Source organism: Carcharodon carcharias, chromosome 26, assembly GCF_017639515.1.
Source record: "Carcharodon carcharias isolate sCarCar2 chromosome 26, sCarCar2.pri, whole genome shotgun sequence".
In the NCBI taxonomy this organism is placed as follows: domain Eukaryota; kingdom Metazoa; phylum Chordata; class Chondrichthyes; order Lamniformes; family Lamnidae; genus Carcharodon; species Carcharodon carcharias.
Window position 1 is genome coordinate 8,637,739 of NC_054492.1, and position 144,179 is coordinate 8,781,917.

Genomic DNA, 144,179 nt, shown 5'->3' on the forward strand with positions numbered 1-144,179 from the left:
ATAAATTCAGCATAACTTCCTTGCTCTTGTACTCTATGCCTCTATTAATAAAGCTCAGGATACTATATGCTTTATTAACTGCTCTCTCCACCTGTCTTGCGACCTTCAGTGATCTATACACATTTGCACCCAGTTCTTTCTGCTCCTGCATCACCTTCAAAATTTTACCCCTTGTTTTATATAGTCCGTCCATACTCTTCATACCAAAATGCATCACCTCACACTTCTCTGCATTGAATTTCATCTGCCACCTATCTACCCATTTCACCAACTTGCCATGTCCTTTTGAAGTTCTACGCTGTCTTCGTCACAGTTTACAATACTCCTACATTTTGTAACATCCACAAACTTTGAAACTGTCCCCTGCACACCAAGATCTAGATCATTAATATATATCAGGAAAAGCAAGGATCCCAATACCAGCCCCTGGGAAACTCCACTGCAAACCTTCCTCCAACCTGAAAAATATCCATTGACCATTACCCTCTGTTTCCTATTTTTCAGCCAATTTTGTATCCATGTTGCTCCTGCCCCTTTTATTCCCTGAGCAATAGCTTTTCTCACAAGTCTGTTGCGTGACACTGTATCAAATGCCTTTTGAAAGCCCATGTACACCACATCAACAGCATTACTCTCATTGACCTTTTCTGTTACCTCTTCAAAAAACTCCAACAAGTTAGTTAAGCACGATTTCCTCTTCAGAAATCCATGCTGGCTCTTCCTTATCAACCCATATTTTTCCATGTGACTATGAATGCTATCCCAAATAATTGTTTCTAGAATCTTGCCCACCACTGAAGTTAAACTGACTGGTCTGTAATTGCTGGGCTTATCTTTATAACCATTTTTGAACACGGATGTAATGTTTGCAATTCTCCAGTCCTCTGGCACCTCCCCTGAGTCTAGGGAAGACTGAAAAATTATTCCCAGTGGCCCTGCAATTTCTACTCTCACTTCCTTCAATATCCTTGGATATGATCTGGTCCCAGTGCCTTGTGAACTTTAAGTACCGATAGTCTATTCAACACTTCCTCCTTATCAATTTTGAGCCCTTCTAGTGGCAGAGTTTCCTCATCTGACACAATGGCCTGATAGCATCTAATCCATGGTAAAGACAGATGCAAAGTATTATGCAAAGTATTCATTTAATACCTCAGCCATTTGCAAATCCCCTTTTAGGTTCCTAATCGGCTCTTCTCCTCCTTTTACCATCCTTCTACTATTTATATGTCTATAGAAGACTTTGGGATTCCCCTTTATGTTGGCTGCCAGTCTTTTCTCATAATCCCTCTTCGCTTCTCTAATTTGCTTTTTCACCTCCCCTCTGAACCTTCTGTATTCCTCTAGGTTCTCAATTGTATTTTCTACCTAACACCAGTCATAATCACACTTTATCTTCTTTATTTTAATTTCTATCTCCTTTTTCATCCACGGAGCTCTGGATTTCTTTGCCCTATCTTTTCCTTTCAATGGAACATACCTTGAACCAATTCTTTTTTGCAGTTAGCCCATTGTTCAGCTACAGTTTGTCCCACCAATCTTTTGTTCCAGTCTATCTGGCCCAGTTCCATTCTTGCCCCTTCGAAGTCAGCTCTTGTCCAGTTAATTATTCTTACTCTGGATTGCCTATCGTCCTTTTCTATCATCATCCTAAAAAGTACAATACAATGACCACTGATTCCTAAATGTTTCCCAACTGACACTTGAATACTTGGCCCACCTCATTTCCAAGAGCCAGGTCCAAGTGCATCTTTCCTTGTTGGATTGGACACATGCTGGAGAAATTTTTCCTGAACACTAAAACGGAATGTTCACCCCTCTCCACCCTTTACACTACCACTGCCCCAGTCTACATTTGGGTAATTAAAGTCACCCATTATAACTTCTCTTTTATGCTTGCATCTGTCTGAAATTTCCATACAAATTTGTCCTTCTACGCCCTCCTCATTAGTTGCCAGTCTATAGACTACACCGAGCAATGTAATTGCACCCTTTTTGTTCCTTAGCTCCAGCCAAATTGATTCTGTCTTTGAACCCTCTGGAACATCCTCTTTCTCCAGCACTGCAATGTTCTCCTTAACCAATGCTGCCACCCCTCCTCCTTTCTTCCTTTCTGATCTTTTTTGAACACCTTGTACCCAGGAATACTTAACACCCAGTTCTGCCCTTCCTTGAGCCAGGTCTCTGTTATCGCCACAACATCATATTTCCACATGGCAATCTGCGCCTGTAACTCCCCAATCTTATTTACTATACTCCATGCATTCACATACATCCATAGTAACCCTGATTTAGATTTTGTTACTCTCTCCCTCATCCCGACTTTGCCTATTCTCTATGCTAGTGCTATCTGCCCCTCCCAGTATTTAGTGCACCCTGGTATTCCTCGCTAACATTTTCTCTTGGTTCCCATACCCTGCTAAGTTACTTTAAAGCCCTCCCAACAGAACTAGCAAAATGGCCTACAAGGAACACGGTCCCAGCTCTGTTCAGGTGCAACCCTGGGGTTTGCATGGCTGCCATCTCCCCCAGACCCAGCTCCAGTGTCCCAGGGATCTAAAGCCCTCCCTCCTGCACCATTTTTCCAGCCACACGTTCATCTGCCTTTTCCTCCTATTTCTTTAAATCAGGACTCTTTCATTCACGGTGATCGCTCAGATAACCTGGAGGGGAGATGCTGATACCGTGGCTTGAATAACGAGCCTGGACAAAGCTTGCTTCAGTCACAAACCCACCATCAGCCCTCGCTCTCAATTCAAAAGGGCCAGTTTAAATAGAGTCCTGCGCATTGTTCATACATTTTGTTTGACACTGAGGACTGAGATTCTTCTGTTTCCACCACTCCCCCCAACCACCACCCGCCCCCCGCCCGACCCGAAAATGGCTGAGATACAAAACCCATTTCAATGCTCCTGAACTACTGATAGCACTGCAGCATTATGTGCTGTGTGATTGCTGAGAGAAAAGATTTTGTTCGCTGTAAGAGAAACAATAATAATCCTTTACTGCTTCACAAGTAGCTGACGAGCCACTTAAGGAGTCCAAATATTGAAAGCTCTATTTGTCCAGCAGTGGAGATGTATAATTTGTAATAAATGAATAAACAATAGCATTTATGGAGGAGGTACTGTTTATACTCAAGCCTTAGTGCTTATCTGCTCTCTCTTCATGAATGCTTGAAGTGTGACTGACACAGTAAGTTCATTTCTGACAGTTCCAAAATAGCAGCTCAATTAACCATTTCTACAGACAGTATTAGAGTTGCCAATCCTCCAGGATTGTCCTAGAGTCTCCAGTAATTAAAAATTAATCTCCCAAACACTGTTGCAAGCTCCTCGGGAGGAGAGATCATAGGGGCAATAAAAAAATGGTGCTTATCTCCTACTCTTAGGAATAAATATTGGTGATAAAAATATTGAAGATGGAGAACAAAGGCTGTTTGATTGACAGCCAAGCGTCAACCAATCAGATGACAAGGAGTGTCTCTGCTTTCCAACTGGTTGCGCAGGTGGTTCACCACGAGAAGGGACATGTTGAGTGACCAATGGTGGGAGGGTGGGGGCAGGCTCTTGGAGGTCATGTGATGTGATCTCCTGGAATGCAGTCAATCACAGTTGTCAACACCTGTGCAACATTCATTTTTCTGACTATTAGTATTTTATGTTGCATATTTCATTGTGTGGCAAAATGGAGGGGCACATAATATTACAGAAGTGATTTTCGGACATTGAACGGATTCACCTCAGATTTGCACTAAGTGCAATAGCGGGCGGGAAAATGACATTTTACCTATTGGCAGGAGTGGCGGCTTCTCACACCATATCATCCCAAACCCGCTGCATTAGTAATGCATTCCCAGGAAACACACCGTTTCCATAGCGGGTGGGTTCTCATTCGCCCACTACGCCATCACTTTGCTGCTTCATCACACTGGACCACCATATTTAAAGTTCAGCCGCGTCTCAATTCTTCCAGCCCATGACTGCAGGTCCCGAGAGGGAAAAAGACAGCAGGCCCCAGGTTTAATGATATGCCCCTCGAGTGCCTTTTGGACGCAGTGGAGGCTCGCTGAGATGTTCTCTACCCCTGTTCTAGCCGCAGGAGGGGCAGAACCTTGCTAATCCTGCTTGGGAGCAAGTGGTGGTCAGCGCCAACACCCTGCAAAAGAGGACAGCCACCCAGTGCTGAAAGAGGGTGAATGATCTCCGCCGTTCCACTAGGGTAAGTCACTCTTCTCATCACTCTCAACTCACACAGACACAAACCCATCACACATCCACAGGGCCCTCACTCACTGCCAGTTCAAGAGACATCACCATTCACTCTCTCATACACACCATCATTGTCCTCATCCCATCCATGGGACCATTCACAATCCACGCATGCCGGGCATACTTATTTGGCCTGGCAAGCATCCAGCTTACACTCTCTCCATCTCTATTCATGCAGGATAAGTTGGCACACAGCAAGAGGGAGAGGTCACATCCTGGTGGAGGAATGCTTGAAATCAAAGTCCTCATAGACTTTGAAAACAGAGCCATCCAGCTGGCCGGCGAGGATCTGGACTGTTCCTGTGCTGACAGTGAGGTCGGTGCTGCTCCACCAAGTGAGCATCCAGCAATGCAACATCTATCACATAACCATGCTGCGAGTGATGTGTCCTGTTCCACAGTCCACTGCCATACACTAATTATCTCAACTTGCTTTCATAGGCACATCTGGGAAACAGCCAAGAGAGTCCACAATCGAGAACTTCCAGTAAAGCCTTGAGGGAAGCTCAGAAGAGGAATCCGCTGAAACCCTCCTTGAAGTCCTGTCACAGCGCCGCCCACACCCTCCATCAGCGCAGAGACACACACCTCGGTGGGACCTAGCTTTAGAGTAGCCTCGGGATCACAATCTGGTGAGCACATCGCACTGTCTGATCCACAGCAGGCTGAGGCAGGGACTTCCCAGGTCCCCGGCACTCGGAGGAGCTGCTGGAGGCCAGAACGTTGCTCAGCCCAAGTCAGTTGAGGAGCCTCTGGACTTGGTCATGTCACAGTTGCTGGAGTTGCAAAGGCAAACTCGGGAACATCAGGAAGGGATGTCCACTGTACTCCTCAGATTGCAAAGCACGATGGAGGAGTCTGTCTGCCTTCAGTCTGAGGTGATAGTGCCGGCATTCCAACGCACCGAGGTCAACAGTGATAGGATGGCGGCTGCCATGGAGACCTTGGTCCAGGACTTCGCTCCTGCACTGCTGCACAGGCTGAACTCCATCGCTGATGCCATTGTTGGTCTCCAGCAGTGTCAATGTGAGATTGGTGTGGGGTAGTTCGATCTCACTCCAGCTACCCCTTCTCCTCAATGAGTCAGCTAGGGGCCCTTGGGTACCCATAGCGAGGAGGATCAGCATGTGCACACCCCGGGGTCATCCACCTGGGTGACTCCGGGAGTGTCCGGCACATTTGAATCCCCTCTCCCTGTGACCTCAGCAGCTCCAGCTCCACAGGCCGAGGAGGGTGCCACTGCCACACAGCAGGACCATAAAAGCAGGCCGGGGCCCTCCAGGTCTCGGACCTCCAGAGGACGCCCGCCAAGGTCATCACAGACAGGACATTGCAGTCAGCAGGCTGCCTCCACCTCCGCTGTGGATGTCCGGAGAGCAACAAGATGTAGTAGCAGAGTTATGAAAGTTAAAAAGGTGTAGCATGGGTATAATAATATAATATTCACTATTGTAAATAAACTCTCAAGAATGTCTCCCTGCCTGTGGCCCCTTGTTCTGATGAGCAGTTCTGTCACTCAGATGTGAAACCTTTCTGCACAAGATAAAGGCAGGTGTCTCAGTCCAGGGCCTCTTCCCTGTGTCTGTGCAGCCTTCAGACCAAAGTGATGGTTCGGCCTTACACTCCCTGGACACATTACTGATACCTGCACCTCGATGGTGCTGGTCATTGTTGCTAGAATGTTGTGGGCAGGTGTCACAGAGTTCCATCATTCTCTCTGTGTGGCTCTCAGCACCTTTAAGGTGGGGCTGGCCCCTATTTCGTCAGCATCTTTGTCCAGTGACACTGTGCTCCTGAAGGGGTCAGGGGCTGAAGGCTGACAAAGGATCAGGTGCTTCTAAAGCTTCATGGCTACGTCTCTGATATGACCCTGATCACAGAGCTCAAGCTGCTCTCGAACAGACAAGAGTCAGACATTCTCAGAGGATTTCTATGGAGAGTACTCTCTGCATGCCTTCATCATCCTCCTGCAATCGAGTGACAATTAGGGCCTCCACTGTGTCTCCATGACAGGAGCATTAACACAGAGGCTATTCGCACTGCCATAAGCCAGACTGGAGTCAAACATTCACAGATGCAATGTGAGGATCCATGGGGTCTCCTCACTGCAAGTCATCATCATCCTCCACAAATCCAGCATCTACGAGGGCCTCCCGAATGTGCCTGCCTCGCCTGGCCTGTGTGAGGGCCTCATTGGAGTCAGCATCGCCTTCAAGGTCCTCCTCACCCTCATCACCATCAACATCATCCTCCTCCTCGGAGACTTCCAGCTCCTGCATCTCCTCCTCAGCAAGCCCCTCTCCCCATTGTAGCTCCAGGTTGTAAAGGGCGCAGCAGACGACGATGATGCGTGACATCCTCTATGGACTGTATTGCAGGGCTCCACCAGGCTGGTCCATTCTCCAGAGCCTCATTTCAGCATACCGATGACCTGCTCCACCAATCTGCATGTTGCAACATGAGCCTCATTATACCATCGCTCTGCTGCAGTCTGAGGCCACCGCACGGCTGTCATCATCCACATCCTCTCTGGGTAACCCTTGTCCCCGAGAAGCCAATCCTGCAGCTTCTGTGGACCCTGGAAGATGTCAGGGACCTGAGACTGACTGAGGATGTAGGATTCGTGGACACTCCCTGGAAACCTGTGCAGACATGCAGGATGGGTTTGTGGTGGTTGCACGGCAGCTGCACATTCAGCGAATGGAATCCCTTGCGGTTAATATAGTTGACCACGTGTTGCAATGGAGATCTGAGTGTCACATGAGTGCAGTTGATCTCACTCTGCACCTGTGGGAAACCTGAGATCTGGGTGAATCCAATCACTCTTGCATCCTGGCTCTCTTGGTGCCAAGCGAAATGGGCAAAGTTCTTTGCCCTCGCGAAGAAGGCACCCGTGACCTCGTGGATGTATTTATGGGTGGAGGCTTGTGATATCCTATGGAGCCCTGAAAGGAGCCACTGGTGTAAAAATTAAGCACCGTGTTCACTTTCACGGCCACTGGCAGTGGATGCCCTCCGTGTCCCCATGGCACCAAATCCTGCAGCAGGTGGTATATGTGACAGACTAGTCCCCTGGACATGCACATTCTTCGGTGACACCGGTTCTCAGTCACCTGCAGGAATGAGAAGCGTCATCTGTAGACTCTGTGTTTAGCTGGGCACCGATCCACGATGGCTCACTGTGGCTGCTCAGTGGCGTGTTTGGGAGCCCCAGCCAACCCTTCTTCCTGAGGTTGTTGCTCCCCCCTCTGCCCAGCAAGGTGCTTCTGTCACTATCTTCCCCTTTGTCTCCACTCCCTGTAAACCATGAGACATACAGCTCGGTCACCAGGCTCCATGCTCCTGATATACTCCTCCTACAGGATGAAAGAAAGAGATGCGTGGGTTAGCATTGGTCTCCTAGGGACCTCTCATGGTTACATGTGCGACTCCAGCTCCATCTCAAAGCCTCTTAATGCTTGGCGGAGTGCTGGCCGCCACTTGGTTCTCGGTCATCTGAAGGAAGACCATGTGGTTCTTGAGCAGCGTATGCGGGAGCCCTGAGGGTGCTGCTCCTCCCCCTGCGCAGTCAGGTGCTCTGTTGTTCTCTTCTCCCTTGTCTCCGCACTCTGCACGCCATGAGGCATACAGCTAAGTCACCAGGCTCCATGCTCCTGATGTGCTCCTCCTGCAGGATGTAAGAGGGAGATGTGTGGGTTAACTTGGGTGTACCAAGAACCTCTCTTGGTTAAGTCTGAAGGCCCCTTAACACATCCCGGAGAGTGCTGGTCACCACTTGGATGGCCAGAGTTTAGTGTGCTTCATGGCTGTCCGAAACCCCATCCACCTCCGCCCCACTCCACCTGACTGATTAGCAGCAGCTTCACCCACTGGACTGCAGGCTGTGCTCTCAGCTCAGGCACAGGCATTCTCCTAACCCACACTGCAAGGCTGCACTGTTAGCTTGAACCATGGGGGAGACTGGTCCAAACGGGAATACTGACATTGCAAAGGGCTGTGAGCACCTCCAGCAGTGACTGCTCCATGGCCAGCTTTAGCAAGGAGATTGTACAATGTGCCCAGTCGTCCAGCTGTTCTGCAGCCCACTAAAACGCTCATTAGTTTGCAGTCTGTGCCTGAAGGATGAAAATCTCTGGAGCAATTGGTGGCACTTTCAGGCCTCTGTGTTGCTTGAGTGGGCAGATAAGCTCGAGGGCTGACTCCAGCCATATCAAAAACAAAAATACCTGGAAAAAACTCAGCAGGTCTGACAGCATCTGTGGAGAGAGATACAGTAAACGTTTCGAGTCCGAATGACTCTTCATCAGAATATTTTTCCTTAGTTCTGATGAAGAGTCATTTGAACTCAAAACGTTAACTGTATCCCTCTCTGCAGATGCTGTCAGACCTGCTGAGTTTTTCCAGGTATTTTTGTTTTTGTTCTAGATTTCCAGCGTCCGCAGTATTTTGCTTTCATCCAGCCATATCAATGTGGCTGCGTCTGAACTGTCTCAGCTGCGGAGGATAGGTCACTTTATACAAGGTTTCCCTAATGTGTGGCCGCTTCCCTTCCCCCCACCCTGCACGTGCTTGTGCACTACCGTCAGCCGCAGGGCAGCCCTTGCCACTCCCCCAACATGCTTTTAAAATTGAGCCTCCTTATTCTGGATTCTTACCAGAATAGGGATGGAACCTTGTGCCCTCCCCGAAGCAGGTTTTGTGGTGCTGGGGGGCATTTAATCAGGCAGGAGGGAGATGGGTGGAGAGTTGTGCTGGAGCTGTACTCATCCAGGCAAGCACACTCCTGACTTGTGCCTTGTAGATAGGGAATGGTTTTGGGGATAAAAGCAAAATACTACAGATGTTGGAAATCTGAAATAAAAACAGAAAATGCTGGAAAAGCTCAGCAGGCCTGACAGCACCTGTGGAGAGAGAAGCAGAGTTAACATTTTGAGTCTGTATGACCCTTCTTCAGAGCATTTTCTGTTTTCATTAGTAATGGTTTTGGGGAGTCAGTAAATGAGTTGCTTGCCAGAGAATTCCCAGCCTCTGACCTGCTCTTGTAGGCACAGTATTTATATGGCTGGTCCAGTTCAGTTTCTGGTCAATGGTAACCACCAGGATGTTGATAGTGGGGGATTCAGTGATGGTAATGCCATTGAATGTCAAGGGGCGATGGTTGGATTCTCTCTTGGGGATGGTCATTGCCTGACAGCTGTGAGGCATTGAATGATGGTTGGATGGATTGAAATTTAAATTTTCTTACATATATACTGATATATATATATTTACAAATATACACAGGCTTGTTTTAAGGTTGCGTAAATGAATGGTTTCAACTGAGATACAATCTCCCCTCCACGGTGTGAGCTCAGTGCTGATTAGCACCCCTTTTATATTTTAAGCTTGTGTGTATGTTAATGAGCTTTGGAGGATACTTGAGTGTAAATGGTGTCAAAAAAAATGGGCTTGACTTTGAGTGTATTTTCAGTGCTAACTTCGGGGTTGTCTTCAATGGAACAATCTCCATGGGCAGGATTTTCACCCCGACATGGGGACAGAACAGATGTGTATAGGCAGGTAATTTCGCACTGCTGTTTGATGTACTGGTCTGCCGGCACTGTCTTATCCCTGAGGCATTTTCCTGCAGGTGGGATTGAGAGCAGAATAGCGTACAAGTGGCAGCTAACTATTTATGGAAATTTAGAGGCAATTAGGGCCAATTATCAGATTTATATCTGATTCTTTTTTTGTTTTTGTAATTGATTATATTTACAAACAATAGCCTTCAGTGTCGGGTGCGAGGCAGCTACCATGTAGGGATCGAACCTCCTACTTACAACAGGCTTGGACATGACAATAAAATTCTGTTACAGTGCAGCTTTTTTATGAGAGTGGCAGAACAAACTTATACACCAGAGATAAAGTTCAGGCAACGGTGTACAGAACAATATGAGGTATATGCTTCCCACATTGTACCTGGACGGCAGAGCGCACTTCTTTCCTCATAGGGGACTGTTCTTAACGCTGGCAACACACCAGCCCCAGCTGGATTCCCTGAAATTACTAATTAGAACTGTCCATGTACATTTCACTGCACAGCCATAGAATCAGAGGAAGTTTACAGCACAGAAAGAGGCCACTTGGCCCATCGTGTCTGCGCCAGCCGATAAAAAAGCACCCAGTCTAATGCCACTTTCCGGCATTTGGCCCGTAGCCCTGGAGGTTACAGCCCTTGAGGTGCTTATCCAGACTCCTTTTAAATGAATTGAAGATTTCTGCCTCTATTAGTCACTGACCTCTCTGCTAAGGCCTCTCCCATCCACTCTATCCAGACTCCCCCCCACCACCCCCCACCATGATTCTGTACATCTCAATCAAATCTCCCCTCAGCCTCCTCTGTTCCAAGGAGAACAACCCCAGCCTATCCAAGGGGGGGAAGAGAAGTGGGGGGGGGTGGGGGGGCGGGGTGGTGTGGTTGTAGGGACAAGCAAGCAGTGATAGGAGCAGATAATCAAAAGATGTCACAGACAGAAGAACGAAGAGGTGTTCTTTTGATTATCTGCTCCTATCACTGCTTGCTTGTCCCTACAACCACATCACCCCCCACTTCTCTCCCCCCACACCCCCCCACCTTAAACCAGCTTATATTTCACCCCTCTCCTAATATTCACTCAGTTCTGTTGAAGGGTCATGAGGACTCGAAACGTCAACTCTTTTCTTCTCCGCCAATGCTGCCAGACCTGCTGAGTTTTTCCAGGTAATTCTGTTTTTGTTTTGGATTTCCAGCATCCGCAGTTTTTTGTTTTTATCCCAGCCTATCCAATCTTTTCTCATAGCTGCAGTTTTCCAGTCCTGGCAACATCCACGTAAATCTCCTCTGTACCCTCTCTAGTGCAATCACATCCTTTCTGTAATGAGGTGACCAGAACTGCACACAATACTCACGTTGTGGCCTAACTAATGATTTACACCGTTCCAGCATAATCTCCCTGCTCTTATGCTCTATACCTCGACTATAAAGGAAAGGATTCCATGTGCCTTCTCAAACACCTTATCGACCTGTCCTGCTACCTTCAGGGACATTCACTCCGAGGTCCCTCACTTCCTCTGCACTTCTCAGTATCCTCCCATTTATTGTGTTATCTTTTGCCATGTTTGACTTCACCAAATGCATCACCTCACAATCCTCTGGGTTGAATACCATTTGTCACTTTTCAGCCCACCTGACCAGTCCACTGAAATCTTTGAAATCTTCCTGCAGTCCACCGCTATCCTCCTCGCTATCTACCACACGGCCAAGTATTGGGTGGTTTGCAAACATCTTGATCATGACCTCTACATGTATGTCCAAATCATTGATATACACCACAGTCATGTGGCTCTTGTTCAATCATAAGTGTGTTCATGTGAACAGTATTCACCTGGGCATGGCATCATACACATTCCATTATTTTCTACCACTCCCGATATTTAACTATCTTACAGCTCTAAATTAGCCCAAGCAGGTTTTATATATTCTATATATTTTATGTTTATGGATTCTACCAGTACCTCACATATCAGCACACAAGAAAGAACGTCACTCCGACAGACTATATTATTTTTTAAAATTCATTTATGGAATGTAGGCGTGCTGGCCAGGCCAGCATTTATCACCCATCCCTCATTTTCCTTGAGAAGGTGGTGGTGAGCTGCCTTCTTGAACCGCTGCAGTCCATGTGGTGTAGGTACACTCACATTGCTGTTAGGGAGGGAGTTCCAGGATTTTGACCCAGCGATAGTGAAGGAATGGCCATATATTTCCAAGTCAGGATGGCGAGTGGCTTGGAGGGGAGCTTCTGGGTGGTGGTGTTCCCATGTGTCTGCTGCCCTTGTCCTTCTTGGTGGTAGTGGTTGTGTATTTGGAAGGTGCTGTCTAAGGAGCCCTGATGAGTTCCTATAGATGGTACACACTGCTGCTACTGTGTGTCGGTGGTGGAGGAAGTGAATGTTTGTGGATGGGATGCCAATCAAGCGGACTGTTTGTCTTGACACACACAACCGTCTTCCTTTGTGCTAGATATGACTCCCAACCAGTGGAGAGTTTTCCCCCTGATTCCCATTTTGCTAGGGCTCCTTGATGACACACTTAGTCAAATGCTGTCTTCCTGTCAAGGGCAGTCACTCTCACCTCACCTCTGGAATTCAGTTCATTTGTCCTTGGGCTGTAATGAGGCCAGGAGCTGAGTGGACTTGGTGGAACCCAAATTGGGCATCAGTGAGCAGGTTATTGCTAAGCAAGTCCTGCTTTATAGTACTTTTGATGACCCCTTGCATTACTTTACTAATGGGGCAGTGATTGGCTGCATTGGATTTGTCCTGCCTTTTGTGTACAGGACTAACTTAGGCAATTTTCCACATAGCCGGGTAGCTACCAGTGTTGTAGCTGTACTAGAACAGTGACAAGCTCTGGAGCACAGGTCTTCAGTACTATTGCCAGAGCCCATAGCCTTTGCAGCATCCAGTGCCTTCAGCTGTTTCTTGATGTCAGGTAGAGTGAATCAAGTTGGCTGAAGACTGGCATCAGTAAGGCTGGGGACCTCAGGAGGAGGCTGAGATGGATCATCCACTCAGCATTCTGGCTGAAGATTGTTGCAAATGCCTTATCTTTTGCACTGATGTGCTAGGTTCATCCATCATTGAGGATGGGGATATTTGTGGAGCCTCCTCCTCCAGTGAGTTGTTTAATTGTCCACCGCCATTCATGACTGGATGTGGCAGGACTGCAGAGCTTAGATCTGATCCATTGGTTGATATTATTTGCTGCTTAGCTGTCAGTAGTCCTGTGTTGTAGCTTCACCAGGTTGATACCTCATTTGTAGGTGCTGCTCCTGGAATGTCCCCCAGCACCTTCATTGAAGGAGGTTTGATCCCCGGGCTTGATAGTAGACTGGGGGATATGCCGGGCCATGAAGTTACAGATCGTGGTTGAGCACAATTCTGCTGCTGCTGAAGGCCCACAGCACCTCATGGATGCCCAGTCTTGAGTTGCTAGATCTGTTCGAAATCTATCCCATTTAGCACGGTGGTAGTGCCACACAACAGGGTGGAGGGTATCCTCAATGTGAAGACGGCACATCGTCTCCACAAGGACTGTGTGGTAGTCACTTGTACATATACTGTTATGGACAGATGCATCTGCGGCAGGCAGATTGGTGAGGATATGGTCAAGAATGTTTTTTGCTCCTATTGGTTTCCTCACCACCTGTCAGAGACCCCAGTCTAGCAGCTCGGTTTTTATTTTCCCCTTATATGTTTATGGGATGTGGGCATCACTGGCTAGGCCAGCATTCATTGCCCATCCCTAACTGCCCTTGCTCAGAGGGCCAGTTCCACATTGTTGTGGGTCTGGCATCACATGCAGCTTTACTTCCCTAAATGGCATAGTGAACCAGATGGGTTTTTACAACAATCGTTTCAGGGTCACCATTAGACCTTTAATTCCAGATTTTTATTGAAATTCAAATTCCACCATCTGCGGGGGTGGGATTTGACCCTGGGTCCCTGGAGCATTACCCTGAGTCTCTGGATTACCAGTCCAGTGACAATACCACTGCCTACCCTTAGCTACGTTCCTTAGGACTCGGACAGCACGATCAGTAGTGGTGCTACTGAGCCACTCTTGGTAATGGATATTGAAGTCCCCCACTCAGAGTACAGTCTGTGCCCTTGTCACCTTCAGTGCTTCCTCCAAGCGGTGTTCAACATGGAGGAGCATTGATTCAGCGTCTGAGGGGGGCAGGACATGGTGATCAGCAGGAGGCTTTCTTACCCATGTTTGACCTGATGCCATGAGACTTCATGGGGTCTGGAGTTGATGTTGAGGACCCCGAGGTCAACTGCCCCCTGACTGTATACCACTGTGCCACCCCCTCTGCCAGGTCTGTCCTGCTGGTGGGACAGGATATACCCCCAGGGATGGTGATCATGGTGTCTGGGACATGATCTGTAAGGTATGATTCAGTGAACATGGCTATGTCAGATTGTTACTTGACTAGTCTGTGAGACAGCTCACCCAATTTTGGCACTGGCCCCCAGGTGTTAGTGAGGAGGACTTTGTAGGGTTGAGTTTGCCCTTGTCATTTCCAGAGACTAAGTTTACGCTGGGTGGTCCATCTGGTTTCATTCCTCTTCATTGACCTTTTAGCAGTTTGATACAACTCAGTGGTTTGCCTCCTACAGACAAACAGCAAGCACCAGGAGGCAGCCTCCTGGTGGCCATTGCTCTGAGGCCCCAATACACCCTCCGTTTAAGGGTCAACCACACTACTGTGGGCCTGGAGTCACACATAGGTCACACCAGGTAAGGATAGCAGATTTCCTTCCCTAAAGGGCATTGGTGAGCACGGTGGGTTTTTTTTAATGGTAATCACTAGATTTTTAATTCCACCATGGTGGGATTTGAACCCAGGACTGCAGTGTATTACCCTGGGTCTCTGGATTACTAGTCCAGTGACAATACCACTGTACCACTGTCCCCCTCCACAGGCAAAGAGCAAGCAAAATTCTTATAGCCCAGGGGCAGCCTCCTGGTGGCACTCCTGATGGCCAGTGTCTGGACAGACTCTGAGACCCCAGTATACCCTCCACCCCCAACCCCACCTCCCGCATCCCGCCCCACCCCCAACCACCCCACCACACATGAGGCCTGGCATTCTTATTTCAAAATTTTAAAAGATACTGGGATGGAACCTCAAGATCGAAGCATCCTCTGTCTCTTACCTGCAATGGCCGACTGCAGCTCCTTCTCTGGTGGAGGGCCTCCTATTGGCCCTCTACTTTCAGAGCCTGCCCACTGTCCTGAATTGGACAGCAAGTGTGTCATCTGGGCCACTACTTGTCCATTCAAGGCAAAATCCTTGTTTTTTTTTGTTCCTGCCAGAATGCAGGACCAGGGCTCATATTTGACCCTGATGTCAGGGACTTGGCCCAAAATGCAAAATCTCTCCTCCGCGGCTCTGTTTCAGGCAACAGATGCCGGGATTGTCTCCCCAACTGATATCAAACTGATGTGTCTGTAACTTCCTAGTTTATTCCTCCCTCGCTTTTTAAATAATGCATTGATATCTGCAATTTTCCAATCCAAAGGCATAGATAGCTCTTGAACACAGGCAGCTTTGGAAAATTACCTCTGACACTTAAGCAATTTCCTCACCTACTTCTTTGGATAGTATAGAATAGTAACCAGAATCTCATTTGTTTAGAAGTGTTAAAGATCACTGCCTCCGTCAGACACAGCATGTAAGATTTTAAATTGACTTTAATGGTGCCAGGTTACTACACTGTACATGAATCATTGACTGCATGTCCATCTCACCTCAATGTGTTACACCATCACACTTGATAGTCACTCAGTCACAAGGGAAAGAGTCACACCCTGTCACAGTTCTAATATATGTGTCGTATTTACACTTAATTGTCTCAAATAGCATTTTCATAAGACAGCATCAATTGAACACAGTGCTTCAGCTGAAGTAATGTCGATCATACTGATTTCAAGAAGTGATGTGAAACAGCCTGTGCTTCACAGTTCAGATGCATAACTTCTGGTTGAGAGTTTCTGAAGATGTGTTCGAGAGTCAGGTCTTTGGCGCATAACCAGGAGCGACATATGTTTAAATTAATAGCTGAATGGAGCTGCCTTGGGCTTGGAGTACCATTGGCAGATGTTGGATTCCCACAGCACTCACATTTACAATTATCATTTCAACTGAAAGATCATTTCTGTACAGAGCTAATCTATACTTCAAAGTGGTTTTCTCTCCTGCATACCTTCACTGAATCACAGAATTGTTACAACACAGAAGCACATTCCGCCCATCCTGTCTGTGCTGGTTCTCCAAAGGAGCAAATCACCTAGTGCTACTCCCTCACCTTCTCCCTGTAGGCCTGTAGATCCTTTCTTTTTCAGATAATCGACTGACTCTGCCTCCACCACACTCTCAGGCAGCGCATTCCAGATCCTAACCACTCATTGGTGAAAATGTTTCTCCTCATGTTGCCATTGCTTCTTTTGCCAGTTGCCTTAAATCTGTGCCCTCTGGCTCTTGATCCTTCTGCCAATGGGAAGTTTACCGTATCTATTCTGTCCAGACCTCTCTTGGTTTAGAATACCTCTATCAAATCTCCTCTTAACCTTCTCTTCTTCAAGGTAAACTGTCCCAACTTCTCCAATCCATCCATGTAACTGAAGTTCCTCATCCCTCGAACCATTCTCGTCAATCTTTTCTGCACTCTCTCTAATGCTAACACATCCTTGCACATGTACCTTTATAGATATACAATTACATGGTGCATCTCCCATCAGCTTATCAGTCTCTGTCCCTTCCTATCACTCTGTGGCACTCCTGAAGCATTTGTTGATCTTGACACAGTCTGAGGCCAGAAAGCTCCCATCCTCGCTTGTGCATGCAAGCAGGAACTGCTTCGTAGAGGGGACGAGGAGAACGAATATCATGAGTTTGAGTTTGACAAGGAATGGCAAGAGCTTGCGAGAAGCATAGAAATGTTGCTCAGGGCTAAACAATTTCCTCTAGCCCACTATAAATGTGGCACAATTAGCAGGCTGAGATGAACAACAGATGCTGGCCTTGTCAGTGACGCCCACATCCTGTGAACAAATACATTTAAAACAAAGCCCTCTCAGCCACTCTTCTGCAGTAAATGGCTCAAGAATCTTGTGTAAGGGTTGTGTTTGGGCCTACTTTGGGGCAGGGGCACAACGCACAGATGGATATTTAAAATAGGCCAGCTGTTTTCCCTCCACAGTCTGACCAGCATGAGAACTCACTGGCACAGGGTTTGGCAGAGCCATGACAAGCAGGGCAGGAAAGGGTTACCCATAATGACAGAGTGATTGAAGAGTGGAGACAGGCTAAGTGAAGAGGTGATAGGACAGTTTAAAGGATTACAGGAGGAATTTGGAAGCTTTTGGGAATCACACCAGATAAGTGAGTTTGTGAGCCCCTGAGGAAGCCTGCAGAGGAGTTGGGAACGTTCTGACAGGTAAGCTTAAAGGTCTTGACAATCTCAAAAGCCATTATTAATTGATGTCTAATAAGTTAGATGTGTTTTTAATGCAGTGATTGATCACAAGGCTCTGGACTGAAAAAATAAGTTAACCACTATATTGGCCAGCATTGTGGAAGCGTTGAGATGCTTATGCATTCAAAACTATTGAAAGTGGTGCTCAGGAACCCTGCTGTCATGATCTGAATGGGGATTTAAAAGTCTAGACTGCAAAAGGTTAGAAAAAAAACTAGCCATCTGCTCCTGGACTCCTTTCATGAAAGTATATCTGCTGTAGCTTAGAAAAAAAGCCTAGCCATCTATTCCTTCAATTTCAAATGGGCCAATTGTACTCAGCTCTAATGGTTGGCACAGCTAGGGCCATTATGAATGCTTGTTTGAGTTCCAAATCTCTAGTGGTTTAGAATTGTTTACATAGTTGTCCAGGGGACTGAATGCATTGTGTGATTGACAGTTTTATAATAGGATTATCTATCTTTCATATGGTTTTTGAATGGATGTTTGTTTACTTTCATGACATTATGATCACTTAAGAGGATTTCATGTTTTTCAGTACCACTAGAGGCTTTTTCACTAGAGTATGAATAGATGTGCATTTGATTGACAGTTTTAGAAGTGCGTAAGATGTTCATTTTTTAAAGTCCATTTCAAAGGTTTTCCATTTGCTATTACATGCCTCATGAGGCATGTACATTGAGGCTACTTGGCGAGTGGCAATTGTGGATGCATGGGTGGGGGGGGGTCATAGTGGTGGTATGGGGCTATGAAGCGGGTATAGGGGTTATGGGGGTTATAGAGGAGGTATGGGGACATGGAGGGTCATGGGGAGGTGAAGGGTTGAGGGGTAAGGGCTACGGGGCCTAACAACCATGCAGAGCACTGGGCCAATGTCACAGGAATTGAGGTGGGTCTTCTAACCAGCCCTCCTCTGCACCTACCCACCTCCATCACTGACTTGGGCCTGCCTAGGGAGGTGGCAGACCTGAACCTTGCTCACACAAGTCTCACAGAGGCGAGAATTCTGTGGCCGTGGGATAAGATGATGGGTTTGGGACCATGAAGTCGGGAACCTGGCCTGACTCACGTTTTCCAAAGCAGAGGGGAAGACTTGGCCCATTACCTCTGTCTCGTTCTCCCCGGATGCTGCCTGGCCTACTGAGTATTTCCAGAATTTCCTGTTTTCATTTCAGATTTCCAGCATTTGAAGTGTTTTGCTTTTGAGCTATATTACTGTCCACTAAGTGCAATTTGAGCTTCAAATCCACTTCATGTAATTTTATTCAAACTTTTTTTCTTCAAATCTGATTTTTGTCTAATTCTCTATAAGTCACAGGAGGAGAGATCACCCCTTGTACAGGACCATTCCAAAAATGAGAACTTCGAGCAAGAGACCATCGGCACCTAGAGATACAACACAGGTTAACGTGTGAACAGTGGTCACTTGACTAGACAGTGGATGACTGAACCGACTTGCGGACATGTATTTTAGTGCCAACTAATACCCTTAGAAAGTAAGTTAGAAAATTAAAGATAAGACAGATGAATCGGAATTCTGCTGTCACTACCTTGAGTTTTGTATGGTTATCATTTTATGTGGATAGCCTTTACAGTCTTATGAATTTTCATATGGATAATAAATAAATAATAATAAATAAATGGATCGAGAACCAGAGGGTGCAGTTTTAAAGTGCTTTGCAAAAGAAGCAAATATGAGGTGAGAAAAAAACTTTTTCACACAGCGAGTAGTTAGGGTTTGGAATGCACTGCCTGGGAGTGTGGAGGCAGGTTCAATTGGGGCATTCAAGAGGGCATTGGACGCATATCGTTTTCATTGGAGTTTAGAAGAATGAAAGGTGATCTTATTGAAACATATAAGATTCTGAGGGGACATGAAGGGGTGGATGCTGAAAAGATGTTTCCCCTTGTGGGAGAAACTAGAACTAGGGGACATTGTTCAAAAATAACACGTCTCCTATTGAAAAGCTCAATTCAATTCTTATATGGAATTATATCTTAACTTTTTGTTGGGAAGAGAAATGTATTCAAGGTGGCAGACTTTAATGAATACTTGGATTCAGAGGCTTAAGATACAGAGCTCAGAATGAGCCTCTAACCTTGCCATGACCTCATGTGGTTGTAAGCACTCTTTCTTAATAGTATGCTAATTATACCTACTCTACATTCAATAAATCTACAAATGCAGGCTACAAGAACCTTATTGACTTGAGGAATAGATAGAACATCTAATTATAAATTCCTCTAACATAGTCTTGTTACACCTGAGCACCATGCTCCCCAACTCTTCCTAGTAATGCAATCTTCCGGGTGAGGCAAAAAAATTCCTCAGCTCTCTGCCTCAACCTTCCTAATGAGGCTTGTTCAATTTGAACAAACTGGGCATATCAAATGAGGGACATGTTACTATGGCAACGTGGGAAAGTTTGCGAATATGTGTCTAATTCACTGTTAAATCGATGAAAAATTGTTAGAAGTTAATAAAAACATGAACAGATTTTCTTTAAAAAGAAGTGCTCATGTGGTAAACGTGGTTACTTTGGTTTACGGTTCCCCGACGGGATTGTGGCACACAGCATCTCCTGCAGCGCAGCATTCCCTCAATACTGCACCGGTAGTGCCAGCCTAGCTTTTCTGCTTAAGTCTCTACTTTGGGATTTGAACCTACAACCATCTGACTCTGAGGCAGACACGCTTCAAAACAAGGCTGAGTTTTGTCGTAACCCCTCCTCTTGACTGGTCTCTGATGCTCTATTTGTGTGTCGAGCTGCCCATTCTCACCTACCCAAGTGACAGCACCAGATTTCCTGGGAATCCAGCTCCCAGCACTCTCCCAGTGTATCACGCACTATGTACTGCAGGTGCCACCTAAATATGCAAATTAGCTTCTCACTTTATGGGGCGGAGTCAGCCAGCAGTCCCACCCCCCACCCTGGTATTGTTCAAGAAACAGAAGATGACATGCTCAGTTTTTAAGGAATCCTTTTTAATCAATATTTATATCTGAACAATACTTCAGGGTCTTAGTTCTACTAGCAACACAAAATATGAGTCCTAAGGCTTCAAACATGCAGTCAAGTCAGTGATTTGTGAATACATACTGCGTGAGTTACAGAAACAGTTGATGTGAAGGTAGAAAGATTGAATAGTTTAACGGTACATTTTCGCTCACTTTTCAATAGACATTCTGTAAAATCAGTTTTTGTTTTATTTGTGGCCAAGTTTGCATTTGAATTTAAAATAAACAAAATAAAAATAATATACACGAGCCTCAGTTAAGTTGGAATTTACCTCCTTTCACCGCTGATGGGGGCCTAATTCTGGAATTCCCTCCATAAAACTGTCAATCCCTGCTTCCTCCTTTAAAACCTACCTCTTGTGGACACCTGTCTTAGTATCATGGGAACATACGAATTAGGAAGAGTAGGCCATTCAGCCCCTCGAGCCTGCTCCGCCATTCAATTAGATCATGGCTGATCACTTTGTGGCTCTGGTGTCAAATTCTGTTTCACAATTGCTCTTGTGAAGCACCTTGGGATGTTTTACTAAATTAAGGGTGATATATAAATGCAAGTTGTTGCTGTTAAGGGGCTATTAGGGCCAAATTTTCTAAATGAGTACACCCAGCACAGAATCTTGCGACTGGCCACAATGCGGAGGCTCCTCAATTAAAAAGCAGTGATTAACACGAGGGTCAGTTTTATTTTGTTAACTAAGGAATGACAGTTCCTTTAAAAGTCATGGACACTTGCTGATTCCCAGGGATTAATCTATACTAACTCAGCAGATATAAGCTGTGCCCCACAGTTCCTACCCCTTTCCCTGTGATGTGTCTGAAGCTGAAGCTGGTTCATGGTTTTGATGGTCCTAGTTAGTTAAACAATGAGCAGCATCTCCCAATTTTGAGAAGGTCGCAGCAAATTTAACACTGCAGCAGGAGGAGGCCATTCTGCCCCTCGGGCCTGTTCCACCATTTAATTAGATCTTGGCTGATCTATATTTTAACTCCTTTAACCTGCCTTTGATCCAGATCCCTTCATAACCTTGCCCAACAAAAAGCAATCAATCTCAGTTTTGAAAACACTCCTTAAATTAGAAGTGATGGACTAGGATAGCATACTCAATTTAAAAAAATATTACAGGAACACTATTCTGAATTCAATCACGGATCTTCTATACTACATAGATTTACACAGAATTTTCTGCACAGAAATGGACCAATCAGTCCATCAGGTCTATGCCAGTGTTTACGCTCCATACAAGTCTCCTCCCAACCCTAACCCTATCAGCATATCCTTCTATTCCTTTCTTCCTTACGTACTTATCTAACTTCCCCTTAAATGCTGCGCTATTCACCTCAACTACTCAATGTGGTGGCTTGCTCGATGCTGGTTGTCCTGTTGTGTGCACAAAGGGAAGGGTCTAGACATTTGAACATATCAGATCATTTGCCTCTGCCACATTTAGTTCAATGCTCACTCTTGACTTGGTTCTACTCAGTTTCTCACTGGACGATTTCAAGTATTTGTCCTTACTATGAATGACCTGGATGTACTGGTCGGTGCTGCTGTTCTGCTGATCACTGCTCGATGCTACCGAAATGGAGTCCGACTCGGTCAATGACTGGTCTGCTTTCTGTTTTGTTTTCCATTTGACATGAGCCCCTACACTTTGGTTGGTCGGTACCGGACCTTTGCCTAACCGCTGAGCTTGCGATGACCCAGGGCCCGCATGGTCCCGCAGTGGCTCAGAGTCCTCATACTCATACCGAATCTGGGTCAGGTCCTTCCCGATCAATATTCGACTGTCCTTGCTGTCCCCGATGTAGAAGCGAGTTGGTTGGTGGAGATCAGACAGCGAGTGGGGGCGAGGTGACCTGCTAAACGTACCTTGCTCTAGCTCCTCCTCATCCTCCTCCTCTCCGCTGAAGTGTAGTTGAGGGTTTGTTCTTTGTGCTCCGTGAACTGTGTACCTTTTCATATTTCTTGGCAACATTTCCACCACCCCCCTGGGCTCATCCACCTTATAGTGCTTTGGGATTCGTGCAGCCGAGCGCATTAATCTTTTCCTTGGCTCACGCTCATTGACTAGTATGTAACGTGCCGTGTGCACTCTGCGGCCCAGAATCATCTGCGGAGTCCCTTCTGAGGGTGAATAGTGCAGTGGTCTGACGCATTTCCTAAATGGGGCATCGGGATGAATATCTTCAGGTAATTTGGTTACCCGGCTGGAGGACAGTTTCCCTCTATAATGCCCACTTGTGGCTCCCTGTAAGCCACCTGGATTCCTAGTTGGAGAGTCAAGATAAAGATTCAGTCAGTCATAAACTCACAGCCAGCTAGACATCACAAATAGAAATGTTTCCTGCATCTACATTTTTTAAAAAAGCGTATTATTAAGTCCCATTTTTCTGAGTTGTTCTTCCTGACCTGAGCCCTGAATAAAATTCCTGTATCCACGAGGGGAATGAGCTGCCATCTTTAGAGTAAAAATTACGGAGTGAGCATTGACACCATAGTGTCAGCTAATGAATTGGAGGCAGGACAGGATTTATACCAAACAGAGTCTATTTTACCCAAACTGTAAACAGAGTTTATTTTACAGCAGTCACTTGGCAGTAGCACAAAAAGAGCATATGACCGAAACTACAGCAGAACTTGCCAATGAAAGCAGAATCATTTCTCCAGCAAATTGCAATGAGTACAGGGTACATAGTATAAGTTTTGTTTGTAAAATCAGTTTCAAGTCATGGTCGACAGCAGCCTGAGAAATCATTTTTATTGCAATTTGCGTTTCTTGATTCACAGGGAATTTAACTTGAAGGCGATGAGTGTTTAACCTGTAGTTGGAAAGGGATGTTTAAACTTGAGCTTTCCATTTAATGAAGGTGATTGGGGACCTGAGCACCAGGTGCAGGATGTGATGCGTCAGATGGATTTGTTGGCAGCCACAGTCAGTTCAGGACTAATTGCTTATCTTTGCATTTCTCTTCATCATTTACACCAAAAACTAATAACACAAAGCTACACCCAAACTAAAAGGCACTCTCAACAAAGTAAAGGACTACGTCACTGGATTGGAAACAAACTCCAAGAGGAACATGAAAGCCCTGAAGATGCTGGAAAGGAATGGGTTCCCATTGCTGATCTCAATTGCAAGGAGGCCTGACTATATTGGGGTATGACCACGTCACGCTGATGACTTAGCTCACCAAGTCAGTCATATCTCAGTGCAGTCTGCTTGTTAAAAGACAGGACTATATGGGAGTCATAGTGCTCCGCTCGCCATGTACTTACTGATCAACATGCATAGGGCTATGGTTATGCTGTTGTATTGAGGTAGCAATGGGGTTCATTTTCACTTTCACCTTTACAACCTGAGCAGTAAACTCGTGGAGCAGATTGCATCCCCACTGCTCATCCCAAAATCAAGAGAATGACTACTGGTTGGGTTCTATAATGAATAGGCGATCTCTCTTCCAGATTAGTGTCCAGGCAATAAAGGTGAGAATCAGTGCCAGAGGGACTGACATTCACTTTGGGCAATAGCATAAAACTGGCATTTGGTTGTTTTGAAGCCCATTAATAAGGAGATTAGGGACGGAATGTAAAATGGGTGGCTGATTTGCTGTCAATTGTTCTGAACTACTACCCAAGGTGAAATTCACCTCGATTGTTTCTTCACAATGATGAGGTTGAATGAAAAGTAATGTCTGGAATATCATTTACTAAACACAGGCTCAATTCACCATTGTGTGCTATTCACCAAAAGCTTGGACAGCAAGATATTAAAATAAAATAGTTGCCTAGTAACTTCTACCACCCTATAAAGCATCTACAGCACTGCAACTTTATAGAAATTATTCAGTAATGTGAACTGCATGTGAAACTGAAAGAAATTTTATGCTGTTGCTTATAACTTCATAAATTATTTATTTCCTTAAGTGAATCACACTACAGCTCCATGTTTCCTACATAATTTATATGCCAACGAAGAAAACTCACCCAAGGTGGCCAGCAGCTCATTTTTTTCCTTTATTCTTTCATGGGATGTGGGCTTTGCTACATTTGTTGTCCATCCCTAATTGCACTTGAACTGAGTGACTTGTTAGGCCATTTCAGAGAGAGGTTAAGAGTCAACCCCATTGCTGTGGGTCTGGAGTCACATGGAGGCCAGAGCAAGTAAGGATGGCAGATTTCACAAAAAGCAGGACAAATCCAACCTGACCAATTACCGCCTCATCAGCCTACTCTCAATCATCAGTAAAAGTGATGGAAGGGGTGATCAACTGTGCTATCAAGCAGCACTTGAATAGCATTAACCTGTTCACTGACGCTAAGTTTGGGATCCACCAGGGTCACTCAGCTCCTGATCTCATTACAGCCATGGTTTAAACATGGACATAAGAGCTGAATTCCCAAGGTGAGGTGAGGGTGACTGCCCTTCATATCAAGGCAGCAATTGACTGAGTATGGTATCAGGAAGCCCAACAAAACTGGAGTCAATGGGAATCAGGGGGAAAACTCTCATTGGTTGGAGTCATACCTAGCACAAAGGAAGATGGCTGTGGTTATTGGAGGTTAATTGTCTCAGTTCCAGGACATCACTGGCAGGAGTTCCTCAGGGTAGTGTTCTAGGTTCAACCATGTTCAGCTGCTTCATCAATGACCTTCCTTCCATCATAACGTCAGAAGTGGGGATATTCGCTGATGATTGCACAAAGATTAGCACCATTCGCGACTCATCAGATACTGAAGCAGTCCATGTCCAAATGCAACAAGATCTGGGCAATATCGAGGCTTGGGCTGACATGTGGCAAGTAACATTCGTGCCATACAAGTGCCAGGCAATGACGATCTCCAACAAGAGAGAATTGTCCCTTGACATTCAATGGCATTACCATCACTGAATTCCCCACTATCAACATTAACATCCTGGAGGTTACCATTGAACAGAAACTGAACTGGACTAGCCATTTGAATACCATGGCTACAAGAGCAGGTCAAAGGCTAGGAATTGTGTGACGAGTAACCCACCTCCTGACTCCTCAAAGCCTGTCCACCATCGACAAGGCACAAGTCAGGAGTGTGATGGAATACTTTCCCCTTGCCTGGATGAATGCAGCTCCAACAACACTAAAGAAGCTCAACACCATCCAGGGCAAAGCAGCCCACTTGATTGGCACGCCATCCACAAAATTCACTCCCTCCACCAATGCACAGCAGCAGCAGTGTGCACCATCTACAAGATGCACTGCAGCAACTCACTAAGCCTCCTTAGACAGCATCTTCCAAACCCACAATTGCTACCATCTAGAAGGACAAGGGCAGCTGATATATGGGAATATTACCACCTGGAAGTTCCCTTCCTTGTCACACACCATCCTGACTTGGAAATATATTGCCGTTCCTTCACTGCCACTGGGTCAAAATCCTGGAACTCTCTCCCTAACAGCACTGTGGGTGTACCTACACCACATGGACAGCTGTGGTTCAAAAAGGCAGCTCACCAACACCTTCTCAAGGGTGATTAGGGATGGGCAATAAATGCTGGCCCAGCCAGCAATATCAACATCACGTGGCTGAATAAAAAAACAATAAAATTTCCATCCCTAAAGGACATTAAGTTTCGAAAGAGCTGACAGGTAATCTTAAGTATAGACCTTATGACACATAAAAATAAGGAATTAGTCCCCAAGTGCAATGGCACAAGGGCTTGGCATAATTTAAACTGTAGGCACACACAACAATCAATCACTTTTATTGCAGTATGAAAGCCTAAATATTTATGAGTGCAACACTCAGAAGTGAAGGATTTATAACCATTTTCTTGTATCGGAATGTTCAAAGCCCATTTCACACTCCAATTGTTAAAGAAAAAAGCACAAAACATGATTTGCCAGAATGGGGAGCTGAATAATTTACTCTCACGTGAACCTAACTGACAATGATCTATTGTATGATTACTAATATCATTCGCCTCACTGCCCCTTGAATGGTAGATGCTCAGTAATGGACAGTACCTGCTCACTCTCCTATTACAGCCTTATTAAAGAAAGATTTATCTGCATCTCAAACTGAAAAGTGCTTTCAAAATTGCAGATCACAGCCAGGCACATACCCACACACAAACAGGCTGACCACCTATATTGGATATCACACTCATACATTACAATAACATGCAAAACATTTTGATCTCATTGTGAATCTTTAAATTAAGTAAAGCCTATGGTCCAGAACTCCTGAGGATTGGCAATCACAGTCAGATTGCCACTCCGCTCCTTTTTACTTACCTTAATCTGGAGCTGCACAAGATAAATGGGTGGATAATTGGTGTTAGGGTGGTTGTTGGGGGTGGGGTCGGGACAGTAGTTGTGGCTGGAAGCGCAATTGGCGGGGGAGGGTCATTAGGATAGTCAAAGGGGTCAGGAGGGTAGTAGGGGTGATGCGGAGGGTCAGGATGGTGGAGGGTAGTCACAGGGTGGGGGTTGTGATCAGGGGATGGGAGGATAGTCAGGGAGCTGGGAGGGTAATCAGGGAAGTGCGGGGGTAGACGGGGACTCAGGAGTTCAGTCGGGGTGTGGTTGAGGAGTCAGTACTATGGTTACCTGAGAGTTAGAAATAATTTTAATCCTTCTAATGTTTCTTGGGTAACTGTTCTGCTATGAGAGTGAACCATCTGAAGTCTCCGATTTAAATCCAGATCCCAGATGCAGGGTAATTGCCCAACCGAAGTTGAAACTTCTCATGCAGTTCTTGGTGGGGATTTCCAGGGGGTCAACCAGCACATTGTCTGGGGCACCTATGTGGTACAACACCCCACCACCAACCCCCACCCCGGGAACGGAAGTTCAGGGTCCATTATCATTAGAACTCCCTATTTTATTTGCAAAGTACAATGTCAGCTATGCTTAAATCTACTCAGTTCATGTTTACACAAATAAAAAAGAATGAAGCTAGTTTTGAAGAAAATGAACCTCCACATATGAGAAGGCATCAAAGCTCCTTTGAGGAAAAGGAATGGCCCAGATCTTTTGGCCAGCGCAGAGGCAGAGATATCAGCTGCTGACTGTGTTCAAAGTGTACCTTTACCTGTAGAGTGAAAGGTTAATGGTTATGTTAATCAGACAATGATATTAACGACGAAGTAAGCATGACATCAGGGTCAGATGACCAGAAGGCTCCAAGAGAGCAAGACACAGAACGGTTTGTGTCCAGAGAACAAGGTACTTACCTTGTGGTTTTTGTAAATATTGTAAATAAATAGTATTTAGTTTTTCTTAAACTACTTCCAAGTCCTTCGTAGAGTAAGTGAAACCTCATCAAAATGTTAGTATAAAATAAAAACAGAAACTGTTGGAAAAACTCAGCAGGTCTGGCAGCATCTGTGGAGGGAGAAACAGAGTTAACGTTTCCAGTCCGTATGGCTTAAGTTTTCCCAGCATTTCCTGTTGAGTTTTCCCAGCATTTCCTGTTTTTATTTCAGATTTCCAGCATCCTCAGTATTTTGCTTTTATCTCATCGACACCTTACCTGTTTATGCTGGAGCAGCTGGAACGTTCTCTCCCGGCTGCAGCATGAACCATTGAAGGGATTCACAAGGCCAGTGGTGAGGTGCATGTGTGGCAAAAACACGCCCTTCTTGAGACCATTGGAGGAAGGCATGACCCTCGAGGTTCAGCATTGGCCCAATGTTCTGGTAGGTGTTGTACTTAATGTTTTTTGTCCTCAATTGCTTACAGTTGTTTTCAAGTGCTTTTAAGGGCTATTAATTGCATTCCAGTTTTTACATAGTGCTTTTAGGGGCTTTAGTGTTTAAAGCTTTTAGCAAGGGCTTTCAATGTTTCCTTTATTTAACTTTTAATTCGAGTCCCCCCTCTCCCCCATCCTCAGCAACCCGGCTCTGCTCACCACTCCCACCCCCTCCTGCACCCAACCCGGCTCTGCTCACCACTCCCACCCCCTCCTGCACCCAACCCGGCTCTGCTCACCACTCCCACCCCCTCCTGCACCCAACCCGGCTCTGCTCACCACTCCCACCCCCTCCTGCACCCAACCCGGCTCTGCTCACCACTCCCACCCCCTCCTGCACCCAACCCGGCTCTGCTCACCACTCTCACCCCCTCCTGCACCCAACCCGGCTCTGCTCACCACTCCCACCCCCTCCTGCACCCAACCCGGCTCTGCTCACCACTCCCACCCCCTCCTGCACCCAACCCGGCTCTGCTCACCACTCCCACCCCCTCCTGCACCCAACCCGGCTCTGCTCACCACTCCCACCCCCTCCTGCACCCAACCCGGCTCTGCTCACCACTCCCACTCCCTCCTGCACCCAACCCGGCTCTGCTCACCACTCCCACCCCCTCCTGCACCCAACCCGGCTCTGCTCACCACTCCCACCCCCTCCTGCACCCAACCCGGCTCTGCTCACCACTCCCACCCCCTCCTGCACCCAACCCGGCTCTGCTCACCACTCCCACCCCCTCCTGCACCCAACCCCTAATAAAGCTGCACCTAATTCTCTCTCTTAAATAGAAACATAGAAACTAGGAGCAGGAGTAGGTCATTCGGCCCTTCGAGCCTGCTCCACCATTCATTATGATCATGGCTGATCCTCTATCTCAACGTCTGTGCTTTCCCCATATCCCTTGGCGCCTTTAGAGTCCAGAAATCTATCTATTTCCTTCTGAAATATTGTTTTGATTCCCAGCTGAGGTTACCCCCCACCCGCCACCGATCCCCCGGACAAGCCTGATCCCAGCTCTGAAGAATTCGTGTGGACTTGAAATGTTAATGGTTTTTTTTCTCTCCACTGATGCTGGTAGACCTGCTGCGATTTTCCAGCATTTTCTGCTTTTGTCCCACACTGGAACCCAGTTTGATAGATATTAACTTTTATTTTGTTTGTTTAAATACGTGGAGAATAGCTACTGAACAGAGTCACAGGAGTCATCTGGTGAACTTTTTACAAAACAATAAAGCATTTATTCAACAAGAAAAGATGAGCTATATTACAATACCCCTTCACCCACTACTAAACCTTTACAGATATATACAGATTTGTAAGGATAACACAAGTCACAAAAGCTATCTTATACTTTAATGTACACAGTAAGTACCCAGTCCACATAAACCTATGGCACTCTGTGGTCAGACACACCACACTCTGACCTCAAGTGACAGATGCTACCTCAACCAGGTGCTATGGATCTCTTCCAACTCCCCCCAGATGCTTGTCACATCCTGAGCCAACCAGTCTCACTGAATTCCGTTCTTCACATGAGGGTTTCCAATCTCCATTCTCCAAGACCTCATCATGGAATCTTCTCCCAGACCTCATCATGGAATCTTCTCCCAAATTGATGTTTTCTCTCAGGCACCTTCTACAAGGGTTCACCTCCAGGGTTTCAAACTCTCCTTCTGATGTTCCTCTTCCCTGGCTCACCACATGTATTCAAGCTGAATTCCATGCACTCTCTCTCACCGGCTCAGCCTTACCAACACACCACTGCTTCACATGCCCATAGCAAAGAATTACAGACCTTCAGTTGTCTTTTTGAACCTTCTTGCTTCTTGCAAGCTGTTCTCACTTTAAATGTGAATCTTGGAGCCTTTCTCTCTGCCCCTCACTCTTAACTTCACTTAAAAGGATCTTTTCTCAGCTTCCTGTCCTTCCTTCAACTACAAGGTCTCCTTTGGACTTTCCCCTCTTCCATTCTCCTGGTGTTTTGGGGTTTTTCTTCACTTGGGACCCTTTTGTTCTTTTGGGAAATATGCAGTTCCCTCTCTCAGTGTCCAGTCTCTCTGGTCCTGGCTTCAACTGAACTTAAAACTGCTCTTTCATTAGTTCTGTGTGTTGGAGGAACCTGCCTACCTGGCCCCCCTGTTACTAGGCAACAGCACTATTCCTTTCCATTTCTACTTCCATTAGAAATGCAAGCAGCCTTTTAAAGTGAAACTAAAACTCCATTTGATCTTTAACACACAAATACAGAAATACAAATCAAACATAAACTTCAAAGCTAAAACTCATTCCCAACACCCACAAATACCAATATAACTTACTGAAACTATCTCTATTTCCTAACAGATATATTCAGTGACTTGGCCTCTATAGCCTTCTGTAGTAGAGAATTCCAAAGGTTCACCATTCTCTGAGTGAAGAAGTTTCTCCTCATGTCAATCCGAAATTGTCTACCCTGTATTCTTGTTCTAGACCCCCCCAGCCAGAGGAAATATCATCCTTGCATCCAGTCTGTCCATCCCTGTCAGAATTTTATACCTTTCAATGAGACCTCTTCTAATTCTTCTAAACTCCAGTGAATACAGGCCTAGCCGGCCCAATCTCTCCTCATACAACAATCCTGCCATCCCAGGAATCAGTCTGGTGAACCTTTGCTGTACTCCCTCCATGGCAACTTTATCCTTTCTTAGGTAAGGAGACCAAAACTGGACACAATACTCAAGGCGTGGTCTCATCAAGGCCCTGTACAGCTGCAGTAAGACATCCTTGCTCCAGTACTCAATTCCTCTTGCAATGAAGGCCAACATACCATTCGCCTTCTTAACTGCTTGTTGCACCTGCATGTTTGCTTTCAGTGATTGGTGTACAAGGACACTCAGGTCCCTTTGCAGATTAACATTTCACCATTTAAATAATACTCTGCCATCCTATTTTTCTTACTGAAGTGGATAACTTCACACTTATCCATGTTGTACTGCATCTGCCATGTATTTGCCCACTCACTCAACCTGTCTAAATTGCCTTGAAGCCTCTTAACACCCTCCTCATTGCTTATACTCCCACCAAGTTTCGTGTCATCAGCAAATTTGGAAATATTACATTTGGTTCCCTCATCCAAATCATTGATATATATTGTGAATAGTTGTGGCTCAAGCATTGATCCCTGCAGTACCCCGCTAGGCACCACCTGCCACTCCGAAAAAGACCCATTTATTCTTACTCCCTGTTTCCTGTCTGCTAACCAATTCTCAATCCATTGCTAAAATATTACCTCCAATCCCATATGTTTTAATTTTACACATTGGCCTCTTATGTGGGACTTTATCAAAAGCTTTATGAAAATCCAAATACACCACATCCACTGGTTCTCCCTTACATATTCTGCTAGTTACGCCTCAAAAAGCTCCAGTAAGTTTGTGAAACATGATTTCCCCTTTCATAAATCCATGTTGACTTTGTCTAATCCTATTGATATTTTCTGAGTGTCCTGTTGTCACATCCTTTATAACAGACTGCAGCATTTTCTCTACTACTGAAATGAGGCTAACTGGTTTGTAATTCACTGTTTTTTTGCTCCCTCCTTCTTTTAAATAGTGGGGTTACATTTGGCACCTTCCAATCTGCCAGGACTGTTCCAGAATCTACAGAATTTTGGAAGATGACAACCAACGCATCCATTATTTCTATGGCTACCTCCTTTAATAACCTGGGATATAGATTATCGGGTCCTGGGGATTTATTGGCTTTCAGCCCTATTAATTTCTCCAGCACTTTTTTTTTAGTAGTACTAATTTCCTTCAATTCCTCCTTCTCACTAGACCCTTGGTTTCCTAGCATTCTTGGGAAGCTATTTGTGTCTTCCTCCATGAAGTCAGAACTAGTTGTTTAATTGCTCTGCCATTTCCTTGTTCTCCATTATATATTCTCCCATTTCAGACTTAAGGGACCTACATTTGTCTTCACTAATACTTTTCTTTTTATATACTTAAATACCTCATGGAATACCCTTTAAATTGAAGGAAAAATAATAATAATGTTCTATTACACTATCCTCGTTCATGGGTCATTTTACGTTTACCTTTACGGAAATTAATTTGAAGAAACCTGATGCGTAACCTAACCAATGAAATTTCAAGTGTATTTTGGGTGAAATTTCTTGATTGGACCCAAAGCAGAAGCTTTACTCCATTCTCACCTTGCATTGTAGGCTGGAAAAGCTAAAGTTAATTTTTTATGATCAATGACATTGTAGGCTTGGCCCAAATATCTGACCAAACCGGCAGCAGTCTGCATCATATATCACAGTCGCTGCAAGAAAAGGCACAAGATAGTCCTTTCGCATAACGATATCTAGCGCCTAATTGCAAACTCCAAGGTGCCGCTGTACTCGAAGGGAATGAGGGCTGGAGGCAGGAGTAGGCCAATTTGGCCTTAATTTTCTAACTTGGGCTTCCTGTGGGTGCAGTTTCCCACTGGAAGCATGAGATTCTTCAGCCTCTCCATGATCCAGTGGCTTTTCCTGGTTTAATGTTCATGCATAGGACAAAATTCTAGGCTATTTTAATATTCGAAGACTTCATCATGCTCCCTTCACCCTCCTTTTCTTCAAACATGGAAAGCCCACCTCTGCCAATGTCTGCTCATTATGTTTGTTGACCCTTTGTAGATTTGGTTGATTTGGGTCCTGGACTTCCAGGGTGATTAATGTTGATTATTAATTCCACCAACTGCCTCTACCCTGCCTTAGCTCATCTGCTGCTGAAAACCTCATCCATGCCGTTGTTACCTTTAGACATGACCATTCCAATTTTATTCCAATGCTATTCCTGGCTGGTGTTCCACCTTGCACCTTACGTAAACTTGAGTTCATTTAAAACTCTGCCGCCTCTATCTCACACCTAGTCCTGTTCATCCATTACCTCTGGGCTTGCTGACCTAAATTGTTTTCAGAATCTCCATAGTCTTACTCCTCCTCATCCCTGTAGTACCCTCCAACCATACAACCTTCTGAGTTCTCTGCACTTTTTCAATTTGGGCCTCTTGCATAAACATTTCATTGCTCCATTGTTTAGCTGTCTAGATCCCAAGGTCTGGAATTTCCTCCCTATACCTCTCCTCTTCTTTACCCCTCTCTCCTCCTTTAAGACATTCCCTAAAGCCTACCCTTCTTATCAAGCTTTTGATCACCTGTCCCTAATATTTCCCCTATGTAGCTAGGTGTCAGATTTTGTTTGCTAATTACTCCTATGAAATGTCTCGGGACTGGAGGGGGTAATCCTGCACTTTCAGTGGGGAAGCCATGGAGAAAGGGAACAGGGATCAGAGACAGACTATAATGTAACAGAGATAAAAACAAAAAAACTGCGGATGCTGGAAATCCAAAACAAAAACAAAAACAGAATTATCTGGAAAAACTCAGCAGGTCTGGCAGCATCGGCGGGGAAGAAAAGAGTTGACATTTCGAGTCCTCATGACCCTTCGACAGAACTTGACTCGAACTCAAGTTCTGTCGAAGGGTCATGAGGACTCGAAATGTCAACTCTTTTCTTCTCCGCCGATGCTGCCAGACCTGCTGAGTTTTTCCAGGTAATTCTGTTTTTATTTTTATAATGTAACAGCCCTGATTCTCCACTCTTCACATCCTATCAATGCAGTTCCCAATGGTGAGATTATGATTGGGAAATTCACTCTTAGCTCATTTATCAAGGAGTTGCCACAAAAACTCCTTTACAATGAATCTTCATAAAAGACATTATGGAACATAGATTTTTTTTATCACGGTGTAGCAATTTAGAGTAATTAGTAATTTAGAGACAGAGGAATCAAACGGAGATCTGACCTCTGGAAGGCGTGTTCACGCCTGTGTTTTTGTGCAGCAGTTGTAGATGGATTTTCAGGTAGGTTGGGAACCCGAGTAACATCAACAGCATGAGCCACCTGTTGTGAAATGCTCTGAATGCGACTCCCTGCACTGAGCGGGGAGTCAAAATTCGTTACACTTCCGTTCCTCCGAGGTGAAGATTCCTGAAGCGAGGATTCCTGGCTGGCGACATCGCTTTCGTGCTCAGTTTTCTTGTCATCATCCTCCTGATGTTGGAATCGTGCTGAAAAAGGGAAATTTCCGGAAATTAAATCACCGCATGTTATTCATTTTTTTTTTCCAATCTTTGCCCTGGATAAGGACAAGGGCAGTTTTGTGAGCTGATCTGATTAAATAGTTTGAAGGTGTGCAGCCCTCCTGCCCCCAGAAGCTGGTATCCAAAATCTAGACATTGGCTGTACACAATTTTCTGTCGACATATAATTAATAATTAAGCTTTGAAAAATTTGATAGGTAGAATAATGAAAGGAGGTTTTGGTGTAATCCTGTCTCGCTGGAATTTCTGCTTCTCTTGCTGTTCACCCACTAAAGGCATTTTTCTATAGAAACTGCTAGACAAGAAAAGACCAAGGCTGGAATTTTCTGGCCCTGATGTGGTAGGACCTACTGTGGGAGAATTGGCAGCCCAGCCAAAAGCCCATTAACTATCAGCAGAACTGGAAGATGCTGGTGGTGGCTGGGGCCAAAAAATCCTGCCCCAAGATTTCACTGACCGTGCTGATAGTCGCTTAATAAAACAATAATGGAGTGGTTGACCAATTATGGCAATCAATCTCCAGCCATTGGTCTACAACAGATCCAGGCAAAACCCCTGTGGTGGAAAGCTTTGGAATCCAAAGCTCCCCCCAAACACACCATGGTCGCCACACGCCATGTCTCAAATTACTCGAATACTGTAACCCGAAATACTATTTTCTAAAATAAATTTGATTAAATTGGCATTGAATGAGTCAATATGAGCTGCATCCAATGTCCCCCTAGTTAGAACCTGTTCCATAGATCCACCACTCACTCACTGAAATATTGTTGCCGAAGATTAGTTTTGCATTTACCCTTCTTGAAGAGTAGGCTATGTCCTATGTTGTTAGTGTTCATTGTAACTCCAGCTGTTTGATTTGATCAACCAATCCCTGGGATATGCAGCCTGTGAGGCAGGCAGAAGAAATGTTTGGACTGATGGCAGCATCCTGTTAGTGGAAAATACCACTCACATAGCCACTGAACAGTGGCACCATGAAACGGCTCCCTTAACCTTTTGTTTAAATTTTTGAGATATTTTGCTTTTCCAATACCTCGAATTGTCCTCAAATTATCTACGTGCTTTGATAGCTGAGCTCATTATGAATGCTTGACTAAGTTCCAAAAGCTCCAAAACCACTTATTTCAGCAGAGGACTGTGTTCACAGTTTGATTAACAGTTCTAAGAGGGTATTAAAGGATTATCTGTCTTTGTGGTAGTGAAGTAGATGTTTCTTCTATAACAGATTAACCAGTTGAGGGGATTTAAATTTTTGAATGACTTTTATGAACAGAAGTTTTTTTTCAGCTTGAAGCGTTTGAAGTGTCTTTCAATTAGATTAGATTAGACACTTCAATTAGATTGTTAGAAGTTTAATTTTTTTTCATCTCCAATTCAAGGACATGGTTCCTGAGGTCTTCCCATTTTTTAGGTGCTGGGTGAGTAGCTATAGAGGATACTTGGGGGAATGGAGATGGCATGGAGGATAGATGGGGGTATGGAAGTGATATGGGTAAAATGAGGGGAAATGGAAATTCATTGGGGAATATGAGGGGGTATAAGGTGGCATGGGGAATATGAGGGAGCATGGAGGTGGCAGGGGAATGGGGGCCATGGAGAATATGGGGGCATGGAAGGGCATGGGGGCATGGAGGTGACATAGGAAAATGAGGGGGAATGGAGAGGACATGTGGGGTAGATGGAGGGTCAGGAGTGAGGGTTAGTAGACCTGACATTTATCATTAGAACTGGGCTGAGGTCCCAGAATAATGGGGGTGGGTGTTCTAGCTTGCCGGCCTTAATATCTGCCCACCCCTGCTGCTGTCTCCTGAGGTGGTGGGCCTGATTCCATTTCACCCTTGTCTCTCTAGAATGGAAATATGGCGGGCGTGGGTGGGTGGGGGGGGGGGGGGGGGGGGGGCGGTGGGGTGGGGCGGGTGGGGGGGGCGGGTGGTTGCTGGAGGTGTCTTTTCAAAAGAGACAGGACTGCTGGGTCGAGAAGTTTCCTGAATCAACCTTCCTGCCTCCTCCAGCCCAAAAGTTAGGACTGATGCTGATGCTCCAACACATGTCGGCACATTCGCAAAGAACGGGGATAAAACGGCTAAGAAGTAATTCATTTTCTTCCTATTTTTAAACTGGGCAGATCTGAGACTGCCAGTAATAAGACTGGGCGTGGGATAGGGTCTTTACAAAGTTTTTCTGATTTTCCTAACTACCGTGCCAATGAGAGAGGGAACACAGGATGGTGGAGTCATGCGTGACACGTTCACATTCACATGGTGCAGGCCTCTAATTTTCCTGAGGTGTGATAATCAGGAGCTCCATTCCCCTGAATAAGCAGCGAGATATCTGGAGAGTCATCTCTCAACTGGAAAGTGTTCAAGTCCCATTGCAACTTGGAGCACTAACAATTACATTCCGATACTGATAACAGGTTTGACAGAAAAATACAAGCAGGACTTCTACACAGTGTGATTTCTCCTCAGTTTAACGTAGTGCGTGAAATAATACGATTTGTTAGATATGAAATGAGAAACCTCCCCTACCAACTGCCATCTGGAAAACTTTCTTTTTATCCTCTGTTCTTTCCTGCAGATAGAAAGGACACAAATATTTACATGACTTTTCTGTTCTAATGAGATTGCCATGTGCGAGAGAATCTCAAAGTTTTCTAGAGGTCAGATATAACACGTACAATTTGGAGCTGAATCCTGAGCTGATTATTGGTAAATTTTAGCGAGCGTGCAATGGACTGGAGATAATATATCAGCATACTAGAAGGGGAGAAGGAGCCCAACAATTAGTAGGATTATATACAATGCATTTTAATAATATATGCATAATACATATACAGATATATAATATACATAATGTATACAAATTTTTCTCTACGTCCCAAAGTTGAATGAATTGACATCAGTGTAATAATGTAAGGATTAGCTCTTTGCTAGGTTATAGAGTAGCTACATTGTATTTAAACATGTCTTGGTCACTCCTGTTGTACTTGTACACATAAGACAATAAATACAGTGAAGCTTATGACTTCTAAAAACCGTAAATACAGTCACATACTGCTGTGTTTGTACTTACAAAAGTAGCAGCAAGGCAGGAAGAGCCACCACAGGGCTGGTGACATAACTCAGCACTGTGTTGAACCAGACAGGGAAATCACTGACTATCGTCTCAGACACAATGTCATAAATTTTATCTTGACCACTGTTTAAGAGGAAGAATAAAATCTGGATTACCATTGCTGTGATGCTGCTTCAATAAACAGGGCTTCTGTTCTATCATTGACAAATATGATTTTTTTTTGTGAAGACTTGGTATTAAAGACCATTACCTAAATGGCCCACAAGTTGGAGATGGCCGATATCTTGCTATAGCGAAGACAGTTGGTAACATACACAAGAAGAGCATGAACAGGGTCATAGCTAGATAGAAATTATTTGACCTGGGAAGGAAACAAAACACAATACCATTTGGTTTATCAGCACTGACAGCAAAATGGAGTAATAATGTGAAGACTCCACTCTCGTGGATTGTATCTCAGTTATAATATGAGTTGAAGGATTGGGTGGGAAAGTCAATGCCTTTGGTTTACACTACTCCTGATTTTCAAGCAAACAAAATCTTTCTTAAATATGTGAGTAAGGTAATGCAAATGCTTGAAATCTGAAAAAAAAATTTGCTGGTAATATTCTGGTAGCATCTATGAAGTGAGAGAGTTTAAGTTTCACCTTGTTATTCTTTCATCAGAATAAAAATTTTCCACCTCCACACTCCATTCTCCACTGTACAGGGCTGAGGCTGTACGCTCAGAGTGTAGGCCTGATGAATTCATCCTCTTGAATCATTCTCAGTGAGCTACACAACAGCCAAAGCACTCAGTTACTCACTTAGTTAATCAAATTTGGTGGCCAGGAGCCTTCACGGCTTTGTCCCAGTAAGAACTTTGGGTAAATGATCATCCTTACTGTGTTTGGAAGCAGTCTATTTAATTTAGGCTGTGAGCAAAGAGGTGGAGAAAAGAGACTCAAGGTAAAACATACAATATTACAGTGCAGAAGGAGGCCATTCAGCCTCTTGTGCCTGTGACAGCTCTTTGAAAGAACCATCCAATTAGTCCCAGTCCCTCATTGTTTATTTATAGCTCTGTTTTTTCCCTTTTCTAACATATATCCAATTCCCTCTTGAATGTTACCTTTGATTCTGCTTCCACCATCCATTCAGGTAGTACATTCCAAATCTTAACAACTCACTGTGTAAAATAATTTCCCCTTACCTCTCCTTTAACCTTTTGGCAATTTTCTCAAATATGTTTCCTTTAGTTACCAATCCTTTACCAGGCAAGTCGAATAAGCTCTTATCAAAAGCAACTGACATTCCATTAATTAATTCTCTCAAAAGAAGAGCTGGGTAAATGCTTGGCTTACACCTGAATGGAGGAGGCACAGAAACAACCTACTCCTTAAATTCAAGGTTGCTGCTGTAAACCTCATCAGTGCCTTTGTTTCCTCTTGATTTGACTATTCCAGTGCACTGCTGACCACTTCCTACCCTCTCTAAATTTAAGGTCACCCAGAACTCTTCAACCGATACCCAACTCCCATCCTTTCATCCCTGTGCTCACTGGCCTATATTGTTTCCCAGTTTGACAACACCTCAATTTTAAAATTCTTATCCTTGTTTTCAAATCCCTTCATGGCCTTGTCCCTCTCCTTAAGCTCCACAACCCTCTGAGATATCTCCACTCCTCTAATTCTGACCTCTTGAGCATCCCCGATTTTAATTGCTCCACCACTTTTGGCTGTGCCTCCAGCTGCCTGGGCCCCTGGCTCCAGAATTCCCTCCCTACCTCTTGTTCCTCCTTTAAGACGCTCCTTAAAAATGACCTCTCAGACCAAGCCTTTAGTCATCTGCCTTAAAATCTCCTTTTGTGGCTCAGCACTCCTGTGTAGGGCCTTGGGACATTTATTACATTAAAGATGCTATCTAAGTACAAGTTGGCGTACTTGTATTTTATAGTAATTGAATCAACTCAGGGAAAGTGCTGTAAAATGCTCAAGTATCATCTCTAGCTTACTTTGATTCTCATCAGTGGCTACTTACAGATGGGCCTAAAAGCATCTTCTTCCGGTACCTCCCTATAGGACAGCCAAAACAAAAACAAAAATACGAGTTTTTCCAGGTATTTTTGTTTTTGTTTTGGATTTCCAGCATCCGCAGTTTTTTGCTTTTATCCTTATAGACAGGCTGTTTACCTCACTCAGTCTTATGTTTCAATGCCACCTGTCTTCAACTTTGATGGCATCTTTTGCAACTCTTGCTCTGTGACCTCTGTACTCTCTATGCATTTTTGAAATCACAATCATGTGCTGTTCATACCAGCTGTAAATGGGATGGTGAATGAAACTTTAAATGTCTTTGCAGTTTAAGTGGCCGATTAATTGATGAACTGTGATCTTGAAGGTGCTTTCCCCTTGGCCGCTCACTTGTGCTTTATTTTTTAGCTCTAATCTGCCCAAGCCAAAGGGCTAAAAATGGATAAAAGTGTTACTTCCCTTTTGACTCATGTGTGACAGAAATAATTTCACTCCCCTCAGCCTCCAGTGTTGTACTCTAATGTTTATGTCCATTTATTAATATTTTATAATTTAGTTACTAATAACTGGAGGTTAACCGACAGAGAGTTTAACAGTAGCAGGTTGCTCATCCAAAAAGATATTTTCAGTACCACTGCACATAGCAAAATCTCTGGAAGTGAATCCATGTTCTGGAGTTCTCAACCACTGAGCCCTGCTCCAGGGGATTTGGGACCGTGGGATTGTAATTCCACCACTGACCTAAGCTCCCCACAAGCACAGTCTCTCTGTCAGGATGTAGGATCAGGGAATCACCCAGACATATTTTCAACTCTGAAACTCTTAGAAGAAAAAACTGAAATCATGAAAATCCAGATGGTTCAAGTGAGTACAGTCTTCTGACAAGAGAAATTAGAAACACAGTTGAGAAACATCCGTACTAATTACATGGAGATGAGGGAATGATATAATTTAGGATGGTACTTCAACAAGGGTGTTTAATTTAACAAACATGCATCAGTCAGAGCATGATTGATCATAAATTGTCACAAGCATTTTATTGTTCTAATTCAGCCAATGGTTTCTTAATACCTTCTAATTAGGTTCAATATTGAGCTAAGTAACCATGTCCATCACAACTCATTCACCGTGAACATGAGGCTATTTATATGGTGCACTCACCTCGAAGCTCGGAATACCTGCTGATGTGGAACGTTGCAAGTTAAGACTGCCCAGCTCCTTAAATACATGAGGCCAATCAGTTTGAGAACGTTGAATGCTGGAAGACATGGCGAGAAGAAAGCACCCATCCTAAAGATTGAAGACAAAAAGAAGAAACAGGAAGAACTGGAGATCTGAAGTAAAGATGTGCTGGAAATGTGCAGCATCTGTGAAGATGAAGGACAGGTTATTGTGCTGGGAGTTAGACCCTTCTTCCGAAGCAAGGGGCTGCACCCAAAGTATTAACCAGTCTTTTTCCAAATGCTGACTGACCAGCTGCTACTTCCAAAAGCTTCTTTTTTATTCATATATTTTAGAATGGCAACGATAATATCTATGACATAAAAGTTACAAGGCAGAAACAGGCTACTTATATCAACCTCAAAGACATTTATTTGCCCTGTTCTCATTTCTCTTCAAGCCCTTTTCTGTCATGCAGCTATTGAACCTAACCTTGAATGTTGATTTTGTTTCTGCCTCAACCAATAACCCTGAAAACAAACCCTACAGACTCACAACTCTCTGTTTTGAAGATATTTCTCCTTGCCCCTGTTCTAAATCTCGGGCATTTAATCTTGGATCTACGACCTCTCAACTAACAAGACAGTCTGCTTCTAACTACGTGGTTCCAGTCTTTCATAATTTTAAATTATTTGGTATAAAAAATGTGGTGACTCAGACAATGACCTCATCTCTGCTCATATTTCACATCATTTTTTTTTTTAAAAGTGTGTCACGATAATCACTTTGCTAAACCTGGGGCAGTTTTAACTTCTGCATGGGTGGAATATTGCGGTAATTCTATTCAGAGGTACGTTTGGTGGCTCCTGCTCTATGAAGCAGTATTAGATGGGAATGAATGTTACAGATGGAGCAGTAGGACCAATTTTAGGGTGTGAATTCCAATCTGAAGAGATGTCGTACACTAAATCATCACGCACACACCAATGTAAAGGCACAAAATTCAGATTAACCTGATTTAGAAGTCAAAAACAAGGAAGTTATGTTAAACCTGTATAAAACACTAGTTTGGTCTCAAATGAAGTATTGCGTCCAGTTCTAGGGATCACAATTTAGGAAGGATGTAAAGGCATGTAATGCAGAAGAAAGATTCATGAGAATAGTTGCAGTGATGAGGAACTTCTGTTTGGAAGAAGACGGGAGAAGTTGGGACTGTTCTCCTTGTAGAAGGGAAGGTTGAGAGGAGATTTGATAGAAGTGTTCAAAATTGTGAGGGGTCGGACAGAGTAGATAGGGAGAAACTGTTCTACCAAGTCAAAATTTAAGATAATTGGCAAAAGAAGCAATGGTGACAGGAGGACAAATTTCTTCACACAAGTGGTTAGATCTGGAACGCATGGCCTGAGAGGCTTTCAAAAGGGAATTGCATCATTATCTGAAAAGGAAAGAAAGATGCAGTGCTACAGGGAAAGGGCAGGGAGTGGCACGAGGTGGATTGCTCCTTCAGAGAGCTAGCACAGACACAATGGGCTGGATGCCTTCTTTCCATGATTCTATGATAACACTGGTAACTATAGTAAACTCTGATATTATTAACCCTTAATCCATGGAATGGGCGGGATTTTCCGTGCCCGCTGGTATCAAGTGTGTTTGGTGGTGTGAGTGGACAATATGACGAGGAGGCTAAAAGTCGGTTTCGCGATGTCACGGAACCAGTCAGCTCAGCCTGTCGATGGCGGGCTGAATTTCCTGCCTACGGACCCCGGGGACTTCATTGTAATCCATCTGCATATCATTATGAGCCCAGCCTGGAGTCATCCCCCCACGCTGGATCGTTCAACCACACCGGCAGGAAAATATACCAGTGCAGAACACCTCCTGAGAACTTGTGGCGTGCTGAAGTCGGGATTTACCTCCAGGGCCTCGTTCAAATCGTGAACATCCGAGAAGCAGAAGATGCTGGAGCCTAACAGCAAAGGCAAACTGGGCGAATGACCGTGGCATGCTGGGTGGATTCTCATGGACATGGCTCCTCCACCAAGCAGCCGATGGGAGTTGCAAAGTCACTGTTGATGCTCACAACAGATGATGGTCGATGGGGGAGGAAAGTCTAGGATTGACTGGGAGGGGAAGAGGTGTCATGGGGTGAGGTTGGGAGGGCGGAATGAAGTTGTTGGGTGGCAGGTTGTGAGGGGGGGGGTGGGAGTACGGGGAAGGATGGGGTAATAGGGGAGAAGGCGGCACCTGGAGAGGTAGGTATAAGGGGTATGGAAGCTGAAAGAGAATGAGTTCGGAGGGGGAAAGGAGTGTGCAGCGGGGAAGAAGTCCAGGGGGAGGACGGATGCAGCGAGGGGAGTAAGGATGGAAGATGAAGAGGGTGGAGGAAGAAGTAAGGGTGGAGGAAGTAGCCCGGAAGGGGGAGGGTTAAGGGTGGCGGAAAAGGTAAGGGTGTCTGAAAGAGTCAGGAAGGGGGAAAGGCTAAGTTGGGGGGTGGGGGGGAGTAGGGGGTAGAGTCCACGGGTTGGGAAAAGAACTAAGGTCGGGGGGGGGGGGGGGGGAGTCCCGGGGGGGCAGGAGTTCAAAGGGAGGGAAGGGTTCTGGGGGGTCAGGGGTTTCAAGAGGGGGAATGGGTTCCAAGATGGGGGGAATGTCCAGGCGAATGTGCAAAGGTGGGCTTTGGTGAGCCCATGACTGCCTCCTGTAGAGCGAACTGAGGGTGGGCCTGGTATGAGGGAATGGTGAGAATGACTGAGGGCAGAGTGAGATGGCAGGGTGAGATGGTGAAAGGGTTTGACGGTATCGGTAGAAGGGACGGCGAGGGTGGTTGGTGGGGACTCGGAGGCAGGCATGGCCTGGGGGTGGGAAGGAGGAGGTCGGGGAGGTGAATGTTGGTAGGGGTTGTGATGTTTGTGTTTAATGTTTATGCTTTTTTTGTAAAAGGACATTTTAGTTAAAAAGAATTGTTATATAAAACCGGAGAGTAGGGTGTGCTAAGTCCCAGATGTATTGCCCTCTGGTAGAGAATAAGGAACCTTATGTTTTTCATACAGGAAGTTGGAGTTCAGAAGCAGATAGCTGTGTGTGTGTGTGTTCTTAACTGTCAAGAAGTGACAAAACACTTCAAATGGTGTCGAGGGTTGGATCATCATTATTAGGGGCTTTAGAGACTTTTGATCCAGCTACAATGGACTTTGTAGTTTATGTTGAGCAAATGGAACAGTTTTTTTATTGTGAATGAGATTGAAGAGGAAAAGCAGGCCTCAGTGTTTCTTACAATCATCGGAATGAAAAATTTCAATTTACTGAGAAATCTGATTGCTCCTGACAAGCCAGCAGGTAAAAACTTTAAAAAGCTTGTGGCTGTTTTGAAAAAGCACTTCGATCCCAGACCAGCAAGTGTTGCCGAGAGATTCAAGTTTCACTGAAGAGAACAGCATGAGAGTGAGTCAGTTTCCCAGTTCCTGGCTGAGTTGAGAAAATTAGCAGAATATTATGAGTTTAAAGGTTACCTAAAAGAAACGCTACATGATCACTTGGTTTGTGGACTAAGAAATGAAAGAATTCAGCGTAGATTGTTAGCACAGCAAGAGCTGACACTGAAGAAAGTGTTCGAGATTGCACAAAGCATAGAAATGGCAGAGAAACAAGCTGGAGATTGGAAAGTGCATTCCAACAATGTCAAAGTTAAAATAGTAAAGTCAGGGTATACTCGCTTCCAAACATGTTACTGCTGTAATGGAATAGGGCATAATGCAGAACCCTGTAGGTGGAAAACAGCTGATTGTCACTACTGTGGAAAAAGGACACATACAGCGTGCATGTAGATTAAAGGCTGATCACAGTAAGGCAGTACTGCCAAGAAAAAGGCATCATGAGGAGCACACAGACAAGTCACACTTGAAAAGTTAATGGCAGTTTAAGAAGACATACTGCATGGAAACAAAATGCAAAAGTAATGCAAGTCCAGACAAGACGGAAAATGAAACAGCAACAATGAGAAAGAGCAATTGGATTGCATTCAGTCTGCTCTGAAACTAGATGGACTAAAAGTTGGCGTTGTCTTAAATGGTAAAATGGTTGAAATGGAGGTTGACACTGGAGCATCTGTTTCTATTGCTTCAGAGAAGACATGGGAGAAATTTTCAAGAAATGTCTATTGGAGAAAACTCTCCTGCAGCTTAGCACCTACACTGGTGAGCCTGTGAATATACTTGGAAAAATGTCTATTCAGCTAAATATGGAGATCAAATAGCAAGGTTGCCACTTATTGTGAAAGGGGATCGCCCATCGCTTATGGGCAGGGATTGGCTAAAAGAAATTCAGCTGGACTGGAATAAAATAAATAAGGTTCATTGCAACCTCATGTTGCAGTCCTTGTTAAGCAAGCATACTGATGTCTTCAAAGGTCTTGGAGTTAGTAAAGACATTGAAGCTAAACTTGCTGTGAAGGCCAAAGCTTCTCTGAGGTTCTTCAAACCATGTTCAGTTCCATACTCAATGTGACAGGAAATCGAGCAGGAACTAGAATGACTCAAAAACTTCCAGATAATTGAGAAAGTTGATCATGCAGAGTGGACAGCTCCAAATGTCCCATTAGTGAAGGATGACGGGTCTATCAGAATATGTGGTGACTACATAATCACCAATAATTCTTTCCTGCAAGTGTTTCAGTGCCCACTACTGAAAATTGAGGACCTGTTCGCTGCTCTGAATGGAGGTGAATTATTCACAAAGCTTGACCTGTCACAGGAATTTTTTCAAATGCAGCTGAGTGAAGATTCCAGGAGGTATACAGCCATCAGCGCACACACAGCTCACTTCTGCTAAAGTTCTGGCACATTTCAATGAAAAGTTACCTGTCAGCCTGGCTTATGATGCACATGGATTTGGTGTTGGAGCTGTCATCTTCCACACACTTCTTGATGGCAGTGAAAGGCCCATTGCATATGCCTCATGCACATTGTCCAAGGCAGAATAAAATTATGCTCAAATTGAGGAGAAAGCTCTTGGACTAATCCAAGGAGTCAAGAAACTCCACCCAATATTTGTATGGACGTAAATTCAAGTTAATTACAAACCACAAGTCTTTGACCTGGTGGCTTAGCCCGAAGTCACAAACCCCGACACTTGCCGCTACTGCCTACAAAGATGGGCACGGATCTTATCTGCTCATCAGTAGGAAGTTACATTTCGCTCGACTGAGAATCATGGAAAAGCAGACACAGTTCCCGGACTCCCGTTATACCACAGCTCCACAACCCAAAGTGAAATCACTGTTTTCAATGTGAACCAGATACACGTTACCTGTTAAAGTGGATCAAATTCGACTTGAAACACAGAGGGATGCTGTGCTTTCCAAAATTTACCTGTACACACAGAAGGGTTGGTGTGTACCTCAAGGAGTGACTACCAAGTTTAAACCTTACTACATGTGTAGATTTGACCTGATTCTGCAAGACGGTTGTTTGTTATGGGGAATCAGAGTTGTTATTCCTTCAATATTCCAAACCCGAGTGTTAGAGGAACTTCACCTCAGTCACATGGGAATCATCAAAATGAAAACATTAGCTCGTCTACATGTATGGCGGCCACATCTGGACAAAGACATCGAATGCATGGTCATTGATTGACTTCCATGCCAAGAAAGGAAATCTTCTCCTGCACCTGCCCCATTACAGCCGTGGGCTTGGCCTGACCCCCCATGGCAGAGACTTCATGTGGACTTTGCTGGACCACTTCTCAGACATACGTTCCGGATTGTGATGGCTGCCCGCAAAAAGTGGCCTCATGTGATTCCCATGAAGTTGACTACTTTCAACAAAGACCACTGATGCTCTCCGGAATTTGTTCGTGACTTTTGGATTGCCGGAGCAGATTGTGCCTGACAATGGCACACAGTCACATCACGTGAATTTCGAACGTACCTGAAAAACAATGGGACCAAGCAGATTCTCATCTCGCCTTACCACCCATCCTCAAATGGTGAAGCAGAGCACTTTGTCCAGACATTCAAATTGGCCATATTGAAGGGGAGGACACAAACAGATTGGAAGTTGAAGCTGAAGAATGTTTTGATGATGCATTGTAACACTCCACATTCAACAACAGGTGTATCTCCAGCCGAGCTGATGTTTGGTAGACGACTGAGTACCAGAATGGATTTGCTGTGTCCAGATTTGAAAGGACAGATTGGTTCAAGGCAACTTGATCAGAAAAGGTCACATGTCACAAGTAAACCAGCTCGTGAGTTTAATCTGGATCAGTCTGTTTGGGTCTGAAATTACTGTGGAACACCAAAGTGACTCCTGGGAAGAATCATCAAGCATCGATGACCACTGACCTATGATGTTGAATCTTCCTGTGGAATCTGGAAGAGACATACTGACCAGATTAGAGAAGCCAAATCCGAGGAACCAAATTTCCAGGGATCTCCAGTCACAGTGGAAGATTTCTGGGAAACATCTGCTCCAGTTGGTGAAACCCGACTTGATTCAGCTGACAAACCTGTAGCTGCAACTGTTGAACCTGAACAGAAACGAGTGGAACAGCAAAATCTTCCATTTCTAAGCAAACAAACTGAGATACCTAAGCCAACACTCCTCTCTGGGCCAAAGCAAATCTGCAAACTGCAGACCGATTTGTTCCTGGCTAAATGCGGAGGAGGTGTGATGTTTGTGTTTAATGCTTATGCTTTTTTTGTAAAAGGAAATTTTATTTAAATGAATTGGTATATGAAACCTGACAGCAGGGTGTACTGAGTCCCAGATGTATCGCCCTCTAATGGGGAATAAGGAATAAAGGAACATTGTGTTTCTCATACAGGAAGTTGGAGTTCAGAAGCAGATAGCTGTGTGTGTATTCTAAATTGTTAAGAAGTGACAAAACACTTCAGGGTGGGATTTTCGGGAAGAAAGGCAACGTGCACATTCACCTGGACATCTCCAAAAGAAAAGGGTTGTGGCTGGTAGGTCACAGAGAGGAGTGGAAGGTGATGCGGGGGTGGGTGGTCTACAGTGATGGGGGAAAGGAAATGGGTGACTGGGGGTGGGCAAAGGACAGGGGAGCGACCGAAACACTATATTACTACCGTGCTGGCTAAACTGAAAGTGAAACGAGTCATGGTGGGCGAGATCAGATGCTGCATAGGAGTGCGATCAGTGGCTGGGCGGAGAGGCAGATGATTAACTGAAAGCGAACCCATCAGGAAGCACTGAAAATGCTCAGGACATTGAGATGAGTGTGATAGAGGGAGGATCTGTGTCCGTGGGAGAGTGCTTGCATTATTCAGTGAAAGTGCATATATTTTCAGATTGTAAAATGACAAAATGTGTTCACCCATGCAACCAACTGTGATCAGAATGTCTTAAGTTTTTAATGCCTCAGACTTCTATGTGCTGCCCTGACATCCGCAGCAGGGGTGGAGACAGCCTGTGCAATGGTTGGCCCTGTTGCCTCTGATGCCTTTAGTGTGGGCCTTGATGCCTTTGATGCAGGTCTCTGGAGACCCAAGGCCTTGAGCTTGCTTTGGCTGTCCTCCTGTGGGCCAGCTGCTCCCTCTGTGGTGACAGAGGACGAGGTTGAGGGGGGTCACAGGCAAAGGGGGCTCAGAGGGAGCAGACAGTCTCTGAGATTCTTAAGTGGATGACCCAGGGGTGTTCAGCTGCTGTTCCTCCTCCCTATGGGTGCTTGGGGTCCCCAGCCTGACTCCTTGAGGGGAAGGAGCACCTGGAGGGATGCCAGTGTTGCCACTGCAGGATCTCCATCCATGGCAACCACAATGGAGTGCAGGTCTGCACACATCTCTGGGTTCTGCTGGACCAGGGAGTCATCCTCCCCATGGACACCCCCATACCCACACATGTGGGCACCACTACATCAGAGAGCAGGCTGACGCACTCCACTGTCCCACTCAGTTGAGGGCTTCCAGTAGCTCTGTGTGATGTTTCCACGCCTTCTGCTGACTCTCTTCGATGAGTTGGAAGGCCAAATCCAGAAGTTCATCATCTGACTTGGGCCTCACAGATGCCTCTTCCCCAGAAGTTCTCCGAGTGCCAGGGAGCTCGCATGAACCTGTGCCCTCCTGCTGCGGACACATGTCCATGCGGTGACCACCAGATTGTGAACCCGAGCCTGCTCTAGATCTAGGCTGCCCTGAGGTGTGTGTCTCTGCTCTGGTGGAGGGTGTGGTAAGCGCTGTGATGGGTCTTCCAGGCTGCTTATTTCCAGCTCTTCAATGGAGGAGGTGTCCTCTTGGCTGGAGGTGAGGACATGGATGGAGCTGAGGGCCTGGCTGGCTGAGGGTGTCGGTGCAGAGCTCCCTGTGAACCAAAGTAGGGATAATTAGTGCATGGCAGCAGAGTCAAAAGCAGGAGACAGAGCACTCACATTTGCATTGCATTGAGAGAGGGATGATGTGGTGCAGGATCCTCACCAGGGTGTTCGCCACCGATCTCGCTGTCACCGCAGGCACGGTCCACATCCTCACCAGTCAGCGCGATGGCACATTCCTCAAAGTGAGTGAGGGGCTTAATGTGGGCCACTCCACCCTCGGTCTGGGACCTCTTCCTGTTGATGTGAGCCAGCTTCTCCTGCATGGAAACAGATGGAGAGAGTGTGAGCAGGACACATGACGCTGTGTGGAATGTTTGTGTGGTGAGCGGAGACATGGACAGGATAAGGATGCAAGATCGAGAGGATATGAGTCTGATGGAGATGTGAGGGTGTGTGTGAGAGTTAGTGGTGTTGCCCTTTGAGGTGTGAGACCCTTGTGAATGTGTGAGGGTTTTGTGTGGGTGTGAGTTGAGAGTGATGAGGAGAGTGACTTACCCTGGTGGAACGGAGATCATTCACCCTCTTTCGGCACTGGGTGGTTGTCCTCTTTTGCAGGGCGTTGGCGCTGACCACCGCAGCCACCACCTCCCATGCTGGATTGGTGATGCTGCTGCCCAACCTGCGGCCAGAGTGGGAGTAGAGGACATCATGGCCAGCCTCCGCTGTGTCCAAAAGCTGTTTGAAGGATGGGTCATTAAACTTGGGGGCTGCAGTCTTTTTGTCTTTTGGGGTCATGTTGTCCGTGCAGCAGCAGTGGGCTGGAAGCGCTGAGATGTGTGCGCGCGGCTGCACTTTAAATATGGCGCCCAGTGTGATGAAGCAGCGAGGTAATGGTGTGGGCGGGCCAATGCGAGCTGCTTGCCATGGAAACGACATGCTTCCTGAGAATGCATCATTAATGCAGGGGATTGGGATATTACAGTGTGAGAAGCTGCTATTGCGGCCGGCGGGTAAAACACCTTTTTTCCTGCCCACTACCACACTTAGTACAAATCTGGCCAATATCTCAAATTAATTATAATTATTGCATTGCAATTGATAGAGAGGAAATATCCCAACCTCCCATTATTGTGGATACAGATTGAGCGGGGGAACAGGTTTGTGGGGCAGAATGGCCTCCTCCGATCCTGATGTTTTGGTTTTAATGCATCTTGATTTATTCTATTCACCCATGAGAAACAGCTAACCTTTGTATGAGTTGTGCTACGTACCATATCATTCCCTGATTATATATGAGATGCAAGACGTTCTCCGCAATCTTGAATTCTCCGTACTCCGGCTGCAAGAGATTTGAAATAAAAAGTGAGAACATGTTGTAAATGAGGCTTGTCCAACCTTTCTGTTCGAGTGCAGGAAGGGGCTACGTTTGCATATTTTTCTCACTCAAGGGGATAATGTGCAAATTTCAGAAAGATAAGGTTTGGCACAAGAATAAACTGAGTTTCAAAAAACAAGTTGAGGTCTTAAGGGAAGAAACAAAAGTACAGCAATATCATAACAATAATGTGTTAATCTAAACAATAGTAATTAATAAAAATGACCAGAATGTGAGGGGGTCAGAGTGTGTGTCTGACTCTGTCTTGGGGTAATTCATTCCCTCACCCTCACCATGTGAGACAGACTCACACTCCAAACCCCTCCCTCCGCATACTCAGTCTCTCAGTCTCTTGTATTGCCTCCCCACCACACAGACACCCTTTCACTCACCCACATGCTCAAAGACACAATCTCTCATTTACCCACATGCTCACCAACACGCTCTCTCTCCCCCACACGCTCAAAGACACCCTCTCACTCACCCACACACACACACACACACACACACAGGCACACTCTCTCATCCCCCACACACTCACAGACACCCTCTCACTCACCCACACACACTCACAGACACCTTCTCACTCACCCACACACACTCACAGACACCTTCTCACTCACCCACACACACTCACAGACACCTTCTCACTCACCCACACACACACACACACACACACACAGGCACACTCTCTCATCCCCCACACACTCACAGACACCCTCTCACTCACCCACACACACTCACAGACACCTTCTCACTCACCCACACACACTCACAGACACCCTCTCACTCACCCACACATACTCACAGACACCCTCTCACTCACCCACACACACTCACAGACACTCTCTCACTCACCCACACACACACACACAGACACACTCTCTCATCCCCCACACACTCACAGACACCCTCTCACTCACCCACACACACTCACAGACACCTTCTCACTCACCCACACACACTCACAGACACCTTCTCACTCACCCACACACACACAGACACCCTCTCACTCACCCACACACACTCACAGACACCCTCTCACTCACCCACACACACACAGACACCTTCTCACTCACCCACACACACTCACAGACACCTTCTCACTCACCCACACACACTCACAGACACCTTCTCACTCACCCACACACACACACACAGGCACACTCTCTCATCCCCCACACACTCACAGACACTCTCTCACTCACCCACACACACTCACAGACACCTTCTCACTCACCCACACACACTCACAGACACCCTCTCACTCACCCACACACACACACAGACACCCTCTCACACCCACACACTCACACACACACAGACACGCTCTCTCAATCACCCACATGCACACAGACACTCTCTCACTCACCCACACACACTCACAGACACTCTCTCACTCACCCACACACTCACAGACACTCTCTCATTCACCCACATACTCACAGACACCCTCTCACTCACCCACACACTCACAGACACCCTCTCACTCACCCATACGCTCACAGATACACTCTCTCACTCCCTCACACACTCACAGACACTCTCTCATTCACCCATACGCACACAGACACACTCTCTCACTCCCTCACACACTCACAGACACTCTCTCACTCCCCCCCCACACACACATAGAAACACTTGCACTCCCTCACACACTCACAGACACCCTCTAAGTCCCCCACAAACTCACAGAAGCCCTCTCACTCCCCCACGCACTCACAGACACACTTTTATTCCTCCATACACTCACAGACACACTCCCAATCACCCACATGCTCATAGACACTCTCTCTCTCATCCACACACTCACAGACACTCTCTTACTCACCCACACACTCACAGACACTCTCTCTCACCCACACACTCACAGACACTCTCTCATTCACCCACATACTCACAGACACCCTCTCACTCACCCACACACTCACAGACACCCTCTCACTCACCCATACGCTCACGGATACACTCTCTCACTCCCTCACACACTCACAGACACTCTCTCATTCACCCATACGCACACAGACACACTCTCTCACTCCCTCACACACTCACAGACACTCTCTCACTTACCCACATACTCACAGACACACTCTCTCACTCCCTCACACACTCACAGACACTCTCTCATTCATCCACACATTCACAGACACAGTCTCTCACTCCCTCACGCACTCAAAGACACACTCTCACTCACCCACACACACTCACAGACACCTTCTCACTCACCCACACACACTCACAGACACCCTCTCACTCACCCACACACACTCACAGACACCCTCTCACTCACCCACACACACTCACAGACACCCTCTCACTCACCCACACACACACACACAGACACACTCTCTCATCCCCCACACACTCACAGACACCCTCTCACTCACCCACACACACTCACAGACACCTTCTCACTCACCCACACACACTCACAGACACCTTCTCACTCACCCACACACACACAGACACCCTCTCACTCACCCACACACACTCACAGACACGTTCTCACTCACCCACACACACTCACAGACACCTTCTCACTCACCCACACACACACACACACAGGCACACTCTCTCATCCCCCACACACTCACAGACACTCTCTCACTCGCCCACACACACTCACAGACACCTTCTCACTCACCCACACACACTCACAGACACCCTCTCACTCACCCACACACACACACACAGACACCCTCTCACTCACCCACACACACACACACACAGACATGCTCTCTCAATCACCCACATGCACACAGACACTCTCTCACTCACCCACACACACTCACAGACACCTTCTCACTCACCCACACACACTCACAGACACCGTCTCACTCACCCACACACACTCACAGACACCCTCTCACTCACCCACACACACTCACAGACACCCTCTCACTCACCCACACACACACACACAGACACACTCTCTCATCCCCCACACACTCACAGACACCCTCTCACTCACCCACACACACTCACAGACACCTTCTCACTCACCCACACACACACAGACACCCTCTCACTCACCCACACACACTCACAGACACCTTCTCACTCACCCACACACACACACAGGCACACTCTCTCATCCCCCACACACTCACAGACACTCTCTCACTCACCCACACACACTCACAGACACCTTCTCACTCACCCACACACACTCACTGACACCCTCTCACTCACCCACACACACACACAGACACCCTCTCACTCACCCACACACTCACACACACACAGACACGCTCTCTCAATCACCCACATGCACACAGACACTCTCTCACTCACCCACACACACTCACAGACACTCTCTCACTCACCCACACACTCACAGACACTCTCTCATTCACCCACATACTCACAGACACCCTCTCACTCACCCACACACTCACAGACACCCTCTCACTCACCCATATGCTCACAGATACACTCTCTCACTCCCTCACACACTCACAGACACTCATTCACCCATACGCACACAGACACACTCTCTCACTCCCTCACACACTCACAGACACTCTCTCACTCCCCCCCCACACACACACAGAAACACTTGCACTCCCTCACACACTCACAGACACCCTCTAAGTCCCCCACAAACTCACAGAAGCCCTCTCACTCCCCCACGCACTCACAGACACACTTTTATTCCTCCATACACTCACAGACACACTCCCAATCACCCACATGCTCATAGACACTCTCTCTCTCATCCACACACTCACAGACACTCTCTTACTCACCCACACACTCACAGACACTCTCTCTCACTCACCTACACACTCACAGACACTCTTTCACTCACCCACACACTCACAGACACGCTCTCACTTACCCACATACTCACAGACACACTCTCTCACTCCCTCACACACTCACAGACACTCTCTCATTCATCCACACATTCACAGACACAGTCTCTCACTGCCTTACGCACTCAAAGACACACTCTCACTCACCCACACACTCACAGACACGCTCTCTCACTCACCCACACACTCACAGACATCTTCTCTCACTCACCCACACACTCACAGACATGCTCTCTCACTCACCCACACACTCACAGACATGCTGTCTCACTCATCAACACACTCACAGACATCTTCTCTCATTCACCCACACACACAGACACGCTCTCTCACTCACCCACACACAAACAGACACTCTCTCACCAACACACTCACACTCTCTCACTCACCCACACACTCACAGACACTCTCTCACTTAGCCACACACTCACAGACACTCTCTCACTCACCCACACACTCACAGACACTCTCTCACTACCTCACGCACTCAAAGACACACTCTCACTCACGCACATACTCACAGACAGGCTCTCTCACTCACCCACACACTCACAGACACTCTCTCACTACCTCACGCACTCAAAGACACACTCTCACTCATGCACACACTCAGAGACATGCTCTCTCACTCACGCACACACTCACAGACACACTCACTCACCCACACACAAACAGACACTCTCTCTCACTCACCAACATGCTCACAGACACTCACTCACCCACATACTCATAGACACTCTCTCACTCACCCACACACTCACAGACATTCTCTCACTCACCCAAACATTCACAGACACTCTCACTCCCTCACGCACTCAAACACACACTCTCACTCACGCACACACTCACAGACAGGCTCTCACTCACACACACTCACAGACACTCTCTCACTCCCTCACGCACTCAAAGACACTCTCACTCATGCATACACTCAGAGACATGCTCTCTCACTCATGCACACACTCACAGACACGCTCTCTCACTCACCCACACACAAACAGACACGCTCTCTCACTCACCAACATACTCACAGACACTCACTCACCCACACACTCACAGACACTCTCTCACTCCCTCACGCACTCACAGACACACTCCCACTCACGCACACACTCACAGACAGGCTCTCTCACTCACCCACACACTCACAGACATCTTCTCTCACTCACCCACACACTCACAGACATGCTCTCTCACTCACCCACACACTCACAGACACACTCACTCACCCACACACACACAGACACTCTCTCTCACTCACCAACACACTCACACTCTCTCACTCACCCACACACTCACAGACACACTCTCTCACTCACCAACATACTCACAGACACTCTCTCACTCACCCACACACTCACAGACATGCTCTCTCACTCACCCACACACTCACAGACACTCTCTCAATCCCTCACGCACTCAAAGACACACTCCCACTCACGCACACACTCACAGACAGGCTCTCTCACTCACCCACACACTCACAGACATCTTCTCTCACTCACCCACACACTCACAGACATGCTCTCTCACTCACCCACACACTCACAGACACGCTCTCTCACTCACCCACACACACACAGACACTCTCACTCACCAACACACTCACACTCTCTCACTCACCCACACACTCACAGACACACTTACTCCCTCGCACACTCACAGACACCCTCTCACTGATCCACACACTCACAGACACACTCACTCCCCCAGACACTCACACACTCTCTCACTCCCCCACACTCACAGACACACTCTCTCACTCACCCACACACTCATAGACACTCTCTCACTCCCTCACACACTCACAGACTCCCTCTCTCACTCATCCACACACACAGACACACTCTCTCACTCCCTCACAGACTCACAGACACCTCACTCCCTCAGATACTCACAGACACACTCTCTCACTCCCTCACACACTCACAGACACCCTCTCTCACCCACCCACACACTCACAGACACACTCTCTTACTCATACAAACATAAGAAATAGGAGTAGGAGTAGGCCATTCAGCCCCTCAAGCCTGCTCCACCATTCAACAAGATCATTGCTGAAATGTTTGTGTTTTAAATCGCACATTCTCATCTACCCACCAAAACCTTTGATTCCCTTGCCTAACAAGAATCTATTTACTTCTGCCTTAAAAATATTAAATGGCCTCAACTCCACTGCCATTTAAGGCAGAGAGTTCCAAAGTGGCACAACCCTCTGAGAGAAAAAAATTCTCCTCATCTCTGTCTTAAAAGGGCAACTCCTAATTTTAAAACAGTTCCCCCTCGTTCCTACCCATCCACAAGAGCGAACATCCTTTCCACGTCCATCTTGTCAAAACCATTCAGGATCTTATATACTTCAATCATGTCACCCCTCACTCTTCTGAACTCCAGTGGAAACAAGTCCAGTCTGTTTAACCTTTCCTCATAAAACAACCCTCTCATTCCAGGTATCAATCTAGTCAACATCCTCTGAACAGCCTCCAATGTATTTACATCCTTCCTTAAATAAGGAGACTAAAACTGCTGAAAGTATTTGAGGTGTGGTTTCACCATTGTCCTGTGTAACTGAAGCATAAACATCCTTACTTTTATATTCAGTTCCTCTCGTAATAAAGGATAGCGTTCCATTAGTACTTGCTGTACCTGCATAATAACTTATTATGACTCATGCACTAGAACACCTAGATCCCTCTGCACCTCGCAATTGTGCAGTTGTTCTCCGTCTAAGTAATATTCTGCTTTTGTATTCTTCCTGCCAAAGTGAACAACTTCACATTTTCCCACATTACACACCAGCTGCCAGATTTTTGTCCACTCACTCAACTTATCTATATCCGTCCACAACCTCCTTATGTCCTTTCCAACACATTCACAGACACACACTCACAGGGACACACTCACTCCCCCTACATACTCACTGACACACTCACTTACCCCCTCCTGCCCTCCCCATACACTCATTCCCACATACTCACCAAGGAACCATCTCCTCCCAGGCCACCAAAACTTTGCCCTCCACGGGCCCAATGCACCTGGTTCCCCGGACTCCAGCCCCACTGTTACTTGGCTCCCCAGACTCCAGCCCCACTGTTACTTGGTTCCCCGGACTCCAGCCCCACTGTTACTTGGCTCCCCGGACTCCAGCCCCACTGTTACTTGGTTCCCCGGACTCCAGCCCCACTGTTACTTGGTTCCCCGGACTCCAGCCCCACTGTTACTTGGCTCCCCGGACTCCAGCCCCACTGTTACTTGGCTCCCCAGACTCCAGCCCCATTGTTACTTGGCTCCCCAGACTCCAGCCCCACTGTTACTTGGCTCCCCAGACTCCAGCCCCACTGTTGCTTGGTTCCCTGGACTCCACCCCCACTGTTACTTGGCTCCCCAGACTCCAGCCCCACTGTTGCTTGGTTCCCTGGACTCCAGCCCCACTGTTACTTGGCTCCCCAGACTCCAGCCCCACTGTTACTTGGTTCCCCGGACTCCAGCCCCACTGTTACTTGGCTGCCCGGACTCCAGCCCCACTGTTACTTGGCTCCCCGGACTCCAGCCCCACTGTTACTTGGCTCCCCGGACTCCAGCCCCACTGTTACTTGGTTCCCCGGACTCCAGCCCCACTGTTACTTGGCTCCCCAGACTCCAGCCCCACTGTTGCTTGGTTCCCTGGACTCCAGCCCCACTGTTGCTTGGTTCCCCGGACTCCAGCCCCACTGTTACTTGGTTCCCCGGACTCCAGCCCCACCATTACTTGGTTCCCTGGGCTGCAGCCCCACCATATATTCACCTCCCTCAGCCTGGCAACTCTCAGCACATTCGCCAACGCCGGCGTTCACTGCTCCTCCAATCAGAGACTGTTTCTCTCCCTCATTGGCTGCTGGAAGGCTATCAGCAGCAAACGTGGGAGAGAAACGACCTGTGATTGGAGAAGCAGTGAACGCCGGCGTTGGCGAATGTGCTGAGAGTTGCCTGTTGTAAATAAATAGTGAAAATGGTGCAAAATTTAAACCTGCGCAGTACTTACAAATTTACTCTCCAGATCCCAGCACCAACAATCACTCAAGTAGCGCACAAATAGTCCCCGGATGAAATCGATGAGCAGGATGCTACCCACGGTGAAAAGCATGTCGATAATTGACAACTTCAGCATTTCCTGAAGATAGAAATGGCTCTTTATTTAACTTGTGATGGATATATGAACAATGTTTACATGAAGAGCTTGCCACAAGGATGAAATCAATTAGCTGTATGGTGACCTTCTTTGCTGTTATGCTACAGAGCCTGACTTTCAGAACGCTCAGCCTGTAACAGCTTTGTGAAAGGGAAATCATGTTTAACCAATTTATTGGAGTTCTTTGAAGAAGTAAGATGTGCTGTGGATAAAGGGGAACCTGTGGATATACTGTACTTAGATTTCCAGAGGGCATTTCATAAGATGCCACATCAAATTATTGCGGAAAAAAAAGCTCATGGTATAGGGGGTAACCTATTGGCATGGATAGAAGATTGGCTGGCTAACAGGGAACAGAGAGTAGGCATAAATGGCACATTTTCCAGTTGGCAAGATGTGATGAGTGTTGTGGCACAGGGATCAGTGCTGAGGGCTCAGCTTTTCACAATTTATATCAGTGTTTTGGACGAAGGGACAGATGTACGGTTGCTAAATTTGCTGATGGCACAAAGACAGGTAGGAAAGTAAGTTGTGAAGAACACGTAAGGAGGCTACAAAGGGATATAGATAGGTTACGTGAATAGGCAAAGATCTGGCAAATGGAGTATAATGTGGGAAAATGTGAAATTGTCCATTTTGGCAGGACGAATAAAAAAAGGCATATTATCTAAATGGTGAGAGATTGCAGAGCTCTAACATGCAGAGGGATCTGGGTGTCCAAGTGCATGAATCATAAAAGGTTGGTATGCAGGTACAGCAGGTAATTAGCAAAGCTAATAGAATGGTATCATTTATTGCAAGGGGAATTGAATACAAAAGTAGGGAGGTTATGCTTCAGTTATACAGGACACTGGTGACACCACATCTGGAGTACTGTGTACAGAATTGGTCTCATTTAAGATTGGATGTAAATACATTAGAAGCAGTTCAAAGAAGGTTTACTAAATTAGCACCAGTAATGGGGCTGGTTGTCTTCTGAGGGAAGGATGGACTGGCTAGTCTTATACCCACTGGAGTTTAGAAGAGTAAGAGGCAGCTTGATTGAAACAAGTAAGATCCTGAGGGGTCTTGACAGGGTGGATGTGGAGAGGATGTTTCCTCTTGTGGGAGAATCTAAAACTAGGGGTCCCTGTTTGAAAATAAGGGGTCGCCCATTTAGGACAGAGATGAGGCGAACTTTTTCCTCTCTGAGGGTCGTGAGTCTTTGGAACTGGAGCCACCCTGTAGTGATAACACACTTCTGGTGGTCTAAACAAGCAGAGAGTGGGGCCTCAGTGGGAGGAAGTCCCGTCCTTAAGCTGCTGGGCCAATCTGATAGGGGATTTCGCCCCCCCTCACCAATGAAGTGCCCCACATTTCCTTCCCTCTGTTTCCAACAAGTTAAAAAAAAGGCCCTCTCACTCCCAGCTGCCTGCCCATGCCAACCATATTATAGCGTGGGCAGCGTAACATGTAGTCCAATTGGCTCCGTAACAAGCCTCAATCGCCTATTAACTACTTATGTCAATATGGCAGGCAGGCTGCTGATGTCGGCGCCTGTCCTACTACCACGTTATGGGGCCAGGTTGGGGGTGGGTGGGGAGGTGGTGGGCTACACACCTGTCCCCCTTGCTGTCAAAAACATGCCCGGTGGGGGGGGTGGGGGGTGGAATTTGAAAAACAACTAAGGTTAATCACATTGGGTAACTAAAGAATCTGTTGGCTTTCCAATTGGAGTTGGAAGTGTGTGCACCTGGAGGATGGATCAATGGCAGGAGTATGGGGGAGGGGCAGTTTGCGACAGGAAGTCATGTGATGAAACTTGAGGAATACATCCAACCGGTGTCAGTCCCAAAAGCAATCTCAGTGCTCATTGTTTGTTGAGGCACCTTGCTTTTCTAACACAGAAACAATATGTAAAACTACAAAGAACCTGCCTCAGTGCAGATATAGATTCACAAACCTGTCCAACATAGGTTTCCCAACATTGATCCTGCTGAGACAGGATGTTGTAGTCAAACAAAGCTGTCTTATTAAACCTGGTTAAAGGTTTTGTTTTGTTGTCTTCTGAGCTGAATGAGCTGTTCCGCCTCAGCCTAATCTCAGGTACGATAGTCGAGAGGCTTTCCTCCTCAGGGAGAGCTCTGGTTGCCAAAAACGAAGTGCCTGTATCATTGGAGTTATCCTGCAGTAAATGGTTCAGGCACAACACAATGATTTTCCAATCACCGAATAAACATTACTCCATTTCTTTTGTGCGATTTCAAACTCTATTAATAGTTCAGGCCGCATTATAGTTCAGCAACTACTTAATCTGTCAGATTTCCTTTTAGTCTAGATTTCAACCACTTCAACCAACTTTTAAGACACAAGGAAGGGCTTGCATTTGTATAGCGCCTTTTAGCACCAGGTCATCTCAAAGCACTTTACAGGCACTGTACTATTGAAGTGTAGCCGTAGTCATAAGGTAGGAAACACAGCAGCTAATCTGCAGAAAGCGAGGTTACACAGGAAGCAATCCGGAGAAGCTGTTACAATGGGGTTGGTTAAAGCAGGAATATTGGCCAGTATTCCCGGGAGAACACTCCTACGTTTTTCTGAATATTACCATGGGCTGGATTTACAGGGTGCCGTGGTCCCCGTTTCCCACTCCGGTAGCAAGCCTGCCCACGATCCCAAATGGCTGCCCCTCAGCAATTTAATGCTGGGAGCAACATTAAGTCGTTTTAAGGTGAGACTTCTGCCCCTTTCTCAGGAGGAAGGGCCCATCTTAGGGAACTGCCAGCCAATCAGATGACCACCAGCTCTGCAGTCCCAGGAACGCCAGCCTGGAGTGGTGGCCACTGCTGCGACTATAGACAGTCCCATAAAGCCAAGGTGCCCAGGTTAGTCTGGGGTGAGGGAGTTGAGTGCAAGAGGCAAGGTTAAAGTTGGGGGTGGGTGAGGGGGGGAGGCGGCAAGAACTTTGGCGGGGCGGGGGGGGCGGGATTGTGCCTCCAGTGGTCCAGGAGACCTGCAAAGGAGGTTCCCTCCTCCCACTTGCCCAACACAAGCCTGCACAGCTAAAGCTGCTAGACTGCTCACTTAACGTGGGCCTACCCCACGGTGGGTAAAAATACTGGCGAGGATGGGGTGTGGTCCTTAAGCAGTCATTAATTGCCCATTTGAGTGCTTCAACAGGCTCAAGGGCAGGCCTAATGCCTCCGTTGTACAATTTTGGACAGGTCAGGGGTGGGAGAGGTTGATGGTGGGAAGGCCACCTGCTGGACTTGACCAGCCCCACCCACCTTCACACCCGCCGGTGGGGAGTGTAAAATCCAGCCCATGGGATCTGTTGCGTTCAGCTAAGAAATTTGGGCCTTAGTTTAACACCTCATCGAAAAGAAAGATAGCTTTACTGAAACTTGGCTGAAAGAAGAGCAGGAATGGCAGCTCAACATTCCCAGTTACCCTGCTTTCGGACACGATAAAGGGAGGGTCAAAAAAAAAGGAGGGGGTGGTCATAACATTGGTTAAAGAAAGGATTGAGGTGGAGTATTCTTCTACAAGGAGCATCAAATGAGGTCATATGGGTTGAACTGAGGAACGAAAAATGGGCACGCAGGCTTATTTTGCTAGAAGTTTACTATGGACCTGTAAATGATCAGACGGAGTGAGAAGAACAAAGAAGTATAAGCAAATTACTGCAAAGTGCAGGAACAGGTAAGTAATAATGAGGGATTTCAACACCCAGATTAGAACTGGATAAAATCAAAGTAAATTCTTCAAATGCATTCAGACAAACTTGCTTAGCCAGTATGTGGCAAACCCAACAGGTGAAAGGGCAGTAGTAGCCTTATTTTTAGGAAATGAAGCTGGGGAAGTGAAAGAGGTATCAGTGGGAGAACATTTTGGTGGTAATGAGCATAATTCAGTTAGTGTATTTACAGAGAAGGACAAGGATAGAACAAGAGTAAAAGTTTTTAACCAGGGAAAGGACAATGTTGGTAAACTGTGATGTGATTTTCTTTATTCATTCATGGGATATGGACTTCACTGGCTGGGCCAGCATTTATTGCCCATCCCTAGTTGCCCTTGAGAAGGTGGTGGTGAGCTGCCTTTTTGAATTGCTGCAGTCCATGTGGTGTAGGTACACCCACAGTGCTGTTAGGAAGTGAGTTCCAGGATTTTGACCCAGCGACAGTGAAGGAACAGCGAAATATTTCCAAGTCAGGATGGTGAGTGACTTGGAGGGGAACTTCCAGGTGCTGGTGTTCCCATCTATCTGTTGCCCTTGTCCTTCTAGGTGGTAGTGGTCGTGGGTTTGGAAGGTGCTGTCTAAGGAGCCTTGCTGAATTCCTGCAGTGCATCTTGTAGATGGTACACACTGCTGGTACTGTGCGTTGGTGGTGGGGGGAGTGAATGTTTGTGGTGGGGTGACAATCAAGTAGACTGCTTTGTCCAGGATGGTGTCAAGCTTCTTCAGTGTTGTGGGAACTTCACTCATCCAGGCAAGTGTGGAGTATTCCAACACACTTCTGACTTGTGCGTTGTAGATGGTGGACAGGCTATAGGGAATCAGGAGGTGAGTTACTCATCGCACAATTCCTAGCCTCTGACCTGCTCTTGTAGCCACAGTATTTATATGGCTGGTCCAGTTCAGTTTCTGGTCAATGGTAACCCCCAGGATGTTGATAGTAGGGGATTCAGTGATGGTAATGCCATTGAACATCAAGGGGCGATTGTTGAATTTTCTCTTGTTGGAGATGGTTATTGCTTGACACTTGTGTGACGTGAATGTTACTTGCCACTTGTCAGCCCAAGCCTGGATATTGTCCAGGTCTTGCTGCATTTGGACATGGACTACTTCAGTATTTGAGGAGTTGTGAATGGTGCTGAACATTGTGCAATCATCAGCGAACATCCCCACTTCTGACCTTATGATGGAAGGAAGGTCATTGATGAAGTAGCTGAAGATGGTTGGGCCTAGGACACTACCCTGAGGAACTCCGGCAGTGATGTCCTGGAGCTGAGATGACTGACCTCCAACAACCACAACCATCTTCCTTTGTGCTAGGTATGACTCCAACCAGTGGAGAGTTTTCCCCCTGATTCCCATTGACTCCAGTTTTGCTAGGGCTCCTTGATGCCACACTCAGTTAAATACTGCCTTGATGTCATGGACAGTCACTCTCACCTCAATCATGGCAATCATGGACTGGAAACAGCTGCTTGAAGGTGAATCAGTGTCAGAGCACTGGGAGGTATTCAAACAGGAGCTAAAGAGAGTCCAGTACAAATATATTCTCACAAAGAAGAAGGATGGGACTCCCAAATCGAGATTCCTCTGGATGTCAAAGAGTAGGATAAGGCAAAAGAAGCTTATGTCAGATACTGAGGGTCCAATACTGCAGAGAACAGTAGAATGATAGGCCAGAATGTTCTACCCACCCCCAAAGGCATAAAATCAGGTGCCATAGTTGGAGTGGGGGGAGAATTTGCAAGTGGCAGGGTAGGTGACAAGCAGGGCTATTATGCTGGAACTGTATAAAACACAAATTAGACCACAGCTAGTGTATAGTCCTGGTCATCATGTTACAGGAAGGACGTGATTGCACTAAAGGCCATACAAAGGAGAGTTACAAGAATGTTGCCAGGAATGGAGAATTTTGGAAACGAGGAAGAACGGATAGTCTGGGGTTGTTTTCTTTGGAGCCGAGAAGCTGAGGGGAGACATAACTGAGGTGTATAAAATTACGTGGAGCCTAGATGGTGTGTATCAGAAAAGGAAAATAATGAGCTTCATTTATGTCACATCTTTCATAAACATAGGATGTCCCGCACTTTACAGCCAATGAAGTCAAGTTGGTAGTGCTCACGCCTTTAAATCAGAAGGTCATTGGTTCAAGCCCTTTTAAGAGACTTGAAAAAACATCGAAGCTGACACACTAGTGCAGTGCTGAGGGTGTGCCACACTGTCTTGGGTGCCAAGTTTTGGATGAGAAGCTAAACCAGGTCCTGTTTGCTCCCTCAGATGCATGTGAAAGATCCTATGAAACTATTTTGAAGAAGGAGTTTGTTGTGATATTGTATTCTTGCCAATGAAGCCGATGACATAGACCTTTAGAAGCTGCATAGAGACGTCACTATGACATCACCGTTTGTAAGGCTGGAGGAGAAAAGGTACAGCCTCCATGTTAGGTGTTCACTACTGTCTGTGACTCTGTATCAGTGAGACTTCATGTATGCTTTTATGAATCAGGCATATAGTCAAGTAAACAGCCTATGTAACTGTTAGGATCCAGGCTAGGTCAAGGCCTGTGCAGAGCTGTATATAGTTATTGCAAGTAATTAGCTTCATCTAATTGTTTTCGTCTAGAACCCTCATCAGTCTCAATGGGCTCGACCCGATTGGCCATAAAGTAACGCGTGATGATGATGGACGAGCGTCCCAATGTCATCACGCACACGTGCGATATTTCAGTTGGCGGGCGCATGTGAGAGTGGGCACCGTGCCCAACGACAATTAGGAGGCTTATTGAAGCCATTAATGTATTAATTAAGAGATTTTTTGCTGCTTGTCCAACCTTATGGTTGATGGGTGGATGAATCGGCCAGGCGGCCCTCGCATTTTTGAGGATGAGGTTTCTGACATTAGTTAAAAAAAAACATTTTGACATAATTTTTATTATGTTTACATTCATGTGAGTGAGTTCTACGTGGGAACATTTTTGATTTTAAAACGCTCCAGCTCCCTGCAGCAGCTCTCTGCCTTCAGGGAGCTTTCGTTGTGCGCTTCCCTGCACCAGTGCACTCTTCAGTGCCCGCTCCCCTCCTGCCCCCCACCTCGGCAGCGCTGAGCCTCTCAGCGCGCGCTTCATGCTAGATGGCCGTTAATTGGCCATTTCCCAGCCACTCCTGGGTCCGCTCGCCTGACGACCTGAAAATCCTGCCCAATATCTTGCTCAGTATGGATAGCATAGAGACAGATCCCTTGAAGTCTACATCAAGACCCTCCACATTTATAGTGGCAGCGGACCATAAGAGACCATGACAGAGTTCTCCCCAGTGCCCAGGCCAATATTTATCCCTCAACCAACGTCATTAAAAAAGTTACTATTTCGGCATATAAGTCGACCTTTGAAGCCTCGAAAAATCCCTCCAAAAACCGGGGTTGACTTATACACTGGGTATAAAGTGAGCCGTGGGTAGGTGGTCGGCATTTGAAATGTCATTGGCATCAGATGCATAGGGCGGAATTGTCCCAGATTTGCACTAAGTGCAGTAGCGGGCGGGTAAAATGACGTTTAACCCATCGGCTGCAATGGCGGCTTTTCATACCGTATCGTCCCAAACCCGCCACATTAATTATGCATTCCTGGGAAACGCGCTGTTTCCATGATGGGTAGGCTCTCATTCACCCGTCCGCCATCACCTCGCTGCTTCATCACACTCGCTTCATCATGCCGGGCGCCATATTTAAAGTCTAGCCGCGTGCGCACATTTCCAGCCCCTGACTGCTACACATGGCCCCACAAGGCAAGAAGACTGCAGCCCCCAGGTTTAATGTCATGTCTGTCAAGCACCTCTTGGACAGGCCGGAGGCTCGCTGTGATGTCCTCTACCCCAGCTCTGGCCACAGGATGGGCAGCAACATCACTAATCTGGGTTGGGGGGCAGTAGTCAGCACCAACGTCCTTCGAAAAAAGACAGCCACCCAGTGAATGATCACTTCCATTCTGCCAGAGTAAGCTTCCCCAACATCGAGGTTAAACTGACTAGCCTGTAGTTGCTTATTTTTATACCCTTTTTTAAGAAGGGTGCAACATTTGCAATTCTCCAGTCCTCTGGCACCACCTTGAGTCTAAGACTGGAAAACTATGATCAGTACCTCTGCAATTTCCACTCTTACTTCCCTCAGTATCCTTGGATGCTGCAGAGTCTCTCTCCAGCTCTGAAGAAGAGTCATACGGACTCAAAGCGTTAACTCTGTTTCTCTCTCCACAGATGCTGCCAGACCTGCTGAGGTTTTTCCAGCATTTTCTGTTTTTATTCGGCTTAATAACTTACTATTTTTACTCCAGTGTTATCTGTCTCTCCCAGTATTCTGTGCATCTTGGCATTCCTCTCAGCTCTTGGTTCCCATACTCCTGCCAAAGATGGTTTAAACCCTCGACAATAGGGCTAGCAAATTGTGCTGGAATGAATTAAGAAGGGGCTCTAGTTATGTGGGAGAAGTTTCTGAAATTTTGCTCCTAGCATATCCTAACACAGTGTAAAGCTGTGGCGAGGAAGGGGTGGGGAGGATTTACTCTAATTATCATTCACCTTGGCACCTCTTTGACACTGCGATTGTCAAAATGTTAACTCACTGCTCCCTTAGTTAGCCCCCTCCACCGGAAATACAAAAGCATTGTCTGAAGTTTAACTGCTTACCGTCATGCTCATACTGTTCACTTTGTCAAGCAGAGCGATGATTAAGCTGTAGAGATTGCCCAAGTATAGGACCAACACCCTGCATTACAGACAGAGATAACATTCAACAACATGAAAATAACAGTAACACCAGGGGCCGTAACCTCCCACTAGCACCAGAAAGTGCCGGCCCACAGGAATTAGAAGAAATATATACCTATTTACCTGGTCTTGAAAATTACGTCGTCACTTCTGTTCACCGGAGCTGCTTGGGGGTCTGCAACGACAGATTCCTCGCAGACCCCAGCGCAATGTAGCTCCAGCGTCCAGCCACGCCCCCTTTTTTACAGCATTTGCTACCATTAGGCAGAAAAGTGTAAAGGTCAGTGTCTAAGGTAAGTGCATAGGATTTGTGGGGTGGGGGTGTTGGCTGGAGGGCCGGGGTAGTGGGGGTGGTGGGGGGGGGGGCGGCTGCGGTCAGTCGGAGGTCCGGTGGGTTCGGAGGTCAGTTGGGGGGGGGTGTCGGAGGTCGGAGGGGGGGTGTCAGAGGTCAGGGCGGTGGTGGGGGGAGTCCCATGGGGTCAGTCTCGGTCTTTATAACGGTTACCCAGAAGTTAGAAGAGGTTTTAATTCTTCTAACTTTCTCTGGGTAACTATTGGTATAACTCCGGTGGAACCATGCGAAGTTTGCGAGTTAAACCACATTTTCAGATGGTTTCCAGGGCAGCGCAATTATCCAGAGGAAGGGTGCACTTCTGGGCAATTGCCATGCAAACCCTCACCTGGGAACTTCCCAGAGGGGTTCCCCAGCGCATCATTGGGGTACCCCCCAAGTCCAATGCTGGGGAGCTCGGAAATTATGGGCCCATGTGTCCCGATCAAATAAATTCAGAAAATTTAAGCTCTATCTGCCAGCACCAGCAGTAAAAATAAATTACAATTCCAGTGAAATCTGCAGCTGTTATGCAATGTTAAGAAGTTTTATCCTTTAGGGAAGAAAACAATCAAATCTCAACATGGGATATTAGATAGTTTGGTGTCTTTTAAATCACTGCCCTATGTTTGATCCTGCTTTATTTTTAATAATGGCCCAGATCTTCCAATCAGGATCCCCTATTTCCAACTCTGATCAGGCAAAAGAAATACACATTTATGTTCCTCCGATTTTTCTGGCTTATCTTCCAATGTTGGATCCTGCAGAACTGGCTCAGCCCAGCAAACCCCCCTCAAGGGAACAACGGAGAGAATCCACACAGAAGCTGCTCCCACTTTTACAGCATCAGCTGCCATATTCCGGCAGGTGATGAGTTTAAATGTCCCAAAGCTTCTTTGAGAAGCTACAAGGGAGAAAGTAAGTGGGTGAGGCGGGTAGGATGGCAGGTGGGTGAAGTGGGTAGGTGGGTCAGGGGGTGGTCAAATTGGGGTCAGTCAGCCTGGGTCGGTTGGGGGGGAGGAGGGGGGGTTGGTGGTAGATAGGTCAGGGGGTAGTCATGGGTGGTGGGGTCAGGTCAGTTTGGGGGCAAAGTCTGGTCAGGGGGCTAGTCAGGTTGGGTCAGAGGAGAGTCGGGGTTCTAGGGGGGAAGTAGGGGAGTTCAGTGGGCAGTTGAGGGGGTTAGTGGGGGAGTCAAGGCTGTCAGGGGAGTCATGGGGGTCAGGGGTGGAGTTGGGGGTGAAATGGGGGGAGGTTGGGGGGGGTTAGTTGAATAGTTACCCAGGTGTTAAATAGGCTTTTCCCTGTCTAATATTACCTGGGTGACTATTCAGATAAGTCGGAACTGCACAGTGTCTGCGTCTAACTCAGAGTTGGAGACCTTTTCGGAGGATCCTAGGGAGCAGGGGAATTGCCCATCGGAAGTTCAAACTTCCCAAGCGATTCCCATGAAATCTTTATGTGGGAACTTCCGAGGGGTCCTGTACCACATCTACTGGGGTATGTCAGGTCTCCAACCACCCGGAGACTGTAAGACCTGGGCCAACATTTACAACAGTTCATAGGACTATTCAGCTCCATATCCCCCGCTACCAGTGAGTTTTCCAGAAGGTGCTATATGTTTCTGTCTCCAGGCTTTAGGGCTTGGCTCTGAGAGTATAGATTGTGCCTTAAACAATTAACAGGGTCTCACTCTCACTTGACAGCAGCACTAGGTGGATAAGAGTTCACATTTATTTTATGTAGACGAGGCACACATTAATGATTAAATAATGCCAGCAAGCAACTCATTTAGCCTTTCTCAGGAATGGCAAACCTGAGTGACAGGCGGGGTGGGAGACAAGCTCATACCTGGCAAGCTGGAAGCGCAGCGTGGTTCTGGGATGCAACATCTCTAGCTGAGCCACAAGTTCGAACACAGAGGGAGCAATCATGGTGATGAGTGAAACAACCACACTCACCTAAACAGAAAGCAGGCAGTGTGTGAGTACATTCACATAACAGGTGTTGCAATGCCAAACACCTTCAAGGACAAGGGTGTACCTCATTCTTTTCCCACAGCGTCAACTCAACCTTGGTGCGCTCCAGCTCTTGGGAGCGATCGACAACAAAGTAAATGATGTAAATACTGCCAGCCAGTGAGAGAAGTACCAGAATATTGGCGAGGATCCTTAAACTTATTATCATCGCCCTGCAAAAACGATAAGATGAAACCTATTATTTTCGATTGAGTTACAAACGGTATAGTTTTTATGTTAAAGTTGTGTTTTTGCATTTTCCCTTTGACCAACACCTACAAGCTTCTGTCTTTCTTCTTCACTTGTTCCTCTAGAATCGCCTCCTGCAAAAAATAACGAACGTTTTGTATTTACCAGTTAGCAACCAACACTCACGTGAAAACTAGAATGTATATGAAACGAGCACTGGATTAATATACACGACATGAGGGATTTTTGTGGAGTGAATAAACAGGTGGCAGGACGGTTGGTCACCAGAGTTTAAGGTAATGGCAAAATAAAACCAGAGAGGTGCCATGAGGGGAAATATTTTACATGAAGGGTTGTTGTGCTCTGGAACGCTCTGCCTGAAAGAGCAGTGGAAGCTGGTTCAGAAGTAACTTTCAAAGGGGAATCCTGGATGAATACTTGAATTGGAAAATTCTGCAGCGGCCCGCAGAAGGAGCATTGCAAAGCTCTTTCAAAGAGTCAGCACAGGCACGATGGGCCAAGCGGCCTCTTCCTGTGCTGTGTGATTGTTCGGACATATTTCTAGCAGCTGGGGGATGGGTCGTCAGCAGCCCTCTTACCCGGATACTGTTGATCACTGCGGCTGTTTTACTCTCTGCAGCCTCTGGATTTCCGATCAGATAATCCCAGGCGCAGAAGACCTTCCAGCAGAAAGTGTAGTTCTCATCTGAAGTGCTAGCCATGCTCAGCCGGGAATTCTTCGCCATTCTAACCAACAAAACAATGAAGGGGGTTACTCTGCATTTTAACAGACACACTCACAGACAAGGAATTCGGATGCGGCACATGCGCTTGAATACTAAAGTCTGAGATGCTGATGGTATTGGGCCTTGGGCTTCATTTCCAAAAAGCAGGCGAGCTGAGGAGAGCAACCCGCAGCTCATTGGTGCCACACAATGGGAGCTTAGGCCGTTCACCCACAGAGGAGTGAGGAAGAGGGACGTTCAGGTATGGAGTTAATGGTGGCATGGTTTGAATCTGGGGGGTCAGGATGTGGATTTCTGCTCCTCCTGGCTCCACAGTCAAGTAAGAATCTTTTAAAATCTCACCTTGTTGGTCGTGATGTGCAGCCAGTCCCTCCTTTAAGGCCTGGTTTCGGAGAGCAGCTGATGCCAAGTGCCTCAGCTGGTCAAACCACCCTTAGACTGGGAGGAGGGGGATCTCAGACTGGTTTATCCCCCACCCTTGTTTGTACTTACAAAGAACCTGACACCTGCTTCAGGCCCAGACACTGCACAATCATTTCCTGACCTAACACAATGGGCATCTCTAGCGCAAGAAGACTCTGCAATTCCTTTTTGCCATATTGGAGGCTTAGGAAGGGGCAAAAGTATCCAACAAATGGGCTCTGGGTAGCCAAATTTCTGGGCCAGTGTCTCACAAGTACAGCACAAACACAACACTGTTCTGTTCGTTGAGAGCATTGGCAATTATGAAATGGGTTCTTCCCCTCACTATAACCTGATCTTGTAACAATATTCGTTTCATTGTCGGCAAAATGGCTAAAAAGCTGAGAAGGACATTTATACGAATGGGGATAAACTGAACCCAGGTTTTGTAAACACCGGTGATAACAATCTGTATGTCTTGTGAACAAACAGCCACATGAATAAAACTGGTGGGACGAAATAGAAAAACAAGCAGAAGAAGCAACAAACACATGGGCCTCAATTTTAAGCCCCCTCCCCACCAATCAAAACGAATTGACCCCAACCTATTTAAAATGCAACAAACATAAATCAGGCCATTGCTGAGGCTTCTCCAAATGACAGGTGGGGGCCTGATTAACATTCAAAAGGCACAACCTGGTGACAACGTTGTCACTGGGGTTCAGTATCGGTGGGGCATCCCGAGCTGTGAGATTCCCAGCAGCAGATCTGAGGTGGGAGGATCTGACCAGCCAAGGTCACTACAGCCTGGCTGTCACTGCTCCCCCGCTGACACCATCTCCACCTGTCTACCGATGATAACCTCATGCCTTAATCCATCCAGTACTGTCGGCTGGGGGCCCAGTCACTCAATTAATGTCCCACCCGCTGACCACGCTGCCCATTGGGCCAGTTGTCGGGCAGGAGGCTGAAGTGGATTTTTTTTTTAAGCGAGGTCCTGCTGTTAATCTCGGAAAGGCCTCAGTGCGTCCCTGGCCTTGCCAGGTTTTCTTCCCATGCCCCGAGTGTCACCCCACTTCCTTGTTAATGTGGCAACCGGAAAGTCAAAGAAACATTGCAAACCAGCAGAAAATACTCCAAATAACTAGAAATCCATGTTAGTATGGTAGGAGGATGTGCGGTTTAGAGTTATTACTTTCTCAGGAGGATGATGAAGCTGTAGGCAAACACTGCCATCCCAACCATAAAGTAGGCCAGTGGCAGACGATAGCCTGCCCTCCCAATCTTCCTGTCGTTGCCATAGTAACCGTAAAACATTACAGAATATTGGAGGTAGCCCTGCATGGCAGACAGAATGAAAGTCAGAACAAGACACTGGCTTAATTAAACGTTTAAGCAATTCACTGGGGTGTAATATTGGTAAAGTAATAAAGGATGTTGACAGGCTTGCCCCGAGTGACCAGATGGTGTCCAGATCTTGTGCGGATGCGACGTATCCTGCAGGTATAGTTTTGCTGGGAACGCTTCCAAACGGAGCGCCTGCTAAAAGCTTGTAAAAAAAAAACACAAAACAGATGCAATCCCATTACTGATTTTACTGAACTGATGTCAGCCCATATTAGACTGATTGAAAATGGAATTGAATATGTTAATTTCTGCAAGTTAATGATAGACAATGCAACATGGTAAAATATCACATCAAAGCGTTTTAAACTAAATTTAAAATTAAAGGATCTATCTTGTTTTGTTGCATTGGACGAAACGTTCATGCTACTGTAATCTTGCTCCAACTGAATGATGTAATGGGCATTCCTTTCAGTTCAATTTACACCAACTTGACTTTATAGAGTACCTCTTAATGTAGGAAACGTCTCAAAGTGCTTCTCAGACAGGGAGGAAAGCCGAGAGCGAGCCTCTGTAGGAGAGATGACGGGAGAGGCTTGGGGCTTTTAAAGACAGACGTGGCAGCAGTGAGGAGTTAAGGAAAGAGTTGGACTGGGACAGCTGGAACCGTAGCGACAGGACGGGGGAGAAGCAAGAAGGGGGAAATAGTCCAGAGGCTGGGGTCAGAGGACTGGTAGGCATTGAAGGGTATAGAAGGGGTGCAGTGCATGAGGCCACAGAGAAGTTGCCAAACCTTCAGGACTGTCTAGGAATCTCCAAGACTAAAAGATCAATCTCTTCGGCACTGCTGCAAACAAAGCCAGGAGAGAAATCAGTGGGGCATTTAAAAGAAAGGTGTTTTATTTTCACTTTAATGAAAACCCCTTAATTATAAAAATGGTGGAGATGTGGGGAAGAAATTGATTTGATTGACAGCTAGGAATCAACCAATCAGGTAATGAACAGTCTGTTGCTTTCCAATTGGCCATGGGAGGGCATCACTCTGATGATGGACCTGACAGTTAACCAATGGCGGGACTTAAGGGGTAGGGTGGTGGAAGGTCATGTGATGAAATCTCCCAGAGTATGTCTAACCATGGCAACCCAGCTGGACGCAGAAGGTATTGCAAAGAGGGGTAAGGCTTTTAAATTCAATTCAAATTAAATTTTACTTTTGACAGGGTGGAAAACTGACTAAGTCTTATGGCAAGGAAACCATGCAGGCTGTATGCAGGTGGTGGATGATCTGCCATCACCAGAATTAGACCCATCCCAAAAGTGAAAACTCATTCAATATGTACCTTTGGAGACAGGGAGCTTGTGTAAAGTGGTGAGGAGAGAAATTACTGAGGGTGAGCAGGGCTGAGTGTGGGACAAGATATGAGCAGAGGATTTTGGACAAATCAACTTCAAACACAAGACATTAGTTTAGCTACAAGAGCAGGTCAGAGGCGAGGAATCCTGCAGCAAGTAGCTCACCTCCTGACTCCTCGAAGCCTGTCCATCATCCACAAAGTACAAGTCAGGAGTGTGATGGAATGCTACCCACTTACCTGGATGAGTGCAGCTCCCACAACACTCAAGGAACTCAACACCATCCAGGACAAAGCAGCCTGCTTGATTGGCACCCCATCCACAAACATTCACTCCCTCCACCACCGACACACAGTGACAGCAGTGTGTGTATCACCTACAAGATGCACTGCAGGAACACACCAAGCCTCCTTAAGCAGCACCTTCCAAACACATGATCGCTACAACTTAGAAGGACAAGGGCAGCAGACACATGGGAACACCACCACCTGGAAGGTCCCCGCCAAGCCATTTACTATCCTGACTTGGAAATATATCGGCCGTTCCTTCACTGTTGCTGGGTCAAATTTCTGGAACTGCCTCCCTAACAGCACTGTGGGTGTACCTACACCACATGGACTGCAGTGATTCAAGAAGGCAGCTCCTCCCCTTTTCAAGGGCAATTACGGATGGGCAATAAATGCTGGCCTAGCCAGCAACACCCACATTCCATGAACGAATGAAAAAAAAAACACCATGCAGTACCACCTACCTCTGGTAATATAACAAACGCTCCCGTCATTATAGTCAGCACTATGTTGATGCCAAACATCCATCTCAAAAAGATAAAATACGAAGCAACTCCAGAGCCAAAGTGACCTAACAATGATAAAATATTTCACTAGTACACACAATGGTAGCACACTTCCAGTGGCGCAAAGTCTTATTAAGAAGATAAGAAATGTTGCTGAAAAAAGCGACATGCTGTCAAAGAATTTCATCTTGTACTCATCAGGGTAGATGCAAGAACACCAAATTTCAAAGACAGCAACAATAAAAATGAGATAAGAGATCGGAGGAGTTGGCCATTTGGCCCTTTGAACCAACTTTGCCATTCAATAAGGTAATGGTTGACCTTCTACCTCAATTTCCATATTAATATATATATCTATAATAATTTCTGGATTGTTTCAAAGTTCGATAGATGGTAACTTGCACTACTGTCCTCCTCAGGACAAGGGGTGTGTGGGGAATGGACGCTTCCCATTTCAGGTAGCCATTGGCAGCATCAAGCTTCCCAGATCAGGCACACAGATAGCTATAGAGCAAATCTTCCTCCATTCTGTCCTGACAATGTGCCTCAACCCCAACAAAACCATTTTCCTATTACGCCATTACAATTGCATTCCAATCCCCATATCAGCTGCCTGGTGACCTCTCTTAGTGAGACAGAATAAATTGTACGCACGAGAGATTAAGCTGTCCAAACTCATTTCATTTAAGATTATTCAGCTGGCAAAGACTTTCATTTGTTCAACCTAGATTGGAAACAGGGTCCTGGTGCTGGGAGTATAACCCACTGCACCACCCAGTTCCTCACTATAGATGTTTGAGCCCACACACTCTGTGCTTCCTCTGCGAGTCAGTGCTCACACAAATTAGTGTGACATGGTCAGGTACAGGATAATATTGTGTGAGAATTTATCCTTTTAATTCAGGAGTGCACGAAACATAAAATGTGATTCATACATTAGGCTGCTCCTTCTCCATGTGAACATAGGGGTTGTATGATGCTATGAACGTCAAGCTTTTCATTACAGCAAGACTTTAGTTTCATTTTTCAGTCTGTGCCACAATAATAGAGGGCTACAGTGCAATGCCTGGCCATTGACACAGGAGGGAATGAATCAAACAACGATCTAATAAAATACACATTTTTAAGCTTTTTCTAGAATTACTTACTTTCTATTTTCTTTATTCTCATTTCCCAGGGGATAAAAAGCACGGTTATATTGTACACCAGTCTCCCAAATTTTTTCCACATCTAAAATTTGAGAGAGGATTGGGAGTAAATTACAATGCAGCAACAAAACTATCAACCAAACCATCCGACAACTGAGCTCAAAGCAGAGAGGAGGGCTGAAACAAACAGTGTAATCAGAACATCAATCAAATCACCCAGATTAGCAATGAGCCCAAGCTAAATATTTATTATGACAGAATTCAAACAAAGGATTCCATACTTCACCTTCAAAATAAATAATACTTTAACTGAGGTAAAAGACAAAGATAATTTACATTTCTAACAAAGGATGTCTTCATTACACAATTCTGAACATCTTAATTAAACCTGTGACCTGTGTTATAAATATTCAAAGGATGGGAGAAGCTTAATTATTACAAGAGGAAGAAATTCCTATGGGCATGTTTTAAAGGTCTTTCATAGGACATTCATTTCCATTAAGCTTTTGTCTCTCAGTGCTGAAACTAACTTACTTCTGCCCCTGCAGCCTGATAGCCTCTTGTCCTTGTTAATCTGCCTTCATACTTCAACACAATCTCTTTGGCTTGTCTGTAACAAAACCAACTGGCAGTCAGCACCATTTCACACTGTGTAATAGCAAAGGCTCATTCACAATATGTAATATTACAGCATCATTTCATACTGTATAATATTCCAGCATTATTTCACACTGTGTAATAGGAAAGCCTCATTTTACATAGTATAATATTCCAGCATCATTTCACACTGTGCAATATTACAGCATCATTTCACATAGTGTAATATTACAGCATGATTTCACATAGTATAATTTTCCAGCATCATTTCACACTATGCAATATTACAGCATCATTTCACATTGTGTAATATTATGGCATTGTCGCACATAATGTAATATCCCAGTACCATTTCACATAGTGTAATATCCCAGCATCATTTCACATAGTGTAATATTCCAGCATTATTTCACACTGTGCAATATTACAGCACCATTGCACTGTGTAATAGCAAAGACTCATTTCACATAGTGTAATATTCCAGCATCATTTCTGTGTAAAATTACACTATCATAGGACAGTGCTGCAAACATTTTGTTCCAGCATACACCTGTTTAATTGATTGAGAGTAATAGAACTGGTTTACGGGTCTGAGGTATGAGAAAACATGAACCTGGACAAAGGTATGGGATTGGTGACCTTCCAGATAATAAATGGCATCAACACCATAAATTGAGAAAATTATTTCTAATTAATTCTGAGAATTAGAAATAGGATTTATAGGTTCAAAGTACTAAAAGATACGTTTGAGATCTAGTTGACAACTACAATGGGAGGAGGTCTGGAGCTTCCTTGATGAATGAAATAAGATGGACCAAATGGTCTTCCTCACCCATACCTACCTTGTGACATTATGAATTTCATTTTTGCATAAAGTTGGGGGTAACTACTTTCCCATTGATAAATGGTTGCATTAGGCTTCGGGTACAGTGGAGGTTTACCAAAATGATACCTGGACTCCAAGGGCGGAATTTTATGCTGGTGGGATTTTCTTTGTTCCTGCCAAAGTCAGTAGAAATTTGAACGGCTCACTGCATTTCATGGGCTCACCCCCACTGTGACAGGGCTGCAAAATTCCACCCCAAATTTTAAATTACAAAAAGAGATTACACAGATTAGGGTTCTAGTCCCTGGATTTCCGAAAGTTGAAAGGTGATTTGATCGAAGTTTTCAACACATTCAGGGAGATAGATAGGGCAGATAGGGACAAACTATTTCTGCAGAATGGTGAATCTAGGACTAGGTGTTAATTGCACATTAATTGTGTTTAATTATAATTAGGTAGTGGGCACTAACTGGACATCCACCTGAGCCCCTATAAATAGAGACTAAAACTGGTTGTTGCGGTTAGGAGATGTATGTTGCTTTTTGTGACTCTATGGAAAGATATAAAAGTGTGCAAAGATGGGCTCCAGTTCTATCCTTCACCAAATACCTTTCCATAATAGAACATGGTAGCAATCTAAAGGTGAAGGTTGGAAACTAAGAAAAAAAAGGAGACAGAAAACCAAAATTTTGGTAGCCATTGTGCATTTTCTCCTGAAAAGCTTCAGCAACAAGTCTCTCTTTTCAGCAAGATTCAAGTTCTGTACTGCCAAGTGACTGTTTATTCATTTATCTCTTGTGGGACTTGGGGAGTGGGTGGGAAAATGGAGTTGATGCCTAAGACCAGCCACAATTGTATTGGATGGTGGAGCAGGCTTGATAGGCCATGTGGTCTATTCCTGCTCCTATTTCTTGTGTTCTTGTGTCTTATTGTGAATGTTTTGTACATTTAGACAAAAAGCTTTAATTTTATTGTTTTACTACAAGTATTTGAATGGGTCTAACTTGCTGATGCACAACTAATTCTCTGTCCCTACCTGCTCCACTCTGTTTGTCTTTACCAAATCACTATAACGTTCTACTGCCTTGACTTTTCTCTTTAGATGTCCAAATTTCTCTTCACTGGAACTCTCCCTCTGGATCTGGTAAGGTAAATGACTGTAAAAGATTACCAAACATGGCAATCAAACTGTTAAGGTTCATTTTCAGGATTAATTAATTCCAATTAAACTGTCTCGGACTCTAAGCAGCCCATAACAGTAAACTGGACACACTGTACTTCAAGTATTCATGTGTTTTGTGATGAAAGTCCTGATGTACAGAATGGAGTGGATAAAGGGTTGGATAGTGATAATGTGAGTGATCATGGCACACAGGACAGAGGTAACATATTTAATTACCCAGGGTGGGCACTCGTTTCAATATCCAGTATTTCGCATTTTTAATGTCTCTTCCTTAGATAGTTCCGAGTTCCGATGTGTGTCTGGATTATAAGAAACGTCTCTCTCTTCACATTCCCCCTGTGGGTGATTTGTTTGTTTCTCACCTTCACCTTGGAATGTTAAAGCAATTTGCTCAGCCTCTGTTTGAATTGAGGTATCTAGTGCATGTGACAATTGTGGAATGTGTAGGGAAGTAGCAAGTTTAAATATTGGTTGAATATTCAGGATGATGGGCAAGAAGTGAGGTCCATGGACTGGCAGAATGGAATGAAAGAGTGGAGAGTAAGAAAACACTTGCAAGTGCTGATAGTGGATCAGAAAACAATCTCAAACTGAAGGAAGACACTCCGATATTGCAAGAGAACAATCTCATAGCAGCAGTCCCAACAGGCATGAAGGTGGAAGCAAAGGCCATGGCTTGAATAGATTATACAAGGAAATAAAGGCCACAGAACATTCTCAGAACAGAACTAGAAGCAGAAGTCCTCATGCTCATGGTTTTTTGGGAGCTGCCAATAAATTCCAGGATAAACTCATTGTCATCATCTGTCCCTTAATTCGAGGATCGTGTCTACTCAGGGCCCCAAGTTTCTGCCATGGATCTTCATGTGACAGAACAGCCGATTCTCAACCCACAGATCTTTGGGCACATGGAGAAGAATGCTCCAAAAGGTAGTGGGATCTGGAGTGCAGGATTTTCTTCCTTTTCTTTCCCCTCAGCCACTGCTCTGCCTCATCAATAAGGCGTTTAGACTCATTTTGGCTGGTCACAATGATGCACCTTGATGGACAAGATGTCGCCATTTTGTACGATTGGTAGAAAGCTCCTCCCAGTCATTAATTTCAATGCTACTGTGCTTCAAGGAGAGTTTCAGAGGCACTTGAGTTGAGAAAACGAGACCTGGAGGGAGATGGTTTCCTGCTACCTGGGCACAGTGTCTAGTTCATCATAACTGATTTTGCAGGAGTTTTGCCTGAATGCTTGTGGAGCTGGATTCAAGAAGGACACTAGCATTTGATCAATAATCCTCCCAATGAACCTGGAGGATGCGGTGGAGGCACTGATGGTGGAATTTCTCTGGAGCTCTTATGTATCACTGATACATAGTCCAGGTCTCACTGCAGTGGAGAGTGCTGATGACAACTGCTCTGTACACTAGGATTTTTGTTGACTTATGGAGGTCTTTGTTGTCAAACATTTGCTGCTGTAGTTTGCAGAAGGCTGAGCTGGCGCGGCTGATCCAGTGTTGGATCTCTCTGTCAATGGTGGCCTTTTGAGAGAGGAGGCTGCCAAGGTTTGGGAAGTGTTCAACATATTCCAGAGTCTCTCCTGAAACATATATGAACAGTGGAATATGTGACTGACCAGTTCTGGGTTGATATATCAGTTTTGTTTTGGGGAATTTCAAGGACAAGCTGAGTCTTTTCTATGCAGAATTGAAGAGATCGAGAGTGGCTTACAAATCTAGTGCAGAGTGGGCAACAACACTGCAGTCATCCACAAACTGTAGATCAGGTATGTCCATGGTAGTCAGTTTATTTTTGGCACAGAGGCAACTGAGGTTAAAAAGTTTTCCATCTTGCTGGTATTTAATACTGACAACAGAGAGCATTTGATCTTTGATGAGGTGAATAGCCATTGTCAGGTAGATTGTAAATAGTATGGCAAACACATCCAAGAAAAATGTTGAGAACACCGGAACTCTTCATTGCATTCCTTGTCCTGACCAAAACCTTTGACTCAGTAAATTGCAAGGCTCTGTGGATTTGGCTCCAGAGTGTCATTGTTTAATTGAGTACTTTGAGCACATATAAGCAGGGGACAGCTGGGACACTGGGTGTGTGAGGAGAGTTACGAGACAGTACAAACTAAGTAAACTCTCTAAGTAAAGAATAGCTTTGTGCCTTGGGTTTTGACTTCACCAACTGGCTTGGATTCTGTTAACATTGGTAGCTGAGAGCAGGGGTTGGGGTGTAGGAGTGGGGGGAGGGGCTAAATGTGAAGATTGAAAGCTAAGACACACTTGATGGCATAAGTTTGTAATTGGAGTTACTTTGGAGAAGAATGGCTTAAACCAAGGAAAAGCAACAGGGTATGATTTTCTACCACTGTTCTGAGAAGCTGAGCCTTATAACCAATGGCAGAATGAAGTGGATATATGGACATGGGTTACATCCTTATGAAAGAAAAAGCAAGGTATGGCTTTCTCTCACTTTCGCTCCCCACCGGGAGCAGGGTCAGGTGCAGAGTATTTTCAGAGCTAGAGGTTCATCAATTGGACATTGAGGAAGGTTTGGATGAACTCTTAAAACTTATGGACAAAATTTATGAGCAGGATGGTTTGTTAAGTGCATATGAGATAAGGTCTGACTTTGATAAATTTAGAAGGATGGATGGGTATTCCACAGAAGAATGTAACAGATTACAGAAATCCTATTTGGAGATCCCTAATTCAGTGCTTGCTTTCAAACTGTTGGATTTTGCTAAAGTATTGAACATGGATAGGCTCCTGGTCTCGACTGGAGTTAGATTCTCAGAAAGAGATACGCTTTTGGAACAGAGGTCTGGAGCTTTAAAAAAAGATTCTGGGAACACATTCATTTCCAGCCACTTTTGTGGCACTAACAGTAGTAACACAAGATGGAGAATTCACTGCTGGCAGCATTTCGAGACCGTTTAGATATGGGGCACAAGCATCGAAAGGAAAGAAGAACCACAAACTCAAGAAATGAGGATAGAGACCCTTCCGGTAGCTCTAATAGACGACAGGAATTGGGTAACTACGGCAGGAGAATGAACCCCAAGAATAACCAAGAAATGGTCAACAGGTGTTTCGGATGTGACTCGAAATATCATTATGCAATGAATAGTCCGAAATGGAATCAGAGGGTCTTTGAAATGACACATGACATGGAAGGATCGGAAGGGGAAGATGATGATACTGATCAGTCAGAAGGAATTGTACTGGTCACCAGACACTTTAGTTCAGCAAGGGGTGTTCTAGCTGCGTACTCATTCAATTGTGCTATGTTAGAGAGTGGATACATGTCCACAGTGAGTAGAGTGGGTTGGTTAAAGTCGATTCTAAAATAGTAAAGGCTGAAGTAAGGTTAAGGAGTATGAAAGTTCTACTTACTTCAGGTTCAGGGATGATGACACGTTAAGTTCATTAAGGGGGATATAAAATTGGAAGTGAGGCCTTCAGGGCCTTTAATATAGGGTCAAGCAGAATAAGTCAGAACTGACCTTGAATCAATCGTCTTAAAGCGAAACGGTCAATTACATCCTAATAAATCGGGCCAAGTCCTCACGAATAGAGGATCCTGCACCCAAGCAACAAATAGACTAGTTAAGTTTGATTGGACAGTTGAACTTGTTGTGCACTTAGACTAGACCTGATGCTAGATATGACACATTGGAACAGATCACTACGGTGAAACATACTACAGTTGAGGAGGCTCTGAGAGCAAATAAAACAGTGAAGAAATTAAATTCAGAGAAATGCGCACTTAACTATCCGGCCTTTGGTGATCCAGAAGATATGGGGCGGAATTTTCTGCTGGCAGGATTTTACGGTCCTGCCGAAGTCAGTGGACTTTTGAACTGCTCATCGCATTTTACGGCCCTGCCCCCCACAATGTGATGGGGCTGTAAAATTCCGCCCGTGAAGTTAATCATTTTTAGTGATGCTTGACATACCAATCTGGATATTCTTGTACAGCAGGGTTTATCATATTCTTGGTGGGAAAGAAAAATAAATGTTGTGTATTGACCTGGAAAGCAGAGAAAATAAAGGTAGTTAAACGCACCTTAATGGCAGAAACACTGGCTCTAGTAGAGGCGACAGATAAGGGGTTTTACTTATCAAACATTTTAAAGTAAATCCTATGCAAGAGGCATTCTAAGAAAATTTTGCCTGTTGAATGTTATGCTATGTGGATAACAATTCTCTATGGGATAATGTACAGTAAACTACAAACATGACTGAGAAAAGTTTAAGGATTGAACACACAAATTAGGAGCAGGATTAGGCCACTCAGCCCATTGAGCCTGCTAAATGTTAGAGAGAACAGAGATCTCCAAGATAAAATGGGTTGAGGCAAGACCCCAATTATCAGAATTACCTGGAAAAACTCAGCAGGTCTGGCAGCATCGGCGGAGAAGAAAAGAGTTGACGTTTCGAGTCCTCATGACCCTTCGACAGAACTTGAGTTCGAGTCCAGGAAAGAGCTGAAATATAAGCTGGTTTAAGGTGTGTGTGTGGGGGGCGGAGAGATAGAGAGACAGAGAGGTGGAGGGGGTTGGTGTGGTTGTAGCGACAAACAAGCAGTGATAGAAGCAGATCATCAAAAGATGTCAACAACAATAGTACAATAGAACACATAGGTGTTAAAGTTAAAGTTGGTGATATTATCTAAACGAATGTGCTAATTAAGAATGGATGGTAGGGCACTCAAGGTATAGCTCTAGTGGTTTTTTTTTTTTTTTTTTTATTTTATATAATGGAAATAGGTGGGAAAAGGAAAATCTTTATAATTTATTGGGAAAAAAAAAGAAGGGGGAAACAGAAAGGGGGTGGGGATGGGGGAGGGGACTCACGACCTAAAGTTGTTGAATTCAATATTCAGTCCGGAAGGCTGTAAAGTCCCTAGTCGGAAGATGAGGTGTTGTTCCTCCAGTTTGCGTTGGGCTTCACTGGAACAATGCAGCAAGCCAAGGACAGACATGTGGGCAAGAGAGCAGGGTGGAGTGTTAAAATGGCAAGCGACAGGGAGGTTTGGGTCATTCTTGCGGACAGACCGCAGGTGTTCTGCAAAGCGGTCGCCCAGTTTACGTTTGGTCTCTCCAATGTAGAGGAGACCACATTGGGAGCAACGAATGCAGTAGACTAAGTTGGGGGAAATGCAAGTGAAATGCTGCTTCACTTGAAAGGAGTGTTTGGGTCCTTGGACGGTGAGGAGAGAGGAAGTGAAGGGGCAGGTGTTGCATCTTTTGCGTGGGCAAGGGGTTGTGCCATAGGAGGGGGTTGAGGAGTAGGGGGTGATGGAGGAGTGGACCAGGGTGTCCCGGAGGGAGCGATCCCTACGGAATGCCGATAAGGGGGGTGAAGGGAAGATGTGTTTGGTAGTGGCATCATGCTGGAGTTGGCGGAAATGGTGGAGGATGATCCTTTGAATGCGGAGGCTGGTGGGGTGATAAGTGAGGACAAGGGGGACCCTATCATGTTTCTGGGAGGGAGGAGAAGGAGTGAGGGCGGATGCGCGGGAGATGGGCCGGACACGGTTGAGGGCCCTGTCAACGACCGTGGGTGGAAAACCTCGGTTAAGGAAGAAGGAGGACATGTCAGAGGAACTGTTTTTGAATGTAGCATCATCGGAACAGATGCGACGGAGGCGAAGGAACTGAGAGAATGGGATGGAGTCCTTACAGGAAGTGGGGTGTGAGGAGCTGTAGTCGAGATAGCTGTGGGTGTCGGTGGGTTTGTAATGGATATTGGTGGACAGTCTATCACCAGAGATTGAGACAGAGAGGTCAAGGAAGGGAAGGGAAGTGTCAGAGATGGACCACGTGAAAATGATGGAGGGGTGGAGATTGGAAGCAAAATTAATAAATTTTTCCAAGTCCTGACGAGAGCATTCAACAACTTTAGGTCGTGAGTCCCCTCCCCCATCCCCACCCCCTTTCTGTTTCCCCCTTCTTTTTTTTTCCCAATAAATTATAAAGATTTTCCTTTTCCCACCTATTTCCATTATATAAAATAAAAAAAAAAACCACTAGAGCTATACCTTGAGTGCCCTACCATCCATTCTTAATTAGCACATTCGTTTAGATAATATCACCAACTTTAACTTTAACACCTATGTGTTCTATTGTACTATTGTTGTTGACATCTTTTGATGATCTGCTTCTATCACTGCTTGTTTGTCGCTACAACCACACCAACCCCCTCCACCTCTCTGTCTCTCTATCTCTCCGCCCCCCACACACACACCTTAAACCAGCTTATATTTCAGCTCTTTCCTGGACTCGAACTCAAGTTCTGTCGAAGGGTCATGAGGACTCGAAACGTCAACTCTTTTCTTCTCCGCCGATGCTGCCAGACCTGCTGAGTTTTTCCAGGTAATTCTGTTTTTGTTTTGGATTTCCAGCATCCGCAGTTTTTTTGTTTTTACCCCAATTATCAGACTGTTTTACTAAAAGGGATGCTTGCTTGAAGAAATTTTTGGAGGTCCTGGAAGAGAGACATCTTGTATTATGATGGGTTATAAGAAAAGTGGAAAATAACTGTTTCTCGTTGATGTGTTTTGAAATAATTCTAGTGCGTTATAAAGTTATTGGTGAAAGAAAGGGGAATCTGTTAATGATATGTTAATTAAATTGTATGGATACACAGGTGAAGAGCAATGTTTAATTAAGTACTTAGGGGACAACTGGGACTGTGGGTGTGTGAGGAGAGTTATGAGACTAAATAAAGTCAATAAATTCTCTCAGTGAAGAAAGGATCTGCATCTTGGTTTTGACTTTACCAACTGGCTTGGATTCTGTTAACACAGAGCTTTGGATGTCCAAGACACTTCATCACAATCCTGCAACTGCACCTTGATGATATGACTACAACTGTCTTGAGTGGGAGAAACAGACACCTTCAAAATGTGGACCAGTGTATGTAAGGCTGTGAGAGGATAAACTAATAAGGAAAACAAATGAATTAAATAGTTGCAGAAATTTTGGAGGTTATTCCATAGTCGTAGTCTTAGGTAGTCCCTTGGGATCAAAGATGACTTGCTTCCACTCTGGTCTGATTGGACTGTTTTGGAACAGATTCTGCCACATGCGGAGCAGGTGGTACTTGAAGGTTTAGGTAGATAAGGCTTTTGGAGGTTTGTGCGCTCTCTCTGACACCTTGACTTTGCCTCTGCATGCTCCTGAAGCCTATCGATGTATCTGCTGCCTTCCCAAATAAACTCCAATCTTGATTGGTCACAAGCTAGCAACTCCCATGAGTTGGAAGGGATGTTTTTTCTCTTCAGGAATACTGTGATGATGCCACTGAAACATTTCCGCTCTCCACCTGGAACTCATGACTGAGTTCCAAGCAGAACAATTTAGGAGACTAGTATCAGGTATACAAGCTATATGTCCCACCCAGCAAAGCTGGTTTTCAGTGCCTCAGTGCTGGGCATATTGGTTTAGGAGAGGACACTGCTGTTTGACGACATTTCTTGCCACTGTATTTGGAGGATCTTGGAAAGGCACCACTGGTGGGATTTCCCCAGAGCTTTGAGGAACCTGTTATAGGTTGGCCAAGTCTCTGAAGCATGTAGGAGCACAGGGATCATGGCTGCCTGGGAAATCATAACCTTAGTCTCGGGTTTGAGATCCTGATCCTCAAATACTCTTTTCCTCAGTCTGCCTAAGGCTGAGTGGATGATAAATTTCATTTTCTATCTCTGCTTTCATTGAGATGAGGATCTCCAAGATATGGAAAATGGTCGACACTTCCAAGATCTCACTGTTGATCTTAATCAACATTATAGTTCCCCGGTACCCGATAAGGGGCAACCAGTTTTGTCACATAGGTAGATTTGTACTAAAAAGTGCTTAGAAAGCTAAAGTGAGGTCAATAGCTAGGGGTTTTGAAGGTTGATTTGAAAAGCAATCTTAATAAGATTAGAGAAGAATTTAAAATTGGGTGTCAGGCTCATGGGGCTTTTAAACATATTGGTTTGTATTAATCGGAGTAGGTCTGGAATAACTTTAAATCAGTAATCATATTTTAAAAGTGTTACTCCCATTCCAGTTAATTGTGCTAGATTATAAAATATGATGCTGCATCAAAAGGAGTAACAGAGCAATTGCAAAGTTTGATGGGCCAGTTGAATTGATGAACAATCAGACGAGGCCAGATGCTAATTTTCATGTATTGGATTTAAGTACTAATGTGAAACACCCTAAAGTAGAAAATGTTTTAAAATAAAATAAAACATTTAAAACATCTGGAGAAACGCATACTTAAGTTCCCATCCTTAGGTGACCCAAAGAACATGAAACTCTCCACACACTAATCTTCCTGTTGAGTATTTCAGTGCAGTTGGCTGCAAAAAATATTTCCTGGGTGAAAATGGGAAATATTGTCCTTTTGCTTGGGGAGATAAGCAAACAGAAATAGTTGTTAAAAGTACTTTAGCTGCTGAAACACTGGCTCTTCTGGAGGCAGTGGATATAGAATTGTATTTGTCAAATATTTTGAGAAAGATTCTGTACAAGGGATATACTGAATATAGTGTGCACAATGAGTGTTACATTGCTAATTATTCCTTATGGGATAATGCTCACTGTATGGAAAATGAGAGTGAGGAAAGGTTACGCATTGACTTTGCTTTTTGAAGCAAATACTGGAGGAAAGGAAGTCTCTAAAATTAAATGGTCAGATGCACGTCATCAGCAGTTGGGTTGTTTTTCAAAAATATATACATGTATTTATTTCCATATCTCTCCACACTCCTTCGAGTATTTATTCAAGGTTACTAATGAATCTTCACCACACTTTCAGATAGGATTGTTAAGATCTGGAATGCACTATGTGAGAAAATATCACCTCAATTCACCTCCATTTTCTTTTGCCAATTATGTTAAAATCCATGATCTATTGTTATTGACCCACTCACCAAAGGAAACAGTTTCTCCCTACTTGCTTTATCAAAACCCTGTTCAAGGTCACTTTTCTGCTGTTTTATCAGAGAATATTATAACATACAGGCTGACCATGTAGGTTAGTGAGACAACTTGTCTAATTTTTTTCCTCTTACTCACTCTCCATAACTTTCAATCTTCCACTTTTTCAAGAAAGTTTTCCTTTGTCACAAGTGCAGCATGGACAAGGATGAATCTGTGATCTATTACCTTATCAATTCACTCACTCGTCCAGAGCTACTTCATCACAGTGATTCAGAGCCTATCCTGACAGACAATGGGCACCAGGTTGGAAGCCAGTCCATCACAGGACACACACAATCATTGAGGGGGCAATTTACCATAGCCATTCCATGTAACCAGCATGGCTTTGGATGGTGGGAGAAACCCCATACGGACATGGGGAGGACGTACAAACTCCACACAGACAGTAGACCAGGGGTCAGGATCGAACCCAGGTCCCTGGAGCTATGAGGCAGCAGTGCTAACCACTGTGCCATCCATCTTAGCTGTTTTCTAATTTTTTCTATATACCACATCGTGACAGGTCAGTGTTGACATGGGGAAATTGTCAGCACTGTGTAACATTCATAGGATGAGTTTGAATTACAGATATATTACCCAAAAATTCTGACAACCCACACATACAAGGTTTTAGGATAGGGTGTGTGTGGCCCAGAGAAGATTTTTTAATACATAGATAAAGCATGTGACGATTGCAGATGGTCCCTAACTGAGACCCAACATAAACGACTGGCTTGAAATTCCCAAGCAGATGGCTGCAAATTGGAATTTTTAAATGTGACTCCAGTTAGTAATAAATAGCTTCAACCACAAATAGTCCATTCATTCTCTACAAATATTATCAAAGAGACACTTAACCAATGAATGCATTTCTTTTAAAATTCTAATGTAATTTGAAGGTGTCAAGTTTTAAAAATGCTTGCATTAAAAAATATCAAAGCAGTTTCCCAATTATTATAAATTTAATCACACTCATACATGTAGCAAGATTACCACTGGGATTTTCCATGCCCGCTGGTGACAGGCGTGTTCGGTGGTGTGAGCGGACAATATGGTGCAATCAGACTCAGGACAGCGCGAAACCAGCTCACGATTGTCTGCTCAGCCCGCCAATGGGTTTGACAATAGCACATAAAGTGAGCGCACTTGGCGGGCTGCACTCTGAGGGGAACTCGGAGGTGAGTGCACAGTAATGGTGTGCAGCGCTCGCCAGGGTGGTCTGTTGGACTTCAAGCTTGAGGAGAGGTATGGGGGGGAGGGGAAGGGAGCCCTGCCATTGAGGTGACTTGGGGAGTGGGGGAGGGGAGGGCAAGGGAAGCCCTACCATTGAAAATAGCACACAAGCATTTGAAGGGTAGGGAGTAAGGTGGGGATGAGGGAAGCCGCCACGCATTAGGGAAACCTGTATAAAGTGACCATTCCTCTGCAACTGAGACAGTTCAGGCACAGCCACATTGATACGATTGGAGTCGGGCTTCGAGCTTATCTGCCCACTCAAGTAACGCAGGGGCATCAAAGTGCCACCAAGTGTTCCAGAGCTTTTCACCCCTCGGGCACAGACTGCAAAGTAAAGCGTCTTAGTGGGCTGCAGAGCAGTTGGACGATTGCACATGTTGTACAATCTCCTTGCTAAAGCTGGCCATGGAGCAGTCACTGCTGGAGGTGCTCACAGCCCCTTGCAATGTCATCATTCAGGTTTGGACCAGTCTCCCCCATGGTTCAAGCTAACAGTGCAGCCTTGCAGTGTGGGTTAGGAGAATGCCTGTGCCTGAGCTGAGAGCACAGCATGCAGTCCAGTGGGCAAAGCTGCTGCCAATCGGTCAGGTGGAGTGGGGTGGAGGAGGGTGGGGTGTCGGGCAGCCAGACAGTGTACTAAACTCTGGCCATCCAAGTGGTGGCCAGCACTCTCCAGGAAATGTTAAGGGGCCTTCACAATAACCAGGACAGTTTCTTAATGCACCCATGCTAACCACGTCTCTCTCTCTTCCATCCTGCAGGAGGAGTACATCAGGATCATGGAGCCTGGTGAACTAGCTGTGTGCCTGATGGCCTAAAGAGTGAAGATGATGGAGGAGAGAGTGACTGAGGCTCCTGGCTGTGCAGAGCGAGGTGCAGCACCCTCTGGAAGAAGAGGTGGCTGGGGGTCCCGCACACACCGCCTAAGAGCCACAGCGAGCTGTCACTGGTCAGCGTCTAGGGACACCCTGCCTCTCATTCCTGCAGATGACAGGGAACCAGTGTCACCGCAGGCTGCGCATGTCTAAGGAACTAGTCAGTCACATCTGCCACTTACTGCAGGTTTTGGTGCCAAGGAGACATGGAGGGCATCCACTGCCAGTGGCTGTAAACGTGACCGTGTGGAACTCGATCTCTACGCCAGTGGCCTCTTTCAGGGCTCCGCACATCTGTGGGATATCACAAGCCTCCTACAAAAGCATCCATGAGGTCACGGATGCCATCTTTGTGAGGGCAAAGAACTTTGTGCATTTCACCCGGGACCGGGACAGACAGGATGCAAGGGGCATTGGATTCGCCCAGATCTCGGGTTTCCCACAGTTGCAGGGTGCAATTGCTGCATTCATGTGGCGCTCAGATCTCTGTCGGAACACACGGTGAACTACATCAACGGCAAGCGGTTCCACTTGCTGAATGTGCAGCTGTTGTGCGACCACCAGAAACACATCTTGCAGGTGTGCGCACAGATTTCATGGAATGTGCACAACTCCTACATCCTCAGTTGGTCTCAGACCCCTGGAGCCTTCCAGGGTCTACAGAAGCTGCAGGGTTGGCTCCTTGGGGACAAGGGCTACCCACAGAGGCCGTGGCTGATGACAGACTGCTGCAGAGTGACGGTATAATGAGGCTCATGCTGCAACTTGCAACTTGGTGGAGCAGACCATCAGGATGCTGAAGGTGAGGTTCCGGTGCCTGGACCAGTCTGGTGGAGCCCTGCAATACAGTCCACAGAGGGTGCCACGCATCATCGTCGCCTGCTGTGCCCTTTGTAACCTGGTGCTGCAATGGGGAGACAAGCTGGCTGAGGAGGAGATGGAGGAGCTGGGGGTCTCCTCCGATGAGGAGACCGCCGATGGGAATGAGGCTGAGGAGGTCCTTGAAGGCGCTGAAGATGGAGATAAGGGCCTCGCACTAGCTAGACGAGGCAGGCGCGCTCGGGAGGCCCCCATAGCTGTTAGATTTGTGGAGGATGATGATGACATGCAGTGAGGTGTCCCCATAGATCCTCACATCACATCTGTGAACGTTTGACTCCAGTTTGGCTTATGACAGCACGAATTCCTTCTTTGATAATGCTCCTGCCGTGGAGATGTAGTGGAGGCCCTAATAGTTGTTTGATTGCAGGACGATGATGACGACATGCGGTGAGGACACTCCATAGATCTTCACATAGCCTCTGAGAATGTCTGACTCCTGTCTGGCTGAGGGCAGCTCATTTGTGCTCTGTGATCAGGTTTGTATCATAGAGACACAGCCGGGAAACTTTAATTATATCTGATCCTTTATCCGCCTTCAGCACCTGAGCCCTTCAGAAACACAGCGTCACTGGTCACAGATGCTGATGAGATGGGGGCCAGCCCCACCTTAAAGGTGCTGAGAGCCACACAGAGAGAATGATGGAACTCTGTGACACCTGCCCACAACATTCTGGCAGCAATGACCAGCACCATCGAGGTGCAGGCATCAGTAATGTGTCCAGGGAGTGTGAGGCTGGACCATCACTTTGGTCTGAAGGCTGCACAGACACAGGGAAGAGGCCCTGGACTGAGACACATGCCTTTATCTTGTACAGAAAGGTTTCACATCTGAGTGACATGAACACTGCTCATCAAAACAAGGACCCATAGGCAGGGAGACATTCTTGGGAATTTATTGACAATAGTGAACAGTGTGTACAAGTGATTAACACCTGTGCTCAGGCTGTGCAGCTAATTCTCCTTAACTTTCCTAACCCTGCCGCAACATAAAGATGCCCCCTGGACATCCACAGTGGAGTTGGAAGCAGCCTGCTGACTGCAACGCCCCTGTCAGTGATGTGTTTTGTGGGTGTCCTCTGGAAGGATGAAACCTGGAGGGCTCCGGCCTGCTTTTGGAGTCCTGCTGTGTGGCAGTGGCACCCGCCTCGACCTGTGGGCCTGGAACTGCTGAGGTCACAGGAAGAGGGGAGTCGGATGGCTTGGACACTCTTGGAGTCACCTGGATGGATGGGTCTGGAGTGTGCACCTGCTATCCTCCTCCCTATGGGTGCCCGAGGGCCCCAGGCTGCCTCCTTGAGCAGCAGGGGTATCTGGAGTGAGATCGAGCTACCCCACACCCCTCTCACGTACACACTGTTGGAGGCCAACTATGGCATCAGTGATGGGAGTTGGGCCTGCACAGTAGTGCAGGAGCGATGTCCCAGACCAAGGTCTCCATGGTGGCCACAACCCTACCAGTGTTGACCTCGGTGCGTTGGCATGCTGGTGCTAGCACCTCAGAGTGAAGGCAGATGGACTCCTCCATTGTGCCTTACAATCTGAGGAGTGCAGTGGACATCCCTTCCTGATGTTCCCGAACTTGCCTTTGCAGCTCCAGCAACTGTGACATGACCGAATCCAGAGACTCCTCATCTGACTTGGGCTCAGTAATGATCTGGCCTCCAGCAGTCCTCCGAGTGCTGGGCACCAGGGTGGTCTCTGCTGCCGCCCACTGTGAAATAGACATGGCGATGTGGTCATCAGATTGTGATCCTGGGGCTACTCTAAAGCTAGGTCCCACCAAGGTGCGTGTCTCTGCACTGGTGGAGGGTGAGGCAGGCTGTGACAGAACTTCAAGGAGGGTGCCTTCAGATTCCTCTTCAGACGTTTCTCTGGGGCTTGATTGGAGGCCCTGGGTCATGGACCCTGTCGGCCATTGCTAGATGTGCCTGTGGAAGTGAGGAGAGATAATTAGTGCACAGCAATGGCCTGTGAAACAGGACACATCACTCACAGCATGGTTGTCTGATGGATGTTGCACTGCTGGACTCTCATTTGGTAGAGCAGCACCGACTTCACCATCAGCACAGGACCGATCCAGATCGTCACCGGTGGCTGGATGGCTGTTTTCAAAGTCCGTGAGGACCTTGATTTCAGGCATTCCTCCACCAGTCTGCGATCTCTCCCTGTTGCTGTGTGTCTACTTCTCCTGCATGAATGGAGATGGAGAAAGTGTAAGCAGGACGTCTGCAGTCCAGATGATAAATATGCCTGGCCTGTGTGGGTGGTGAGTCATCCAGTGGATGGGATGAGGACAATGATGTTGTGTGTGAGAGAATGAATGGTGTAAACAACATATTTTTATTTTTTAGACTGTGGCTTTAAGATTGGACTGTGGCTTTAAAAACTGCCATGGCTGCAGTTTAAAAGAGATGTTCAATGGAGCAGGAACAAGAAAATCTACAATGTTGCTATCCTGGAACAGTGTGTGCCAGGTTGGACAGAATGGTGCTGGAAAGGAGACCTGGTTTACGAGGGGAGTGGCTAGCAATGGCATTTTGATTGGCTCCCGACCAAGTGACCGGGTTTTGTGTGAGGATAATGCAGTAGATCAGCTCCTAGCCTGAAAAAGGAAAGACCTGAAACCTCTCTCTCCTGTGCTTTGTAAGACCCCAGTAATCTTGCTATAGTAGCTAGCTGGATATTCCTTGCATCGCTGTATCCTGCTTTCTTTGAGAAATCCCTGTCAGAAGGAAAAGGGGAAAAAACACCAGTCGAGACATTAAAAGCAAGTTTCAGCCAAAGAACCACAGTCTGCAAGTGCTGGGAAACCACCTCATATCAGCCACAAAGCCTATAAGGAATTTGGAAGAAAGCAATCAAAGTCAACACATCTAATTATGAACCCCAGATTGGTGCTATTGAATTGTTTTATCTCACCCTCAAAGTCTGAATTTGAGCCCATTCCAATGAATCACCTCTTGGAGAACACAGTATCTCAGGTATTCCTTCCAGTTTTAAATGCTGTGCTATCCCTTTGATTATCTCTGCCTTCCTAGCTTTGGCAGGCAATCCTACTCGTAATTTACTTGCCAATTTGATTAACCTGGCTTTTGGAATCCTGTGCAAAATTTGTGTATTTTGTGTGTCTTGTGTGCGTGTGTTTGTATCTCGCAGTTTAAGAAGGCATAGAGTTATTGAGTTAGAAGTTAGCAGTTCATATTTCTTTCTTTTGCCATTAGGTAAAGAGTATTTGTTCAATAAACAGTTATTTACTTATTAAGTTTACAAACCTGGTGCTCGTATTCTGTTAGCCTAAATTAAACAGTTCGGTGGAATTGGGGCAATCTGGTGGTTTGGTCAAACTTTTCACATTTATCGCGGCTCCGGGAACACTGGGGTTTGATATTACAGTGCAATATCCCCAGTGAGTCGTGACAAAGTTTGGGGGCTCAAGTCCAGGATATTTTGAAACAAAAGACAATGACGATTTGGGTGTAGATTTCGTATGTAATGAAATCTAAAAGAAAACACCTATCAAAAATAAGATGGCACTGGAAACTGCTAAAACCTTCCTGCAAGTGGAAGAGATGTCCCTGAAAATTTTGCACAGGATTCCAAAAGCCAGGTTAATCGAATTGGCAAGTAAATTACGAGTAGGATTGCCTGCCAAAGCTAGGAAGGCAGAGATAATCGAAGGGATAGCACAGCATTTACACTGGAAGGAATACCCAAGATACTGTGTTCTCCAAGAGGTGATCCATTGGAATGGGCTCAAATTCAGTTGCAAATAAAACAATTGGAACTAGAGGCAGCACAAAAAGAAAAGGAAAAAGAGCATTCCAAAGGGAACAGGCAAAAAGGCAGGAGAGAGAAAACAAGAAAGGGAATTAAAATGCTGAGGTTAGAAAAGGAGGAAAAAGAAAAAGAGACAGAGAATTCCAGCGTAGAATGCTGGCAGTTAATAAAGTGACACCAGTAGGTGAGGCAGGACTTATTTCCAGATCAGAACCCAGTGGGGAGATGTTTAAATTTGTACAAGCGCTTCCAAAGTTTGAGGAAAGTGATGTTGAAGCATTCTTTATTTCATTTAAGAAGATAGCTAAACAGATTAACTGGACAAAGGAAAACTGGACATTACCCATGCAGAGCAAATTGACAGGTAGAGCACAGGAAATTTATGCTTCACTGTCAGAGGAGGTTTCTAGGGATTATGATGTGGTGAAAAAGGCCACTTTGAGCGCATAGGAGTTGGTCCCTGAAGCAGATAGACAAACGTTTCGAAATTTAAGGAAACAGCCTGGGCAAACTTACATTGAATTTGAAAGGCTTGAACAAAGCAGGTTTGACAGATGGTTATGAGCATTAGGAGTTGAAACAACCTATGATGTTCTCAGAGAGACTATTCTCTTCGAGGAATTCAAAAATTCCTTACCTTCTGTAATAAGAACCTATGTGGAAGACCAAAGGGTTGCAAATGCTAGACAGGTAGCAGCAATGGCTGACGATTATGAGACGAATCATAAAACTAAACCTTTCTTTTCTTCATCTCCCCCATAAATTTGAAAAGGATAGAAAGTGGGAGAGTGAAAGGAAGATAGGGTAAAGAATGCATAGCTGGGAATACTTTGAAGTTTCCTCCCCAGACCAGGAATGAAGGTACTGAGGGTGGGGGTGAAACTCGAAGGCCAAAGTGTTACCATTGTAATAAAATGGGACACATCAGTTCAGAATGCTGGAAGTTGTGAAGGAAACCAATGGGACTTATTGGAATTCATAAGAGTGAGTCTAAAAAGGGAACTCAAAAAGAAAATGCCACGGATCAAATTATAGCTTTAACCAGAAATAATGGTCTGTAGGTAAACACTGCTGTGAATGCAGGTGGAGTGAATAAGGTAGATGAGGGATATAAAGGGTTTTTGTCTAAAGTGAAGATAAATCCTTTTTCATAAATTGATGCAGCTAAAGCTATAATGATATTAAAGGACACAGGAGCTACACAAACTCTTTCGCTGGAGAAGGACTTGTTTACCCTCCAGGGAGTTCAATGAAAGCTAAAGTATTGGTAAATGGGATAAGTGGAGAGTATATCCTGATTCTATTGTACAAAGTGCAATTGGACTGTGATATGTCGTCCGGATTGGTCCGATAGGAATGGTTAAGAAATTACCCATGGATGGAGTTGATTTACTCCTGGGGAATGATTTGGCAGGAGTGAAGGTTATAGCTTCGCCCATAACGGCAAGTCCGAGAGAGGCTAAAGAGACGGAGCAGTTACAAGGACAGTTTCCTGGTATTTTTCCATCATGTGTGGTGACCAGAGCAACGGCTAAACAAAGTCCATCACCAGAGGTCAAAATAACACCACGAGCAGATGTTAGAATAGCCGAAACTTTCTTTAAGGATGAGGATAATTCAAAGGAAGTGTTTGGCAGGTCTTCCTTAACTGCGGCTCAGAAAGCAAATCCAGAGTTAAACAAGTTAGCACAGTCTGCTCACACTGAAGCTGAGGCGGAAGGAGTTCCGGAGTGCTATTACCTTAAAAACAGAATTCTGAAGAGGAAGCGGAGACACCCTCACCAACCTGCGGATGAGGAATAGACGGTTGTTCATCAGGTAGTGGTACCACCCAAATATCATAAGGAGATATTGCGAGTAGCATACAAGATTCCAATGGCAGGACACGTAGGAATATGGAAAACCCAAGCATCAATAAAAAGGCATTTTACCTGGCCGAGAATTCATAAAGACGTAGTGCTATTTTGTAAAACGTGTCATGCATGTCAGGTAGGAGGTAAACCTCAACATGTAATCAAACCAGGACCTTTAATACCCATACCGGTTTTTGACAACCATTTAGTCAGGTATTAGTAGATCGTGTAGGGCCATTACCCAAAATGAAAAGAGGAGCATGTAAAGTAGCACGAGAGAAGACTAATAGAAAAGAGTTAGAGAAACAAGTCAAGTCAAAATCCAGCACACGTGATCCAGAGCAGAGTAATGGTAAAGGGGAGAAATGCAGAAGTAGAGATCATAAACAGAGCAATAGCAAAGAGAGAGCAAAACGGACCAAATTGAAATCTAAAAGGCGAGAACAAAGCAAAAGCAGAGAGTGAGAAAAAAAGGCCAAATCAAAATCTAGAAGCCGAGATAGAAAACAAAGTAAATACAATGATAGAGGGGAAAGGGATAAATCTAGAAGTAAATCTAGAAATACATCTAGAATTAAAAAAAAAGCAAATAAAGGGAAAAACATGTGAGCTCAAGAAGTAGAGGCATGGAACAAAAACACAAAGAAAACTGGGGTTAAATCCAGTAATGATGCAGAACTGGGCAAGAGTAAAGATCAAGAAAAAAAGTAAAATCCCAAAGTAAGTTAAGGGATGGAGGTAGGAGCAAAGAAGGTCAAAGGAACAGAGATGAAAAACAGAAAAAAGATGATAACAAAGAAATACTAATCTACACTGAGCATAATCCATTGGCGTTCTTTGAGAAATTCAAGATTCAAAATGTGAGACTGTTTAGATAGATATTGTTTCAACCATTCAATGTAAAAATTGTTCACATTGCCAGTAAAGATAATGTGATTGCGGATGCATTGTCCCAGGTGTAAATCACTGAAATCAGTTAATACTTGAGATTGTACAAGGGGGAAGGATGCATGAATGAGTGTAAGTCTCGAGTTTGTTGTCTATGTGTCACATACCCTGTGATGAAATGCATTTTTAAAATGGCGTTTCATCTCTTTAAGGGTGGGGGCATATAAAGAACATATTATTATTTTTTGGACTGTGGCTTTAAGATTGGTCTGTGGCTTTAAAAACTACCATGGCTGCAGTTTAAAAGAGATGTTCAATGGAGCAGGAAGAAGATCTGCAATGTTGCTATCCTGGAACAGTGTGTGCCAGGCTGGACAGAATGGTGCTGGAAAGGAGACCTAGTTTAACAGGGGACTGCCTAGCAACAGTGTTTTGATTGGCTCCTGACAAAGTGGCCAGGTTTTGTATGAGGCTGGTGCAGTAGATCAGCTCCTAACTTGAAAAGAGGAAAGACCTGAAACATCTCTCTCCTGTGTTTTGTAAGACTCCAGTAGTCCTGCCATAGTAGCTAGCTGGCTATTCCTCACATCGCTGTATCCTGCTTTCTTTGAGAAACCCCTGTCAGAAGGAAAAGGGGGAAAATCACCAGTCGAGACATTAAAAGCAAGTTTCAATCAGATAACCACAGACTGAAAGTGTTGGGAAACCACCTCGTGTCAGCCACAACAAGCTACAGGGAATTTGGAAGAAAGCAATCAAAGTCAATGCATCTAATCATGAACCCCAGATTGGTGCTATTGAACTGTTTTATCTCACCCTTAAAGTCCATGTTTTGTGTGTTTTATGTGTGTGTGTGTGTATAGGGGTTTAAGGAAGGATAGAGTTTAAGTTATAGAGTTAAAAGTTAGCAGTTCATATTTCTTTCTTTTGCCACTGGTTACAGACAATTTGTTTAATAAACAGTTATTTACTTATTAAGTTTACAAACCTGGTGCTTGTATTCTGTTAACGTAAATTAACCAGTTAGGTAGAATTGGGGCAATTGGTGGTCAAATCAAACTTCTCACATTTGTCACGGCTCAGGGAGCAGTGGGGCTTGATACTACAGTGCACTATCCCCAGTCAGTCATGACAATGTTGATGTCCCTTGAAGTAGCAGTGAGTGAGGGTCCTGTGGATGTGTGACGGGTTTGTGAGTGTGTGAGTTGAGAGTGTGAGAAGAGTGTCTCACCCTGGCGGAACGGAGGAGATCATTCATCATCTTGTTGGTGCTGACCACCTCCCCAGCCTGGTTGGTTATGCCGCTGCCCATCCTGTGGTCAGAGTAGGGGTAGAGGGCATCCAGGTGGGACTCCACTGCGTCCAAAAAGCTTTCCAGTGACGAGTCGCTGATCCTGGGGGCTGCAATCTTTTTACCTCTCGTGGACATTCTTCCCTGAAGCAGTGGTGGGCCAGAAGCGCTGAGATGTCAGCACGTGGCTGGACTTTAAATATGGCGCTCAGCGTGATGAAGCGGTGTGGTGATGGCTGCTGGGCGATTAACAGCTCGCTCACCATGGAAACGGCATAAATAATGTGGTGGGTTTGGGAAATGCGGTGTGAAAACCCACCAACGTGGCTGGCGGGTATATCATCGTTTTACCCGCCCGCTACCTTTGAGCCGTTCCTTAATCAATGGGATGTCCTTAGCTTGTGAGGAAGTTACACTTCATGTTGTGTTGTCCTGCAGTAGTTTTAAAATGGTCATTGTGCAGCAAAGAATGTAACACTGATATGGCAGTGCCAGCAACTTCAGTTTGGTTGTTCTCTCGTGGTATAGGACCTCAGTGAATAGGCATAAAACTGAAAGTAACATTCCCATTGCAGTAGTTTTAATAATAAAATGACTAACAAGGTAGCCAGCTCTTCTCCAACTGTAAAAACATCAGGACTTGAAGAATTTCTTTATGTCTGTCAATACTCTCCCCTACATTGCAGAAACTAAAGGCTGCGTTAGGAGACTAGGTAATCAAGCTTTGCTGAAAAGCTCCACTTTGTATCCAAGTGTACCCCTGAGCTCACTGTTTTAAATTCTTCCTCTGATTCCAAGTCTAATCTCTGCCTTTGGCCTAGTGCTTTGTTCCAATGAAGCTCAACACAAGGAACAGTAACTTTAGGGGACTCCCCTCCAATGTCGGCGAGAGTGAAGAGGGGGAGGTGAAGAGACCGAGAGCGTGGGGAGGAGGTGAAGAGAGTGAGAGCGAGGGGGCGGGGGGGGGGGGGGGGGGTGAAGAGAGCGAGAGATGGGGGGAGGTGAAGAGAGTGAGAGCAAGGCGGGGAGGTGAAGAGAGGGAGAGCGGGGGGGAGGTGAAGAGAGTGAGAGCGAGGGGGCGGGGGGGGGGGGTGAAGAGAGCGAGAGATGGGGGGAGGTGAAGAGAGTGAGAGCAAGGCGGGGAGGTGAAGAGAGGGAGAGCGGGGGGGAGGTGAAGAGAGTGAGAGGCGGGGGGAGAAGAGAGTGAGAGGTGGGGGGTGGTTAAGAGAGTGTGAACGAGGGGGGTTGGTGAACGAGAGCAAACGGGGTGGTGAGCGAGATCGAGACTTCCATCAGAGTCAGTGAGTTTCCCGATGGAACCTACATTCTGAAACAAGCTTATCAGGAACAATAGGGTTTATTAATTAGAAATTAATTAAGGAAAATAATGTTAATTAACACACAATAAAGTTGGCAGGGCAGGTGATGTGTTACAACTGCAGAATGTGGGAACTCCTGAACACCAGGATGATCTAAGGCAAACACATCTGCAGTAAGTGTCTGCAGCTTGAGGAGCTTTGGCTCAGAGTCATTGTGCTGGAGGCTGAGCTGCAGACACTGCGACGCATCAGGGAGGGGAAAAGTTACCTGGACGTTTTGTTCCAGGAGGTGATTTCCACCTCACCCCACCCACAGGATAGGATCTTCTGATTTGGTCAGTGGTCAGGGACCAGAGGATGTGACTGCGAGTCAGGCAGGCAAGGGGATTGAGAAAGTAGAGGTGGAGCAGCCTCAGCCCTTGCAATTGTCCAACAGGTTTGAGGATCTTGCAGCCTGTATGGATGAGAGAGGGGTCTATAAGGTGGTTGAGTGAACTGACCATGGCAATGTGGTACAGGAAGCTATTCAAATAGGAGGAGTAAATCAGAATGTAGCCATAATAGGGAATAGTATAGTCAGGGGGGATAGACACAGCTCTGTGCAGCCAAGAGGCCTGAGTAGAGACGATTGTGTTGCCTGCCCAGTCCCAGGGCTGTAGAGGACCAGTGGGAGGGGGAGGATCCAGTTGTTGTAGTCCACATTAGTACCAGTGTCATGAGGTAGGACTTGAAAAAGAGTTCCTGCTTCGGGATTTTGAGCGGCTAGCAGCTAAATTAAAAAGCAGAATCTCAAAGGTAATAATCTCTGTAATATTACTTGAGCCATGAGCAAACGGGCATAGGGTAAATAAGATCAGAGAATTGACTACGTGGCTCAAAGATTGGTATCGGTGAAATGGGTTTCAATTCATGGAGCACTAGCACCAGTACTGGGGAAAATGGGAGCTGTACCATTGTGACGGTCCACGCCTGAACCATGCTGGGACCAGTGTTCTAGCAAGTCATGTAACTGGGGCAGTAGAGAGGGCTTTAAACTAAATAGTGGGGGAAGGGGGGCGGGGTAAGGGATCATATGAGAGGAAATGTAGTAAATCAAAGGGTAACGATGAGGTAATAGGGTGGTGATTTGGGTAAAGATAACCAGAGTGTGACAGGAAGGGTCACAGTGTACAAGTTTAAGAGGGCACCAGCAGATCAGACCAGAGATTGCAAATATGGTAAAAGAACTAAGTTAAAGGCTCTTGGCGGAATTTTCTTTGCCCATTGGTGACGGGCGTGTTTGGCAGCATGACTGGACAATATGATGATAAGGACAAAAATTGGTTTCACAATGTCGTGAAACCAGTTTGCCAATGTCCGCACCGCTATTCAATGGTGGGCCACATTTCCAGCCGTTGGCAATTTCACTCTATACTTCTGCATTGCATTACCACCCAAGTTCACCGCAATCGTCCCTCTACGCTGGATAATCCAAGCATGTTGGCGTGACTGCACACCATGTTTCACAACAAAATATATGTGCATTTGGTGGGCTGCACTTTGAAGGAAACCCAGAGGTGAGTGCACAGTAATGATGGTCTTGTTGGACTCCAAGGTTCAGGTGTCACGCATTCAGGCAAGGCCACAGGCAAGTTGCATTTTCCTGGCTGGCTGGCAGTGGGTGCTGGGGCAAGGGCTGCACTGCGGTTGATGACAGTGCGCAAGAACATGTGGTGGAGGCTCCCTCCCGGAAGTGGTGATGCATCAGGGAAACCTGGTATAAAATGACCATTTCTCTGCAGCTGAGACAGTTCAGGTGCAGCCGCATTGTCACACGTGGGGTCGGGCCTCTAGCTTATCTGCGCACTCAAGCAATACAGAGGCATCAAAGTGCCACCAATTGCTCCAGAGCTTTTCACCCCCTCGGGCACAGACTGCAAATTAATGAGCATTTTAGTGGACTACAGTACAGTTGGACAATTGCATACATTGTACAATCTCCTTGCTAAAGCTGGACCATGGAGCAGTCACTGGTAGAGCTGCTCACAGCCCCTTGCAATGTCATCATTCAAGTTTGGACCAGTCTCCCCCAGTGCAGCCATGCAGTGGGTTAGGAGAATGCCTGTGCCTGAGCTGAGAGCACAGCATGCAGTCCAGTGGGCAAAGCTGCTGCCAATCGGTCAGGTGAAGTGGGGCAGAGGAGGGTGGGGTTTCTGGCAGCCACTAGACTCTGGCCATCCAAATGGTGGCCAGCACTCGCTGGGGTGCATTAAGGGGCCTTCAGATTAAACCAAGAGAGGTTCTTAGAGCACTCAAGCTAACCCATCCTCTTTCATCCCGCAGGAGTATATCCAGGAGCATGGAGCCTGGTGACCTGGCTGTATGTCTCATGGCTTAGATGAAGGAGAAGAGAGCAACACAGGGAGGGGCAGCACCCTCAGGAAGAAGGAGTGGCTGGGGCTCCCACAAACACTGCTGACTACTCACAGCGAGCTGTTGCTAGACCCAGGGTCTATAGACACTGCCTTTCATTCCTGCAGATGGCTGAGAACTAGTGCCCCTAAAGACTGCACATGTCCAGGTAACTGGTCAATCACATCTGCTACCTGCTGCAGGATTTGGCGCCACAGGGACATTGAGGGCATTTACTGTCGGTGGCCATGAAAGTGACTGTGTCTCTCACTTTTTATGCCAGTGGCTCCTCCCAGGGCTCCACAGGTGACCTCTGTGGAATATCGCAAGCCTTCACCCACAAATGCATCCATGAGGTCAGGGACGCAATGTTCGCGAAGGTACACAACTTTGTGCATTTCGCCCGGGACCAGGAAAGCCAGGATGCAAGAGTGCTGGGGTTTGCCCAGGTCTCAGGTTCCACACAGGTGCAGGGTGCCACTGACTGCACTCACGTGGCGCTCAGATCTCCGTAGGAACAAGTGGTCAACTATGTCAGTCGCAAGGGCATCCATTCACAGGGTCAGTTGATGTCCGACCACCACAAACGCATCCTGCAGGTCTGCGCATGGTTCCCAGGGAGTGTCCACAGCTCCTACATTCTCAGTTGGTCTCAGGCCCCAGACATCTTCCAAGCTCCACAGAAGCTGTAGGGATGGCTCATTGGGGACAAGGGCTACCCTCAAGGGACATGGCTGATGACACCCGTGTGGCGGTCTCAGACTGCAGCAGAGCGATGGTATAATGAGGTTCATGCCGCAACTTGCAAATTGGTGGAGCAGACCATCAGGATGCTGAAAATGAGGTTCTGGTGCCTGGATGGGTCTGGTGGAGCCATGCAATACAGTCCACAGAGGGTGCCACACATCATCGTCGCCTACTGTGCCCTTTACAACCTGATGCTGCAACGGGGAGAGGAGCTGGCTGAGGAGGAGATGGAGGAGCTGGATGTTCCTCTGATGAGGACATTGACAGGGATGAGGGTGAAGAAGTCTTAGAAGGCGAGGACGATGGCGATGAGGCCACTGTACTGGCCAGATGTGGCAGGCCTGCTCGGGAGGCCCTCATAGCTGCTAGATTCATGGAGGATGACAACATGCAGTGAGGAGACACTATGCATCCTCACATTGCATCTGTGCACGTTTGACTTCAGTTTGGCTGACGGCAGTGAACATACCCTCAGTGAGGATGTTCCTATCATGGAGACACAGCAGGGGCCCTAATTGTCACTTGATTCTGGGAGGCATCCTTGGGTCTTTAAAGAAATGGCTGCACAGATAGCAGATGCATTGGTTATAATCTTCCAAAATTTCTTGGATAATGGAAGCATCCCAATGGATTGGAAAATAGCTAATGTAACACCTTTATTCAAGAAGAGGTAGAAAGCAGGAAACCATAGGCCAGTTAGCTAACATCTGCCACAGGGAAATTGCTAGAATCTATTTTGAAGGAGGTTATAGCAGGATACTTAGAAAATCATAATGTGATCAAGCCCAGTCAACATGGCTTTGTGAAAGGCAAATCGTGATTAACTATAATTTAGTAGTTTTTCTGAGGAAGTAACAAACAAGGTGGATAAAGGGGAATCAGTAGATATGGTGTATTTGGATTTTCTGAAGACATTTGATAAGGTGCCACATCAAAGGTTACTACACAAGACAAGAGCACATGGTGTAGGGGGTAACATATTAGCATGGGTAAAGGATTGGTTGGCTGACGGGAAGCAGAGAGTAGGGACAAATGGGTCTTTTCTAGGTTGGCAAGCTGTAACTAGTGGCGTGCCACAGTGATCAGTACTGGGGCCCCAACTATTTACAATTTACATCAATGACTTGGTTAAAGGTTCCAAATGTATGGTAGCTAAATTTGCTGATGACACCAAGATAAGTAGGAAAGTAAGTTGTCAAGAGAAGGTAGAGAGGGATACTGCCAGGTTAAGTGAACGGCCAAAAATTTGGCAGATTACATGGGAAATTGAGAATATGTTCACTTTGGCAGGAAGAAAAGCAGCATACTGTTTAAATGGAGAGAGACTGCAGAACTCTGAGGTACAGAGGGATCTGAATATCCTGGCATATAAATCACAAAGTTAGTAAGCAGATACAGCAAGTGATTAGGAAGGCAAATGGAATGTTGCTGTTTATTGCAAGGGGAATGGAATATAAAGTAGGGAAGTTTTACTACACGCTGTCCAGGGCCTTGGCAAGACCACATCTGGAATAGTGTAAACTGCTGCAGTTTGTGACCTCTTCTTTCTGGAATTTGTTTACCCAGGCAAAAGGATTTGTACACCCAATCGTGCACTGTGGTCCAAATCTTCGCCCATCCATGGTATTGGTCCTGAAATATCTTCAGAAATTGGAAAATTTCTATTGAGGTTCATTTTAACATAGCTGTTTATCACCTTCAAGGGATTACAAATGAGGGAAAGAGCCTAAAAGTTGACTTCCTAGGTAGTCAGTGGTCAAATTTGAAGATACGATACTGTATAGGTTGGGGGAGGGGTGTGGGGGAGGGAGGGAGGGGATGGGCAGTCAGCTGTTGATCTACTTTACAGATTAATGCTTTGCAGGTTTTAATTAGTTGAAGCAGAAATATAGATTTGTTTGGGTGAAAGGGTTAACAGTTCATTGAGCTTCTTTACGAAGTGTGAATAAACTCAAAGCCAAGCTGCTAAATAACATGCTGTCACTGCAGAACAATGGTATATAGGGTGAAGTTAAGACTCTAATTGCATGTTGTGGTGATGGAGTTTTTGTTTACGATGATTGAATTCAAGGACATTTTACATCTTTACGTTCGGGGTGTGAATTTAAGGGATGTCACTGCTCAGAAGAGATAGGTAAAGAGCTGAAGAGGTTTCCACATTTGGAAGATGTACAGCAGGCAAATAATTTTGCGACGGCTGGAACCTATCTAATTCACTCCCGTTATGAAGTATGTTCGCTGTTTGCGATTTCGCCCTCCACGTGATTTTGCAGGAACGTAGCCCCTGCAGATGGCAGAACTTTACTGTACTATGTACAATTTTAGTCTCCTTATTTGATAAAGGATATAATTGCGTTAGAAGCAGTTCAGAGAATACTTCCTCTACTCATTCCTGGGATGAGGGGCTTATCTTATGAAGAAAGGTTGAACAGGTTGGGCCTATACTCATTGGGGTTTAGAAGAACGAGGGGTGATCTTATTGAAACATATAAGAACCTGAGGGGACTTGACAGGGTAGATACCGGGAGGATGTTTCCCCTTGTGGGGAAGACTAGAACTAGGGGACATAGTTTAAGAATAAGAGGCCTCCTTTTTAAGATGGAAATGAGGAGAATTTTTTTTCTCTCTGAGGGTCATTCGTCTGTGGAATTCTCTTCCCCAGAGAGCAGTGGGGGCTGGGTCATTGAATATATTCAAGGCAGAGTTAAGACAGACTTTTGATAGACAAGGGAGTCAGGCATTAGTGGGGGCAGACAGGAAGGTGGAGTTGAGACCCCAACCAGGTCAGCCATCATCTTAGTGAATGGCAGAGTAGGCTTGAAGGGCTGAATGGCCTACTCCTAAGTCCTATGACCTTAGGTTCTCTTCCTCCCTGGCATTCTGCAGCCCCTGGCCTGAATAATTACTTTAGTAACTTCAGACATTGTCTAAAACCTCATTTTCTTTAAGGTAGGAGGTACCTTAGCAAATCTTTTAATAATCTTGAGGCAATTTACCTGGAGACTCCTCCTCTGAATTTGGTACTGGTTTGTTGTATTTTATTCTCATTTCACAATTCAAAAAGTCAGCAACGCTTTGCCAAAATTGTCTATTTTCTTTTAAGCATTTTTGAGGTCATTGCTCTGTGTCTTTCATCCTCTCAAACCCACTCCCCATTGCTCTGGCTTTATTTAAATACTTGTTCACCTTACCTTCTCAGTCTGAGCAAAGACTGGAACCCAAAGTATTGACAGAGATTGGTTTTTGCCTGTAATGTCAAAGAGTGAGTAGGCAGGCGGTTTTACACCTTGCCTGATTTTCATTTGCACTGAAATCAATGACACTAAAGCCATTAACAAGTTCCACCCCATTGACTTCTTTGTGGATGCTGACTGACCTGTTGACTGTTTCCAACACGTTCTGCTTTTATTGTTTCAGATTCTCAGCACTGCAGTTTCATCAAACTGCTATCTGCAGCACAACAGTGACAGAGGGAATGAAAAACATTATAGCATATAGAAGGACGAGGGGACAATAACTGATCCACCAAACCTGCCCCACATACCCACGATGACTGAAATATCGCAGCTAGGTACCCACATCCACCCTCCCACCATCAGTCATTTAACCTGTTGGGAGAGGCACACAGTTGCAGGAATGATGCTGATATAATGAGTTTATTGCATCACAGAATCAAACAGTAGCAAAACATAAAATTGGAAAAAGATATACATCTGCATGTGTGATCTGCAGGATTCCAGATGGAGCTGAACTGATCCTGCGGCTAGTGTGGGGAATCATCTGAAACTGCAAATTTGATATTTGGGGATATTACTTAACAAGGCAAGTGAAAAATAACAGGAGATTGTAAACCCAATAGGATAAGAGAAAATTTATTCCCACTCTAGCACCTTTTTCTGAAAATAAAGTTGTGTCATTTTGCAAGCTGACATTAAACTTCGGAATCTTGAATGGGTTTAACGCACTCCACCTGCTTGCTTGCCCCTATAATTTTGTCTGCTGTACACAGTTTGCGGTATTACTGTGGTTAATGTTGGCAGGGCCTCAGTCAGCCTGAGTGCCAGCAGACAAAGGGTGGCTGATTCTGATTAGATGAAATATTACATTGCAAAGGCTGAAATATTGTAACAAGAGGTAAAAATTCCAGGGATTACACAGCAGACCTCTCAGAATCTGCATAAGGGGTAGTGCAAAACTCAGACAAACCTGGCAGGCCCACCTGTCACTTCACAGATGTCACTCCCAACATCTGTTTGAAACATCTTCAGACCAGGTGAAACTGGCCAGAGATTAGGGACCAAAGGAGATGAATTGTAACCAACTCACATCCACCGGATGCTGGGCCACAATGGGTCCAGCAAACCTTTCGCGATCGTCATCAGCCATGAATGGAATGGCTCTGTGGATCTTCGATTGGGATTGTCACAGGAACCCTACCCCCTAATCATCGCAGTGGCTTTACCTGAGCACCTTCAGCTTTTGGCCCATTGCCCATGACCTGCAGCGAATGTTGGAGATAATCTCCTTCTGAATCTGAATATTCTGAAAGATTTCTTCTGGGTCTTTGTAATCGGCCTTGTCGTCTTCCTGCTCATCGTCCTCCGAATGACTGTGATTTAATTAGACAAACGCAAGAGGCATTCAGTCTATAAATACGAGGACACAATAGCATCAAAACTGGCCAGGCAAGGAACACACATACTGAGAACGACTCCCAGGAAATGAATCCCATTTTAACTTTCAGTCCACAGGTTTTTGTTGAAACCTTTGCAGTAGTTTGTAAAAAAAAAATAAAAATAACGTGCAAGCATCATTCCTCATCAGAAAGCTCTGACATAAAATACACACCAATATTATATACATATATATTTAATCAATTACATATAAGTATATATTACTTAATTAGAATGAGTGTCAATTAAGGTAACAGTGTGTGCTTGGAAGGAAACCTCCTTATTAACAAAATAAACCTATTCAGAACCTTCCAAAATACTTGAAATTGGACGTAAACACCCGGGATTTAATTGATCCACAAAGACCACTTTTTAACAAGAGACTCCTCCCCGCCCTGAAACCCTCACAAAACACACGCTCCTGGGCTCCGTCTCACCTGTTCTCATGCTCTTCATAAGCTGCCGAGTAGATCCTGCGGTTGATGGAGTTTTTGCGGATATTCTTGATCCGTTGCGATGCTTTGGAAGATTTGCTGTTCGCCGCCTCAGTCATTGGCGCTGCCGGTGCACTCACTGCCCGTCAGCTCCAGGGAGGTCCCCGCTCAGCGTCTGACGGCGCCGATACCAGCACCGATCAAAGAAATTCCTGACCCTCAGCACAGAAAGCGCAGCCAGAGAGCAGCGAGAGCCTCGGCGACCGCCTCTTAAAGGGGATGTTCCCCACAGCACTTCCCATTCAACTCCCCCAAACTCTCTCTCACACACACACACTGATTCATTGAGAGCAAAACACTGCAGATGCTGGGAATCTGAAATGTTGGAAATACTCCAGGTCCGGCAGCCTCTGTGGGGAGAGAAACAAGAGTTAACATTTCAAGCTCAAAACCTTTTTTTTTTTAACAGGAGAACAGATGCAGAAAATTTTATGAGAAAGGTCACAAACCTGAAACGTTAACTCTGTTTCTCTCTCCACAGAGGCTGCCAAACCTGCTGAGTATTTCTAATATTTCCTGTTTTTATTTCAGATTTTCACCTTTTTGGTTCAACATTTGTTCAAAAGCACTTGAGCAAAGCTCCTCCTCCTCCTTCAGGTACCATGCCCCAAGAGGGTATTGGATTGGTTCAGGATTATTTTGGTAAAGTACAGCAGTAGTTTACCATTGCATTCCACAGTGTTGCTGGACAGCAAAGTCTCCCACACTTACCACCTGCCATCAGGCCGATTGGACAGATTTATTAGCCACATTTTGAACACACCTTCCATGGCCATCAAGTCCTGAAGTAGGAATTGAACCTGGAGCTTCTAGCTTAGAGATAGGGACACTACCACTGCATCACAAGAACTCCTTTGAACAGTGCAGAGGTCAAAAAGTGATCAGAAGTCAGATTAAAATTGGGACTGGAGCAGCCAGTTCCTTAAACAAGGAGTAAAATAGAATCTGACATTGGGGAAGAATTTAGTGGGAAAAGGCAATTAACTCCAATTATTTGATAATTCAGTTTTACTAGCACCACATTAGTTGTGCTGGGCTATTTGCATTGCTTCATTCAAATGATCAGCCAGTTGAGATGCTTCACCCACAAATAAAATATTGAGTCATTTAAAGACAAGAAGTTTAATTTCAATTCCCCAGCCCCCAATATTGAAGATAGCGCCGACCTAATCAAAAATAAACATAGAAAAAAAAACTGCCACAAGTTTACAATTCTACAATTATTTGGATATAGCCACTAAGCAAAATATCATTGTGACAGATGGCACAGATTAACCTCCTCCTTTAAGCTTCTAGTACAGCACCTGGTAAAAATAATCCACAAATATTAAAATCCTTTTAATGATCAGCCCATCATGAAGTTTGGCACCTGCTACTGGGACCACTTTCCCAAAATATTACCGATATTTATTTCTGAGTGTTGTATTTTTCTGATGTGTTCGCCTGTTAAATCACAAGTGAACATTTGATGATGGGCTCAATAAGGGTGCATTCAATTTTCAGTCAATTTATGCTGCCACTCATTTTTCAAATGGGGAATAAAGTTATTTTCTGATAAGCCGCCGGCTGTCTAAATTAATTCTGCAGCATGCGAGAATGTCATTGTAGAGAATTATTACCAGCTAATTATTGAATTCTAGTCCATTCCAGATGGGGTATTGCATTCCTGGCTTGGGTATTATGACAAATAAGTGAATCTATAAAGCAGCAACCCTCCTGTGATCAGTGGACACCACATTGGTCTGGGGCACATCATTGGTCCCCACAATGACATTATGTTTTGATTTGCCTTTAAGATTTTTGTTTTTGTTATAACGCCGCTTTAAGGGGCTGTTTCCTTAAAATATTTAATTTATTTTGTTAAATTTGTTGTTTTATCCCCTTTTTGTTAATCTGGTTCACCCAGAAGAGTATAAAGCAGTAACTGGTATAGACACTGGGTACATTTGCTCCACCATTAAGGCCGGTGCAACAACTAGGCAAACTAGGCCATCACGTAGAGTGCAAAATTTAGGATGGGAGGCAAAAACTGAATGAACTATTCATGAATCTACATAAATAAACAAACAGGCTTCAGCAGTTGGAATGCTATACATCCACATATACTGACATACATATAGATTTCCATGTTTTTAATTTGCAGTCATCCCAAAATTTCATATTATATTCCTCAGTCTATTTATGTGACCGTTTTACAAAATGGTACATCTACATGACTATTCTAAAACAGTAAACCAATAAATAATATCAAAGAATGTAATTTAATTTAGCCCACTCTATCTTATTGATTATTGATTCTGTAAATTGCACATAAAATCATCTAGTAACAGTTGCAGGAACACATTGTATTCCATAATCTGAGCCATATAGTAACAGTTCTTCCAGTGCATATCCTGTGAAAAATGTAGAAAAATGAGGATGTATAATCAATCTAATCAATATCATAATATTCTTTTTGATGTTAATTAAATCTTTGATCATAAATGCAGAATTTTTATTTATATTGGCGCTCAACACTCATCCTTGAAAGTTTGGTCCGGCCAGGGGTGCAGGTTAATGCAGGGCTGAAAGTTCACCTACGTCCCCTAATAATCTTCCACTGGCCCTGTTCACCAGTATATCGACATAGCAAGGTATGAAATGATGTTCCAGCTTTAGATTCTGACTCTTTATTCCAGCCTGTAAATTGATGTTGCAGAGAGCACTCAATGGAACCAAATGACGGTCTCCTGTTATGTTAGTGGTGTTAAGCTGGATTAATTCCTATGTTAAAACAGTCAACTTGGGAATGCCACATGAACGTATTAAATATTTGCCCACATAGATCAATAACAGACAGTTTCAGGCTTTGGTGTCTGATGAACAATTGCCACTTTGAAGAACAGAGAAGAAGTTAGTTGGATCTGTGTTGGATTCAGAATGTACTAACCTTCAAATCTGATGAAGAATTGGCATAAAATATCATAGTTACAATGTGAATATGGTGATCCTGTGATTTAGTTCACTCAGGGGATCCAAGGTGCTGTGACAATGCACTTGACATGCATGTTGTAGTCTGGAGCTATGGATAGCGATGGTAGAGGCACCAACTTTCATTCAATCCCATGGTTGCCCAGGAATCTCTGCGCTCTTACCACAGGTGTGTTTTGGAAGGATTTTCAGGTTGAAACTCAATCTGTTTGGCCACATCCCCTTTGACCATCAAGTCCTGGAGTTGGCCTTAAACTTACAGGTTCTGGTTTAGAGGCAGGGACACTAGCTACTGTACCACAAGACTTCAACATGAATTGACACAGAAATAAAAGTACTGGAGATCAATGCAGACCAATTGTCGGGCCAATATTTCAGGTAACGCCTGTCACAAGATTAGGGCTGCTCCTGATGAACCTGAAATACCTTTTTTTTGGACTCTGACTAGCCTGCTGTGTTTTTCCAGCATTTGATGACTTTAAGAACAGAGCATCACAGTATAACCAATGTTATCAGCCACCACATACAACAGGAAAGATTGTTTAAAAAATGGTTTGGCTTGCTGCCATGTAAAGACACAATAAAACCAAAGCTTCCTTACAGCGCAGCTCTGCAGCCCAAGCTTTTCTCTAAATTACTTTGTTTTACTACAATCATATTCATCAGCTCTGACTTTTGACAAATTAATTATGTTCATGATATCGGCAGTACTAGCTGTTCACAATCACTGTTGTTGTGGTCGTGTGCCTATTTAAACACAATCCCATTCATTCTTGTTGGGATATAAGTGAAATATTCAACATTAATGAGTTGGCTGGGGGTTTTTACTCACATTTGAAAATAAGTTCCGTAAAACTAGAGTTGGAAATAATGGCTTTGCAAGGACTGTAGTTATACTAAAAGGTGGTGGGGGGTGGGGGGGTGGTGGGTAGATGAAACCCAAATTAATGCTTGGTAAAATTTATTTGGTGGGTTGGTTTACTGTGCTTTTATTGAATAGAATGGTCCTGTGTTTCCTGGAATTTAGAAGAATGAGGGGTGATCTCACTAAAATATATGCAATTCTTAGGGGTGAGCAGTTGTTTCCAAAGGCTGAGGAGTGTAGAACTAGGAATCATCATCACAGGATCATCTGTTTAGGACTGAGATTAGGCAAGATTTTTTTCCCTCAGAGGATTGTGAGTCTTTGGAATTCTCTACATAGAAGGGCTGTGGATCAATAGATTTTATGGGTATTGTTGGTATCCTGGTATTGTCGCTGGTCTGGTAATCCAGAGACCCAAGCAAATGCTCTGGGGACCTGGGTTCAAATCCCGCCATGGCAGATGGTGGAATTTGAATTCAATAAAAATCTGGCATTAAAAGACTAATGATGACCATGAAACCATTGTCGATTGTTGTCCATGTGGCTCCAGGCCCACAGCATTGACTCTGAAAATGCCCCCTGAAATGGCCTAGCACTCAGTTGTAACAAACTGCTACAAAGTCACAAAAAAGGAATGAAACCAAACACACCACCCGGCACCGGAAACGACAAAGGCAATCTCAGCCCGCTCGACCCTGCAAAGACCTCCTTACTAACATCTGGGGCCTAGAGCTGTCTCACAGACTAGTCAAGCAACACTTGACATAGTTATCCTCACAGAATCATATCTCACAGATAAAGTCCCAAACATCACCATCACTGGGTATGTCCTGTCCCACCAGCCCAGCAGAGGTGGCAGCACAGAGGTATACAGCCAGGAGGGATTGCCCTGGGAGTTCTCAACATCAACTTTGGACCCCATAAGGCCTCATGGAATCAGGTCAAACCACATACCGCCCTCCCTCAGCTGATGAATCAGTGCTCCTCCATGTTGAACACCACTTGGAGGAAACACTGAGGATGACAAAGGTGCAGAAAGTACTCTGGGTGAGGGACTTCAATGTCCATCACCAAGAGTGGCTCGGTAGCATCACTACAAACCGAGCTGGCCGAGTCCTAAATGACATAGCCACTAGACTGGGTCTGAAGGTGGTGAAGTGAAAACATACTTGACCTCATCCTCACCAACCTGCCTACCGCAGATGCATCTGTCCATGATGGTATCAGTAGGAGTGACCACAACACAGTCCTTGTGGAGACAAAGTCCTGCCTTCACATTGAGGATATCATCCATCGGGTTGTGCGGCACTACCACCGTGCTAAATGATAGATTTCGAACAGATTTAGCAACTCAAGACTGGTCATCAATGAGGTGCTGTGGGCCATTAGCAACAGCAGAATTGCACTTGAACACAATCTGTAACCTCATGACCTGGCATATCCCCCACTTTACCATTACCATCAAGCCAGGGGATCAACCCTGGTTCGATGAAGAGTGCAGGAAGGCGTGTCAGGAGCAGCACCAGACATGCCTAAAAATGAGGTGTCAACCTGTTGAAACTACAACCTAGGACTACTTGCGTGCCAAACAGCATAAGCAGCAAGTGATAGGTGGAACTAAGCGATCCCACAGCCAACGGATCAGATCTAAGCTCTGCAGTTCTGCCACATCCAGTTGTGAATGGTGGTGGACAATTAAGCAACTCACTGGAGGAGGAGGCTCCACAAATATCCCCATCCTCAATGATGGGGGAGCCCAGCACATCAGTGCAAAAGAGAGGGCTGAAGCATTTGCTATAATCTTCAGCCAGAAGTGCTGAGTGGATGATCCATCTCAGCCTCCTCTTGAGGCCCTCAGCATCACAGATGTCAGTCTTCAGCCAATTCCATTCACTCCACGTGATATCAAGGAATGGCAGAAGGCACTGGATACTCCAAAGGCTATGGGGTCTGATAATATTCTGGCAATAGACTTGTGCTGCAGAACCTGCTGCACGCCTAGCCAAGCTGTTCCAGTACAGCTACAACACTGACATCTACCCGGCTATGTGGAAAATTTCCCAGGTATGTCCTGTACACAAAAAGCAGGACAAATCCAACCTAGCCAATTACCACCCCATCACTCTACTCTCCACCACCAATAAAGTAATGAAAGGGGTCATCAATAGTACTATTACTTGCTTAGCAATAAACTGCTCATTGATGCCTGGTTTGGGTTCCGCCAGGGCCACTCAGCTTCTAACCTCATTACAGCCTTGGTTCAAACATGGATAAAAGAGCTGAACTCCTGAGGTGAGGTGAGACTGACTGCCCTTTACATCAAGGCTGCATTTGGCGGGGTGTGGCATCAAGGAGACCTAGCAAACTGGAGTCAATGGGAAACAGGGTGAAAACTCTCTGCTGGTTGGAATCAAACCTAGCACAAAGGAAGATGGTTGTGATTGTTGGAGTCCAATCATCTCAGCTCCAGAACACCACCACAGGAGCTCCTGAGGGTAGTGTCCTCGGACCAACCATCTTCAACTGCTTCATCAATGACCTTCCTTCCATCATAAGGTCAGGAATGGGGATGTTCGCCAGTGATTGCACAATGTTCAGCACCATTTTCAACTCTTCAGATACTGAAGCAGTCCATGTCCAAATGCAGCAAGACCTGGGCGATATCCAGGCCTGGGCTGACAAGTGGCAAGTAACATTCGCACCACACAAGTGTCAGGCAATGACCATCTCCAACAAAAGAGAATCCAACCATCGTCCCTTGATGTTCAATGACATTACCATCACTGAATCCCCAGCTGTCATCACCTGGGGATTACCTTTGACCAGAAACTGAACTGGACCAGCCATATAAATACTGTGGCTACAAGAGCAGGTCAGAGGCTAGGAATCATGCAACGAGTAACTCACCTCCTGACTCCCCAAAGCCTGTCACAGAATCACAGAATCACAGAATCACACAGTGCCGAAGAGACCCTTCAGCCCATCGAGTCTGCACCGACACATGAGAAACACCTGACCTACCTGCCTAATCCCATTTACCAGCACTTGGCCCCATAGCCTTGAATGTTATGATGTGCCAAGTGCTCATCCAGGTACTTTTTAAAGGATGTGCGGCAACCCGCTTTCACCACCCTCCCAGGCAGCGCATTCCAGACCATCACCACCCTCTGGGTAAAAAAGTTTTTCCTCGCATCCCCCCTAAACCTCCTGCCCCTCACCTTGAACTTATGTCCCCCCGTGACTGACCCTTCAACTAAGCTGTTCCCTATCCACCCTGTCCATGCCCCTCATAATCTTGAACACCTTGATCAGGTCGCCCCTCAGTCTTCTCTGCTCCAACAAAAACAACCCAAGTCTATCCAACCTCTCTTCATAATTTAAATGTTTCATCCCAAGCAACATCCTGATGAACCTCCTCTGTACCCCCTCCAGTGCAATCATATCCGTCCTATAGTGTGGCGACCAGAACTGCACACAGTACTCCAGCTGTGGCCTCACCAAGGTTCTATTCAATTCCAACATGACCTCCCTACTTTTGAAATCTATGCCTTGACTGATAAAGGCAAGTGTCCCATATGCCTTTTTCACCACCCCACTAACGTGCCCCTCCGCCTTCAGAGATCTATGAACACACACGCCAAAGTCCCTTTGTTCCTCAGAACTTCCTAGTGTCATGCTGTTCATTGAATACTTGCTTGTCAAAATACTCCTTCCAACGTGTATCATCTCACACTTTCAGGGTTAAATTCCATCTGCCACTTATCTGCCCATTTTACCATCCCATCTATATCTTCCTGTAGCCCAAGACACTCAACCTCACTGTTAACCACCCAGCCAATCTTTGTGTCATCTGCAAACTTACTAATCCTACCCCTCATATAGTCATCTATGTTGTTTATATAAATAATGAATAATAGGGGACCCAGCACAGATCCCTGTGGTACGCCACTGGATACTGGCTTCCAGTGACTAAAGCATCCTTCTGTCATCACCCTGTGTCTCCTACAACTAAGCTAATTTGAATCTACCTTATCAAATTACCCTGTATCCCATGTGCATTTGCCTTCTTTATAAGTCTCCCATGTGGGACCTTGTCAAAGGCTTTGCCGAAATCCATATAAATTACATCAACTGCACTACCCCCATCTACACACTTGGTCACCTCCTAAAAAAATTCCATCAAATTTGTTAGGCATGACCTCCCTCTGACAAAGCCATGCTGACTATCCCTGATCAAACCTTGCCTCTCCAAGTGGAGGTAGATTCTCTCCTTCAGAACTTTCTCCAATAGTTTCCCTACCACTGACGTGAGACTCACTGGTCTGTAGATCCCTGGCTTATCTCTACAACCCTGCTTAAATAGTGGAACCACATTAGCTGTTCTCCAGTCCTCTGGCACCTTCCCCGTGACCAGAGAGGAATTAAAAATTTGGATTAGAATCCCTGCAATCTCCTCCCTTGCCTCACTCAGCAGTCTGGGACACAAATCATCTGGACCTGGAGATTTGTCCACTTTTAAGCCTGCTAACACCTTGTCACTCCCTGTATCAATTTGCTCAAGAACCTCGCAGTCTGTCTCCCTGAGTTCGATACTTTCATTCTCATTCTCTTGGGTGAAGATGGATGTGAAGTATTCGTTCAACACATTACCGATGCCCTCTGTCTCCACCCATAGATTGCCCCATCGGTCCCAAATGGGCCTTACTCTTTCCCTGGTTATCCTCTTCCCATTGATATACTTATAGAATACCTTGGGATTTTTCCTACTTTTACTTTTACCAGCCAGAGCTTTCTCATATCCCCTCTTTGCTCTCCTAATTACTTTCTTAAGCTCCATCCTGCACTGTCTGTTCTCCACTAATGTCTCTGCTGATTTGCTTCCCTTGTACCTGCTAAAAGCCTCTCTTTTCCTTCTCATCGTATCCTGAATATCTCTGGTCATCCATGGTTCTCTGGGCTTGTTACTCCTTCCTATCACCCTAGAGGGAACATGTTGACCCTGTACCCTCTGCATTTCCTTTTTGAACACCCACCCACCACCACCCCACCACCCACCATTGCTTTTTTGTAGATTTCCCCACAAGTAACTGTTCCCAGTCTACCTTGGCCAGATCCTGCCTTATTTTACTAAAATCCACTCTCCCCCAATCCAAAACATTTTTTTGCAACTTGTCTATTTCTTTGTCCATACCAAACTTAAACTGTACCATGTTGTGGTCGCTATCACTAAAATGCTCCCCCACAACCACCTCAGCCACCTGTCCGGCTTCATTCCCCAGAATTAGGTCCACCCAATATTTATTCAACTAACTTTAATACAGAGTACAATCAGGCAGAATGTAAAACAAATGAGCTGAATTTTTTGTGCCCCCGCTGGGCATGTTTTTAGTGGGGGGGGGGAGCATGTAAAATAGGTCGGGTGGCTAGCCCACCACCTTCCTGTCCACCCCGAGATCACCCCCATAATACGCTAGCTGGTTGGCTGGACATATATAAGAGTCAAGTAGGCTTGTTAGCAATTGCCTATTGACCTGAATAGTACTTTGCCCCATTGCCATAATACAATTGGCTTGGGCAGTCGGGCAGGAGTGGACAGACCACTTTTCATTACCTACATGAACAAAGGCAGGAAGAAGGGGGAGGTGGCATTTCATTCAGAGGGTGCCCTGCGTGCATCAGGGTCACACCATCCCCAACATGGCACCCTTCCTTCCTTCCATGCCCGACAGGACAAAGCCCCCGCCCCCCCCCACCCCCCACAACCCCCACACCCCTCTTCCCCTTCTTGGTCTCTAGGATCCCTTCAGGCCCTGAAACCTGAGAATTACCTCAACAGGGCGGCAATGTTCCTCTTCAGCCTTTCTCCTGCAGTCCCTGCAGTGCCCATTACTGAGCTCCTGCACTGCTGCGAGGGATGGAGCTGCCAGCTAATCAGATTGATCAGCAGCTTCCGAGGTTGGGACATCCTCCCGAGTGAGGGGCGGAAGTCCCATTGTTAAACAATTTAGCTTGCCCGTGCTGTATTCTTACTGTGGGCCAGGCTTGCACAGGGCAAGTTAGTTTCTAGCCCACTTTACCCCCTGGTGTGCGAGCAATCTGCTCCCCCCAGAAAATTCTGCCCAATGTTTTGCCTGATCCCATCAGGTTAAAAGTTAGGTTACGATTGGTGAGCTAGGTTATAATTACCCTCAAGCTGTGTAATGGGATTTGAATGAGTTAAGATCTTGCCCATTATGGTAATGCTGTGAACTCCACAGTCTTCAGCTGACAGATTTGCAGGCGGGGGTTCTGTAAAATTCTGTGGGTGGTCTTTCGGCCACCTTCCCACCACCCCCAGCCAGTCCGCAATTTTATGGGGGGGATGCCAAGGACAACCCTGCCACCCTTGCCCAATTGAGGTGCTTAAGTCACCAGGTATTGGCCACTTAAGGGCTGCTGCCTGCCTGGCTGCAATGTTTGGGCCAATGGGAGGAGTTCAGGGATGGGGTATAAGCCCAGTAGATCACCCTGCTAGGGCCTCGGGTGGGAAAGGGGGGGCTGGGATGCCTCCATCACTGACCCCCTTTCCAGATTGGGTGCCCCCCCATAAGTTCTGCAATGCTCCCCTCCTGCATGACCTTGCCATGAAGACTGCCAACATACTCCCTCCGCCATCACTGAGCTTCCCCTACCATCCCCACTGTGAGACCCTGCACCTACCTGGTCCTGTGGGCTCAGGCACTGGTGGGGCTGCTTTTAGTCCCAGCTGTGGCCACCACTCCTGGTGGCGCTGCTGGGGCCACAGTGCTGCCGACCAATCAGATTGGCTAGCTGCTCTCTGAGGTGGGACTTCCTCTCAAGCGAGGGGTGGAGTTCCCGTTTGGAGATTAAACGGCTGCGGAGGGGGGAAACCTGCCATCCATAGATCCTGCCCTGTGAGATTTTGAGCCAATGCTGATCAAGAAGGTCAAAGGTTTAACCCTTGGTTAGGCCTGATGCTACACCTGGCTCCATACCCATAGATCAAAGGAATATCAGTCAGGATTTCCATTGCTGTTTGGTCATGAATGACCTCTACGGGAAGGGTGACCGTGTAGACAACGATCGGGCTGGGCTCTGTTGTGGAATAGTCTGTTGACATTTAAGCCTAGAAATTAGGCCTCGGAATTGGATTGTATTTGAATGGGGATGCAACCCTGGTGCAGAGCACGCCAATGAGACAGGCAGGAGGACAACACAAAATTGGCTTCATTTAGTTCTCGTTTGTGAGTTGGGGGGAGGGGGTGGAGGAGAGCACCAGTCATGTTGAGCCCTGGGGAAGAACAGTGCAGGAGTCAGTTGGGGTGGTAAGAAATTTCTCGGAGAGCGGGGGGACAATTGGGATCGGGGAGGGGGGGGGGGGTGGGGGGTGGGGGGAGGTGGGGGGCTACCTGTGGCTAGCAGCAGCTCACCAATTTAATATGGTTCCAGGAGGAGAGATCCCACAGTAAGTAACCAGTAAAAAAACTGGAAACATTCCTTTCTGGCGGCAGCTTCCTTTTAACACGGCTGCCTTGCTGCAGTCAGTCACAAACAGAGTTTGTCCAGTGTTAAACTCCCAGTTTGGAGATGCAAAGGGCCAAATGCTTTTTTCAAGTGTGTACCTTGGATGTCCAAGCAAAGGCCTTTACTAGTGTGGTGGGTGGCACAGACCTGGCACAGAATCTGTGCACTTGCATCACCTGCCATTAATGTTTATGTGCCGATTCAATGCCATTAAAACTGGCATGGTGCCAACTAATTTCTGGGTCTTAGTGTTCACTTCTAACCTGAGTAAAGCTCACTCAGCCAGGACCTTATAGGAAAGATGAGAGGGGAAAAGCCTAGAGAAGGAAGGAGTCCTTAACTGAGGAGAGAGAGTCCAGAATGGGGAGTCACAAATCCTAGAGTAGGGAGAAAGACTGGAATGGAGAGAGAGACTGGAATTTGGTGAGAGATACTGGAATGGGGAGAGATCGAGTGGAGTGCAAAGAGAGTGACTCGAGTGGGAGAGAGAGACAGAGAGACTGGAATATGGGGAGAGAGACTGGAGTAGAGAGGGAGAGGGAGAGAGAGAGAGAGACTGGAGTGTGGACAGGGACTGTATAGGGAGAGAGACTGGTGTGTGGATAGGGACTGTATGGGGAGAGAGACTGGAGTGGGGACAGAGACTGGAGTGGGGAGGGAGAGAGACAGGAGTGTGGACAGGGACTGGAGTGGGGAGGGAGAGAGACTGGAGTGGGGACAGAGACTGGAGTGTGGACAGGGACTGTATGGGGAGAGAGACTGGAGTGGGGAGGGAGAGAGACTGGAGTGTGGACAGGGACTGGAGTGGGGAGGGAGAGAGACAGGAGTGTGGACAGGGACTGGAGTGGGGAGAGAGAGAGACTGGAGTGGGGACAGAGACTGGAGTGGGGAGGGAGAGAGACTGGAGTGTGGACAGAGACTGGAGTGTGGACAGGGACTGGAGTGTGGACTGGGATTGGAGTGGGGAGGGAGAGAGACTGGAGTGTGGACTGGGACTGGAGTGGGGAGGGAGAGAGACTGGAGTGTGGACAGGGACTGGAGTGGGGAGGGAGAGAGACTGGAGTGTGGACAGAGACTGGAGTGGGGAGGGAGAGAGACTGGAGTGTGGACTGGGACTGGAGTGGGGAGGGAGAGAGACTGGAGTGTGGACTGGGACTGGAGTGGGGAGGGAGAGAGACTGGAGTGTGGACAGGGACTGGATGGGGAGAGAGAGAGACTGGAGTGGGGAGGGAGAGAGACTGGAGTGGGGAGGGAGAGAGACTGGAGTGTGGACAGGGACTGGAGTGGGGAGGGAGAGAGACTGGAGTGTGGACTGGGACTGGAGTGGGGAGGGAGAGAGACTGGAGTGTGGACTGGGACTGGAGTGTGGACTGGGACTGGAGTGTGGACTGGGACTGGAGTGTGGAGGGAGAGAGACTGGAGTGTGGACAGGGACTGGAGTGTGGACAGGGACTGGAGTGGGGAGGGAGAGAGACTGGAGTGGGGAGGGAGAGAGACTGGAGTGGGGAGGGAGAGAGACTGGAGTGGGGAGGGAGAGAGACTGGAGTGTGGACAGGGACTGGAGTGGGGAGGGAGAGAGACTGGAGTGGGGACAGGGACTGGAGTGTGGACTGGGACTGGAGTGTGGAGGGAGAGAGACTGGAGTGTGGACAGGGACTGGAGTGTGGACAGGGACTGGAGTGGGGAGGGAGAGAGACTGGAGTGGGGAGGGAGAGAGACTGGAGTGGGGAGGGAGAGAGACTGGAGTGGGGAGGGAGAGAGACTGGAGTGTGGACAGGGACTGGAGTGGGGAGGGAGAGAGACTGGAGTGTGGACAGGGACTGGAGTGGGGAGGGAGAGAGACAGGAGTGTGGACTGGGACTGGAGTGTGGACTGGGACTGGAGTGTGGACAGGGACTGGAGTGTGGACAGGGACTGGAGTGGGGAGGGAGAGAGACTGGAGTGTGGACAGGGACTGGAGTGGGGAGGGAGAGAGACTGGAGTGTGGAGGGAGAGAGACTGGAGTGTGGACTGGGACTGGAGTGTGGACTGGGACTGGAGTGTGGACAGGGACTGGAGTGGGGAGGGAGAGAGACAGGAGTGTGGACAGGGACTGGAGTGGGGAGGGAGAGAGACTGGAGTGTGGACAGGGACTGGAGTGGGGAGGGAGAGAGACTGGAGTGTGGACAGGGACTGGAGTGGGGAGGGAGAGAGACTGGAGTGTGGACTGGGACTGGAGTGTGGACAGGGACTGGAGTGTGGACAGAGACTGGAGTGGGGAGGGAGAGAGACTGGAGTGTGGACAGGGACTGGAGTGGGGAGAGAGAGAGACAGGAGTGTGGACAGAGACTGGAGTGTGGACAGGGACTGGAGTGGGGAGGGAGAGAGACTGGAGTGTGGACAGGGACTGGAGTGGGGAGGGAGAGAGACAGGAGTGTGGACAGGGACTGGAGTGTGGACAGAGACTGGAGTGGGGAGGGAGAGAGACTGGAGTGGGGAGGGAGAGAGACTGGAGTGTGGACAGGGACTGGAGTGGGGAGGGAGAGAGACTGGAGTGTGGACAGGGACTGGAGTGGGGAGGGAGAGAGACTGGAGTGTGGACTGGGACTGGAGTGTGGACAGAGACTGGAGTGGGGAGGGAGAGAGACTGGAGTGGGGAGGGAGAGAGACTGGAGTGTGGACTGGGACTGGAGTGTGGACAGAGACTGGAGTGGGGAGGGAGAGAGACTGGAGTGGGGAGGGAGAGAGACTGGAGTGGGGAGGGAGAGAGACTGGAGTGTGGACTGGGACTGGAGTGTGGACAGGGACTGGAGTGTGGACAGGGACTGGAGTGTGGACTGGGACTGGAGTGTGGACAGGGACTGGAGTGTGGACTGGGACTGGAGTGTGGACAGGGACTGGAGTGGGGAGGGAGAGAGACTGGAGTGTGGACAGGGACTGGAGTGGGGAGGGAGAGAGACTGGAGTGTGGACAGGGACTGGAGTGGGGAGGGAGAGAGACTGGAGTGTGGACTGGGACTGGAGTGTGGACAGGGACTGGAGTGTGGACTGGGACTGAAGTGTGGACAGGGACTGGAGTGGGGAGGGAGAGAGACTGGAGTGTGGACAGGGACTGGAGTGGGGAGGGAGAGAGACTGGAGTGTGGACAGGGACTGGAGTGGGGAGGGAGAGAGACTGGAGTGTGGACAGGGACTGGAGTGGGGAGGGAGAGAGACTGGAGTGTGGACAGGGACTGGAGTGGGGAGGGAGAGAGACTGGAGTGTGGACAGGGACTGGAGTGGGGAGGGAGAGAGACTGGAGTGGGGAGGGAGAGAGACTGGAGTGTGGACAGGGACTGGAGTGGGGAGGGAGAGAGACTGGAGTGTGGAGGGAGAGAGACTGGATTGTGGACAGGGACTGGATGGGGAGAGAGAGAGACTGGAGTGGGGAGGGAGAGAGACTGGAGTGGGGAGGGAGAGAGACTGGAGTGTGGACAGGGACTGGAGTGGGGAGGGAGAGAGACAGGAGTGTGGACAGGGACTGGAGTGTGGACAGGGACTGGAGTGTGGACAGGGACTGGAGTGTGGACTGGGACTGGAGTGTGGACTGGGACTGGAGTGTGGAGGGAGAGAGACTGGAGTGTGGACTGGGACTGGAGTGTGGACTGGGACTGGAGTGTGGACAGGGACTGGAGTGTGGACTGGGACTGGAGTGTGGACTGGGACTGGAGTGTGGAGGGAGAGAGACTGGAGTGTGGACAGGGACTGGAGTGTGGACAGGGACTGGAGTGGGGAGGGAGAGAGACTGGAGTGTGGACAGGGACTGGAGTGTGGACAGGGACTGGAGTGTGGACTGGGACTGGAGTGTGGAGGGAGAGAGACTGGAGTGTGGACAGAGACTGGAGTGGGGAGGGAGAGAGACTGGAGTGGGGAGGGAGAGAGACTGGAGTGGGGAGGGAGAGAGACTGGAGTGGGGAGGGAGAGAGACTGGAGTGGGGAGGGAGAGAGACTGGAGTGTGGACTGGGACTGGAGTGTGGACTGGGACTGGAGTGTGGACTGGGACTGGAGTGTGGACAGGGACTGGAGTGGGGAGGGAGAGAGACTGGAGTGTGGACAGGGACTGGAGTGGGGAGGGAGAGAGACTGGAGTGTGGAGGGAGAGAGACTGGATTGTGGACAGGGACTGGAGTGTGGACTGGGACTGGAGTGTGGACAGGGACTGGAGTGGGGAGGGAGAGAGACAGGAGTGTGGACAGAGACTGGAGTGGGGAGGGAGAGAGACTGGAATGTGGACAGGGACTGGAGTGGGGAGGGAGAGAGACTGGAGTGTGGACAGGGACTGGAGTGGGGAGGGAGAGAGACTGGAGTGTGGACAGGGACTGGAGTGTGGACAGGGACTGGAGTGTGGACAGGGACTGGAGTGGGGAGGGAGAGAGACTGGAGTGTGGACAGGGACTGGAGTGTGGACTGGGACTGGAGTGTGGACAGGGACTGGAGTGGGGAGGGAGAGAGACTGGAGTGGGGAGGGAGAGAGACTGGAGTGTGGACAGGGACTGGAGTGGGGAGGGAGAGAGACTGGAGTGGGGAGGGAGAGAGACTGGAGTGGGGAGGGAGAGAGACTGGAATGTGGACAGGGACTGGAGTGGGGAGGGAGAGAGACAGGAGTGTGGACAGGGACTGGAGTGTGGACAGGGACTGGAGTGGGGAGGGAGAGAGACTGGAGTGGGGACAGAGACTGTATGGGGAGAGAGACTGGAGTGTGGACAGGGACTGTATGGGGAGAGAGACTGGAGTGTGGACAGGGACTGGAGTGTGGACAGGGACTGGAGTGTGGAGGGAGAGAGACTGGAGTGTGGACAGGGACTGGAGTGTGGACAGAGACTGGAGTGGGGAGGGAGAGAGACTGGAGTGGGGAGGGAGAGAGACTGGAGTGTGGACTGGGACTGGAGTGTGGACAGAGACTGGAGTGGGGAGGGAGAGAGACTGGAGTGTGGACAGAGACTGGAGTGTGGACAGGGACTGGAGTGGGGAGGGAGAGAGACTGGAGTGTGGACAGGGACTGGATGGGGAGAGAGAGAGACAGGAGTGTGGACAGGGACTGGAGTGGGGAGGGAGAGAGACTGGAATGTGGACAGGGACTGGAGTGGGGAGGGAGAGAGACTGGAGTGTGGACAGGGACTGGATGGGGAGAGAGAGAGACAGGAGTGTGGACAGGGACTGGAGTGGGGAGGGAGAGAGACTGGAGTGTGGACAGGGACTGGAGTGGGGAGGGAGAGAGACTGGAGTGTGGACTGGGACTGGAGTGTGGACAGAGACTGGAGTGGGGAGGGAGAGAGACTGGAGTGGGGAGGGAGAGAGACTGGAGTGTGGACTGGGACTGGAGTGTGGACAGAGACTGGAGTGTGGACTGGGACTGGAGTGTGGACAGAGACTGGAGTGTGGACAGGGACTGGAGTGTGGACAGAGACTGGAGTGTGGACAGGGACTGGAGTGTGGACAGAGACTGGAGTGGGGAGGGAGAGAGACTGGAGTGTGGACAGGGACTGGAGTGTGGACAGAGACTGGAGTGTGGACAGGGACTGGAGTGTGGACAGAGACTGGAGTGGGGAGGGAGAGAGACTGGAGTGGGGAGGGAGAGAGACAGGAGTGTGGACAGGGACTGGAGTGTGGACAGGGACTGGAGTGTGGACAGGGACTGGAGTGTGGACTGGGACTGGAGTGTGGACAGGGACTGGAGTGTGGACTGGGACTGGAGTGTGGACAGAGACTGGAGTGTGGACAGGGACTGGAGTGTGGACAGAGACTGGAGTGGGGAGGGAGAGAGACTGGAGTGGGGAGGGAGAGAGACAGGAGTGTGGACAGGGACTGGAGTGTGGACAGGGACTGGAGTGTGGACAGGGACTGGAGTGTGGACTGGGACTGGAGTGTGGACAGGGACTGGAGTGTGGACTGGGACTGGAGTGGGGAGGGAGAGAGACTGGAGTGGGGAGGGAGAGAGACAGGAGTGTGGACTGGGACTGGAGTGTGGACAGAGACTGGAGTGGGGAGGGAGAGAGACTGGAGTGGGGAGGGAGAGAGACTGGAGTGTGGACTGGGACTGGAGTGTGGACAGAGACTGGAGTGGGGAGGGAGAGAGACTGGAGTGGGGAGGGAGAGAGACAGGAGTGTGGACAGGGACTGGAGTGTGGACAGGGACTGGAGTGTGGACAGGGACTGGAGTGTGGACTGGGACTGGAGTGTGGACTGGGACTGGAGTGTGGACAGGGACTGGAGTGGGGAGGGAGAGAGACTGGAGTGTGGACAGGGACTGGAGTGTGGACAGGGACTGGAGTGGGGACAGAGACTGGAGTGGGGAGGGAGAGAGACTGGAGTGTGGACAGGGACTGGAGTGTGGACTGGGACTGGAGTGGGGAGGGACAGAGACTGGAGTGTGGACTGGGACTGGAGTGGGGAGGGACAGAGACTGGAGTGTGGACTGGGACTGGAGTGGGGAGGGAGAGAGACAGGAGTGTGGACAGAGACTGGAGTGGGGAGGGAGAGAGACAGGAGTGTGGACTGGGACTGGAGTGTGGACAGAGACTGGAGTGGGGAGGGAGAGAGACTGGAGTGGGGAGGGAGAGAGACTGGAGTGTGGACTGGGACTGGAGTGTGGACAGAGACTGGAGTGTGGACTGGGACTGGAGTGTGGACTGGGACTGGAGTGGGGAGGGAGAGAGACTGGAGTGTGGACAGGGACTGGAGTGGGGAGGGAGAGAGACTGGAATGTGGACAGGGACTGGAGTGTGGACAGGGACTGGAGTGTGGACAGGGACTGGAGTGGGGAGGGAGAGAGACTGGAATGTGGACTGGGACTGGAGTGTGGACAGAGACTGGAGTGTGGACAGGGACTGGAGTGGGGAGGGAGAGAGACTGGAGTGTGGACTGGGACTGGAGTGTGGACAGAGACTGGAGTGTGGACAGGGACTGGAGTGGGGAGGGAGAGAGACTGGAGTGTGGACAGGGACTGGAGTGGGGAGGGAGAGAGACTGGAGTGTGGACTGGGACTGGAGTGTGGACAGAGACTGGAGTGTGGACAGGGACTGGAGTGGGGAGGGAGAGAGACTGGAGTGTGGACAGGGACTGAAGTGTGGACAGAGACTGGAGTGTGGACAGGGACTGGAGTGGGGAGGGAGAGAGACTGGAGTGTGGACTGGGACTGGAGTGGGGAGGGAGAGAGACTGGAATGTGGACAGGGACTGGAGTGGGGAGGGAGAGAGACTGGAGTGTGGACAGGGACTGGAGTGGGGAGGGAGAGAGACTGGAATGTGGACAGGGACTGGAGTGTGGACAGGGACTGGAGTGTGGACAGGGACTGGAGTGGGGAGGGAGATAGACTGGAGTGTGGACAGGGACTGGAGTGGGGAGGGAGAGAGACTGGAATGTGGACAGGGACTGGAGTGGGGAGGGAGAGAGACTGGAATGTGGACAGGGACTGGAGTGTGGACAGGGACTGGAGTGGGGAGGGAGAGAGACTGGAGTGGGGAGGGAGAGAGACTGGAGTGGGGAGGGAGAGAGACTGGAGTGTGGACAGGGACTGGAGTGGGGAGGGAGAGAGACTGGAGTGGGGAGGGAGAGAGACTGGAGTGTGGACAGGGACTGGAGTGGGGAGGGAGAGAGACTGGAATGTGGACAGGGACTGGAGTGGGGAGGGAGAGAGACTGGAGTGTGGACAGGGACTGGAGTGTGGACTGGGACTGGAGTGTGGACAGGGACTGGAGTGTGGACAGGGACTGGAGTGTGGACAGGGACTGGAGTGGGGAGGGAGAGAGACTGGAGTGTGGACAGGGACTGGAGTGGGGAGGGAGAGAGACTGGAGTGTGGACAGGGACTGGAGTGGGGAGGGAGAGAGACTGGAGTGTGGACAGAGACTGGAGTGTGGACAGGGACTGGAGTGTGGACAGGGACTGGAGTGTGGACAGGGACTGGAGTGTGGACTGGGACTGGAGTGTGGACAGGGACTGGAGTGGGGAGGGAGAGAGACTGGAGTGTGGACAGGGACTGGAGTGTGGACTGGGACTGGAGTGTGGACAGAGACTGGAGTGTGGACAGAGACTGGAGTGTGGACAGGGACTGGAGTGTGGACAGGGACTGGAGTGTGGACAGGGACTGGAGTGTGGACAGAGACTGGAGTGTGGACAGGGACTGGAGTGTGGACAGGGACTGGAGTGTGGACAGGGACTGGAGTGTGGACAGAGACTGGAGTGTGGACAGAGACTGGAGTGTGGACAGGGACTGGAGTGTGGACAGAGACTGGAGTGTGGACAGGGACTGGAGTGTGGACAGGGACTGGAGTGTGGACTGGGACTGGAGTGTGGACAGGGACTGGAGTGTGGACTGGGACTGGAGTGTGGACAGAGACTGGAGTGTGGACAGAGACTGGAGTGTGGACAGGGACTGGAGTGGGGACAGGGACTGGAGTGGGGAGGGAGAGAGACTGGAGTGTGGACAGGGACTGGAGTGGGGAGGGAGAGAGACAGGAGTGTGGACAGAGACTGGAGTGGGGAGGGAGAGAGACTGGAGTGTGAACAGGGACTGGAGTGGGGAGGGAGAGAGACTGGAGTGTGGACAGGGACTGGAGTGGGGAGGGAGAGAGACTGGAGTGTGGACAGAGACTGGAGTGTGGACAGAGACTGGAGTGTGGACTGGGACTGGAGTGGGGAGGGAGAGAGACTGGAGTGTGGACAGGGACTGGAGTGTGGACAGGGACTGGAGTGTGGACAGGGACTGGAGTGTGGACAGAGACTGGAGTGGGGAGGGAGAGAGACTGGAGTGTAGACAGAGACTGGAGTGGGGAGGGAGAGAGACTGGAGTGTGGACAGGGACTGGAGTGTGGACAGGGACTGGAGTGTGGACAGGGACTGGAGTGTGGACAGAGACTGGATTGTGGACAGGGACTGGAGTGTGGACTGGGACTGGAGTGTGGACAGGGACTGGAGTGGGGAGGGAGAGAGACTGGAGTGTGGACAGGGACTGGAGTGGGGAGGGAGAGAGACTGGAGTGTGGACAGGGACTGGAGTGGGGAGGGAGAGAGACTGGAGTGTGGACTGGGACTGGAGTGTGGACTGGGACTGGAGTGTGGACAGGGACTGGATTGTGGACTGGGACTGGAGTGTGGACAGGGACTGGAGTGGGGAGGGAGAGAGACTGGAGTGTGGACTGGGACTGGAGTGTGGACAGGGACTGGAGTGGGGAGGGAGAGAGACTGGAATGTGGACTGGGACTGGAGTGTGGACTGGGACTGGAGTGTGGACTGGGACTGGAGTGTGGACAGAGACTGGAGTGTGGACAGGGACTGGAGTGTGGACAGGGACTGGAGTGTGGACAGGGACTGGAGTGTGGACTGGGACTGGAGTGTGGACTGGGACTGGAGTGTGGACAGAGACTGGAGTGTGGACAGGGACTGGAGTGGGGAGGGAGAGAGACTGGAGTGTGGACAGAGACTGGAGTGTGGACAGGGACTGGAGTGTGGACTGGGACTGGAGTGTGGACCGGGACTGGAGTGTGGACTGGGACTGGAGTGGGGAGGGAGAGAGACTGGAGTGTGGACTGGGACTGGAGTGGGGAGGGAGAGAGACTGGAGTGTGGACAGGGACTGGAGTGTGGACAGGGACAGGAGTGGGGAGGGAGAGAGACTGGAGTGTGGACAGGGACTGGAGTGTGGACAGGGACAGGAGTGTGGACTGGGACTGGAGTGTGGACTGGGACTGGAGTGGGGAGGGAGAGAGACTGGAGTGTGGACAGGGACTGGAGTGTGGACTGGGACTGAAGTGTGGACAGGGACTGGAGTGTGGACAGGGACTGGAGTGGGGAGGGAGAGAGACTGGAGTGTGGACAGGGACTGGAGTGTGGACAGGGACAGGAGTGTGGACAGGGACTGGAGTGTGGACTGGGACTGGAGTGGGGAGGGAGAGAGACTGGAGTGTGGACAGGGACTGGAGTGTGGACTGGGACTGAAGTGTGGACAGGGACTGGAGTGTGGACAGAGACTGGAGTGGGGAGGGAGAGAGACTGGAGTGTGGACAGGGACTGGAGTGTGGACTGGGACTGGAGTGTGGACAGAGACTGGAGTGGGGAGGGAGAGAGACTGGAGTGGGGAGGGAGAGAGACTGGAGTGTGGACAGAGACTGGAGTGGGGAGGGAGAGAGAGTGGAGTGTGGACTGGGACTGGAGTGGGGAGGGAGAGAGACTGGAGTGTGGACTGGGACTGGAGTGTGGACTGGGACTGGAGTGTGGACTGGGACTGGAGTGGGGAGGGAGAGAGACTGGAGTGTGGACAGGGACTGGAGTGTGGACTGGGACTGGAGTGTGGACTGGGACTGGAGTGTGGACAGGGACTGGAGTGTGGACTGGGACTGGAGTGTGGACTGGGACTGGAGTGTGGACAGGGACTGGAGTGGGGAGGGAGAGAGACTGGAGTGTGGACTGGGACTGGAGTGGGGAGGGAGACTGGAGTGGGGAGGGAGAGAGACTGGAGTGTGGACTGGGACTGGAGTGTGGACTGGGACTGGAGTGTGGACAGAGACTGGAGTGTGGACAGGGACTGGAGTGTAGACAGAGACTGGAGTGGGGAGGGAGAGAGACTGGAATGTGGACTGGGACTGGAGTGTGGACTGGGACTGGAGTGTGGACTGGGACTGGAGTGTGGACAGAGACTGGAGTGTGGACAGGGACTGGAGTGGGGAGGGAGAGAGACTGGAGTGTGGACAGGGACTGGAGTGTGGACAGAGACTGGAGTGGGGAGGGAGAGAGACTGGAGTGTGGACAGGGACTGGAGTGTAGACAGGGACTGGAGTGGGGAGGGAGAGAGACTGGAGTGTGGACAGGGACTGGAGTGTGGACAGAGACTGGAGTGGGGAGGGAGAGAGACTGGAGTGTGGACAGGGACTGGAGTGTAGACAGAGACTGGAGTGGGGAGGGAGAGAGACTGGAGTGTGGACTGGGACTGGAGTGTGGACAGAGACTGGAGTGGGGAGGGAGAGAGACTGGAGTGTAGACAGAGACTGGAGTGTGGACAGGGACTGGAGTGTGGTCAGAGACTGGAGTGGGGAGGGAGAGAGACTGGAGTGGGGAGGGAGAGAGACTGGAGTGTAGACAGAGACTGGAGTGTGGACAGGGACTGGAGTGTAGACAGAGACTGGAGTGTGGACTGGGACTGGAGTGTGGACTGGGACTGGAGTGTGGACTGGGACTGGAGTGTGGACAGAGACTGGAGTGGGGAGGGAGAGAGACTGGAGTGTGGACAGGGACTGGAGTGTGGACAGAGACTGGAGTGGGGAGGGAGAGAGACTGGAGTGTGGACTGGGACTGGAGTGTGGACAGAGACTGGAGTGGGGAGGGAGAGAGACTGGAGTGTGGACAGGGACTGGAGTGTGGACTGGGACTGGAGTGTGGACTGGGACTGGAGTGTGGACAGAGACGAGTGGGGAGGGAGAGAGACTGGAGTGTGGACTGGGACTGGAGTGTGGACAGAGACTGGAGTGGGGAGGGAGAGAGACTGGAGTGTGGACAGGGACTGGAGTGTGGACAGAGACTGGAGTGGGGAGGGAGAGAGACTGGAGTGTGGACTGGGACTGGAGTGTGGACAGAGACTGGAGTGGGGAGGGAGAGAGACTGGAGTGTGGACAGGGACTGGAGTGTGGACTGGGACTGGAGTGTGGACTGGGACTGGAGTGTGGACAGGGACTGGAGTGTGGACAGAGACTGGAGTGTGGACAGGGACTGGAGTGTGGACTGGGACTGGAGTGTGGACAGAGACTGGAGTGTGGACAGGGACTGGAGTGTGGACAGGGACTGGAGTGGGGAGGGAGAGAGACTGGAGTGTGGACCGGGACTGGAGTGGGGAGGGAGAGAGACTGGAGTGTGGACAGGGACTGGAGTGGGGAGGGAGAGAGACTGGAGTGTGGACAGGGACTGGAGTGGGGAGGGAGAGAGACTGGAGTGGGGAGGGAGAGAGACTGGAGTGGGGACAGGGACTGGAGTGGGGAGGGAGAGAGACTGGAGTGAGGAGGGAGAGAGACTGGAGTGTGGACAGGGACTGGAGTGGGGAGGTAGAGAGACTGGAGTGTGGACAGGGACTGGAGTGGGGAGGTAGAGAGACTGGAGTGTGGACTGGGACTGGAGTGTGGACTGGGACTGGAGTGTGGACAGGGACTGGAGTGTGGACAGGGACTGGAGTGGGGAGGGAGAGAGACTGGAGTGTGGACAGGGACTGGAGTGGGGAGGGAGAGAGACTGGAGTGTGGACAGAGACTGGAGTGGGGAGGGAGAGAGACTGGAGTGTGGACAGGGACTGGAGTGGGGAGGGAGAGAGACTGGAGTGTGGACTGGGACTGGAGTGTGGACAGGGACTGGAGTGTGGACAGGGACTGGAGTGTGGAGGGAGAGAGACTGGAGTGGGGACAGGGACTGGAGTGGGGAGGGAGAGAGACTGGAGTGGGGAGGGAGAGAGACTGGAGTGGGGAGGGAGAGAGACTGGAGTGTGGACAGGGACTGGAGTGGGGAGGGAGAGAGACTGGAGTGTGGACTGGGACTGGAGTGTGGACTGGGACTGGAGTGTGGACTGGGACTGGAGTGTGGACAGGGACTGGAGTGTGGACAGGGACTGGAGTGGGGAGGGAGAGAGACTGGAGTGTGGACAGGGACTGGAGTGGGGAGGGAGAGAGACTGGAGTGGGGAGGGAGAGAGACTGGAGTGGGGACAGGGACTGGAGTGGGGAGGGAGAGAGACTGGAGTGGGGAGGGAGAGAGACTGGAGTGGGGAGGGAGAGAGACTGGAGTGTGGACTGGGACTGGAGTGTGGACAGGGACTGGAGTGTGGACTGGGACTGGAGTGTGGACAGAGACTGGAGTGTGGACTGGGACTGGAGTGGGGAGAGAGACTGGAGTGTGGACAGGGACTGGAGTGGGGAGGGAGAGAGACTGGAGTGTGGACTGGGACTGGAGTGGGGAGGGAGAGAGACTGGAGTGGGGAGGGAGAGAGACTGGAGTGGGGACAGAGACTGGAGTGGGGAGGGAGAGAGACTGGAGTGGGGACAGGGACTGGAGTGGGGACAGAGACTGGAGTGTGGACTGGGACTGGAGTGTGGACAGGGACTGGAGTGTGGACAGGGACTGGAGTGTGGACAGGGACTGGAGTGTGGACTGGGACTGGAGTGGGGAGGGAGAGAGACTGGAGTGTGGACTGGGACTGGAGTGGGGAGGGAGAGAGACTGGAGTGTGGACAGGGACTGGAGTGTGGACAGGGACTGGAGTGTGGACAGGGACTGGAGTGTGGACTGGGACTGGAGTGGGGAGGGAGAGAGACTGGAGTGTGGACTGGGACTGGAGTGGGGAGGGAGAGAGACTGGAGTGTGGACAGGGACTGGAGTGTGGACAGGGACTGGAGTGTGGACTGGGACTGGAGTGTGGACTGGGACTGGAGTGTGGACAGGGACTGGAGTGTGGACAGGGACTGGAGTGTTGACTGGGACTGGAGTGTGGACAGGGACTGGAGTGGGGAGGGAGAGAGACTGGAGTGTGGACTGGGACTGGAGTGGGGAGGGAGACTGGAGTGGGGAGGGAGAGAGACTGGAGTGTGGACTGGGACTGGAGTGTGGACTGGGACTGGAGTGTGGACTGGGACTGGAGTGTGGACAGAGACTGGAGTGTGGACAGGGACTGGAGTGGGGAGGGAGAGAGACTGGAGTGTGGACTGGGACTGGAGTGTGGACAGAGACTGGAGTGGGGAGGGAGAGAGACTGGAGTGTGGACTGGGACTGGAGTGTGGACAGAGACTGGAGTGGGGAGGGAGAGAGACTGGAGTGTGGACAGGGACTGGAGTGTGGACAGAGACTGGAGTGTGGACAGGGACTGGAGTGTGGACTGGGACTGGAGTGTGGACTGGGACTGGAGTGTGGACAGAGACTGGAGTGGGGAGGGAGAGAGACTGGAGTGGGGAGGGAGAGAGACTGGAGTGTGGACTGGGACTGGAGTGTGGACTGGGACTGGAGTGTGGACAGAGACTGGAGTGGGGAGGGAGAGAGACTGGAGTGTGGACAGGGACTGGAGTGTGGACTGGGACTGGAGTGTGGACAGAGACTGGAGTGGGGAGGGAGAGAGACTGGAGTGGGGAGGGAGAGAGACTGGAGTGTGGACTGGGACTGGAGTGTGGACTGGGACTGGAGTGTGGACAGAGACTGGAGTGGGGAGGGAGAGAGACTGGAGTGTGGACAGGGACTGGAGTGTAGACAGAGACTGGAGTGGGGAGGGAGAGAGACTGGAGTGTGGACTGGGACTGGAGTGTGGACTGGGACTGGAGTGTGGACTGGGACTGGAGTGTGGACAGAGACTGGAGTGGGGACAGAGACTGGAGTGTGGACAGGGACTGGAGTGTGGACAGGGACTGGAGTGGGGAGGGAGAGAGACTGGAGTGTGGACAGGGACTGGAGTGGGGAGGGAGAGAGACTGGAGTGTGGACAGGGACTGGAGTGGGGAGGGAGAGAGACTGGAGTGTGGACAGGGACTGGAGTGGGGAGGGAGAGAGACTGGAGTGGGGAGGGAGAGAGACTGGAGTGGGGACAGGGACTGGAGTGGGGAGGGAGAGAGACTGGAGTGAGGAGGGAGAGAGACTGGAGTGTGGACAGGGACTGGAGTGGGGAGGGAGAGAGACTGGAGTGTGGACTGGGACTGGAGTGGGGAGGGAGAGAGACTGGAGTGTGGACTGGGACTGGAGTGTGGACAGAGACTGGAGTGGGGAGGGAGAGAGACTGGAGTGTGGACTGGGACTGGAGTGTGGACAGAGACTGGAGTGGGGAGGGAGAGAGACTGGAGTGTGAACTGGGACTGGAGTGTGGACTGGGACTGGAGTGTGGACAGAGACTGGAGTGGGGAGGGAGAGAGACTGGAGTGGGGAGGGAGAGAGACTGGAGTGTGGACAGGGACTGGAGTGGGGAGGGAGAGAGACTGGAGTGGGGAGGGAGAGAGACTGGAGTGTGGACAGGGACTGGAGTGTGGACTGGGACTGGAGTGTGGACAGAGACTGGAGTGGGGAGGGAGAGAGACTGGAGTGTGGACTGGGACTGGAGTGTAGACAGAGACTGGAGTGGGGAGGGAGAGAGACTGGAGTGTGGACTGGGACTGGAGTGTGGACTGGGACTGGAGTGTGGACTGGGACTGGAGTGTGGACAGAGACTGGAGTGGGGACAGAGACTGGAGTGTGGACAGGGACTGGAGTGTGGACAGGGACTGGAGTGGGGAGGGAGAGAGACTGGAGTGTGGACAGGGACTGGAGTGGGGAGGGAGAGAGACTGGAGTGTGGACAGGGACTGGAGTGGGGAGGGAGAGAGACTGGAGTGTGGACAGGGACTGGAGTGGGGAGGGAGAGAGACTGGAGTGGGGAGGGAGAGAGACTGGAGTGGGGACAGGGACTGGAGTGGGGAGGGAGAGAGACTGGAGTGAGGAGGGAGAGAGACTGGAGTGTGGACAGGGACTGGAGTGGGGAGGGAGAGAGACTGGAGTGTGGACTGGGACTGGAGTGTGGACTGGGACTGGAGTGTGGACAGGGACTGGAGTGTGGAGGGAGAGAGACTGGAGTGTGGACAGGGACTGGAGTGGGGAGGGAGAGAGACTGGAGTGTGGACAGAGACTGGAGTGTGGACAGAGACTGGAGTGGGGAGGGAGAGAGACTGGAGTGGGGAGGGAGAGAGACTGGAGTGTGGACTGGGACTGGAGTGGGGAGGGAGAGAGACTGGAGTGTGGACAGGGACTGGAGTGTGGACAGGGACTGGAGTGTGGACAGGGACTGGAGTGTGGACAGGGACTGGAGTTTGGAGGGAGAGAGACTGGAGTGTGGACTGGGACTGGAGTGTGGACAGGGACTGGAGTGGGGAGGGAGAGAGACTGGAGTGTGGACAGGGACTGGAGTGTGGACAGGGACTGGAGTGGGGAGGGAGAGAGACTGGAGTGGGGAGGGAGAGAGACTGGAGTGTGGACAGGGACTGGAGTGGGGAGGGAGAGAGACTGGAGTGTGGAGGGAGAGAGACTGGAGTGTGGACTGGGACTGGAGTGTGGACTGGGACTGGAGTGGGGAGGGAGAGAGACTGGAGTGGGGAGGGAGAGAGACTGGAGTGGGGACAGGGACTGGAGTGGGGAGGGAGAGAGACTGGAGTGTGGACAGAGACTGGAGTGGGGAGGGAGAGAGACTGGAGTGTGGACTGGGACTGGAGTGGGGAGGGAGAGAGACTGGAGTGGGGAGGGAGAGAGACTGGAGTGGGGACAGGGACTGGAGTGGGGAGGGAGAGAGACTGGAGTGTGGACAGGGACTGGAGTGGGGAGGGAGAGAGACTGGAGTGGGGACAGGGACTGGAGTGGGGAGGGAGAGAGACTGGAGTGTGGACAGCGACTGGAGTGGGGAGGGAGAGAGACTGGAGTGGGGAGGGAGAGAGACTGGAGTGGGGACAGGGACTGGAGTGGGGAGGGAGAGAGACTGGAGTGTGGACTGGGACTGGAGTGTGGACAGAGACTGGAGTGGGGAGGGAGAGAGACTGGAGTGTGGACAGGGACTGGAGTGTGGACAGGGACTGGAGTGGGGAGGGAGAGAGACTGGAGTGTGGACTGGGACTGGAGTGGGGAGGGAGAGAGACTGGAGTGGGGAGGGAGAGAGACTGGAGTGGGGAGGGAGAGAGACTGGAGTGTGGACAGGGACTGGAGTGGGGAGGGAGAGAGACTGGAGTGGGGAGGGAGAGAGACTGGAGTGGGGAGGGAGAGAGACTGGAGTGTGGACAGGGACTGGATGGGGAGGGAGAGAGACTGGAGTGGGGAGGGAGAGAGACTGGAGTGTGGACAGGGACTGGAGTGTGGACAGGGACTGGAGTGTGGACAGGGACTGGAGTGTGGACAGGGACTGGAGTGTGGGCTGGGACTGGAGTGTGGACAGAGACTGGAGTGTGGACAGGGACTGGAGTGTGGACAGAGACTGGAGTGTGGACTGGGACTGGAGTGTGGACAGGGACTGGAGTGTGGACAGAGACTGGAGTGTGGACTGGGACTGGATGGGGAGGGAGAGAGACTGGAGTGTGGACAGGGACTGGAGTGTGGACTTGGACTGGAGTGTGGACTGGGACTGGAGTGTGGGCTGGGACTGGAGTGTGGACAGAGACTGGAGTGTGGACAGGGACTGGAGTGTGGACAGGGACTGGAGTGTGGGCTGGGACTGGAGTGTGGACAGAGACTGGAGTGTGGACTGGGACTGGAGTGTGGGCTGGGACTGGAGTGTGGACAGAGACTGGAGTGTGGACAGGGACTGGAGTGTGGACAGAGACTGGAGTGTGGACAGGGACTGGAGTGTGGACAGGGACTGGAGTGTGGACAGAGACTGGAGTGTGGACTGGGACTGGAGTGTGGACAGAGACTGGAGTGTGGACAGGGACTGGAGTGTGGACTGGGACTGGAGTGTGGACAGGGACTAGAGTGGGGACTGGGACTGGAGTGGGGAGGGAGAGAGACTGGAGTGTGGACAGGGACTGGAGTGTGGACTGGGACTGGAGTGGGGAGGGAGAGAGACTGGAGTGTGGACAGAGACTGGAGTGTGGACAGGGACTGGAGTGTGGACTGGGACTGGAGTGGGGAGGGAGAGAGACTGGAGTGGGGAGGGAGAGAGACTGGAGTGGGGACAGGGACTGAAGTGGGGAGGGAGAGAGACTGGAGTGTGGACAGGGACTGGAGTGGGGAGGGAGAGAGACTGGAGTGTGGACAGGGACTGGAGTGTGGACTGGGACTGGAGTGTGGACTGGGACTGGAGTGTGGACAGGGACTGGAGTGTGGACTGGGACTGGAGTGTGGACAGGGACTGGAGTGGGGAGGGAGAGAGACTGGAGTGTGGACTGGGACTGGAGTGTGGACAGGGACTGAAGTGTGGACAGGGACTGGAGTGTGGACTGGGACTGGAGTGTGGACAGGGACTGGAGTGTGGACTGGGACTGGAGTGTGGACAGGGACTGGAGTGTGGACAGGGACTGGAGTGTGGACTGGGACTGGAGTGTGGACTGGGACTGGAGTGTGGACAGGGACTGGAGTGGGGAGGGAGAGAGACTGGAGTGTGGACAGGGACTGGAGTGGGGAGGGAGAGAGACTGGAGTGGGGACAGAGACTGGAGTGGGGAGGGAGAGAGACTGGAGTGTGGACAGGGACTGGAGTGGGGAGGGAGAGAGACTGGAGTGGGGACAGAGACTGGAGTGTGGACAGGGACTGGAGTGTGGACAGGGACTGGAGTGTGGACTGGGACTGGAGTGTAGACAGGGACTGAAGTGGGGAGGGAGAGAGACTGGAGTGTAGACAGGGACTGAAGTGGGGAGGGAGAGAGACTGGAGTGGGGAGGGAGAGAGACTGGAGTGTGGACTGGGACTGGAGTGTGGACTGGGACTGGAGTGTGGACAGGGACTGGAGTGTGGACTGGGACTGGAGTGTGGACTGGGACTGGAGTGTGGACTGGGACTGGAGTGTGGACAGGGACTGGAGTGGGGAGGGAGAGAGACTGGAGTGGGGAGGGAGAGAGACTGGAGTGGGGAGGGAGAGAGACTGGAGTGTGGACTGGGACTGGAGTGTGGACTGGGACTGGAGTGTGGACAGGGACTGGAGTGTGGACTGGGACTGGAGTGTGGACTGGGACTGGAGTGTGGACTGGGACTGGAGTGTGGACAGGGACTGGAGTGGGGAGGGAGAGAGACTGGAGTGGGGAGGGAGAGAGACTGGAGTGGGGAGGGAGAGAGACTGGAGTGGGGACAGAGACTGGAGTGTGGACAGGGACTGGAGTGGGGAGGGAGAGAGACTGGAGTGGGGACAGAGACTGGAGTGGGGAGGGAGAGAGACTGGAGTGGGGAGGGAGAGAGACTGGAGTGTGGACTGGGACTGGAGTGTGGACTGGGACTGGAGTGTGGACAGGGACTGGAGTGTGGACTGGGACTGGAGTGTGGACTGGGACTGGAGTGTGGACTGGGACTGGAGTGTGGACAGGGACTGGAGTGGGGAGGGAGAGAGACTGGAGTGGGGAGGGAGAGAGACTGGAGTGGGGAGGGAGAGAGACTGGAGTGGGGACAGAGACTGGAGTGTGGACAGGGACTGGAGTGGGGAGGGAGAGAGACTGGAGTGGGGACAGAGACTGGAGTGGGGAGGGAGAGAGACTGGAGTGGGGAGGGAGAGAGACTGGAGTGGGGACAGAGACTGGAGTGTGGACAGGGACTGGAGTGGGGAGGGAGAGAGACTGGAGTGTGGACAGGGACTGGAGTGGGGAGGGAGAGAGACTGGAGTGTGGACAGGGATTGGAGTGGGGAGGGAGAGAGACTGGAGTGTGGACTGGGACTGGAGTGTAGACAGGGACTGAAGTGGGGAGGGAGACTGGAGTGTGGAAAACAGAATTACCTGGAAAAACTCAGCAGGTCTGGCAGCATCGGCGGAGAAGAAAAGAGTTGACGTTTCGAGTCCTCATGACCCTTCGACAGAACTTGAGTTCGAGTCCAAGAAAGAGTTGAAATATAAGCTGGTTTAAGGTGTGTGGGGGTAGGGGGTGGGGGGTGGGGGTGGTAGAGAGAGAGAGAGAGAGAGAAGTGGAGGGGGTTGGTGTGGTTGTAGGGATAAACAAGCAGTGATAGAAGCAGATCATCAAAAGATGTCATCAACAATAGAACAAAAGAACACATAGGTGTTAAAGTTGGTGATATTATCTAACCGAATGTGCTAATTAAGAATGTATGGTAGGGCACTCCGCCGATGCTGCCAGACCTGCTGAGTTTTTCCAGGTAATTCTGTTTTTGTTTTGGATTTCCAGCATCCGCAGTTTTTTTGTTTTTATCTATGGAGTGTGGAAAACCCTATTGATGTAACATATACCAATGGGTAATGCAGTTCATTTTGTGACATTCAGACTCAGATTGATTTACCTTGGTTGCTGTTGCTATCAAATAAAAATGCCTGCAAAGCCTAATTTAATGTTATCCATTGAAATGATTAACTGCACTTCATTTCATCTAGGAGTTCCATAGTAAAGTAATTAAAATTTCTTCTATGAATTGATAATTACATTTTGTGAATTAATTATCCACTCAGTTCCATAATTTTGATATGTGAGTGTGAAGATCCAGCCTCTGTCAATACAGACTGAAAAGTCACTGCTTAGGAAATCAGCCATGTGTGTTGTATGGTGATTTTTTAAATGATCCATAACAAATTAAATGACCTAGGTGATCTGTATTTAAAAGCTTCCAATAGCAGATACAATTCCCCTGTTGGATAGTATGGGGGTAATAGCCTTAGGTGTACAGCAGAGTAGAGAGGCAGCAGCTCTTAGATGTACGTTGTTGAGGGTTGAATCCAATGCCAAATGAACAGTGGAGAATGCTTTTATAAGAAAATTCAGATGGGCTGACTGGCCAAAACAAGCTTTTTCATACTCCATATATTCTTATGTTCTTCTAATTAATTAATTAACCAACTTACTCAGGGAAATTAACTTTAAATGGTTGCATCCCAAGCACCAGTTTGGCTCATTTCATAGAATCATACAGTAGTGAAGGAGCCCACTGTGAATGTGCTTGCTCTATAAAAGAGCTAGTCCTGTAAATGTTTCCTTTCCAAGTACCTATCTAATTCCCTTTTACTTGTTTCCTTTGTGAGTCAGGATCACCCTTTGCTACTAGTTATATTATTCTTTTGCATTGATGATGTTGGCAATGAGAGCACATTTCAATGTACGTCCTGTGTCATATTCTCTGTATATGGACATCATTGAATTAAAGGATTATGATTGTGTAATAAACTGTGACAATGATATAATCAAACCTCACTGTCTGCCTCCCTTCTACCATTTGGGTATCTATTTTCCATATTACATGTCTGCCATCATTACTGGAACTTTGTTGAGTTGTGTACCACTGCTGGAAATCTCCAGCTATTGGTAACAGAAGTTCTGAATGTAATGATGTTGGGTGGGGTGTGGGGTGGAGGTGAAAGGCAGGCCCGGAGTCTCCTCTGAATTACCGCTTTGCGCCATTCCAGCATTCTACTGTGATAGTTGCCACTGGGGAGAAGGTGATGGCATTGTGGCATTGTCGCTAGACTAGTAATCCAGAGAGCCAGGGTAATGCCCTGGGACCCGGGTTCAAATTCTCGCCACGGCAGGTGGTGGAATTTGAATTCAATAAAAATCTGGAATTAAAAGTCTAATGATGACCATGAAACCATTGTCAATTGTAGTAAAAACCCACCTGGTTCACTAATGTCTTTTAGGGAAGGAAATCTGCTTTCCTTACCTAGTCTGGCCTACATCTGATTCCATACCCACAAGAATATGGTTGACTCTTTAATGCCCTCTGAACTAGAGGGCAACTAGGGATGGCTAATAAATGGCCACATCCCATGAATGAATAGGAAAAAAAAAGGTATTTGGGAATCAAGGGATAGGGCAGAAGAGTGGAGTTAAGGTAGGAGATCAACCATCATCTTATTGAATGGGGGAACAAGTTCCAGGGGCCAAATGGTCTACTCCAGCTCTGATTCCTAAATGTATTATGTTCTCTGGCTGAGAGGTACAAAACGTGAATGCCATCAATGCATATAACTGACCTGTAGCCAGTATTACTGACTAGCCCGTACCAATAGAATCCTACATTACTTTGACAGTTTGGGGATTGATGGCAGAATCTGATTTTGGGTCCAAGTTCACCAAAATCTTTCCATCATCTGCCAGAAGACCTAGCTGCTGTACCAAAGCAATAAGGTCAGTTACAACGTAGAAATGTCAACAACTTGCATTTCTATGGCACCTTTAGTATAGTAAAACATTTCACAGGTGTTTTCATCAGACAAAAAGGGGGAGGAGTCCACAGACTACATTTGCAACATATCCCTGGAAGCTCTTCCTGACCTGTAGAGCTCCCTGGAGACTGTGAAAGAGCTCGAGGTTGGTGCAGCATCAAGACACCTGGAACAGCTTCTGAGGACATTGGTGGCTTCCAGAATTTTTTTTTAAATTCATTCATAGCATTTGGGCTTCACTGGCTGGGCCAGAATTTATTGCCCAACCCTAATTGCCCATGAGAAGGTGGTGGTGAGCTCCCTCCTTGAACTGCTGAAGTCCATGTGGTGTAGGTACACCCACAGTGCTGCTCGGGAGGGAGTGCCAGGATTTTGATCCTGTGACAGTGAAGGAACAGTGATATAATTCCAAGTCAGGATGGTCAGTGACTTGGAGGGGAACTTCCAGGTGGTGGTGTTTCCATCTTCCTGCTGCCCTTGTCCTTCTAGATGGTAGTGGTTGTGGATTTGGAAGATGCTGTCAAAGGAACCTTGGTGAATTCCTAAAGTGCATCTTGTAGATGGTACACACATCTGCTACTGTGTGTCAATGGTGGAGGGAGTGAATGTTAGTGCATGTGGTGCCAATCAAGCAGGCTGATTTGTCCTGCATGGCGTCCAGCTTCTAGAGTGTTGTTGGAGCCGCACTCATTCAGGCAAGTGGGGAGTATTTCATCACACTCCTGATTTGTGCCTTGTGTTTGGTGGACAGGATTAAAACCAACATCCCCCTCAAAGCTGTGGCGGGTTTGCTCAAAGCGCTCCCCTATTAGTTAACAGGCGGTATCAATCAACCTGTTGCTTACTGCTTTGATTGCTCATCCTGAGAATGAGATGTCTCCTTTTTACTAACAAGAGCTGACAATTCACCCAAATGGTGGGCTCTTGAACAGTATGGACTTGGCTGTTTTATCAGTGAGACAAAGGAGAGCAAAAGGGTATTTGTGGGGTTAAATTGAACTCTGTGATCATTACAGTATGAATGCATTTATGGAGCTCAAACATTTCAAGGTGAATTTCCACCATCCAAGTAGTGACCAAATTCATTTCATACCAATGGGTCCAGAATTTGAGTTCTACTTACTTTGATCTTATGCTAGTTCTTTCACAGGTTCAGTTTTAATGTTTTGCAGACTATCACACCCTGACATCCTGCACTTCACTTACTCTTTCAGTGGCATGGACTCGCCATTTAATTTGCGTCCGTTGAACATTAGATACATTCGCTGCAGCTCGAGAAAAAGCCTCCGTGGCTCTTGCATTGCAATTACCATATTTGTATCAATCTAAAATGTTCTGATTGTTCTAATGTGCCTTTAAGGATATTAGCATGACAGCACTGGAAGGGAAGTGTGTCATGTAATCCAGTCTTAGTTTCACTTTTACCTTGAGCAGAACACACACACACAGCTCTGATGTCTTTAAGCTTGTTACCTATGTATAACTGTTCTCACATGCTTAGTCTGAATAAATGAACCTACAACGTGTTTACCCAAACCCTCATGAGCGATTGGTGCCTTGTGTCTTGTACAGTAAATAAGCCCAAGGCAATTATATCATTATAATAACATGACATGGTGATCAGCAGTGGTCAGACGGTGGAAGCAAGATTAACTACAAGTACAACATGGTGAACAGCCTTAGAATGTGCGACAAAGCATGAGACGACCCTCAACGTTTTGGTCAGACCGCATTGAAGTCGCAGCATCGGAGAGTGTTGAAAACACAGCGAGTGACTGTGAATAAAAGCTTTGAAGACACAGCACAGAGATAGTGCTCCAATAAAGAGCTGGTAAACTGACAGGTCCTTCGTGGCGAGATTGCAATGTCAGTCCAGTGAGTGGGACCATGTGTTGAGAGGGCCAGCACTGGATTAGCTTAGGAAAGGTGAGTGACCAAAGTGTGGGCCGCATTGGTAGTGAGCAAGGGAGCAAGGAGCAAACAAAAAAAACCCCAAAAAACCGTCATAAAAATCAGGCCAGAGAAAGTCGCGATTATAACAGGTGGCTTCAGGAGTTGCTGAACAATAAATTGGTGAAAAAGCAAAGACAACATTACACTCTGTGGCATGTTCCCACCACAACTTGGCAGTGACACAGAGGTATTGTCACTGGACTAGTGTTCCAGAAATCCAGGGTAATGCTCTGGGGTCCTGGGTTTGGATCCCGTCATGGCAGATGATGAAATTTGAAAGTATGCTGATGACCATAAAACCATTGACTTGTTCGTTAGTGTCCTTTTATGGAAGGAAATCTGCTGCCCTTGCCTGGTATGGCCCACATGTGACTCCAGACCCACCAGCAATGTGGTTGACTCTTCAATGTCCTATGAACAAGCAATTAGGGATGGGCGATAAATGCTGGCCTAGCCAGCGACACCCACATCCCAGCTATGGTTTCTTGATTCAGTTGTTGATGCATTCACTAGGACGCACAAAACTAGCAAAAATGTAGGAAGTGTGGCTTTCTGCATGCACCAAGGAAATGTCCAGCTTTTCATCAACTCTGTAAGGCATGAGGTAGAAAGGGCCATGAGGTAGAAAGGGCCATGAGGTAGAAAGGGCCATTGGCAACAGCAGTTCCCTAGAGCAAAGGCTGAACCAGCCACAAAGAGCTGTGCATTGAACCAAACAGGCTGGACACAATGGATATCTTTAAGCAATATGAATGATCACCCAGCATCCTGGCAGAAACTTATACATGAGGTGATTTACTACCCAAACAATGACAATGACGTGCATGGTGAGGCAAAGAGCAGTGAAAATATTTTTCACACCGTCAATCTCATGGAAAACATAGATACTGTCACACTGTCTGAAATCTTTGCCAAGATTCAAATTATCAGCCCCAAGAAACTTGGTAACTATTCATTTTGCCCGAGATTGACACAGGGACAAGTGTCAACTTACTGCCCCTGTGAATTCTAGGAGACATGCATCCACAGACATGGAAGGCCATGGCAAAACCTATTGCTGTGAAACTTTCAGTGTACAACAGTTCACTAATTCCATGTGCAGGTTCCATAGTCCTGGGCTGTAAGTATAATCAATCCTCCTGCAGGTCACAGATGTTCTATATCATGGAAGTTAAAGGCCCAGCAATTGCAGGTCTACCAGCATACCATGGCCTCACACAAGTAATAGTCCATTGTACTGATATCCTTGTGCTATCTGCCTGTAACACAAATGAGGTGTGTGGACTCTGTTTGCCTGAGGGTCTCTGGGGGTTTATTTATGGCTAAATCAGTACAAGCAGTAGAGCAATCCCTAGAAACATCCTGTTGTCTAGGGGACTATAGCGCAGAGACAGACTGTGGCTCCTGGTCACATGATGACATCCAGGTACCTGGCTCATCTACATGTTGATCTTCTTAAAGGGGCATCGCTCGTAAAGTGATATTATAACATCCCCTTTCTTTCCAAAGATAAATCTCGAAAGTTACAAGTGAGACACATAGACACTGAGTAATAGCAAACTTAGTTATACAGAGAGAGCTTTACGAGTACAGGAATAATGATTGTAAAATTTATGATTTTGGAAATCTAGGAGTCCCTATATCATTTTGATGGTTTGGCAACTCTTCCAGATCTTGTTATGGTGTAACCTTCTGGAGATGTGGGTTTCACCCTTGGCTGTTCTTGATCCACAGACATGTTGTTGGTGTGTTGGTTGTTGTCCTGGTGTTCTATCCCATTGTTGTCGTCTGGGTGTGTTCTTTCATGTTGGCTGTGCCCTATTGGTGTGTTGTGCACTTCTTTTAGCTGGCTTCTATTCTGCTTCAAGCTGCTCAGGTGGATGTTGTGATTTCATAAGACTTGGGCTCAGTGCACATTTTGGATACCTCTGTGGATAACCATGTTCTCATTGTGGGGTGTGTGACCCTGACCTTTTGTCCTATGTGTAGCTGAGGTAGTTCTGCACGTGCATGCCAGTCATGCATCATCTTCATCCTCTCTTGTTTTTTGAGAAGTGCCTCCTGCATCTCGAAGAATTTGGATGGGTAATGGCTTGGTAAGACCATTCTCACTTACCTTCCAAACCTGACCTCTGCTGGCGATGGTAAACCCATATCCAGAGGTGTGGATCAGAGGTGTAACAT

The 144,179-nt window shown here is 47.6% G+C and overlaps 1 protein-coding gene across 6 annotated transcripts; it reads right to left on the reverse strand.

Annotated features, from left to right (window-relative positions):
• Positions 1 to 20,305: 20,305 nt before the first annotated feature.
• On the reverse strand, positions 20,306 to 107,203 carry LOC121269987 (transmembrane channel-like protein 3). Of its 6 annotated transcripts, none has more exons than XM_041175205.1 (22): positions 106,851 to 107,203; positions 106,203 to 106,349; positions 75,433 to 75,508; positions 74,899 to 74,980; positions 73,709 to 73,815; positions 71,711 to 71,809; positions 71,456 to 71,598; positions 69,712 to 69,859; positions 69,203 to 69,246; positions 68,949 to 69,096; positions 68,757 to 68,866; positions 66,497 to 66,575; positions 60,045 to 60,266; positions 57,956 to 58,084; positions 50,010 to 50,077; positions 40,468 to 40,596; positions 37,545 to 37,655; positions 37,292 to 37,417; positions 36,897 to 36,975; positions 36,748 to 36,790; positions 33,919 to 34,183; positions 20,306 to 22,623 (listed from the first exon to the last, which is right to left on the reverse strand). In XM_041175205.1, exons 1-22 carry the CDS (start codon positions 106,964 to 106,966, stop codon positions 21,759 to 21,761), a joined length of 3,336 nt encoding a protein of 1,111 aa, XP_041031139.1. In that variant the 5' UTR covers positions 106,967 to 107,203; the 3' UTR covers positions 20,306 to 21,758. The 6 variants fall into 6 exon arrangements, with proteins under 6 accessions (XP_041031139.1, XP_041031143.1, XP_041031141.1 ...); XM_041175209.1 differs by lacking the exon at positions 106,851 to 107,203 and adding an exon at positions 105,117 to 105,190 and having other exon boundaries at positions 106,203 to 106,245; XM_041175207.1 differs by lacking the exon at positions 106,203 to 106,349.
• Positions 107,204 to 144,179: the final 36,976 nt, after the last annotated feature.

Coding starts and splice junctions, on each gene's coding strand:
- LOC121269987 (XM_041175205.1), bottom strand. CDS start 106,966: ATGACTGAGGCGGCGAACAGCAAATCTTCCAAAGCATCGCAACGGATC. Junction 73,816..74,898: donor GAGAATAAAGAAAATAGAAA/GTAAGTAATTCT, acceptor TATCATTGTTAG/GTCACTTTGGCTCTGGAGTT. Junction 22,624..33,918: donor CGTGAACACGCCTTCCAGAG/GTCAGATCTCCG, acceptor CTCTCCAACTAG/GAATCCAGGTGGCTTACAGG.